Below are 144,179 nucleotides of genomic sequence, written 5' to 3' on the forward strand. Positions count from 1 at the left end.
GCGTTGTAATTGGGATTAGGAGACCTAACTTCTACAAATTCGCCTTGCCGAGAGGGCCCAGCTCTGTTAGAATCCCGCCAGTTCTGATGAAATTCGCGTCTGTCGTTTTGTCGGTAGTTTACATAGTTTCTTGTTTGTCGGTCATGTGGTGGAGAATTTCGCCCTGAGTCGTAACTGCGCGCTGGGCCGTTGCGTCTAAAGTTATTCTGTCTTCCTTGATAATAATTGTTTTGGTTCCCATATTGTCTGTTTCTCTGATTGTCTCTGTGATAGTCACTACCGCGGAGAGGTGATCTTTCCCTGTAATTATTACTACTCTGCCAACGGTTGTCGTACGGGTGGTGTCTATTTTGGCCACGATTTGCGTTGTAAGAATAGACCAGTCGTGTCTGGTTATTGTTTCTGTCGTCACGGAATTGTGACAGATGTCACCTGTAATGATTGTTTTCCTGCTTTCGCATCCGGCGACTGTCTGTGTCAATTTCTAATTCTTGTAGGAGTCCCTGAAAAGCTTCAATGTCGTCTTTGCAACGTCCTGCCAAAATAATATGTCGTAAATGTTCAGGCAATTTGATTAAGCAAATGCGGATGAGTTCTGAGGGGCTGTATGGGTTTGTCAGGTACTGATTCTTGTGCAACATGTCTTCAAAATATTTCACAAGACTGGAGAATTCAGACTGTTCGAAATGTTTCATCATTATGATACCATGTTTTACTCGGTCTTGTGTGGCTTGAGACCAATATGCTGAGAGGAAGGCATGGTAAAATTCTTCTTCACTGTGGCAATCGTGAATGACCGAACGCATTCTCACAGCTGGTTCATTCTCTAAGTAGCCACACATTAATGCAAATCTGTGTTCCAACGACCAGTTGGGAGGAAAACAATGAGAGAATTGATGGAGCCATGCTTGTGGATGAATGTCGTTGGCAGAATTCTTAAACGTTTTGAATTTACGTGTAGTAATGAACAGCTTATAGTCAAAATCATCATGTCGGCGAGTCGCATATCGGTCATTGTTAGGTCGTGTCGGCCGTTCCATCTCAAAATTCGGTGCACATTGCCAATTTCTTTCATAACTTCCGAAATGCCCTTTGTTATTATTTTGCGGCTTTTCCGTGTTTCTAAGTCCCTCTTCCCGTGTTGGAGCGCCAGTGTCCTCTGAAATACGTAATTCTTGTATTACCTGTGTCAGCTGATCTTGTACTTCCCGGATTTCTCTTTGGTGTTGTGTATTAATTTGATTCTGATTTTGTTTGAATTTTCTTATTTGTTCATACTCTTCTGTATCAGTGAAGGCTATGGGTCTTGTGTCATTCAGATCATCATCTACCTTTGTACATAAGTTAGTGACCTGATCCGAAAGTTCGGCTACTTTCTCTGATAGTGTACTTATTTCTTCAGTGTGTTTTTCTGAACCAAGTTTCAGAGTATCTACTGTGTCCTTAAAGTTTTCCTGAGTTTTTACAAGTTGCGTAACTGAATCGGTAGATGCAACTGAGTCAAATTTAGCTTGCAAGGTCTCATGATTTTCATGAACAATAATTTGCAGTTCTTTTAAGGCTGTTTCGTGATTCTGTAATGCATTTTCATGCCGCGAAAAAATAGGTTGAAAATGCTCACAAATTTGTGTTTTTACGTCATTACAGACTTTTTGACATTTCGATTCAATGTTATGTAACTCAGTAGTTAAATCTTCACGTGTTTGTTCAAGTGTTTGTTCCAATGAGTCTAACTTTTTAAGATTTTGTTCCACTGTGTCTAACTTTTGAAGCTTTTGCTGTGTTTGTCTCTGATTTTGTTCCATTGTGTCTAACTGTTGCTGTGTTTGTCTCTGATGTTGTTCCATTGTGTCTAACTTTTCAAGCTTTTGTCCCATTTGTTGCATTAATTGTAATAACAATGCACTGGTGTCTGAAACATGTTCCTCAGTGCTTTTCGGCAGTGAAGTTGCACCGGCAACATTCACATTTTGACAAGTGGAAAATGTGTCTTGACTCATTTGAAAAAACGGTGGGAACCCAAAACCTGAGTCTGCAGTATTTGCAATTTTGTGTTCTGTCATTCCCGATTCCTGAGGCGAGCTGTTGCCGACCAATCGATCGATAACGCTTCCCTGTTCACTACCTGTTTCACTGTCTACACCATTGTTTGCCGCTCGCTCCATTTCCCTATGCGCAATTACCAAATTACTACTTTGAACATTAGTTAATTCATTACTCTGCGGCGCTAACACACTGCTTTCATCTTCACTGTCATTTCTCAGTTTACTTTGGAGCCTAGTATTACGTTTTTCACACGCCATTATTGTCACAGTATTTCACACGATAACACAGAAAAGCGCAATTTGAAGAGCAAAATAAAATAAAATAGCAATGGAAATAATGTCTACTTAATTGCCAGTGCAGCTGCGAAATACTTGGTGCAAATCTACATGCATGCCACAACTGTTTTACTGTACAACAATGAAAAACTACAACTACAAAGGAGATTCTCTCTATAATTACGCGCTAACAATAAACAATAGCTGCACTAATTACACAAACTACAAGAAAAAAATCAGAAGATTCTAGTGAGGTATCCCAGGCTAAGGGTCGACATATGAAACGTCCCCTTTGAAGAATTATACACGACTGTCCTTAAACTGATACACAATATTTTGTTAGCGCAACGCAATCTGTCTTTCAAAATTCCCTACAAAAGAATGGCCCTGACTAACATTTAACTATACCTTTCACAAATCACTTACCTCACAAAAATCTTCACTGCTCAAGCTACTGCAATACTGGAGCGCCACTACTGCCAGCTAAATAAAAGATTCAAACTACTGAAGGCACTAACTACTGATAGGGATAGTTAGCAAATTAATAGAGAACAAACAATGTATTTACCTTGATATCATCATGTATAAATATAGCAGTTCATGACAAATTACAAATCTCCGCCATCTCTCTCCCCACATCCACCACTGCTGGCGGCTCACCGCCAACTGCGCAACGCTATGCGCTGTTCACAGCCAGCTGCCTAACACTACAATGGCGAGTATTACAACAATGCAAACTAGCCACAGACTGCACACAGCACAGCCAGTGATTTTCATATTGAGCGCTACGTAACGTTGCCAATAAGAAAACATAAACAGCCTACTTACATAGAGAAAACATAAACAGCCTACTTACAATGTTTATATATAAAGGAGAAATAGTTTTCTACGTTTTGAATTCAAAACCGTAGTGGCAAAACGAAAAACCGTTAGAGCAGATTTGAAACAAGATGTGAAACACTTTTGACAATGTTAACTGGAATACTCTCTTTCAAATTCTGAAGGTGGTAGGTGTAAAACACAGGGAGCGAAAGGCTATTTACAAATTGTACAGAACCAGATGGCAGTTATAAGAGTCGAGGGACATGAAACGGAAGCAGTTGTTGGGAAGGGAGAAAGACAGGGTTGTAGCCTCTCCCCGATGTTATTCAATCTGTATATTGAGCAAGCAGTAAAGGAAACAAAAGAAAAATTTGGAGTAGGTATTAAAATCCATGGAGAAGAAATAAAAACTTTGAGGTTCGCCGATAACATTGTAATTCTGTCAGAGACAGCAAAGGACTTGGAAGAGCAGTTGAATGGAATGGATAGCGTTTTGAAAGGAGCATATAAGATGAACATCAACAAAAGCAAAACGAGGATAATGGAATGTAGTCGAATTAAGTCGGGTGATGCTGAGGGAATTAGATTAGGAAATGAGACACTTAATGTAGTAAAGGAGTTTTGCTATTTGGGGAGCAAAATAACTTATGATGGTCGAAGTAGAGAGGATATAAAATGTATACTGGCAATGGCAAGGAAAGCGTTTCTGAAGAAGAGAAATTTGTTAACATCGAGTATAGATTTAAGTGTCAGGAAGTCGTTTCTGAAAGTATTTTTATGGAGTGTAGCCATGTATGGAAGTGAAACATGGACGATAAATAGTTTGGACAAGAAGAGAATAGAAGCTTTCGAAATGTGGTGCTACAGAAGAATGCTGAAGATTAGATGGGTAGATCACGTAACTAATGAGGAAGTATTGAATAGGATTGGGGAGAAGAGAAGTTTGTGGCACAACTTGACCAGAAGAAGGGATCGGTTGGTAGGACGTGTTCTGAGGCATCAATTTAGTATTGGAGGGCAGCGTGGAGGGTAAAAATCGTAGAGGGAGACCAAGAGATGAATACACTAAGCAGATTCAGAAGGATGTAGGTTGCAGTAGGTACTGGGAGATGAAGAAGCTTGCACAGGATAGAGTAGCATGGAGAGCTGCATCAAACCAGTTTAAGGACTGAAGACCACAACAACAACAAACCGACAGAGAAGGAGTGGATTTTGCTAGACAAGAAGGAAGAGGCAGTAAACGGTGTCAACAAAGAGAGAAAGGATTTAGGAAATAAGGGGAAGAAGGGGAAAAGAGTTATGGAAGTATGGAACGGGCAGAGGCTGCTGATGTAGCGGAATGGATGTTGGATTTATAGCGGGTAGGACGTGTAAATGTGTCGACGGACTTCATGGTCTAGGTGAGGGAGGGGGCTGGAATTCCTTTGGGAGAAGTCGTGGAGGTGTGGCGGAATGTTTCCGTAGAGGCGCGACAACGTACTAGAATTGGAAATTCTTAAACAGGGGAAAGTTCGGAGGGGAAAGTTCGGATCTATTCCGGCCAGTAAGGCCTGGTCTCATGGTTCACAGGCTGGCGTCCCCTGAATGATGGCATCATCTAAAGTCCCTCCGTCGCATGGAAGCCGTGACGAGAAATTCAAATTAATAACTCGATGAGCCTTAGTGAATGGTTCAAATGGCTCTGAGCACTATGGGACTCAACTGCTGAGGTCATTAGTCCCCTAGAACTTAGAACTAGTTAAACCTAACTAACCTAAGGACATCACAAACATCCATGCCCGAGGCAGGATTCGAACCTGCGACCGTAGCGGTCTTGCGGTTCCAGACTGCAGCGCCTTTAACCGCACGGCCACTTCGGGCGGCTCCTTAGTGAATAGTTGTGTTGTTGTTGTGGGTGAAATCTTACGGGACTTAACTACTAAGGTCATCAGTCCCTAAGCTTACACACTACTTAACCTAAATTATGCTAAGGACAAACACATACACCCATGCTCGAGGGAGGACTCGAACCTCCGCCGGGATCAGCCGCACAGTCCATGACTGCAGCACCTTAGACCGAGTGAATAGTCTTCATGTTGCGAATTACTATGAAGATTAAATCAAGGCTCGGAAACTCCTCCGCCCACACGAGACAAGAGACCACTGATAAGGGAGCCTACCGTGATCTCCAAATGCCGGGACAAATTTGTTTCACGAATTTGAATTACTGATTAATTCCGGAATACTATTCGGAGCGACCAGAGACATCAGTCAAACGACTCGTAAGTATGTGTAAAATATGAATCCCATTGTAAGTACGAATTATATTTTATAGCGTCAGTCTCTCTTTGTCAAGAAGACAGAACAGCGTAGCAGCTGTTTCTACTGCGCGCCTTGTGGTAGACCAGAGAAAAGTCTCTGCTCTACAATATCATCAACACAGCTGTAAGTAATGAAAGATCAAATTTAATGTGCCGAGTTAATTAGGTTCCTTACGGTTTTATTTTGTTGGTATTGTTAATAGAGGCATCTGAAAATAGCCACAGGCCGATTTTGGCGAGTAATTTAGCGTAAAGGTACATCTTGTATAAAAAAGGTACATCTTCTGTAAAAAAATCTGACAGCCTACGGTGGATATTTAAAATGGTCATTCGGAAATCTCCCCAAGGGTCACCGAGGAACTGCCGTGCCACTATGGTTTATGAACTCTGGAACGGAACTGAAGTGGTATGGGCCGAATATGCACAGTTCGACTCGATGAACCAGCCGGGTTATATACTCAAAACATCAACAAATGATTTTCACTCGTCTATTTGCTATTGGATTTTTAATTGCGGGTCGTGTATTTTGGTTCACCAGCTATACTTTACTACCACTTGAGGCAACATAATGTGCCGGAAATTCACGGAAAGTTAGGCCCCTTTCACACTTGTCTTGAAGCCGTCAAAACGCGACATGCCGCGTGGCAGTTCCGCACTTACCAGGCTACTGTTGTACACGGCAAGGCACGACATGATGGAGGGCGGAGGGGGGTTGAAGGTTAAGGGGGAAGAGATCTTCCATCTTCAAGTTGTACAAATACTTGACGGTATATAAGATTAGGCCACATCGTTTTATGAACCTATTTTTTCATTATTTTCCTTGACAAAACAGAAAAGGCACGTGAGTTTATTAGTTAGGTAATGTTTCTCACCGATTTTCAAGAATGCATTCGGTTGAGAAATAAATTTTTTTCACGTGCGGTAGTTTGGAATCCTGGGTTCATAATAAACCATATACGTTTTCATAATTCGTAAGAGTCACTGTGAAATAATGACATTTCTCAAGCATTTGCATTTCATGTACAAATCTGGCGGCTGGTCCCGGTGGATGTTCGAGTCATCCCTCGGGTATGGGTGTGTGTGTTTGTCCTTAGGATAATTTAGGTTCAAAAATGGTTCAAATGGCACTGAGCGCTATGGGACTTAAACATCTGAGATCATCAGTCCCCTAGAACTTAGAATTACTTAAACCTAACTAACCTAACGACATCACACACATCCATGCCCGAGACAGGAATCGAACCTGCGACTGTAGTAGTCGCGCGGTTCTACACTGAAGCGCCTAGAACCGCTCGGCCACATCGGCCGGCTAATTTAGGTTAAGTAGTCTGTAAGCTTAGGGACTGATGACCTAAGCAGCTAAGTCCCATAAGATTTCACGCACATATGAACATTTTTTTTTCAAATCTGGTATTGAAAACGTGTGATGGATTGTAGCTTACTTACCCTTTGCTAAGTTTTACACAATGCATTGCTGCGAGTGAAATAGAGGCAGAAGAAAACATAGATTTCTGAGTGGTGGTGACAGTGATAGCTGTCTTCTTTCAGAAGTAAATGCGAGTTGTTGATGGCATCAATGCCGCGATCGTAATCCGAGGGAGTTCGTGACAGTTTAGCTTACTGTCAAACACTATAGGATAGGAAAACGGCCTACTAGCGATCATTGCAGGCCTAGTATCAATCCGTCGTGTTATTTTAACCATCAACGTACAGAAAGCTTCAATATATACGAATTTTCCCTCAGTTGCGACCGTTTGCTTTGGAAAGTCATCTGCTATGTTCCTGCAGCAGCCCACACATAAAAGGCAAGCAATTAATTCAGTTCATGTCTTATAAGTAAGCAGTATATACATATTGTATATGATACTAGAATAAGACAATAAATGAATGTAAAATTAAACTTTGCTTTCGACGGACTATTGTAAAAGCTTCCAAATTCTGTTGAATTGCTTCCTTGTTCGAGATGAACAATGGTAGACGACAAAATCAGGATTTCATTTAAAGATGTTACTATGCCTACAGTGATAAATACATAAAATGTCCAAGTTTTAAACTTTTACTTTCAGTGGATTCGTCGCATGAAAACCGACTGCCATTTACGAAAGTTCTCTTCCCTTCGATGAAGATACATGTCTTTCTGCGACAGTGTCACAATTAATATCAACAGACTCTTCATTATGGACCGATACGCTGTCTTCAATTTTCCACGCTGCCCCAAGCTACTAATGGTAAACATATTCGAACTGCGAACCCATCAAATTCGATGTATTCGGACTACAAAGGATATTCGTCCATAGTTGATGGCGGAAGTTGTGAGAAGGATTATCTCTCGAACATATTCAAAGCAAGTTCCGTGTGGAAATCTAGATGTGAAAGCCAGCAATTGGCTCTCGATACCACGGCCGTGTCGTGCCCGACTAGTGTGAAGTGGGCCCTACTCGTGTCGCTGTGGACAGCCCGCTCGCTGACACACATCTTTGAGAGGCAGCAGGTGTGTTAGATGTGCAGTCGGTTGGTACCACTTGCGTACACACCAGAGCGCGTAACCAACGGTCGCGCTTTCCCCGCCTGGCGGCAGCGGCACGCTGCGTAAATCTGCAGCAGGATGTCTGCGCTGCGTTCCGGTCACACTGTCGCTTTCACGGTCACATTATCTGCATTAGCCAGTCGGTTACCCGAAGCAAATTTGGAAGAAAACCAAAACGTTGAGGGCATTTACTGACGTATGAAATGTCCTCTACATACTTGTGCGAAAGATCAATAATGTTCATGAAGAATACAGATAAAACTATTCGTATATGTGCAGTAGTATTCAAAAATAGCGAGAGTTATAAAAAAATTGAAAATCAAGAAACAAAGAGTGAGTTGTAAGGTAAAGACACAGTTTGTCGTCACTGTTATTTGGACTGTATTTCAAATACACAATGACGAAAGTGAAAGAGAGATTCGAACATGACCAAAACTGAAAGATAAACCAATATGAAAGATACACTACCCTGTCAAATTTATGTGATAACCTGTCTAAACTGTAAATAACCATATTTTCCGGCGTGGACGTGCAAGAGAATTAATCAGGTACTGGAAGGTAATGACAGGGACGTGCAACCATGTCGACAACAGTGACGTAGCCATTTGCGCTAGGTTTGACGGTTGAGGATCTACGGCGCGAAGAGTCTGATCGTGGTGATCCGCACATTCTCAACTGGGCTTAAATCCATGGAGTTTGGAGACAAGAGAAGTTCTGTAAACTCGTGGCTCTAAGCACTATGGGGTCATCACTCCCCTAGACTTAGAACTACTCAAACCTAACTAACCTAAGGACATCACACATCCATGCCCGAGGCAGGATTCGAACCTGCGACCGCAGCAGCAGCGCGGTTCCGCACTGAAGCGCCTAGAACCGCTCGGCCACAACCGTCGGCTCGGTAAACCCATCCTGGTGATTTTCGAACCACACACGTACACTGAAAGCTGTGTGAAAGATGGAACCAGTTAAGGATCTCATTTCATTTATTCTTATGGACGCTATTTGAATTTTCTTTGGTCTTTTCTCGATGAGTGATTGTCGATTAATATGTGGGTGTTTGAAAATTATCGTAGCATGGAGACCGAGCAGGGAATGGGCCAGAACAAGAACGGGACGAGAGAGTTGGTTGGCAGTTTCGGATTCAACGGCAGTTTGAGATTCATTGAATTTCACTACCCCCGCCCCCTGCCCCTGCCCCTGCCCCGTACTTCCCTAAACAGAGGAATCGTTCTCTATTTAACTTCGTTTGATACAGAAAAGCGAACAGGCCATGAGAAACATGCAAAGGCGAAACCTGGAGCGACACAGTGGTTGGACATTTCTGCCTTTTAAACGCAGGAACCGTTCTCTGGCAGTGTGGTGGAAGACACAACAGAAGAGACTGCTCGGACGCGGATGTAACTGATAGGATGGAGTGAGGGATTTTGGTTGGTCACTTCAAACTCGACGCATCTCCTCCACCCCTCCCTGCTCTTAAGAGCAGAAGAGAATCGCTTCGGTAATGCGGGTGTTTCGAAACTTTTGTGGTTGAACTGGGTAAGGTTTACATTGGTCAGTGTTAGTTCCCCATTCGGTCGCCATTGTTTCACAGTAGTAAAAATAATTAATAGAAAGGCTCGTTTTCCATGTATACCTGCGATGAAAGCGGGAGAGTAATAATTTTCCTTTACCGCAAACTATTGCTTCAGTTCCTCTACAGTGAGTGTGTTTTTGACATTTGAACTAAATCCTAAACTATTTAGTTTTGGGAACCACTCGTTGTTGTAAATGTTCTGACAGCACCTGTAAATGCATGTTGAACTATTTGACTTAACTTTAGGAAACAGAAAATTTCCATTGATAATTACAAAAGCCTACCACCATCTGTGCAAAAAAGATCCCGAGCATAGTAGAGACTTTTCCCACAGTACCACTTGTTTAATGAGAGAGCGTAGGAGAGGCTGTATAGTAAGTTCTTTCAGTATTAATCACGTCAGAAATTAACAGGAAAAGAAGCTAACGTGAGTTAGGAAAGGAAAAACAAAGAGACAGTAACAAGTTAACAAAACTGTTTCAGTTAGCGACTTCCTTCCGAGATGGTAGTGATAACGGTTAATTTTCAGTGAAGATATTAAAATACAGCAACTGAAAGGCACCAAACAATATTCAGTCGTGTAATAGTCTTTGTCTATCGTCGCACAGGCACTCTTTGCTATACAATATACCACCTCTTTCACAAAGAGGATAGTAAATTCAAGTTCACGTGTTGCCATTACATGAAAGTTTCAGCTGTTTGTGGAAAGGTTTGGATTAAACTGGTCAGTACAACCTGAATATATGTCGACAAAAGAATAAAGCTGGAATTTTGCAAGGAGTTCTGATGAAGCTACTCATTAAGTAATTTATTAATTTTTTAGTCATATATTAGGTATTTGAGACGCTCTTGTCTTGAAAAATTTGCTTCCGAATAATAAGGCAGCCAGGTATGTTCACATGGCTGAATACATGCTCTTTCATTTTAAATGATGTAGCCCTGGTATAAACACATACGCAGAGTGTCTGCATAGTCATTTAAATCGCTTTCCAGGGAACCCTGGTGAGCAAGATGAACCAGTCACATGACTTGGAAATACTGCAGAAGAGGATTCAAATAACAGAGGCGTTGTGTGGAGCTATCGACGCATTCATTGATCGGACACATCTTGCTTTTTGTATGAAATAAACGTTTGCACCATTGTTTGATTTTCAAAATGATTCCTATAACAAGAAAAAATTATTTATTTAGGCACCATGTTGGAATTACCAAACTGTTACACATTTTCACAGTGAGAAGTTTTACGCGACGTACGTTCTACTACTAAAAATTAGACGTGCTATAAGAAAACTGGTGTTATTTCTTGAAGTATCAGATCAAATATAATCTATTAATGAATTTAAAATTTGAATCACCGATTTGTGTGTTAGCCAATATAGCTTTCGATTATTATGCAAATGAGAGACGAGTTCAGTAACTCTTCAGTGTGTAGTATACCACCTCTGTCACACTGAGGATAGAGTAACAGACAGTTCCTTGTATCACAAACAAGCATAAAGCAAGAATAATAGAGTTTGCGATTAACCTTTCTAGCGTTGTAGGTCTCATGCGCCTAATGAATGACATATGACAAGTATTCCTTAAGAGAAGGCAGTACATGCAATTACGAACGAGGTAGAACACTTACTCATCAAAGGCGGCTACATGTATGGTAAAAGTATGATAGTGGTTACTCGGGAAAATCTTGAATAGAAGACTTACCACATATCGGAACGGCTTCGTAATAAATTGTCTTCTTAACATATTATATACGTCGGTAGTTCTGTAATGTATTTCGACGACCTTTCAGTAATTTATGAGCGTCATGGGAAGAGGTAGAACAGTGAAACATTTCATAATAGACATTGTCAAGAAAAGTAGTTACATTCAGCAATGCTAAATCGTTGTAGAAAACACTAAATACATTACTCGGGTACAAAAAGACGTAATCTTGTACTAAAACAAGAATGAATTTTTCTTCGTGTATTGTGCTTCCTTTGTATCCAAATCATCACGTTCGGTGACCTGAGTACATTCTTCTGGAATTACGTCATACTATTGAACTATTCAAAAATAATGTTCGTCCGGAATCGCGTTGCTGCTACGGTCGCAGGTTCGAACCCTGCCGCGGGCATGGATGTGCGTGCTATCCTCAAGTTAGTTAGGTTTAAGTAGTTCTAAGTCTAGGGGACTGATGACCTCAGATGTTAAGTCCCATAGTGCTTAGAGCCATTTGAATAATGTTCAGTTATTGCAAATTAGAGATTTCCGTGGACATAAAGCAGCAGATGACGGGACTAAGTTAAAATTTTTTCTGTGCCGCAGCTGTTAAAACTGCTGCAGGAGAACCAGTTTAAGGAGATTAATTTACTTTCTCCATTACAGCAGTACTTTTTGAGCCATTAACGCAGTTGCAGTGCTTTGTATACAGAATGCTCTCTGTGCTATGTGTACAATACTTTAGCACACACGGAAACTTCTCACAACTGAATAACATTAAATAGTCAAACTTTCATAACAAAAAGCAGGCTCATCTGCCACTATTACAAACAGTTTTAGGCTATTTTTGAAAACGTTATGAGTTAACTGATTAGTACAATCAAATAGGGAGTTATCTAAATGTATGTCGAAAGAAGAAGAAAGCTAGAATTTTGCAAGTGGCTCTTATGAAACTACTCATAAAGTGTCTTCATTTATTGTAGTCACTGAACGACATCGAGTTGTATATTACGTATTCAGGGCGTTCTTGCTGTGAAAAAGAGCTTCAGAATAATGCACTTGACCAAGTATATGCTCATTCACTGCAAGTCACTTGATTCATAAATGTTGATGTAGATCGTCGGCATGGTCACTTAAAGAGCTTTACAGGGAACCTTGGTGAACAAGATAGACCAGTTCACCAGGCAATGGAAATGAGGAAGGGTTGGACTCAAGAGTCATTTTTGGAACGTAGTTTCAGACTCCAACGCGTCCATTGATTGGACGCTCCGCTTTTATTCTTTTGTTTTTTTTTGTGATAAATAAATGTCGGCACTTACGTTTCATTTTTATTATATTTTCTCTAAACTGAAAAATTTACTAACTTAGACATTATTTTGAAATTACAAAACTGTTATGCTTTCTCTCAGAGAAGAACTGTAGGTAGTGTACGAAGAAGGAGGAGGAGACTGGTGTTTAACATACCGTCGACAAGGACGTTATTAGAGACGGAGCACGGATTAGGGAATATGCAGAAGAAATCCGCCATTCCCTTTGCCATAGGAACCATCCCGGCATCTGCCTTATAAAAAGATGCAGGGAAAGCAAGGAAAATTTAAACCAGGATGACCGAATGCGGGTTTGAACCGTTGTCCTCCCGAACGCGTGTCTACTGTGTTAGCCACTATGTATGCAACATATGTTCTATTATTCTATTATTAGAGTTATTTTAAAGTATCAGATAAAATACAACTTATAAACTAGTTTCGAATTTGAATCATCCGTAGCCGGCCGGAGTGCCCGTGCGGCTCTAGGCGCTACAGTCTGGAGCCGAGCGACCACTACGGTCGCAGGTTCGAATCCTGCCTCGGGCATGGATGTGTGTGATGTCCTTAGGTTAGTTAGGTTTAATTAGCGCCACGTTCTAGGCGACTGATGACCTCAGTTAAGTCGCATAGTGCTCAGAGTCATTTTTTAATCATCTGTATGTGTGTTAACCAGTGCAGTTTTTGATTATTACGCAGACGAAAGACGAGTTCTACAGGTGAGTGTTTCTTTAATGCCATAATCTTTTCTACTACAGTACACTGAATATATGATATATATAACCAAGCAACTACTTTGCTATATCCATTGCATGTAGAGAAAGCTGCAACACAACAACGGAGCTGCACGCAGATACCCTAGTCCAACATGTAACGATAAACAGACGCTCTAAAGTGATTTGCTTCATCACAAATTCTGCAGCTTTAGTAATTTATCATTGGCAACATAAAAAAATTCGTATGTAATAATTTGTTATACTAATAGAACCATAATGTTTAATAAATTATGCACTTTGCACAACATTTATGATGAGCCAATCCTCATATCCCACTATTTATTTACGTACGTGACGCCACTCAATTAACAATCGTGAGTGTTGCGCGTAACACTTCGACTGCCGGTCATTTCACTCAGACTTTTCATCTCAGGGTACAATACCAGGCCTTTAAAAAAACTGACGCATATTGCTACAGGACGTAATATTGGTCGACGCTAGAAGAAAAGTACCTATAATTGTCCGAAGACCAGTTCCAGTTGAGATACGGGGTGAAGATCGTGTATTTTTCTTACAGAAGTGACAGGATTCAAAAGAGGTTGCACAGAAAATTATCACAGTCGCACGCGTGGACATACGCAAATCCTCAAGCAGACGTGGAGGTGAAGCATCAGGATCGCCTCCGTATCAGTGTATGAAAGGAATTGTCGGTAACATAGAACCATACGCATTACCAAACGTATTAATAGGTGCTGCGTGTCGCCGATTTGTGTGCGACGAATTACCAGCGCTATTGGAGAACGTTACCCTGTGCTTTGTAACGGCGGGAAACAACTCTATCTTTAGGTATCGTGCGACATTAACTCAGCGCAACTTTTCAGGGGCGATGGATTTATACGTTGGTCAGGAACAACGAATCTGTTGGATTTCTGGTCACCGAGAAATTTAAAGGCATTGGTGAATGCTCAACCCATAGACAATGCGCGGACGTTACAGTAGCGTATGACCAATGGCTGTGACGCAGTCCGAAATGAGCGAAGTATATCTGAATGAGGGCCTGATTCATTGCGAAGAAGGTATGAAGGATCTTTAAGGATATGTCCTACCCCACGCAGCACTGCCTACATTTCTTCTGCGCAACACACACACGGGAATGAGAGGTCAGATTCGTGCATACGTCAACAGGTGTTTGTTTCCAGACTTACCATTACAATACTTTGCTTATACCTCAGACCAAAGCTGCCTCTTGTAGGTATATATAACACAATTTTTGTAGGGAGCACATTGTGCTCATGTGGGAGCGATCTAGATGGTTGTAAAATAATACACTGGTAGCCAAGATCGCAGAAATTCTTTTGAGATAAAAGGGTATAAATGTTTCCCACTGCCTGGCTTGGCATACTGTTTTGTAGGTAGCACATTGTGTTCATGTGGGAGCAATCTAGATGGTTGTAAAACAATGAACTGGTAGCCAAGATAACAGGAATTCTTTTGAGATAAAAGGGTATAAATGTTTCCCAATGCCTGGCTTGGCATACTACACTCCTGGAAATGGAAAAAAGAACACATTGACACCGGTGTGTCAGACCCACCATACTTGCTCCGGACACTGCGAGAGGGCTGTACAAGCAATGATCACACGCACGGCACAGCGGACACACCAGGAACCGCGGTGTTGGCCGTCGAATGGCGCTAGCTGCGCAGCATTTGTGCACCGCCGCCGTCAGTGTCAGCCAGTTTGCCGTGGCATACGGAGCTCCATCGCAGTCTTTAACACTGGTAGCATGCCGCGACAGCGTGGACGTGAACCGTATGTGCAGTTGACGGACTTTGAGCGAGGGCGTATAGTGGGCATGCGGGAGGCCGGGTGGACGTACCGCCGAATTGCTCAACACGTGGGGCGTGAGGTCTCCACAGTACATCGATGTTGTCGCCAGTGGTCGGCGGAAGGTGCACGTGCCCGTCGACCTGGGACCGGACCGCAGCGACGCACGGATGCACGCCAAGACCATAGGATCCTACGCAGTGCCGTAGGGGACCGCACCGCCACTTCCCAGCAAATTAGGGACACTGTTGCTCCTGGGGTATCGGCGAGGACCATTCGCAACCGTCTCCATGAAGCTGGGCTACGGTCCCGCACACCGTTAGGCCGTCTTCCGCTCACGCCCCAACATCGTGCAGCCCGCCTCCAGTGGTGTCGCGACAGGCGTGAATGGAGGGACGAATGGAGACGTGTCGTCTTCAGCGATGAGAGTCGCTTCTGCCTTGGTGCCAATGATGGTCGTATGCGTGTTTGGCGCCGTGCAGGTGAGCGCCACAATCAGGACTGCATACGACCGAGGCACACAGGGCCAACACCCGGCATCATGGTGTGGGGAACGATCTCCTACACTGGCCGTACACCACTGGTGATCGTCGAGGGGACACTGAATAGTGCACGGTACATCCAAACCGTCATCGAACCCATCGTTCTACCATTCCTAGACCGGCAAGGGAACTCGCTGTTCCAACAGGACAATGCACGTCCGCATGTATCCCGTGCCACCCAACGTGCTCTAGAAGGTGCAAGTCAACTACCCTGGCCAGCAAGATCTCCGGATCTGTCCCCCATTGAGCATGTTTGGGACCGGATGAAGCGTCGTCTCACGCGGTCTGCGCGTCCAGCACGAACGCTGGTCCAACTGAGGCGCCAGGTGGAAATGGCATGGCATGCCGTTCCACAGGACTACATCCAGCATCTCTACGATCGTCTCCATGGGAGAATAGCAGCCTGCATTGCTGCGAAAGGTGGATATACACAGTACTAGTGCCGACATTGTGCATGCTCTGTTGCCTGTGTCTATGTGCCTGTGGTTCTGTCAGTGTGATCATGTGATGTATCTGACCCCAGGAATGTGTCAATAAAGTTTCCCCTTCCTGGGACAATGAATTCACGGTGTTCTTATTTCAATTTCCAGGAGTGTATTTTGTAGGGAGCACATTGTGCTCATGTGGGAGCGATCTAGAGGGTTGTAAAACAATAGACTGGTAGCCAAGATCGGAAGAATTCCTGCGATCTTGGCTACCATTTATTGTTTTACATATATAACATCTCTTTCAAACGCCTTGTATAATTAAAAGTACAAAGCATGAGCCTTGCGCAGATGAGCTTCCAATAAATCTGAAAATGTTATTCTTGTGTTCAAATCTGAAACCGATGACTGTCTCTGCACCATTGATGACCAAAGAATAACGAAAACAATTGGTTAGTTGCTGTTTTTGAGATAATGTTCCCATACGTCAACCGAAAGACTTTTGCCAGCTAATGGTAAACGTAAAAGAAGTAATATTAAAAGTAATTCTTATCTTAACAGAAAGATATGGAATGAAAATTTTTTTCTTATATTTTTCAAGCCAGGGTCACAGTAGCCACACAGGTTTCGTCCTATAAGCCAGTCATCATCAGATGATGTGCACAAGTTATATAATAATTCATCTGAACAGGCAAGGAGAGGTATTCATAATGAATTACATAATGTGGACCGTGGCTCTGTAAGATGTGGAATGCATTACAACACCAAATCATTTGTAAATATCATTTATTTCATAGAAAAATATTAAAATTTACAAGCCTTTCTGGTCAGTGTAAGAAGACTAGATGATGAGTCGCTACCAGCAGATAGGGTGACCTGCCGACATTGTACTAGTGGTGACCGCCAAAGCTGCCCCCGCCAAACCCTCCGTGTCCACCGAAGCCGCCACCTCCGTACCCTCCGTGACCACCGAAATACGACCCTCCGAATCCTCCGCCGAAGCTGCCGTGGCCTCCACCAAGACCTCCGCCGAAACCTCCGCCGAAGCCGCCTCCGTACCCGCTGTCCTTAACCACGACTGGCACAGGCTGCTTCACCACCACAGGGTGGGGCACGGGCACAGGGACAGGCTTGGGTACACTCACCGGGTAGGGCACCGGCTTCTCAACAGGGACAGGGTACGGCTTCGGCACAGGGACGGGGTACGGCCTGTCCACGGGGACCTTCACGGGGACCTTCACAGGGTAGGGGACCTTCTTCTCCACTGTGACGGGGTACGGCTGTGGAACAGGCACGGGCACTTCCTTGGTGATGGTGATGGCCTTGATCTTGCCTTCGCTGACGCCAACTCCGCCTCCGAAGCCTCCGCCGAGTCCTCCCCCGTAGCCGCCTCCGAAGCCTCCACCCAGGTCTCCTCCGTGTCCGCCTCCGAAGCCGCCGCCGCCGAAGCCGCCTCCAAAGTCGTGGCCGCCTCCGAAGCCGCCGCCGTATCCGCCGCCGAAGCCGCCGTCTCCGAGGCCGAACAGCCCTCGCTTTTCGTTCTTCGCGGCCTTGCCTCCATTCTTAGTGCCATCTTCCTTTGCAAGGGACGCGGTACTCACCGCCAGAAAAACTAAAGTCGACTGCAACAAAAGAAGAAAAGATGTAATTGATGTAGAAATACTCGTAGATTAAGATTTGGAAGAAATAATATTCCTTCGTATTGATTCGTTTTCACCGTCAAAACAATTTTTAATGTGATCAGAAATTAATTCCATTACGAGCGGCGTCTTTAAGGCGCTATGAAGTGAAATGAATTAAATACACTGAAATTAATAAGTCGGTGGGTATGAAATGAATTAAATAACATTATGAAATGATGCCAGTGCTGACCGCTAAGATTGCAGAACCTCCAAAGTAACGAATATGTGTACGACAATAGAAAATACCGCATGGAACTAACAGTGGTAGCAGTGTCCGTAAATCGTATGGGGAAAATTCAGTGGCAGTACAAATCTGAGACAGGCTCTGGAAGTGTGTTAAGGTACCCTAACGATTGTGACAACAGCTCGCAGTAAGAGTGAAAAATGGGCTACAAACCAGTTCTGGGCTAAATTATCAATTGGTACTACATATACGAGCCATACTTCAATAAAAGGAGCTTTAGAGCGGAAGTCTTTGCAATAAAGAGTCGCAGCTATTACAAATTAGGTGAATGATTTTTTTTCTTTTTTTTTACAATGAAGGCTTCCGGCAACCATTTTGTAACGGATAAAATGAAATCATCCTTGAAAGACTTAGGTTGATTTTAACGCATTCAGCAGTCATGCTGGCATATGTTCAGTTACGACAACAGTACCATAACTTATTTGGTTACTAAGGTAAAGAAAATTTATCTTTCTAAAAGGCGCTACTTCGCTACTTGATAATTTATTATACTGAACGTATAGATGAATAGATATATGGAATATTGTCACTCATGGCAGACAACGTAGAGGCTGCTGATGCTCTGTAATCCCGTAAAATAAAACTAAAAATGGTTTCATTTATGAATGGTGCTAAAATGAAATGCGACGTGTATCACGTTTTCATATTTTTGTGGGAAGAGGGGGGGGGGGGGGAGGGGGGAACCTTCCTCGCCGAAGCTATTGTCATTTTGGGTTATTATGTTACGTGTACCTGTAATTCCTTACGACATCTGATTCCTTTAAAGATGATTCATTCCTGATCGTGTCGGCATCATCTATAAAAATACTATTTCATTGGCTGAAAAAAATGAGCGGTGTGTACCGTAAATACGTTATGGCGAGTCACACTAAGGCTTCCCGTTCATTTCCGTAAGTGGTTCGGTCAATAAAAAATAGCCCAACTAATTTGGCTAACTGTCCTTTCTATTTCCAAAACCAAAATTCCTTGTTATTGACTAATGTTTTCTCTCAGATACTAATAAAAATCCTTATAACTTTCCTTACATTGTTTAATTGGATTTGATCATCAACGTAAATGCAACGTCTTCGGGAAAAAAATAACAGGAAAACCCTTTATTGTATGACTGCACGATTGTAGAACAATATCTGTAAGCAGCTACGTCAACAAAATGTGCATATTGTGCGTACAGAGAGATTTAAAGCGGAACGACCACGTAAATACAATCATAGATCGGCCAGATAGCAGACTAAGATTCGTTAGAACAATCCTCGGGAAGTGTAGGGTACCCACAAGGACGCAGCTTATGAAACCCTAGTTTAATGAATACTTGAATATTGCTCGTTAGCTTAGGATCCGCACAATATAGGGTTTATAGAGCAAATAGAAATAAGGGCAGCGAGCGTAACGGAGATGCTCAGCCACTTCCATTGTCAGGCGCTTCAAGAGTAACGATCCGCACCGCCGAGTGGCTTACAGTTAAAGTGCCGTCTGCGTACGTTCCAAGAAGAAATAAACAATATATTGCTATTTCTCAGGTATATCTCGCGAAAAGACCATTAAAATAAAGATAGTGAGATTCGAGCTCATACACGTCTTAGTAACAACATTCTTTCTTTGTGCCGTTCGCGAGTGGAACTGAAATGGGTGGAAGTTAAGAGACGTACACAAAGTGCCCTCTGCAACACGTTAAGCAGTGTAGATGTAGATGTTAGAAGCGACTTGGCGGAAAACATCTCGAAATGTGTATTAAGCGAGTCAGCGTTGTGATTAAGATACTTAAAACGTGTTGGGGAGGAAAAAAGATTCATATTTATATCCGGTTAGTCTAGTTTGCATATTTTTGGATATCCCAAATCACCTCAAACAAATTCCGGATCATTTCCTTCGGCCTATTCCTTGCCCTGTATTTGAATAATTCTGCAAGCGTTTCTTCGCAAATATCTCAGCGTCCTTTACATACGGAACAAGTGACAAGGTCGCTTCCTTGTTTACTGTTATCCGCTGAAGAAAATAAATTCACATGTGCTACAAAAAATATCTACTTCATCTGGAAACCTCCAGTATCGGCAAACACAACATACAGCTTTGTTAAGTCATTCTTGGCACAAGTATAGCAAAACATTAGGGAAATTCAAATTGCGTTTGATGCAAGAAGGAACCGCGTTGTTAAAAACGAAGTCTACGGTCACCAGTGACTGTACTGTGGTCCCTATTTCGATTATTCATGAGTCGGGATTCTTTCTGCACATCGGTCAGGAGGCCTGAAGATGGCGTATGGAAACGCCGAAACCGGTCGCAAAAATGATATAAAACTGGTGATGTAGAAGGCTGAAAGTGTTTTTGATTTGACATTTTATAGCTCCTTGTGCTGTAAGAAATTTTTACCACCGGTGTTCTTCAGCCAGTAAGCGGAAGGAATTATGATATTTTGGTGCGCTCAGCTGTGCGGTCATCAGCGCAAATCTTGACACCGTCGAATGTAGCCACCGTCACGAATGATGATGATATGATGAGGACAACACAAACACCCAGTGCTCTGGCAGAGAAAATTCCCATCCCGGCCGGGAACCGAACCCGGGACCCCGTCATGCAGAGGCAGCAACGCTAGCCACTAGACCACGAGCTGCGGGCAGGCGGAAGGGAGACAGCGGCGTAAAATTCTTCGTCACTAGTCTTTACGCCATCCGAAACAAGCCCGACGTCTCGTGTGCACATGTGACTCTGTTAATGGCGAAGCCTGGCGGTCTCCTTCGCGGCATTCGAGAGGAATAGGCTACGTGGCAGCACAGTGTTCACATACTTTCTAAAGTCATCATGATAAACCGCATACATTAAAACACACTAAACTAAAATCTATCACAATCAATTACGCTCAACAAATACATTTAAGATACAACTCTCACACACCTCGAGCAAAGTGGAAGTCGTGCGCGGACGAAGAAAACCCCATTCTATACGTGACACAACCAACCACCCGTGGTCCCCAATCAAAATTGCCAAACGATTTTTTCTTTCTCTGTTGGGAACAAAAACTTAAAATAGTGCGACCTTTTTACATGAGCGATCCCTATTGCAACGGATTTATATGAATTTTGGATTTTCGCTTAAAGACTAAATATATTTTTTTAGCATTTCTATCGAGCTCTAGTCACTCCAGTTGGACGTTGCATCCATATGGAGAAACTACGATCTCATGATTCGTGTAGGTTTTAACTCTAGAATTTTAAGTTCTGCTACACTTTTGATAGATGTTCAGAGTGATAATTCCTATGAATAGCGGCTACTCCACAACATGCACCATGTCGATTGCAAGTTCTTAGACTCTGACTTGCCGGTGACTTACCACGATCCTCATCGCTGCTCGTGTGTGTGCCGGATGCAACGAATGACTGATGCCTCTTCCGACGACGGCGCCCCTTTTATAGGAGCTGCGGCGGAGAGCGGTCGGTCCCTCCGCGCGCTTTCTCCCGGCACCTGTTGTTACATGCCGCCGCCTGCCTCCAGGCGCCAGAGGACCAGTATTGTTCACCTGGCTGCGTCTGCTCGTTTCTCTCGCTGACGAGCAAAACGTCGTGGACACGCTTATGATAATGAAACCTCGGAGATTCTCAACGGTGGAGCGCCGTCGTCTCACCTTCTCCAAATTACAAGTTTTTACAGTGTGCATGTATGTACGTAGAATGTCTCATTTATCGGCTAGCTGCTAGACACTGTGTTACGTATAAAGAGAGAGTGGCTGAATGTCAGTCAGTAGTACCTTCGTTGTTATAAATAACTGCTGGTAGGACACATTTATAACGGGCAACACAAATGAAAGATATAGTTGCTAGTTACATCCTAGGAAGTACCATGATGGCAAATCTACATGTGAAATAGACTATGAAGCGCCGAAGAAACTGGTACAGGCATGCATATTCAAATACACATATATGTAACCCGGCCGCTGTGGCCGACCGTGTTCTAAGTGCTTCACTCCGGAACCGCGCTGCTGCTACGGTCGCAGGTTCGAATCCCGCCTCGGGCATGGATGTGTGTGATGCCCTTAGGTTAGTTAGGTTTATGTACTTCTAAGTCTAGGGGACTGATGACCTCAGATGTTAAGTCCCATAATGCTTAGAGCCATCAGAACCATTTGAACTAGATACATGTAATCTGAACCATTTGAACCAGATATATGTAAACAGGCGGAATACGGCTCTGCAGTCGGCAACGTTTATGTAAGATAGCAAGTGTCTGGCGCAGTTGTTAGATCGGTTACTGCTACTACAACGGCAGGTTATCAAGATTTAAGTGAGTTTTTAAGTGGTTTTATATCGGCGCACGGGCCATGGGATATAACATCTCCGAGGTTGCGATGAAGTGCGGATTTCCCCGTTCGACCATTTCACGAGTGCACCGTGAATATCAGGAATCCTGTAAAACATCAGATCTCTTACATCGCTGTGGCCGGAAAAAAATCCTGCAATAACGGGATCAACGACGACTGAAGAGATTCGTTCAACGTGACAGAAGTGCAACCTTTCTGAAAGTTGCTGCACATTTCAGTCGTGGACCATCAACCAGTGTCTCTGTGTGAACCATTCAACGAAACATCATCGATGTGGGATTTTGGGGCCGAAGGCTCACTCATGTACCATATAAGAAACTAGCAGCCTCGATTGCGGTAATGAAACCAACCTTTACCTAGGTTTCAGCCAAAGTAATTGAGCCTTCTTCAGAAGATATACCTGATTCTATATGTCTACGATGGCATGGTCTAGAAATAAAACTAAAACAGCATGAATAGGCGCGTCACCTAGGTCTACTAGCTTCACGTGAGCTCCAGAGGCCCACAGCACGGCGTCCATGGAGCTTAAGTCTTGGTGGTGACTTAGTAATTATGTACCGCATTTTTAAAATGTGACTACGCCTATTCAGGCTGTTTTAGTTTTATTTCTAGACCATGCCCTCGTAGACATATTACAGAATAAGGTATATCTTCCGAAGAAGGCTCCATTACTTGGGCTGGAACCTAGGTAAAGAATGGTTTCATTACCGCAATCGAGACTGATAGTTTCTTTTATATTAGACTATCACGATTGCTGACTAGGCTGCAATGTTGAAAGTACTATCACTCATGTACCCTCGATGACTGCACGACACAAAGCTTTACAACTCGGATGGGCCCGTCAACACCGACATTGGACTGGTGATGACTGAAAACATGTTGCCTGGTCGAACGAGTCTGGTTTAAAATTGTAACGAGAGGATGGGCGTGTATGGACATGGCGATCACCTGCATCCATTCATGTCCATTGTGCATTCCGACGGACTTGGGTAATTCCAGCAGGACGCCCCACACTTCCAGAATTGCTACAGAGTGGCTCCAGGAACACTCTTCTGAGTTTAAACACTTCCGCTGACCACGAAACTCCCCAGACATGAACATTATTGAGCACATCTGGGATGCCTAGCAACGTGCTGTTCAGAAGAGATCTCCACCCTCTCGTACTCTTATAAATTTATGGACAGCCCTATAGCCTTCATGGTGTCAGTTCCCTCAGAAGTTAGTCGAATCCATGCCATGTCGTGTTGCGGCACTTCTGCGTCCTCGCGGGGGCCCTACGCGATATTAGGAGGTGTACCAGTTTCTTTGGCTCTTCAGTGTATTTAATCTGTAACCAGTGTGATGATAAACGTTTAAGCTTTAAGCAATCGCAGGATCATGGGAGGTGGAATGCGGCTACAGACTATAACATGTTGCGGCGTTAAATGTTGTGGTGGCAATAATTTAAACAGAAAACTGGAATTGGCTGAAGCCTTCTTTTATGAATGCGCTTCACATAAGATACTATTAATTCACTGACTGTTGATGGAAGAAGACTTTTTAGTAGTGTGCCCTACGTCATGCCAATGCTGCGACGGTATGGATATCTTGTAAGGTGGGCACATCTTTCTGTTTTTTGTAAGTTGCCGATGTGCACGTTAGGGAGAGATCAAGTTATGTTAGTTTTAAATAATCATTGGGCCTGTTGCACAATCTTTGCCTTGTGCAGTCTCATTTTTCCTTAGTTGAAGTGTGGCAGGTGATGGATATGTTCAGTAGTTCTGTGTTGGCTTGCCATTTTATCTGTTAGATGAAGATAGATTTATTGGAAAGGACAGCAAGGATGAATATGATGTATATATCAGAAGATGAGGAGAAAGTAAATTTTGAGTAACGCTAAAATTTTGGAAGAACAGAGGCCTGAGGTAAGACTGCAGCACTGCAGTCAGCTACTTAATTTGCTTAGAGCAGAGAGAAAGACTACGCCATTTCCATGAGTCGTAGGTTAACATATCAACTAATTAGGCTGTTTGGTTTTTATGGAAACTGTCTGTTGACATTGTACCATTTGGAATCGTATTTCACTTTGTTAAGCAAAGTATTGTTCAGACGAATGTTATGGGTGAAGATCAGGGGGAATTTTACTTTGAGTACATACTTCACTCTATAATCGTTGTCTTGGAATATCATGTCGTCGGATATGTTACTCCCTGAGCCCACTGTTTAAAGAAGGTTTATCATTACGCATTACCACATTGCAGCATATGGCGTGCAGCGGTTTGAATATTGCTGGAAATTTTACTTAAAAGTAGAAATCTAGCTTGGCCGCTGCATGCTTGCTTATTGCTGTTGTGCTTTCGAGAGACCTACAGCAATGTTGTCAAGACGCACAGTAAATATAAACTTTGATTAGGGCCAGATAATTAGGTTTTGTTTAGTCGAATGTTAACTTACGAGTTTAAGATGTACATAACAGTTTGTGGGTACATAGTTTTGGTAATACATAGACTTTTTATGGAGTGGGATGCAAATCTGGGCCACATTTCATACAGAAACACATAGTGGGGAACCTACAAATGTCGACCTTTCCTGCCATGATAATTCGTTGGCGCTGTTGGTTAAATGTAGACGCATTAAAGAAAAAAAACTGCTGCGTTAATTTTGCTAATGTTGTACTTCTTTCTTAGGTAATTCATTTAAAATTTTGTTGAATATGTGAAATTTTATGTTGTGAGATGATTATCGTTTACTTTATTACATGAACAGTTGGCATAATATTAAAGGTTTAGAATTTGAGTGCACAGTAATATAGTTTTTACTTTTGTTTGATCGGTCTTGTAGGAATTTTGCTATTCCAAGAATTTCTATTTCATAATATTGGGCACAACAGGAAACGAATGAAATTCGAATGTTGCGCAAGACAGGAGAAGGTGTCCCAAAACAACGAATCAGTGTAGGATGAAGGAAACCACGTTGAGCAATTGGCAGGTACAAATGGTTTACACGAGACTGTAGAAAATGGTGCGGATCCACAATTATTGACTAATTTAGCGAACATGAATGAAACAGATCAAACGATGGGTAATGAACGCGTAAATTCTGAAGCCGAGTCAGTCGCCGATGAGTCGCCAGCCACAAGCTAAAGATTACGAAGCCCGCCACGGTGATGCGAAACTTTACAGCAACTAGTAACAGACATTTCAGAATCAGGTTTCGCGTCAGTGTCTTTTGAACGAACACAAAAGACATCACCTTCAGTGAAAAATTATATAGAACCACCTTGCACGAATCCGATAATTTTTCTGGAATCAATTCGTCAGATTCTTAAAGAAACACAAGAGGAAAATAGAAAATCACATGGAGAGAATAGTATATCACAGGAAGAAAATAGTAAATTACTTAGGGAAGGAATAAAATAGTCACAGGAAAATAATACAAAATCACAGGAAGAGAACAGAAAAAAAGAAAGAAATGGAACTGAAAATGCAAAATTTGTCAGTTGAGATTATGGAAGAAATTAAAAATCAGCTTCATCCAGTAATTAGTAGTTTTACAACTAGAATATGTAACCTTGAAACAGAACACGAAAACATTAAAACAAATCAGCTTAATGACAAGGTCGAATTGTTAGCTAAGATCAACACTGTAGTTCCGAGTGCTATAGTTACACAGATAAAAGAACAGAACGAACAGCTTAACACAACGGAAAAAGATTTTATCCGACAAGAGAAAACTTTGAAATTAAATTCTGAGGGACAAAAACAGCAGTTAACGAAATTTAAAGAAAAAGTTGATGACCTGAAATGAAAATGGCAAATTTGTCAACCATTGCAGACAGAGATTCGAACAACACGCTACCAGCACAGGTTTAGAGTACAGTAGAATACCGGTCATTAATAAATTTTAAAGACAACTCGAAAAAATTAATCGGGAAAATAAGGATTATAAGAGCACTACAAACGAAAAAGCCGAGTGTATTGAAAGAAACCTTAGCTGCGAGGACGAAAAGGACGAATTTCATTTTTTACGTCCATTCTCTGAAAGCCTTGGTGATCACACAATTTATAGAGTTTAGGTCATTTTCCACGAGAACAGTACTACAGAAGCAGATACAACAATGAATCGCCGACTTGGTGCAATAGAGGACAATCTGGTTTACATAAAAATGATAACTTCCGTTATTAAATAGCTTTGACGGTACGTAAATAAAAAGTTTCCAGAAATTACAGTAACGAAACTCACCCCCAAGTTTGTATTGATCACTACCTATGTTATTTACCTCCAAGGTGGCCACTTGGACACAAATTACAATGTCTCTGTTGTTATTTGGAAAATGAACCTACAGCAAGAATGCGCTCACCATCCCTATGATGCACAATTTTCGCAGTTGAATAATTATTATTGTGAAAGAAGTTCTTTCCGGAACTCTGAGTACGAACTGCGAGAGTTATGAGTCATAGGGACGGTGAGCGTACTGTTGAATACAACAACACAAATACTTGGAATTACGTCAATGAGAACAACCGTGCTAATCGTACGCATTACTCCAACTCAGAGGATAAGCATGCACCCTCTCATGGCGCGTTTTGGGTAGGTCAAATCCGCAAAATACGTGGCACTGCAATAATTACGCTAATAGCAATTAACACAGTCACGGTAATGAACGTCATAAATCAAAGTGGCAAATTCTGGAAGGGCAAGCCGAGTGCGACCGATAGAAATGATTGAAGTCAGATCACTAAATCAAAGAGTTAATCAACGACAAGGAAGCAATACATGACAATGACTCGCCAAGTCAGCAGAAAACAATATTGTGGATCACTCAGTCACGCCACTGCCGAACCTTTCAGTTTTGTGCGTTTTGAAGACGTTAGAGACATTTTACTGGGAGAGACTGGTGGCAAACAAAACTTTGTAGTATGTCCAATACTAAATATTTCAGTAGGAGATTTACTGTTCTTTCCGCTGTCCTTGATTCTGGTAGCCCTGTTTCTGTTGTCATTGACACTGAATTCCACAATTCTATGAGAACAACAGATTGTCCGACTTTACCCTTACGTAAGATTAAAATAAAAGGACCAATTTCTGCAAAAAGTGTTGACGTGATGCATCAAATATAATTAGATCTTTTTTGTAAGAGCTATAAGTTTTAGATGAATTTATTGATTGCTCCCCTCTTGACCACTGAAATAATGTTGGAAGTAGGTAATCTAACCAAATATAAAGCCGGTTTGAGTTTCAATGAAGCTGAAATAAAATACAAGTTGAGGGTAAATCAGTTTCACTAACATTTCAAGAAGAAGTAAACTGTTCATGTTTTTTGGCAGATAACGGATCGCCATTTCCATCAGAGTTCCTCCGTAATGACACAAATTGTGTGATTCTTAGAGTTGTACAGGACAAGGTTGTGGAAACTAAAACTATTATTTACGATGTGGACGAAAACACAGCGAGGAATTATTATTTGAAGTGTATTTTGAGACCAAGACAACGAATATGATTGATGTTGCAATAAGATAACGAGGTTAATATAGGTTGATAAACGAGGTAACAATTAGTAGATTTTTAATGCATACTGCAATAGAATGAGGCAATGATTATGATTATTAATGTATAGAAACTGTAAGTAACTAATGGTCAGGGCATATGGACCATGTTTTTTTTATAGTCAGTATTTATGTCATGTGGGTACATTACGTGTTTATAAGCAAAAATGGTAAGTTTTTAAAAAGATGTTGCTAGATGACAATAGTGAAAGAAGGTAATGTGATTTGAGACAACAGAGTTTCTTCTTTAATGTGGAGTTTATCAATACATGACGCAAATTATTCAAACTCTTTAAAAAACATACAGGACCACTTTTTTTCATCGGAGCAATAGAGCTTGTAACGGTTTCGCAAATTGTCCAGTAATTCGAGAATTGCACGTTTTTGTCTCCATCTGTGCACGAAAAATATTTTGCTGAAATTCGACTCAGCGCTTATTGCTACTTTGTACTGTGGCACACTGTTTTAGCATATTCTACTTCACTGAACTTTCTGTGACTTGTCTTTATGGTAGTGTCTACTTTCTTGTTTATGTTGATGAATGACATCTTTCCTGATTTCTATATAGCTACATGCTAGCAAAATTTAAATTCTACTGAATTCTGTAGAACTAATCTATTTCTCTAACAGATATACTTATCATGTGTCTGAAACGTTGTCAAAACTATGTTGCCCATCAGTCTAGGTGTTTGGAAAATTTTCGAAGTGAAGATGAAACTAATGACTCGCGAGGTGTGCCCTGAATAGACAATATACCTAGAACAAAAAGATAAGAGAAACGAGATACAGGAAGTATGTGGGATACTAATGACGATTTTTTTTAGCTTTCAGTTTTAGTCCTTTTGCCATGGAGTAGGATAAGATTCTTTAATACATATTTTTCGGCAAACATTTATGACATTGCTGACTAGCTGTCTTCTTGTGTCAACATATGATGTAACTTATTGTCATAAAGTGCTTTAGCTTAAGGAATTTTCAAACGGAGTTTACCTTTTACACTTATGTTATTTATTGAGCTTCTTCATAATGCATATTCCCTATATAAATTGTTACTGTGAGATGAAACCACGTTAGTATAATAATATGTGAGGTGTAGTACAGCAGTGAGATCTCATAAGTCGTGAAAGATGTGTAAGAAATTATGAAAGATGTTTAAGGAGGAAGCAAAGAGGAAAAGGTAAGACAGGAAGTTGCACAACAAACACATGATCAAAGAAATGTTTACTATGATGAATTTGAGATGATAAATGGCTAGGTAGAGCACATATGAGAAATGGTTAGGTAGGGCAAAGACAACAAACGGTTAAGTCGGGTAAAGAAGCTAAATAATATGAACTTATGACATTGTATGAAATGTACGACAGAAAAAAGCAAAGAGATAAAGCAAACAGTTATATTTCTCGGAGGTTTAATGAAATTATGAGTAAAATGATTATGAGGTGCACAAACTAAAGGACCAAATATAAGTAGGTAGCATATAATTACTTACCATATTGGATACAGTAATAGATTGATGTTACACGGACTGCACAAAGTAGTTTTTGACGTGAACCTAGGTTACCCTTATCCTTATTATTCCTAATCGTACGTTTGTGTTCTCCTTATCTGTGTGTGTGACCACTATCTCTTTCTACCTTACTCCCTATGCTTTTGGGTATTTTACTGATTTTCTCCTTACATACTTATTTGAATAGATTACGAATTTTCTGTAAGTCACTCTGTACACACATAATAATTTTTTCTTGTCATAACTATTACTGTTCACTGTTTCACGTGACTTATTTGGCTCATGTTTCTATAATTCATTATTGTAAAACCTTGATGCCATTTTTTCTTACTATTTTAGAGAAATGGAAATCTGTTGTTACCATTATAATACGCGTGTAGGCCGTATGAACAATTATGTAAAATCTTATTTCTCCTGCCATAATATAGAAAACTGTATATTGAAAATGTAACTAATTGTAACTGATCGACTGATTGAGACTAGCCAGGGGAGAATAAATATGCCTGCTGATTATATACTGAAATATTCTCTGGCAAATGTTGGCATATTTCGCAGATACAAGCTATAGCTAACTCTTCGATACTGAAGGTGGCTTTGATGTTATCAATGAATTTCAGTTCCTTCAGGCAGATACTACTGTGTACATTACTGTGTGTGCATGCGTGAAGTTCTCAGCTGAGAACTGTGGTTAATCTCCCTGGGTCTGCTTCAACATAACTTCCCGCAACGGTGACATAATTCCAATGAAGTAGAAAAAGTTTGGTCGTTTTTGACAAGGACACATCTCTACCTACTTTCATTGCACAAATTAACGCTATGTGTCTGTGCTTCAGATTCGTACCCCTTCCTGTGTGCTACAAAAACACTGCAGATCACCAGTGCTTCTTACTACGACACAAACTGTTACATATAAACTTTCAAAATAGCCCTGTGGAGAAAAGTCTCATAGACAGCATGAAACGTGATAATGTACGTGTGGAATTCTACTGACTACTTCATTTGTCATTGAATTCTGTAATTCCTATCCTTAATGTTAGAAATTTTGTCCTTTTCCGATTCCTATCTGAAATGATCCTCGTACAAAATTGTACTCAGAGAGGGTGCCGGATATGTAAGGTACACATATAATTTAGATTTTTGAAAGTTATCCATGTTCACGTCAGAGAAAGAACAAGTTACGATATTGTTAAACAATCTTTGGTCTTGTTGTGGCATAGTCTTTGCCTCTGTGCAGTCTGATGTTTTCTTGTTTGAATTCTACAAGGTGATAGACTTATTCAGTAGTGCTGGTGCTGTGTTGACTTGTGCGTTTATCTGTTACATGAAGAAATATTTCATGAAGTTTAAAGTTGTATTTGACGACATTGTTCACACAGGACAACCAGCATTAAGTTTTTCTCAGCAGTTGAACACGATACGTGAAGTACACGTCATTTGAGGTGAGTTCTTTCACATACAGTCCATTTTTTCCCAGAAAGTTTACACATGTCGACCCTTTTCGCCTAGAGTAGTGCTCTAGTTTACATTACAACACAAAGTTCTCGAAATTTTGTTTCTCCTGTTGCAAAACATGCTGAGTATGATAAGATCTTTGTTGCATAGGCAGACAATAGGACAAACTGTGTGAATTATTTTAGTATTACCTGGATTTTCTGCAAATGTTCCTGTTGCGTGACAGAATTTATTACTCGGTTATTTAGCTAGATATAGAAGTTTCTTTCTTTTTTTCTTTTCTTTTTTGATAATTCAGTTTTCTACACTTCAACGTTATTGTTAGCAACACACAATTTCGCCGTGCTACTAGTTCGCAAATCACATCACAAAGTAATGACTCAGTTATCAACGGAACACATCAAGCACAACAGTGGATACACACAAGAAATTTACTTGAGATATCTGAGAATGGAAATAACTTTCCAACACACATGACTTCTTTGTTAGGAAACACGACAGAACTGTTATCCAACAGTGAAGAAGAAATTTCAGAAGACGAATCGGTAGGCGAAATGTTGCCTCAGTTATGCGAAATTTCGCAACAACCACTTACTGAGATAGTCGATTCGGGTTTTGCTTCCAATTCTTTCAGTCAGACGGCTCACGAGCCAACATGTTTTACTGACAATACGTTCTCAGTTGTCGCAAATCCAGTAAATATGAGTGCGGAGATCTATAATTCAACTTTGTTAGAGATGCTACTAAAGATGAATAAACACTTGAACAAGACAGAGAACAAAATGCAAAATCCAAGAACAAAGAGGTAAAGACATCAAAAGTCCGAGGGATGAATTCCTATAGCATATTCGGAAACCTAAAAAAACAGCGAAACAATGTTGTAGAAATTCGACAAGGTGTTAGAAATGACTTTCAGCATACAAGGTAATTTAACAACTACACAACAGAAAGACAAAGAAAAGCTACTCACAAAAATAAATACCATTGTACCGAGCCCCGTAGTCTCGGAACTCACAAAATTTCACGACCAACTGTTGAAACATATAATGGACGCGCACATGCATTATGACTGAACTCTAGCAAACAAAAAGAACAACATACGTTAAAAAAGAAATTCGAAGATTTGACGCCAAGGATGGCCAATTTTTCTATAAATACCGACAATGATTCTGATGTCAATCATCCTGTACCATTTTCAGACACAGAAGAATACCGGTCACTTAAGTATTTTAAAGAAATATACATTAAAGTCATTCAACAACAGAGAAATGACATAACAGTAGCCGTCCGGAGTGGTCGTGCTGTTCTAGGCGCTACAGTCTGGAACCGAGCGACCGCTACGGTCGCAGGTTCGAATCCTGCTTCAGGCATGGATGTGAGTGATGTGCTTAGGTTAGTTAGGTTTAACTAGTTCTAAGTTCTAGGCGACTGATGGCCTCAGAAGTTAAGTCGCTTAGTGCTCAGAGCCATTTGAACCATTTGAACATAACAGTATGCGAGAACTGGTTCGTGTTCTCTACATAAAATTCATCTTATATTTTCATGGAGAGCTCTTGTACTATTTCAGATATTTGCTAGGAATAAAGTCATTTCTTAGAGAGACAATACAGCATATACAGTTCACATATACTAGTAGTGTATTGTATAGTCACAAATTCAATGAAGTTGCAGGGATTTAGCTAAGTTTTGCACACACTTAGAGGAAACTGTACTAGTGAGCGCGAAGTTAACTACAAGAAACTTCCTCACAGATTAAAACTGTGTACTGGACGGAGCCTCGAAATCGGGATCTTTGTCTTTCGCGAAAGGCAAATGTCCTGAGTTCGAGTCTCGGTCCGGCCCGAAGTTTTAATCTAAGTTTCATACACTCCTCTTCAGAGTGAAAATCGCATCCTGGAAACATCCCCCAGACTGTGGCTAAGCCATGTCTCCGCAATATCCTTTCTTCCAGGAGTGCTAGTTTTGCAAGATCAGCCGCAAGAGCTTCTGTGAAGTTTGAAGGTAGGAGACGAGGTATTGGCAGAATTGAAGCTGTGGGTATGGGACGTGAGTCGTGCTTGGGTAGCTCAGTTGGTAGAGCACTTTCCCGTGAAAGGCAAAGGTCTCGAGTTCGAGTGACGGTCCGGCACGCTATTTTAATCTGTCAGGAAGTTTCATATCAGTGCACACTCCGCTGCAGAGTGAAAATCTCGTTCTTAGCTACGAGACTTCAACTGGAAACATGAGTTGTCAGTGGGCAACGCTCATACTTGATTCTACATTTACTACCAACATCAACAGCGTTGTCATTGATGGACATTCAGTGGCCTTAATGGCTGCCCTAAGCCTGAATTTACATTGTCCGTACTCGTCGGCGTTGGTCACCTGTGTGTTCAGTACTGAATGGTCAGTGGCCTCTTCGACGACAGTGCTTCAAGAAATGTATCAGTATTGCACTAGTTATATTCCTTTTCCTAGCTATAGGATTACTGACAAGAGACATTAATAATACCTTCGTTGGTGCTGCGTGATGCAAGAGTTTACCTTCAGTTGCATTCCCATATTGGCCTCAATGATAATGATATGAGACGATGAAGGAAACCTTCGATGGTTATAAGTGATAAAATGTTTACGTACAATCTACATAACTCGACAAAAGTATCTGTGCTTCTCCTTGTTCAAAGAAAATCTTCATACTTAAAACAACAATCAGAACATTCTTTTGTACTTTTTGTAACCTAAACCTTAACACTTGTAACATTATTTATAATAAGAACTTTTGTGCTCACTATTTCGTAACTTTAAAAAAAAATTCATTATCGTTGCTTTACCAAAGCTAAGACAATCCATATGAAATAAATTTTTTGGAGGGGCAGGGGGTGGCAGGAGATAATGTAAGGTTCTCATATGTTTTCTGCTACTATAAATAATTCACCTTTACTCTACTGGGACGAAGATGAATGAGTCTCTGCATGAGTGCCGAATGAGATCGTTGAGTCTGTGTTTGGTTTTGTCTGTGGTTGACTTGCTAGTCTGACAGTTTTGCTGCGCTGGGGCTTTCTTATTTGAGGCACAGCAGCGAGCAGTTGAGTTTTTCAGAGAATGAGTGGTGTTATTTGTGAACCTGGGAGAAACTATCGGCAATACTTTATTATGGAGACGAAAACTCATTTATAACACTTTGTCGTTCATTGTATTGACGGAGAAGATTACTGAGATATTTCAAAGGTAATGGACGCATGCACAAGAATGATACCTTTGTTTGTCAGAAGTGTTAATTGAAGGAAACCTTTGTCCCTCAGATAACCAATAACTTTTATGATTCGTGTTAATTTGATGTCTTTATTTCCATTATGTCACGAAATACGCAACTGGCATGTTACAGTTTTCTTACACTGTTCAGTCCTTTTTGGCAATAATCTGATTTTAATTTTTCAAGAACGATTTTCTTTGAAGTAAAGCCCACTTCCATTACTTGTACTAAAGTGTGAATATTTTGTCATGTGGCATTGCACCTTACGCTACGCGGAGACATGGATTGTATTTCACAAGCGAAATCAAATAAATTAGTAGTATGTAGTTTATTTTCCTTTAGCCGCTGCATCTTCTGGTTTCTATTTACTGTCAAGAATGTCAGTATTCCACACACAAGAAACAGCATGCTGAACAAGATGTAAGGCATTTTTATTTCAGGGTAGGCCTCATCTTGTTTTCTTGAGCAAACAATGAACGGTCACTACTGTCAGGAGGCATGCTAACACGCAGATTAAGTTTCATTGAACAGTACTGGTAATTTCAAACAGTTATTTTCTTCCGTGTAGAGCAGTAATTTATTTTTGTGGATATTCCAAATAAAACATAGCACTTCATATCATGCAACATTCATAATGTACGTCGGTATTCAGTTTTCGTTATATAGTTTTCACTGAAGACACAATTAGTTTCATTTAGCATTTAATTAGCTTCAATTTCCTTATTTAAACTTTTGCATTACTTGAATTTTAAAAATTTATTTCATGACGTTGTTCACATGCGCAACACAAGCCCAACAAACAATCACTTTCGCTCATCGATTGAATACGATACCTAAAGTACACATTATCTGAGTAGAAATATTTCTCACGTACAGTCAATTTTTTTCAATGAAAGCTTACAGTGTGTCTCGATTTACCTTAAGTCTTGCATTATCAATTGCAAAAATACAATCGCGTCTCTGAAGAGCTTACCTTTCCTAAGGCGAAACTGATCACCAACTCCTCAGTTTCCTTTTCCATTGTTCTGTATGTTGTTCTTGTTATCACCTGTGATGCACGCGCTGTTATGCCGATTTTGAGATAGTTTTCGCGCTTCTCTGATCTTGTTTTCTAGGTCAATGCGTAGATAATGTTTCCCCGAAAGGCTGATGGTATGACTCAAGACTCTGTGGTGTTATTTTTTTAAAAAACAATTTATATTTTGATTAAATTATTATTGTCTTAAGAAGATTCAGAAATCTGTTGTCAGTTTTGCTCCACTTCTTGGCGAGAAGAGGAAAGACTTTTCAATAAACTTAAGTACTGTATGTGATAGTTTTTATGTCACCATAAATCGTTTGCAGAAGGCGTAGCGTTCTCAAGATCAAGAACAGAGTTCGCACTGCCACTTACTTTATCTGTGTAGGGATCATGTTCGACCACGACCGGATATGAGACATAGCAACTACGAACAGAGAAACCTAAGGGACCAGACAGAGTTGAAAATTTTCTTTGCTATACTACACCACACGTTAAAAGGAATTGTATTTAAATCACGAACAAGGTAAATTGCAATGCGCCTTGTGCCTTAACTACGACGTTTGCCGACATGCAGTCGGTCTCTGGTAGCTGTATGAAAACTATTAAAACACTGTTGTCTCGGTTGCCATTAATAGGAGAGGGATAGCACAGAAATACTTTAAGTAATAAACAGGCACTACAGCATTTGAGAGCGCAATATCCAATTTAATTACCTTAGTCAGTGTTACTAACAATAGGCTCCGTACAGTTTTAATGTTCTATCCTCGATATTTCATCTTCGATGCACACAAAATTCTTACATAGCACTGAACAATAGTAATATTTTATAGTAACTAATTAGTGATAGCGGACCGCCGTCTTTAAAAATATATATCAGGATTGTGGTAACAGAACAGGATTACAATTCTTCAGTTGTCAAAAAATAAGAAACAAAGTATCGCTATCAATACAATTGACGACACAATTCGTATTCTGTGCCGTGGCGCGTGAGATATTCTTTGAAATAATAGGTGGTCGCCGCTCAGGGACGATCTAAGAAATTTGTACACAAATTGTATGACTTTTATGAGCCTGCATGGTTAGATTATCGAATGTAAGTTTATTTATGTCATCGAAACAGATACTAATATTAACTGTCTCCCAAGAGGAGGGGAGGAACACCGGAGGTGTTACTTTCATCCTCATGTCACTCGTTAGATTAGTGGCTTTAAATACAAGTCTATTGCTGAAATTGAGTTGTCACATAGTGGTATACACTTGACGTTTCATAAAGATACCATAATAGAGAAAATATACATCGTTAAGATCACTTGTAAAAATTTTCTTTGTACAGTTCATCTGCATCTGTGTTTTGGTCACAGGGTTTCTTAACATCTACAACAACACGGAAGTATTACTATTCACAATAAAGAGGTATATACAGGGTGTTTCACTGATCGTGACCGGGTCAAACGAAAAAAAAACTACAAAGGCCGAAACTTGTCTAGCTCTAAGGGGCAAACTAGTTGGCGCTATGGTTGGCCCGCTAGATGGCGCTGCCATAGGTCAAACGGATATCAACTGCGTTTTCTTAAATAGGAATCCCCATTTTTATTACATATTCGCGTAGTACGTTAAAAAATATGAATGTTTTAGCTGGACCACTTTTTTCGCTTTGTGATAGATGGCGCTGTAATAATCACAAACATATGGTTCACAATTTTAGACGAACAGTTGGTAACAGGTAGGTTTTTTAAAAATGAAAATACTGAACGTAGGTACGTTTGAATATTTTATTTCGGTTGTTCCAATGTTATACATGTAACTTTGTGAACTTATCACTTCTGTGAACGCATGCTGTTACAGTGTGATTACCTGTAAATACCACATTAATGCCAGAAATGTTCAAAATAATGTCCGTCAACCTCAATGCATTTGGTATTACGTGTAACGACATTCCTCTCAACAGCGAGTAGTTCGCCTTCTGTAATGTTCGCACATGCTCGGCTAATCCCGCGCGGCTGACCGTGACCGAAATGTATTCTAGTCGTGACCATTTTATTCCTCGCTTAATACAAATCGTCTCTTTCAGTCTCTAAAATATGATGTTTGCTATTTACATATAGGACACTGTACTTCAAATTAGTGTGAAGTCTCAATTATTGTCGGAGCGAGCCAAGCGGACCCGGCCATTAAAGTTTCAAATATCCATTATTTCGTCATACGCCGCTGCGTGACAATGTTGACAGACCAACACCGGCCATTATCGGGCACGCAATCGTAGAATAGGTGTGTGTCGTGTTGTCCGCCGATAACGTGCAGCATTTAAAGCACGTTGTTTGAGGATTATTGCTGTTGCTTCACCGACGAAGCCTGCACCATGTCACCTCGTCGTACCACTTGTCAGCCGTCCGTAAAGGACTCACAGGTAAGTGAAAAGAAGTTATTTTGCTGGCTTGCAAGGGCTGCATGGCGAACGATACTCATTCACTGACCGTTGCACACGTTAAAATTGAAAACTGATACACACAACATGTGGTATGAAGAGTCGTGACACAGACTCGCTTCTCGACCCACAAATTTTCGCTTTCACTTTGATAGGTGTTCGTGAACTAAACGTTGTCCTTTGTCTCAATTTCTCTTTGATAAATTACACTTTCGCAGAAGGATAACAAGATACCTTGACTAATAATATTTAGATAGTGTGCTTATGTATACATATATATCCTTAATCTAATGGCCACGTCCAGTACAGAACTGCTGTCGATCATTTTCTTTATGGCTCTCTCTTTCTTACCAGTTAAAATTTACGTCTCCTACTTAACACTATTTTTCAACTCCTCTTATAAACTCAGATAACTTATTCTTTACCGTCAAATTCTTATTACATTTTAAATTGTCTCAAAGACAAACTAATTGATTTCGTCTTTGAGAACACGCGTCTTTTTATCGCTCTTTTCATTTGTGTGTCCATTAACTTGTGTTTACTACGTTATTTAAATTGAGGACATCCTCCAGACAGAGAGACTGCCTCCTTTTCCATGCGGAATACTATTCGCTTAAAAATATACGGGCAATGACTAACTAATCGCACGTTACAACAACAAACTCAGTTGCTTGCAAAACCAGTGGCTTGAATATAATTGGCCTCAACAAGCAAAGTTGCTTCGCCCAGGCAGTACAAATAAAACTCTACGAGCTCATTATTGGAATAGGATGTTTGAAGGATTATCAGGGGTCGGTACTTCGGATACGATTTTATAAAGGAACACAAAAATCAGCATTTAAATAATCTGGCCATAAAAAAATTATCATACTCAACAAGAAACATTTGTATGTGAGCGCTTATGCTGCTGCAATTACTTTTTGCGTGTCATTGACTTAGAAAATATAATTAATTCACTTATTTACATGCCTCTATGCATATGCCTGTTTGACTAATTATTTACTTGGTTGCTTGACTCTATAGCTTTCTACAAGAAGCTGTCATCTTTTTAAAGCATTGCGGACTCCTGTTATTAACTGCTACATTTCAATTAGCGGCTGGCATTTCAGTATACTATTTCCGTGGAACTTATAATATAGCGTTATCTCTACCCCTTGTTTTACTGGCTACACCTTAGAATTTGTGTCAGCATAGCCTATCTGCCATAGACTTTAAAACTCTCTTCCTAATGAAGTTTTCCACATACATTACTTCTTCTAACCATCAGATCTTACACATGTCCTTTAGTGTGTTATAATTCACTCTTTTTTTTAGGTAATGTGTCGCTCTCATTACGATATCCTCTGTTATTCTTTGATTCTGGTCACGAAAAGTTATGACCCTTTATTTTACACAGGATTACAACTTGTCCTCAGAGAGACTTTAGTTTCTCAAAAAAAAAAAAAGAAACAAAAAAAAAGTCCTTCATTATAAGACCTGAGAGAAGGGCACTGATCACTCCTTCCTCTTTGATTTATACATCTCGGGGGATGATTACCACTCGAGCATGCATCATATACTTATATACTAACTTAAAACTAAGTTCCCTCTTCGACATTTTCCTTTACCTGTTTTCAATTAACAGATCGGTACAAACTTTACTCATACAGTCAGCACTGTATGATGACCTCCAGACATATTAACTATTGGCTTCTCATTTTTATTCAGTTATCATTCGACGTCGACGACTTACCTTGTTCTCTGATGATGCTTTGTAATTGCCTCGTACTACTAACACCTGCAAATTTCTTGTGTTACCATTGTGGAATTTTCTTAAGTCACTATGGTGGAACATACCTTTCATCCTTCCAGTCACGGGGTCAGCTAGCAAGTAACTTCCTGTGTGCGGCTTCCTGACTATAACATACGGCCTCCGTAAACGCGCAGCCACTTACGATTTTTCTTTCGTAGCTCCGATGGTTTAAAATGAGTCCTTAGTAAGATATTCTCAGCTTTTCTATATTCAATAACCTTATTGACCTTTTTGTCAAATTCATTCTTACTGAGGTTTGCATAAGTTATCAGTGAAATCAACGCCTGCCTGATTTTGGTGTCAGCTTCTTGTGGAGGCTAAAAAATGCTGTTTCTAGTTTTCCTGATTGTGGTGGTTCCCCCTATCGGATATCTCCCTTAACGTCTCCACTTTCTCGTGTTGGTGTTGTGACTGTGTCACGAAGGGTGGTGGACAAGGATCTTTTGCTACCGCGTCTTCGCGAATCGAATCCAATGAGTCCAATGTGGAAAGAAATGTTTCGGTATCGTCCTCGGATGCATTAACTAATTTCTCCCTTGAAACTTCCTGGCAGATTAAAACTGTGTGCCGGACCGAGACTCGAACTCGGGACCATTGCTTTTCGCGGGCAAGTTCTCTATCCACTGGCAGAAGTAAAGCTGTGCGGAGGGGGCGAGAGTATTGCTTGGGTAGCTTAGTTGGTAGACCACTTGCCCGCGAAAGGCAATGGTCCCGAGTTCGAGTCTCTGCCCCGCACGAAGTTTTAATCCGCCAGGAAGTTTCATATCGGCGCACACTCCGCTGCAGAGTGAAAATCTCATTCTGGAATTTCTCCCTTAAAGAGATAGGCAATTTAGTTTTCAAAATCATGATCGCGTCTTTGTTTGTAATTTGCGAGTCCCAGAATTTAATTTTTGCTAAATATTTTTCGTAATATCTTCTGAGACTACCGTGTTTTGAATTGAACATTTCGGCATTGTTAACTTCTTTTCTTTTAAGCGCTGCTGAACACCATCACTCCAAAATTTGTTCAGAAACATCCACTCGAATTCTTTATAGGTACTGCACTTGTCTGTCATTTGTATTCCCCATAAGGCGACATCTCCTTTTATGTACTCTGTTCAAACTGCATTCTTTGCTTGTCTGTCCTTCTGTTCGCAAATACTCCAGAGAAGTTTCGCAAAAATATGATCTGGTGTATGTCACGTTTTTACGGGTGAAAGGTTGGAAATGTTTTGTGTTTCAATACACTTTCTTCCTGCATTTGGGTTATGAGTGTTGGTGGGCTGTTCACTTCAGTGTGGTTATGCACTGTGTCTGTCGGACTGTGGTATGACGTGTGATGAAGTGGAGTGCTGTAATGAATTTGCCTATTGTCATTTCGGTATGGGGAGTGATTCCATTCGTTACCCATCGGATATGAGGGAGTTTCCACTTTGTTCTTTAGTGTCTGCACCTCTTCAGTGACCTGCAGCTTCCATTGAGCAAGGTCTTGTGCCAATGTTCGCCTTATCTGTCCTAGCTCAGACAACACGGTGGCTGGTTCCGCCAAAAGATCGTAACTTCCCTTACTACTTCCTTCAGTTCTGTCATTACCTTTTTTTCTTTTTGGTTTTTGGTTTTAATCCACTCTGTGTAGCGGTCGGATAACGCTTCGGCGTGAGCCTTTACCGTAATTTTTACCTGCTCCTCTATGTCAAGTGATTCTCCTTGTTTCGTTAAATCATCTATCTCCTTTCCCATATTAGTGACAACCAGTTTCACGGCGCCGACCTCGTTTGACATGGTATCATAATTACTCATTAATTTTACAGTTTCGCTATGGTATGCTTCTACCGTGGCATTAATTTCACCCTTGGCAGCTCCTAGTGGTGCATCAAATTTACTAGATACCTGCTTGATCTGAGCCTCAACCAGTTTACGTATCTCAGTTTTTACTGCTTCGATTTGCCCAGTTATTTCCGTCTTGACCTCGCCCAATTGGGTATTCAGATCAGTTTTCAAGTCGGTAGTTATTTTAGTTTTTACTGTCTCAAATTTTCCATTTAGCACTTCAAATTTTTCATTTACCGCAACAAATTGTCTATCTAAATCGGTAAAAGCTCGCGTTAGTTCCTTTTTGTTTTCATCCTCTCGTTCAGCTCTCTCTCTCGTTTTTCGTTCCTTTTCTAACCGCAATTGTTCCTTTTCCCTATCATTATTTGCCATCTAATTTTGGATTTGAAGGAGCATTGCATTCGTATCTACAGTTGGGTTGCTACCCGCGGGAATCGTTTGAATTGTTTGGTATTTGTCAATCATATCACCGGGTTTAGCCACCGCCTCCACTCGCATGCTAATTGCAACTGAGCGCAACGAAAATAGAGTGCTGTTCATATCGTCACTGTCACCAGCTGTCGGGATTAATTTCTATTTACCCTCCGCCATCTCGCGGGGTCTATTTTCAACAGTATTACGTCAGCTACACGTGTTCTGCAACGTGGTTCCTCTGTCCTTTGCTTGTGACGTCAGGTCACGTACTGTCTGTCAAGTATGGGAGTTGGACTCGCCTAACAAACGACTGTGAACTGAAGTGGAGAAGACAAGATGGAATACGGGCACACTAAACAACTAAATTAGCACACAGCGCTAGCATTTTACATGTAAAACGACGCCATATTTACACATTGAAATCAAGACTCAACAATGGGATTTAGGCCCTACGTTGCAAATCCTACTAAATTTTCATTAAAACATAATAATTTAAAGTTGATTTTTAAATGTGCAAATGGAAATAAAAGGAAGAATGGTAATGTAGCTCGAAAGACAACTGTACTACTGAAGCGTCACAACTGCATATGAAAATATTTTCGTAACTTACGTTTGATGTCTTGAAAATGCGCAACTGGATATAAAATTTCGCCGTTTTCCGCCGTCGGCTCTCTTTTCCTCTTTGACATTTTCGTGCACAATTTTTTACGCGCGTAGCGTGCACGTGGAATATAAATGTATTGTTAGATGCTATACCAGCAGCAAACACAAGAGGATTGTTTTTCGTGATTCAGTCAAGTCCCTGTTCGGGCGCCAAGTGTGGTGTAATTTTTTTAAAAAGAAATTTATATTTTGATTAAATTATTATTCTCTTGTGAAGATTCAGAAATCTGTTGTGAGTATTGCACCACTTCTTGGTGGGAAGAGCAAAGAATTTTCAAAAAACGTAAGTACTGTATGTGATAGCTGATATGTCACCTGAAATCATTTGCAGAAGGCGTAGCGTTCTCAAGATCAAGAACAGAGTTCGCACTGCCACTCACTTTATTTGTGTCGTGATCCCGTTCGACCACGACTGGATATGAGACACAGCAACTGCGAACAGAGTAACCTAAGGGACCAGACAGAGCTGGAAATTTTATTTTGCTATACTACACCACACGTTAAAAGATATTGGATTTATATCACAAACAAGTTAAATGGCAATGCGCCTTCTGCCTTAACTACGACGTTTGCCGACATGCAGTCGGTTCCTGGTAGCTGTATGAAAACTATAAAAACACAGTTATTTCTGTTGCCATTAATACGAGATGGATAGCACAGAATTACTTTAAGTAATAAGCAGGCACTACAGCATTTGAGAGCACAATAACCAATTTAATTACCTTTGTTAGTGTGGTTAACAATAGGCTCGGTACAGTTTTAATGTTCTATCCTCGATATTTCATCTTAGCTGCACAGATAAATTCTTACATAGCACTGAACAATAGTAATATTTTATAATAACTGACTAGGGTGATTGCGGACTGCGCCACATACACGTCTGCCGTCTTTAAAAAATACACCAGGACTGTGATAACAGAAGAGGATTACAATTCTTCAGCTGTCAAAAAATAAGAAACACAAAATATTGCTATCGATACAATTTACAAACAATTCGTATTCTGCGCCGTGGCGCGTGAGATATTCTTTTAAATATCAGGTGGTCGCCTCTCAGCGGCGATCTAAGAAATTTGTACACAAACTGTATGGCTTTTATGAGCCTGCATGGTTAGATTATCGAATGTAAGTTTATTTAAGCTATCGAAACAGATACTAATATTACAACTCATAAGTTATAAACCCGACTTCAGTATTTGCTTGGTTTACACTTTATTGTGTAAAATCTTTAGATCTTAACAAAAGCATAAGTATAATCTAGTATTTCTTGATTTAGGGGGAACGTTACCTGCAATTCACTTTGAACATTCTGAAGGTAGCAGTGATATAAAGGGACATGGTAGCAGCCTCTCCTCACACGTTATTCAAACTTTGGACTGAACAGCTAGTAAATGGAACCCAAAGAGAACATTGGAATGAGGAGTGGTATGAGAACATATATTGCCGATAACAAGCTAATATGGTAGGAGACGCCTAATGACTTGGAAGATTTGTTGAATGGCATCGACAGTGTCTTGAAAGGAATTTATAAGATGAACATCAACAAAAGTTAAACAAGGGTAAGGGACTGTTGAAAATTAAGGCAGAGGATGTTAGTTTAGGAAATGAGACCCAAAAAGTGGTAGATGGGCTTTATCATTCCGTCAACATAAATAACAGCCGATGGTTGAAGTAGAACCGATGAGAGACCGACTGGGAGTAGAAAGAAATATTTTCTCTCTGTACGTAAAAAAAAAAAGACCTGACGGATTCACTGACTCACTATCTTCCAGCCCATACGCTGAGGATACGGACTTGAAATTTGAAAAGGATGATGATCTTAAACTGTGGTCTCCGTTTAAAAAAGATTTTTTCGAAATTCCACTTTAATTGGGTGAAACTGAGATGAGGGGTTTTTCGAAAATATAACGCTATCAAGGCACTTTTGATGTTAGAAGAACGAAAACTAGTGTTCGGGCTTTCGATCAGAAGTACAGAAATAAGTGTTTCAGCATTTTTGGAAATTCACCCATAAGAAGTATGGGATGAAAAGTTTCATGGGACATATTTCATTATGAGAGCCGTTTTAAAGCTAAATCTATGAATATTTGTATTTGGCTATTTGATTATAAATAAAGGAATGATTGTGTTTCAAGCTTTTGGAAATTCAACCACTAAGTGGGAGAAATAGGAGACGAAAGTTTTTATGACAGTACTTCATTATTTAAAAAAATTGTAGCTAAATCTAGTAACAATCGTATGTGGATTCTCGGTTAAAGTTTTAAGATAAGTATTTCAGTGGTTTTGGAAATTCAACCAATCGAGTGTGAAATAGAGAATGAAAACGTTTATTAAAATATTTCGTTACATGAAAACATAGAGAGTGGTGATCTTATAACTATAGGCATCCTTTAAGAAAGGATTTTTCGAAATAGGGGTGAAACGTTATCAGAATATATGTCGCTGTTAAGGAAATTTTGAAGCTAGAATACGAAAAATGGTATTCGATTTCTCCGTCAGAAATAAAAAAAAAATACATGAACGTAACATTTTGCATGTAGGGCATCCACAGATGAAATTATTCCATGTTGAATAAAAAGGACCAAGGCGAATATTTAAAATATTTATTGAAAGACACGATCGGTTTCGAAAACTATATGTGCTCCATCAGGTGTTTATATTTATATTAAAGAATTTAGGCTATCATAGTTCTATTTTTCGGAATGTTATGTAATGGATAATAAATGCGACTAGGTTTGTGTTTATTTACTGTCAATCCATAAAAACAGGCGTGTTTAAAAACCGGTAAAAGCCCATCCCTCGACATTCTCAAGGTGTTTTTATTGGGTTCTTTTTTAGGCTTCAGGATGGTCTTTTTCATTAATGAACTTTTGTAAAGTTGAGAGCTGAAAATTTTAAGTAGCAGACACAATGGCTTTTATTTTAGATTATCTGCAGTTGTTAAAATTTTGATATATTGTTTTACACTTCTCTATAAAGATAAACATCTGATATTGCAAATATAATTTGTGCAATTTGCCATGTCTTTGAAAAAAGATTTTGAACAGTCGCAGACATCTTTCTTGTTCAACGCAAAAATACGTGGTCCCTCGTGTTTGGAAAATGATTCAGGGAATGAAATAGTGGATGAAATATTTTTTTTAAAAATAAAGTGCTATTAAAGACTACCAGACCATTTTTAAAGCTGTATCTACAAAACTTGCTATTTGACTTCTCAGCTGGAAGCAAGAAAATATGCCTTTGGAAGTTCAACTCTTAAAGGATGAAACATGTAATTTAAAGGTTCATGAAAATATTTCTTTATGAAAGCAGAATTGCTTTTTGTTCAGAAGTACATTCGGAAAAGACCGTGCTACTATGGCCTTAATTAGCTTTAAATCTTTGGGAGGTGTTGCAGTCTGTGAACTAAATCAAGGAAAGTTGTTTAACAGACTCGCGCTATTAACTATAAAACCACGTATCCGATTTGTCTTTTTCTTTTTTTAACTCGCTACAAGGAAGAATTTAAATTAAACTTGTTGGAGCACTTCAGTTATGCAGAGACTGCCAGCCATGCAAAGCATCTCAAACTCTTTTGTAGATGGTGTTTTACACACGAGAAATATGAGTAACAACGCAGAATTTACTTTAAAGAAAAAATAATCTGTGCAGACCATACAGACTAGAGAGCGAAGTGGCGGGTGCTAAGCTAGTCTAATACAGATTTAAGTATTGGGAAGTATTATCTGAAAGTATTTATTTGTAGTGCATATTAAAGTAGAATGTGGACAATAAGTAGTTATAGACAGGAAGAAAGTAGGAACTTTTCCAATGGGATTTAGAGGAAGGTACTGCAGATTAAATTGGTGCTTAGAACAACTAGTGGAGGAGTACAAGGACTGTGGAGAAAAGCGTCTGAGTTAATGAATGAATCCGTTGATGGAATAGGCCCTGTGGCATCGTAGTGTAGTCAGTTTGCTTTTTGAGGGAAGTAAGATATTTTGCAACCATTATACCTATAACCAAGCACAGAACTGTTTTCGTTTCTCCAGTATGGGGTGGATTAAATCTACTTGAGCGAATAAAACCATAAGGCGGTACCTAAACATAATAGAAAATTCTACCTTAAACATATGTGTTGTATGTATCACAACACAGACAAAACTGTAACTAACAATATGTTGTTTCTGCTACATCGCGAAAAAACTATCTCTGAGTACACAGTCGCAGGCATATTTTCTTACATGTAAAACGATTCACGTGACGAAGTATTTTTGATTCACGAAGATTTATGGTTAATTGCGTGTTTCCAAAGTAAACACAAATTCCTCGATTGAAGTCCGGCCATCCAGATTTTAGTTATTCGTGATTTCCATAAATTGCTCCACGCAAATACCGCGATGGTTCCATTGAAAAGTTATCCACCGATTTCCTTCCCCACCCTTTTGTAATCCGAGGCTGTGTACTTTGTCTCTAACGACATCGCTGTCGAAAGAAAGTCCTTCCTTTCTTTCTTTGTGATCGACTAAGGGGCTTCTCATTCCCCAGTGTGTGGAATTCGAAAGGCAATTTTTGGATTTTCTGTGATTCCAATAGTTGTTCAAAGCAATTTACATTTTAATTTCAGGAGGATGAGCGTTTCATAAGCAAATGTCTTTTTGATTTTGCAGGTCTCAGGCTATCACTCGCTTAAATTCTGTCTGTAGTAAACAGGTATAGCTTCAGGATTGAACAAAATAATTTTTTTGGGAATGAATATATCAGGTAAGAATCTTTGAAGCAAAGTAAAACTTTATTACAAAAATGTTTTCCATCATACATTAAATTTCTATAGATGTAATTAGGCTTTCTGAAGATGATACCCTATAAGGGTAAGTTAAACAGCTGCACAAATATTCAGTCAGAGCTCTACAAGATTTTGAAGTGGTCCAAAGGCTGACAAGTCGCTTTAAAAAAAAAATAGGAAATCCTATGACTATAGTATCAATAAGATACAACTGGAATCGGTCCACTCATACGAACACCTGGGAGTAAGAATTTGTAGCAGTCGCAAGGACAAGATTAATTACAGTGCACAGAGCCCTTTAAGTAATCATTTTGCCTGCGCTCCATATGCAACTGAAACATGAAGAAACTGTATGTGATTTTGCTAGCTTGCTTTTCGTTTTCAGTGGAAGTCATGTGAGCTGTCTTTTTATTCGATGTGTCGTACTTTATATCTGTACACTGGATATTTTTCAGACATGAGTCTTCAATAGTTCTGAATACAAGCAATATGATCTTTGACTTTTAATATGTGGCATTTCCTCCACTGCTGGTGTGCGAAGTCTCTCTCAAGTTTGGTTAATTTTTGCCTTTAATGTCTCTGGGAGGTACTAATTTTGGAATAACCTTGCGCTAGAGTCGACACAATAATTAACTAATATTCTAGCCGTATCTATGTTTGAGAGTCAGTGTCATGATAAAGTCATTGATATCTAATAAAGGCAGTCACCTCTAGCTATTGAACAGATACAAAAAGAGCTTCAAGTTTCAGTATCGTCGGAAACAAAGCTGGCCAGACATATTACAAGGATACGAGAATCTACAAGCTATTGACACAAGTGAGCTGCACCTATACCGCATAGCGTAGATTCGATAGTTAGTTATTATTGAGCACTGTCAGTTAATAAAGTCACTGCCTATAAAAGTCCACAAAACTGTTTCACATTAATTATTTCTCCTTTTTAACTAAATCATTTCCGTTAAGACTTGAAAATTTTTGTCATCTGTCCACTTACATTGACAGTTTTCGCATGTTGAAGCTTTGTCAAATAAAATCCAATGTTTCCTCCTTTTCAATACATTTCCCCAGATCAGAACTTATCCAGTTCAATAATAGTCATCAGTGCTCTCCAGAGCGACACACAAGAACACAAGGAACAAGAACAGGGAGAGACAGAAAGAAAGGGTCATATTGCTATTTCTAAGAGAAGGAAAACTGAAAATGTCTCATCTTTAGCTTCGTTACCCCTCATACTCTTAGGAATCTAATTATTCCAATATTAATACTGTATGTCGAATATTTGATAAATTATATGAACAAATTTTTGTTGTTAAAAATTTTAAGTTACAAGTAGCATTGTTGTTACCAGTAGAGCAATCACTGAGAAGCACGAGAGAGAGTATGGTGTTGGCATGCTACTATGCGGTCTGGAAATAACTAGCAGAAAACTGAGGTGCAAATGCAGAGGTTGTTGCTTTTTGTAAACATGATTTTGTAAACACTGATCGAAAAGCGTAAAGATATCCAGGTAATTTGGCTGCACTGCTTGTTCGTTCATGGTGTATGATTGAAAGAGGCAACTTTTAGCATGATTTTTCTTTATTGTTTGGACGAGGGTAAAAAAAAATCACCTACTAAAATGGCTTACACTCATACTTTCGAAACTCCTTTGCCATTTTAGTTTTGTATTATGTGGTACAGTAATATTTTTGAATGCGAAAGTAGTTCTGTAAAGATTGTTGCGATTGTTGGAGATTGGGCTTCATTATTCACAATACAGTTTTTGACAGTTAGTTTCCCCTACTTCATCCAGTAAATTCAGTTTCTGCCAACGTCTCCTCCAGAAAATTTTTATTTTCTAATCATGTGATGCCGCATTGCACTTAGCAGAACGCAGCCGTTCTTTAGTAAACGCTCGTCGCCAGTTCTGTAAAGGCCTCGTCGCTACTGCTGTGGGTGCCGAGTTGCTACTTGTGTTACGGTAGGCCGAGTTTGTGAGTTCGTGAAACGGCTTCTGATGCAGTACACCGGTAAGCTAATTTCTCCATGCAACTGTTACACAGTTATGCCTTGGGGTCAGGTAACAGGGTAGGAGAACGAAGGTTCTACAACAACCCAACAAAGTCACAGAAATGAGTAAAAAAAGGTTTACTTATTCTTGTTACTTGTTGAATAATGAAGTCTGCAACACTGCATGTAATATAACACAAAAAATGCCTTCAGTGGATAGGTGCAAATAATCTTAGGTAAACTACACAACACATAGCAAATGTAATTTACAACTGTCTGTTCACTTCTAAGAGGTCACTAAACAACGTTCCCTGTCTAAGTCAGCCTTGAACGATGATCTATAACCAAGAGAGCGAGAAGTGGTAGCCTATCTGTAGAGTAGGTTTCTATCTGTTGTCGTCTGGTCATGGACGGATTGTACTCGGCAGGCAATTGGCCGAGGCGAAGTCGATATCTTCAACCTCAGCGCCGCCCTTGACGCTGGTGCAACTCGCGCCAGTGGCGAGTCTCCATGGCACTGGCATTTCCTCGCGTCTTTGCTTTCGCCCTGGCTATCTTGTTCGGACGACATAGTACGTTCGGGCTTAATGTATGAGGTGGTTAGCGTAGTGGCTTTTCCTTGCATTGCACTTGTGCAAGGTTTCTTTTCTGTGGCTGGTTTGTTGATGCACTGCCGTTCAACACTTTCGAGCAATACCGAGTTTCCTATACCACAAGGTAAGTCACAAAATTTGTTAGTGACAATGAAACATTACAATCAGAATACAGCAAATAATTCACAGTTAAGTACTGCATTACAAAATAATCATAGGCTTCGGTTTAGGCAAACTTTAGTTCACATCTCATTTCTTATGCAGACATTCTTATTCTTTCAGTGCTGTGCTACATTCGCGTGTGTGTTTAAAGTTTCGAATTTTATTTGGTCACTTTACGTGCGTAGATTTACAGGTCATTTTAATAGAAGCATTTTGGACAGTTATTATTTCAAAGTTCAGCTAGCAATTTTATGTCTAATTCTTGCTGTGTTAGTTTCGTGTGTTGGAATTGCAAGGCACGTACTGTGGCGTCATGCATTGTACCACTGTTTACTGCACTGCAAAATACAGAATTTCACAAGGTAGCTCATTTAGTATAGAGTTTTCAATTAGTTTGGGTAAAAGCTGACTGCAGTACAGTTTCGCAGTATCAGATGGATCAGGCGACCGTTTGTATCAGACAGCGTATACGAAACCACAACACTTGAGCTGTTCAGGTCAACACTGAAAACAGACACACACGAAACTTAGAATAAGAACCCATCCGTTATACACAAAAAATAAAACAGTTACACCATGAACTTCACTGTCATTTATGGGGTATAGCTGTGGATTTAGTAGATGGATCTACCACTGAAACTGAAGAACTTGCTAGATAACCTGACAAAAGAGATCACGAACCACTGATAACCGTCCACGCACATCTGCCATGAGCTTCAGCACAGCTGGTGCGCGAATAGCGATGTTGGTGCCTCACGTGAGTGTCGCATATCCAAGCAGTTAAACTTTGGACAAAGTAGAGGCAAAATATTGGCTAAACGCCATAAGAAACGATTTGGAAAGTTACCATTACTTTGTGGCTGCAATAAAATATGGTACGGAAAGATTTTAACCATTTGGTGGACTGGTCTTTTTCTTCAACTTACACTGCACAACAAAGACGTTTACGGCTGTTACAAGTAAAGAGAACATTAAAAAATAAGAATTTGCAGATCATCAGGTGAACCGAATTAATGGTCACCCAACCCTGAGGAAGGATACGACCGTATTGTGAGAGACACTGCCGCAGAAAACCATCTTACTGAAACTTCCTGGCAGATTAAAACTGTGTGCCAGACTGAGACTCGAACTCGGGACCTTTGCCTTTCGCGGGCAAGTGCTCTACCAACTGAAACATCCGCCAGGCTGTGGCTAAGCCATGTCTCCGCGATATCCTTTCTTTCAGGAGTGCTAATTCTGCAAGGTTCGCAGGAGAGCTTCTGTAAAGTTTGGAAGGTACGAGACGAGGTACTGGCGGAAGTAAAGTTCTGAGGACGGGGCGTGAGTCGTGCTTGGGTAGCTCAGTTGGTAGAGCACTTGCCCGCGAAAGGCAAAGGTCCCGAGTTCGAGTCTCGGTCCGGCACAGAGTTTTAATCTGACAGGAAGTTTCATGCCAGCGCACACTCCACTGCAGAATGAAAATCTCATTCCGTCTTACCGAAGATAATATGGGGATGGAGAGTGGAAAGAAACACTACTTCCTTATCGTGGAGGAAACAATTATCAGTCTCCACGATTCATTGCACACCAGCAAGACAAAAAAAATTGTCCTGAGCATATTAACGGCAAGAAGTGGATGTCAAGAATGGACATTTGGCAGCATTGTTATCCCATGAACGACAAGTGTGTTCTTTCAATTTTTTTTATTCAATATAGTGTGACGGTGGCGTCTACCTAGTGCATTCAATAAGTAGAGATTTGGGATAGAATGTCGGAGATGGTGGGTTTGATTCTAGAGGTAGCCTAAGTGTATTCTAATTTTTGTTTGCGTGGTGTGGTGCCCTACACTGAGGTGACGAAAGTGCCGGACCCCCTTATGTCCGGCGCAGTGCAACAGTTCGACGTGGAATAAGCTCAACAAGTCGTTGGAAGTCACCTAAAGAAATACTGAGCCATACAGCCACTGTATCCGTCCACAGCTGCGAAAGTGTTGTCAGTGGAAGATTTTGTGCACGAGCTTACCTCTCGATTATGTCCAATAAATGTTCCGTGGGATTCACATCGGGTGATCTGGATGGCCAAATTATCCGTTCAAACTGTCCAGCATGTTCTTCAAACCAGTCGCTAACAAGTGTGGCCCGGTGAGAGGCCGCACTGTCATCGATAAAAACTTCAGCTTTGTTTCGGAACATGAAGTCCATGTATGACTGTAAATGGTCTCCATGTACCTGAAAATAAACATTTGCAGTCATTGTCCGGTACAGTTGGACCGGAGGACACAGTCCATTTGACATCAACACAGCCCCCACTATTATGGAGCCACCACCAGGTTTCACCATACCTGGTTGACAACTTGGGGCTTTGGCTTGAGCGATCTGCCCCAAACTCGAACCCTGCCATCAGCTCTTACCAACTGAAATCGGGAATCATCTTACCAGGCCACGATATTCCAGTCGTCTAAGGTCTAACCGTCATGGTCCTGAGCCCAGGAGATGCGCTGTAGGCGATGTCGTTCTGTTAGCAAAGGCACTCACGTCGGTCGTCTACTGCCATAGCCCAATAACGCCAAATTTCGGCGCAGTGTCTTAATGCGAACGATCGCCATACGTCCCACACTGATTTATGCGGTTATTTCACACAGAGCTGTCTGTCTTTTAGCACTAACAGTTCTACGCAAATGCTGCTGCTCTCGGTCGTTAAGTGAACGCCATCGGCCACTGCGTTGTCCGTGGTGAGAGGTGCTGCCAAAAATTGAAATGTGCCGTGATTCTAGCTCCAAATATCATTACACGTTGGAAGTCTGTTAATTCCTGTCATACGGCTATAACTACATCGGATACTGTTTCTCATAAGTCAGTGTAGTACAATGACAGATCCGCCAATGCACTGCTCTTTTACATCTTGTATACACGATGCCACCGCTATCTGTATATGTGCATATCGCTACCCCGTGAATTGTTTTCACCTCATTGTAAATATACACGGACTCTTCATCTAACACATGTTACTATGGATTCAAATACCTCCTCCCACCATTGCTCCTTAATTAAGGGATTACGTTCCCATTAGGTCTAGCTCCAGTTCAGGAAGTAACGTGGACTCTATGTTACTATTTTTGTAGTCCTCACTACACTACAAGTTTCAATCCCAGCGCTTCTGGGATTCCGTTTTCAGTTCTTCATTAATTAGTAGTATTATTATTAATTACGGCCGGCCGCGGTAGCCGAGCGTTTCTAGGCACGTCAGTCTGGAACCACGCGGCTGCTACGGTCGCAGGTTCGAATCCCGCCTCGGGCATGGATGTGTGTGATGTCCTTAGGTTAGTTAGGTTTAAATAGTTCTAAGTTTAGGGGACTGATGACCTCAGCTGTTAAGTCCCATAGTGCTTAGAGCCATTTGAACCATATTAATTACGTCGATGTAAATGTGGATAAATAGACTTATAAAATACAGAACCAAAACTGTGAATTTCCAGAATACTTTTGCTGCATTTGATTGTAAAGAATTCACATTGAATACTCGTACGCTGTTTACCATGTTGTATCAGTGTCATGGTTAATTGTTAAATTCTTTTTATTCCAGTCTTTGATCACGATATAAATCCTTTTGACGATGACCGGCTTCAGTCAGTAATGGCCATTTTCGGATCGTATCTGCAAGCCAGCTTAACTCTTCATGTAAAAGCCATCGTCCTCAGCTTCAGTGTCACGCGTTCTACACGGCCTTCGGAACGTGTTCAGAAGTACTGCGTACGTTCTGCTGTCATGTCATCAGTCCTGTCCTCACATGTATGTTGGTGAGAACTGCACGATTAAACTTACGTCTAATGCCATGGTTTGAAAACGGACGCGATTATCCGAAACTAGTCACACAAACAAGTGAATATTATAGCAATGGTGGCGGTTGTTGAAGGAAAATGAAGAGATTATGAACCAGATCTGCATTTCTAGAAGTCATGTATCATACATACAGCTAATGTGTAGATGAAATTGTCGTTGAGGACATGACTCACTAACGGGACACCTTCTACAAAATCTTCACCATTAATCTGTGTGTCCAACAGTAATCCAAAAGTATTGTCAAAATACCACGCCGATTCCGTCAAGGAATGAGCTATTACTTACATGAGTGTTGTTATCCATAACTCGTTCATAAAAATGTCGCCAATGATAACTTATAAATGGGATGCTGCATATTAGGAACGGCAGCTTTTTTCGTTGAATGCACAGTTTAAATACGCAGTTTCACACATAACGCTTATGTTACGACCTAAGTAATGCACAGTTAACGTACTCCATACTATAGTAGTACATGCACTGATCAGCCAGAACATTATAACCACCTACCAATAGCCGGTATGTTCACCTTTGACACGGATAACAGGGGTAAAGCATCGTAGCATGGAAGCAATGAGGCCTTGGTAGGTTTCTGCACACACGTCACAAACTTCCCGTAAATTCCTGGTCGGGAGGGCATGATCTCTGACGCCACGTTCAGTCACATCCCAGATGTGCTCGATCGGGTTCATATCTGATTTGTGGGGCCAGCACATCAACTGGAACTCGCCATTGTGTTCCTCGAACCACTCCATCAAACTCCTGGTCGTGTGACATGGTGCATTATCGTGCTGAAAAGAGCCACTGCCTTCGGGAAATATAATCTTAATGAAGGGATGTATGTGGTCTGCAACCTCAGTACGATCCTTCTTGTCCTTCATGGTGCCTCACGGTGTCTTTCTCAAGCTACGCTGAACCCATGGATGCCCACGTGAATGTTCCCCACAGTACAGATGTAAGTAGGCTGTTTAGGTTTTTCTACTGGTAACGCCACGTAGCGCTCTGTATGAAAATTACTGGATGTGCTGTGTGCTGTCTGTGGCTGGTTAGCATTGTTGTAATATTCGCTATTGTAGTGATGGGCAGTTAGCTGTTAACAGCTCGTAGCGTTGCGCAGTTGGAGGTGAGCCGCCAGCAGTGGTGGATGTGGGGAGAGAAATGGCGGAGTTTTGAGAGCGGATGATCTGGACGTGTGTCCATGAGCGACAGTAAATTTGTAAGACTGGATGTCATGAACCGCAATATATATTATGACTTTTGAGCACTATTAAGGTAAATACATTGTTTGTCCTCTATAAAAATCTTTCATTTGCTAACTATGCCTATCAGTAGTTAGTGCCTTCAGTACTGAGAATCTTTTATTTAGCTGGCAGTAGTGGCGCCTTATGTATGGCAGTAGTTCGAGTAACGAAGATTTTTGTGAGGTAAGTGACTTGTGAAAGGTATAGGTTAATGTTAGTCACAGCCATTCTTTTGTAGAGATTATTGAAAGTCAGATTGCGTTGCGCTAAAAGTATTGTGTGTCAGCTTATTGTTGATCAGAATAGGTAAAGAGTGAAATGTCTGAGTACGTTCAGTTCTACTCAGCTGTTTGAAAATCAAATAATGTAAGAGGTTTATCAGCACAGTAATTCATTAATTTTTCTAAGGGGACGTTTCATACAGTGTCAAGGAGCTGTTACCCGGAAGACGACGGATTCGCGCCCTCCCTTCGGCATGTTAAAGAAGGTATCGGGATTCATCAAACCATGGAACGCTCTACCACTGCACCAACGTTCAGTGCCTATGGTCAAGTGCCCATTTCAGTCGTGGTTGCGATATTGTGGTGTTAACTTTGGCACATGCATCTATCGTCGGCTGCGGAGGTCAGTCAGTCTTTGGGAGTGTTTGGCGCAGTGTGTTCCGATACGCTTGTACTCTCTCCCTCTTTAAAGTCTGATGTTAGTTGGGCCACGGTTCGCTGCGTGTCCTGTTTTACCAGTCTACCGAGTCTGCGACGCTCGACATTTATAATGAAGGATGGCCATTAACCCCCGGCCCCTGGACGTGATTTCAGCTCTTTGTATGCCCTTTCTTTTCCGTGGTGGTCTTTGGGATTACGGCAGTTCTCTATTGCAAGGAACTGAAACGCCTACAGCCGTCCTTTTGACCTTATTTTTGTGTAGCTACCAGTTTCGGCTCTTCAGTGCACCATCTTCTGGCCTTAGTTGATGCTGAATGGTTTATCACGACCCATATACACGCTGCATCAGTGGCCAACATAACTGGCTTACGCAGACTATCTGTAACTGTGATGTCAGAACTCCAACCATCAACTGCCAATTGGGTGGAGTGCTGGCATCACAGTTACGGTGATGTTGGCCACTGATGCAGCGTGAATATGGATCATGATAACCCCCTTCAGCATCAGCTAAGGCCTGAAGATGCTGCACTGAAGAGCCGAAAATTGTAGCTACACAGTAAATAATTTCGTAAGAACGGCTGTAGATGTTTCATTTTCTCCAATGCTTCCACCTTTGTTTCGCCAAGTATTGAAGACACTCACAGCAGCACACCTCGAACACCCAACTTCCCGTGCAGATTCCGAAATGCACGAGCCGAGCTTCGAGGCCAAAACAATCTGTCCTAGGTCATACTCAGGTAGATGGCACGTCTTCCTCATTCTGCACACGGACAGCACACTCATTAATACTACGTACACCGTGCGTGCGTCTGACTAGCAGACAATCCACGCCAGGTGACGCTCTTATCACCTGGACTGGCTTATATCGATAGTGGGCATGTAGTTATAATGTTATGGTTGACCAGCGTATGCCGAACATCCGCTTTGGGCTTCGCATAAGGCAGTGTAGTAGACTCACAGCTCACACAAATACGAATATGTCGAAATGGATAATTTGGTTCTATACCAGGCTGATAATAAGGCTGATGTTGCTATCCCTGCTCATTAATGCTTGTAACCTGGACATCATTCTGTTGAGCCAATCCCAATAACTGCGCTCTGTAGATCGTATCTCTGGTTCGTTTTCCCTCTGGTCGCGGAGCGGCGCTCTTGCTTCGCGTCTTCCGGTTTGAAATGTTTGTGACGCGGGTGAATGTGGAACGGAGTGTCCGGGGAACGTGGAGGAAGTCTGTTGGAGCAAACGGCTGTTGTCACGCGCCGGTGATCGGTGTCTTGACCGTTTCGCTCTGAGGGAACCGTTCCAACGGAAACGACTTCGGTTATGATTAGCTGATTCCGGTGCTCTGAAAGCGCACCTCTTTCCAGTTAGCGGGCCCTGACGTGTGATTTAGTTCCGAGGCGTTAGCGGGTTCCGTTGTCACTACCGTGCCCTCCGTGTGTCTTCCCCAAGTTGTGGATTTGTGCTTTCTGGGAAGTTTGGATCCGCCATAGTGTGGTCTTGTATCATTTGCAGATACTATTTGAGTCAGCCCACCTCATTTAGCGGATTCCGTTGTCACTACCGTGCCCTCCGTGTGTCTTCCCCAAGTTGTGAATTTGTGCTTTCTGGGAAGTTTGGATCCGCCGTAGTGTGGTCTTGTATCATTTAGAGAAACTATTTGAGTCAGCCCACCTCTGTTTTCGCTGAGCACCCTGTGTTGCTTTCCTGAAAAGTAACTCAACTGTAGTCCCCAGGTGTGACGACTGTGGTTATAGTCCTTTATTGTTCTGTTTCAATTATTTTTCTCTTTGCCAAATGATACCTAATATTATTACTGTCACCGTCAGTGCAAGCGATGGGAATATGATAGAGGTCGCAGTGCTACTTGTGCTGCTAAGAACATTTATGGTTACTTTTCTCTTTTAATTATATTTTGAATCCTGATCTGGCCGGATATATTAGTATACTCGGTGCACTGCAAGAGAGCTGTGAAATTTTCTTTATTGGAACCCTTCGGTGTCGTAAGGCGAGATTCCTATATGATTGTTAGAGTGTGATTGGGTCTGCAGGCTGTCTTGTGCTGGTGTGTGAGCATTATATTGTTAATGAAACCAGGATTTCAACCTGGAAAAGTTCAAATTGTTATTTAAAAACTACTTAAACTATGTTTGCAGCTTGGTTATGTTAATAAACTTACTCTCGGTTCTCGCCAGTGTTTGAATTATACTATTATCGAACCTTAGTTTTACTTGCTGATAGGTGCCACTACTGAGAGCTGCCAGATTTGAATGATAGGAAAGTGTGTTGTACAATGTTAAGACGTTCATTAAATTTAAAATCACATGTGAGCACTTTTTCACAGTATCCAAAAAACTTAGTGTTACCATTTATACTTATATTTTATTTTCCACCTACCTTCCCCTTACAATTTTCAACTGATCATGGGTTTTTCAAAAGAAGGAAAGGAACGAAATGTGTTCGGAGAATATTTCGATTTGCAACTAACTGAGAACTCGTTGCACGTAACAAGTGTGCGTGTAGATAAAGTAATTTGCAGCTTTAGCATAGCAGCGGGACAAGATAAGCACTGCAACGCGTTATCCCGATTTGCGCAGAATAGAAGTAAGGACTAAATGTTTTTATGTTGTTTTTTTTTTTTTCAATTCAGTCAGGGCCAACTTATATTATTTCCGTTTTGTGTATCACTTTTACCTCTGGGATCTGGGATCAGTTTTGCAAAACTGATTATCGTTGAAATAGCGCATCACTTCACTGCAATTTGCATTTATTGTAACACTTGTAAACAGACAAAGAAAATGTCGTGTGTTACACTTGACAGATAATAGCACTAGAAAAATAATAAACACCTGAGTCAGTTTTCTGCGCTTTAGTTAAACAGACGAATACAATTTAAGTTCTCCCATAAATATAAATATGCACGTAGGCGCGTTAAAGAACTGGTTATGAAACAGTGACTTACAGTATCAAGGTAGGCACACTCCATTGAACGGCAAAATAATTAGCAAGTTTACACATTGACTGGAGCTGACAAATCTATACTCCCAGGAGCCGCAATCCATCCAAACACCCCAAAAATGGCAACTTAATTGCTACCTAGAGTAACAAAATTAAGAATAGCATACTTATAGATTGACTAGAATAAAGAATAAATGACACGTACACGGCTTCTGACGGCCGACAAACTGTGTTGGGCTATTGAGCAGTGATTAATTTAAGCCAGCCACAACATACGCTAACCAGGTTAGTGGCGTATTTAAAGACAAGCGTCGAGCAAGAACCCTGGTCAGAAGGTAATGGAACCAGTACTAATTTATAACTAACTACACCATTAAAAACAACTGATGACAGGTTGACCATTATCGATGTGGTGCACGATGGACAGTCAATAGACTGAACACTCAGCTAAAACCCAAGTATAGTGCTGAGGAGCGAAATGCCCAGTCCAAAGCATGTTTAGGGCAAACAATTAGTTTGAGAACAAAACAACAATGAAACAACAGGATGATGTTGCAGCTTGCAGTACAAATGCCGGAGCCCCAATATAGCCTTAACCAAAAGCAGGACTAAAGCACACTAGTTTAACGCCCAATTAAAGTTTCCAAGACAATCAAAACTAGCAGGATTCCCTTACGCGCCAGACGTGCCAACACTTCCGTTCATACCCCAGAATCAACTAGCGCAACATATGAAACTTCCTGGCAGACTAAAACTGTGTGACCGACTGAGACTCGAACTCGGGACCTTTGCCTTTCGCGGGCAAGTGCTGTACCATCTGAGCCACCGAAGCACGACTCACGCCCGGTCTCACAGCTTTACTTCTGCCAGTATCTCGTCTCCTACCTTCGGTAGCTCAGATGGTAGAGCACTTGCCCGCGAAAGGCAAAGGTCCCGAGTTCGAGTCTCGGTCGGGCACACAGTTTTAATCTGCCAGGAAGTTTCATATTAGCGCACACTCCTTGCAGAGTGAAAATCTCATTCTAGCGCAACATAAATCATTGACACATTTCAGATAATATTTTAAAACAATATACTTAAATACCTTTGTTTACCACAAGCCTTAATAGGTTAACAGGTTAGGCTCTGTTATTGGTGGCACGCAAATGAGGTAGCAAGTTAAGGTCTACAATTCTACTTTGCCATTTAACTCGCATCGTTAAGACAAAAGAAAGAATCCAGCTACTTAATTGTAAGTCACTACTTGGATTCAGTATTTGACGATGCGCTTAAAATCAACAGACTAAGGTGAGAGTCAAGTTTACATTCACAAGCAGCATATACAGAACACGGGCATAAGGTGAATATTAAATCAACTGAGCCTTGTTCAGTCATTCACACCCCGACATCCGCAATCAGAGTCCCTCCTCCCGATCGACGCTCTCCCGCAAACTCGGCAGGCAGCTGGCTCAGCAACGCCACAGCGCCCTCTGGCTAGAGTAAGAAAACAGCAGAGCGCGAAGCGGGAATTTCAAAAGGAAGCGCTACAGACAAGGAGGAAACGCAGAGAACCAACCGTGACATTTCTTCACGGTTCACTTTACATTAGGACAATTAATTACTATTGCAATGTACCTTTGCCTTCACATTACGACAGTACAAGTTTCATTACAACAGCTCATTTATTATTACAGCTCTGATCTTACACTCAGAAACAGTACGTCAGTCATATTCTTATTATTTAAAGAGAACTTTCATTTGGCGATATCCTTGAACAATGTGGGCGACATAGGAATATACTGAGAAACAGTCAGAAAAACTATACTTCTCAGACTTACTTTAATTATTATTGTACTTTAACGCAGCCATATTTTGCTAACAATTTGTTTTGCATTTCAGCTTTGATATTATGGTTCTAGACGTGTCTTTTCCGTCTTTGATTTGTTTTTATATTTTTCTATTATGATTCCGCTTAGTTCGATCGTCAGCAAATCATGCGCTACGATGAATTCGCAAATATCGTGTTGTTGTTGTTGTGGTCTTCAGTCCTGAGACTGGTTTGATGCAGCTCTCCATGCTACTGTATCCTGTGCAAGCTTCTTCATCTCCCAGTACTTACTGCAACCTACATCCTTCTGAATCTGCTTAGTGTATTCATCTCTTCGTCTCCCTCTACGATTTTTACACTCCATGCTGCCCTCCAATGCCAAATTAGTGATCCCCTGATGCCTCAGAACACGTCCTACCAACCGGTCCCTTCTTCTTGTCAAGTTGTGCCACAAACCCCTCTTCTCCTCAATTCGATTCAATACCTCCTCATTAGTTATGTGATCTACCCATCTAAACTTCAGCATTCTTCTGTAGCACCACATTTCGAAAGCTTCCATTCTCTTCCTGTCCAAACTATTTACCGTCCATGTTTCACTTCCATACATGGCTACACTCCATACAAATACTTCAGAAACAACTTCCTGACACTTAAATCAATACTCGATGTTAACAAATTCCTCTTCCTCAGAAACGCTTTCCTTGCCATTGCCAGTCTACATTTTATATCCTCTCTCCTTCGACCATCATCAGTTATTTTGCTCCCCAAATAGCAAAACTCCTTTACTACTTTAAGTGTCTCATTTCCTAATCTAATTCCCTCAGGATCAGCCGATTTAATTCGACCACATTCCATTATCCTCGTTTTGCTTTTGTTGATGTTTATCTTAGATCCTCCTTTCAAGACACTGTCTATTCCGTTCAACTGCTCTTCCAAGTCCTTTGCTGTCTCTGACGGAATTACAATGTCATCGGCGAACCACAAAGTTTTTATTGCTTCTCCATGGATTTTAATACCTATTCAGAATTTTTCTTTTGTTTCCTTTACTGCTTGCTCAATATACTGATTGAATAACATCGGGGAGAGGCTGCAACCGTGTGTCACACCCTTCCCAACCACTGCTTCCCTTTCGTGCCCCTTGACTCTTATAACTGCCATCAGGTTTCTGTACAAATTTTAAATAGCCTTTCGCTCCCTGTATTTTACCCCTGACACATTTAGAATTTGAAAGAGAGTACTCCAGTCAACACCGTCAAAAGCTTTCTCTAAGTCTGCAAATGCTAGAAACGTACGCTTGCCTTTCCTTAATCCTTCTTCTAAGATAAGTCGTAAGACCAGTATTGCCTCAAGTATTCCAACATTTCTATGGAATCCAAACTGATCTTCCCTGAGGTCGGCTTCTAAAAGATTTCCCATTCGTCTGTAAAGAATTCGCGTTAGTGTTTTGCAGCTGTGACTTATTAAACTGATTATATTCTTCTTGAAGTCTGAGGGTATTTCGCCTGTCTCATACATCTTGCTCACCAGATGGTAGAGTTTTGTCAGGACTGGCTATGCTAAGGCCGTCAGTAGTTCCAATGGAATGTTGTCTACTCCCGGGGCCTTGTTTCGACTCAGGTCTTTCAGTGCTCTATCAAACTCTTCACGCAGTATCGTATCTCCCATTTCATCTTCGTCTACGTCCTCTTCCATATCCATAATACTGTCCTCAAGTACATCGCCCTTGTACAGACCCTGTATACACTCCTTCCACCTTCCTGCTTTCCCTTCTTTGCTTAGAACTGGGTTTCCAATTGAGCCCTTCATATCCATACAAGTGGCCTACTTTTCTCCAAAGGTCTCTTTAATTTTATTGTAGGCAGTGTCTATCTTGCCCCAAGTGAGATAAGCCTCTACATCCTTACATTTGTCCTCTAGCCATCTCTGCTTAGCCATTTTTAACTTCCTGTCGATCTCATTTTTGAGACGTCTGTATTCCTTTTTGCCTGCTTCATTTACTGCATTTTTATATTTTCTCCTTTCATCATTTAAATTCAATATTTCTTCTGTTACCCAAGGATTTCTACTAGCCCTCGTCTTTTTACCTACTTATCCTCTCCTGCCTTCACTACTTCATCCCTCAGAGCTACCCGTTCTTCTTCTACTGTATTTCTTTCCTCCATTCCTGTCAATTGTTCTCGTATGCTCTCCCTGAAACTCTGTACAACCTCTGGTTTAGTCAGTTTATCCAGGTCCCATCTCCTTAAATTACCACCTTTTTGCAGGTACTTCAGTTTTAATCTACAGTTCATAACCAATAGATTGTGGTCAGAGTCCACATCTGCCCCTGGAAATGTCCTACAATTTAAATCATGGTTCCTAAATCTCTGTCTTACCATTATATAATTTATCTGATACCTTCTAGTATCTCCAAGATTCTTTCATGTATTCAACCTTCTTTTATGATTCTTGAACCAAGTTTTAGCTACGATTAAGTTATGCTCTGTGCAAAATTCCACCAGAAGGCTTCCTTTTTTATTTCTTACCCCCAATCCATATGTTTCCTTCTCTCCCTTTTCCTACTCACCCATGACTATTACATTTTGATCTCCCTTGACTACCTGAATAATTTCTTATATCTCATGACCCATTTCATCAATATCTTCATCATCTGCAGAGCTAGTTGGCATATAAACTTGTACTACTGTAGTATTCATGAGCTTCCTGTCTATCTTGGTCACAATAATGCGTTCACTATGCTGTTTGTAGTAGCTTACCCACACTTCTATTTTTTTTATTCATTATTAAACCTACTCCTGCATTACCGCTATTTGATTATGTATTTATAACCCTATATTCACCTGACCAAAAGTCTTGTTCCTCCTGCCACCGAACTTCGCTAATTCCCACTATATCTAACTTTAACCTATCCATTTCCCTTTTTAAATTTTCTAACCTACCTGCCCGATTAAGGGATCTGACATTCCACGCTCCGATCTGTAGAACGCCAGTTTTCTTTCTCCTGATAACGATGTCCTCTTGAGAAGTCCCCGCCCGGAGATCCGAATCGGGAACTATTTTACCTCCGGAATATTTTACCCAAGAGGACGCCATCATCATTTAGCCATACAGTAAAGCTGCATGCCCTCGGAAAAAATTACGGCTGTAGTTTCCCCTTGCTTTCAGCCATTCGCAGTACCAGCACAGCAAGGCCGTTTCGGTTATTGTTACAAGGCCAGATCAGTCAATCATCCAGACTGTTGCCCCTGTAACTGCTGAAAAGGCTGCTGCCCCTCTTCAGGAACCACACGTTTGTCTGGCCTCTCAACAGACACCCCTCCGTTGTGGTTGCGCCTACGGACGGCCATCCGTATCGCTAAGGCACGCAAGCCTCCCCATCAACGTCAAGGTCCATGGTTCGTGGGCCGGGGGGGGGGGGGGGGGGGAGGACAAAAATTGCAGCAACAATACCTTTTCTGATCATTCTGTTGCTATTAATAATGCAAGATGCTGTGTCTTTGCAACCGGATAGTCAATGGGCTAACATTGTAGACACTCTTGATTCTGACGTAACTCAACATTCCGATAATAATATCTGTTGCAATACTGATCTTTTATTTTCTGAGTATAGTGATAGCACACAAATAAATAATGAAGATTCTCTACCTTTGCCGAAATCCGACACCGAGCCTTTACGATAGTTTTCCGACAGAGCTGCTACGCAACAGCTGTATTTGACTACACACAATATGAATTTCTCGCAGCAAGTTCAGTTCGATATTTTTGTTTCAGTTTTAAGTGAAGTGTAAACACAGAATAATGAACGTTCGTTTTGCTGAGGAACAAAATGGAAACAAGGCACTTACGAAACTTTTGGTGAACAATCCTCTCGTTTTGCTTGCGAAATTAAAAATCCTACCGAGACTCTTACAAACCAATTTCAAGAACTCGATGATAAATGTTCTAAAAATCATGATTTCTTACTGAACACTTTGATGAACTGGCCACTCATTTTGAAGAGCGTAATTACAAATTCGAAGAGCCTAAAAATCTTTAGATGCGCTCCGTGACAATCAGAAAGCACTCCCTGACGAATTAAAGAGACAGACACATAACATTAACAGACCGTATAAACAATCTTTCAACTGGGGTTACGAGTGTCACGTCTCGTCTAAGCGAACTAACTACAGCGCATGACAACCTTAAACAACGTTTGTGTGTGTGTCAGACAGAGACGTAGCAGTTGATGAACAACTTAATACATTTCTGAAACTCAGCGGCCACACAAAGCCCTTTTTTTTTGGGGGGGGGGGGGGGGGGGGGTCATCAGTCTTCTGACTGGTTTGATGCAGCCCGCCACGAATTCCTCTCCTGTGCCAACCTCTTCATCTCAGAGTAGCACTTGCAACTTACGTGCTCAATTATTTGCTGGATGTGTTGCAATCTCTGTCTTCCTCTACAGTTTTTGCCCTCTTTAGTTCCCTTTAATACCATGGAAATCATTCCCTCATTCCCAGATGTCCTATCATCCTGTCCCCTTTCCTTATCAATGTTTTCCACATATTCCTTTCCTCTCCGATTCTGTTCAGAACCTCCTCATCTCTTACCTTACCAGTCCACCTAATTTCAACATTTGTCTGTAGCGCCACATCTCAAATGCTTCGATTCTCTTCTGTTCGGGTTTTCCCACAGTCAGTGTTTCACTACCATACAATGCCGTACTCCAGACGCACGTTCTCAGAAATTTCTTCCTCAAATTAAGGCCTATCATTGCTATCCTGAGTGAAAATGAAGAAGACAAAGCACTAGTTATTGCTGAAATTACCCTTGTAAGGAGTATGCTTCGCCGGCGATGGGCGAAGCATGACAGAATCTCTGACCAGAGAGTAGTTTATTGTTAGTTGTTGCTTGACGCGAGTCTGCGCTAGTCTGCGCGAGTCGACAGTAGTAGTCAGTCGGATACAGTAGCCAGTGGACAGTAGTAGCCTGCGGGAGTCGGCATGCGTCGGCTGTGTTCTCTGCTCGTGACTCTGGTCAGGACTCTGGAGGATGAGTATTGTTGTAGAAGGTAAAGAAGCAGCCTTGCGCATATTCAATAATGTATGTTAATTGTAATTTAATTTGTTCCAAAAAAGATGCCCCAATAATAATTTTCATAATATAAAGTAATTTTTTAAAGAAAAGCATTCATTTCAATTTAAAGAATTTTCCCAATGCATTATCATTGCTTCCAAGAATCCTAAAAAAAAAAAAAATATATATATAGGCCAGCATTGCACGAAGCTGTGTCGAAGAATGTATAATTAAGAGCAGATATAATTGCAGTTTTTATTGAGGTAAGAATTTTTGCTTTTTTATTCAGAATACAGGGCCGAAGGTCAGCGCTGCTGCCCTTATAAAATTTACCAGATATTATTATTTCTGTTAGGAGGTTACGCTTGGCTCCATTTTTCATTATTATTTAACATTTTTTGTGTGAGGAGGTTACACTTGGGTCCAATTTCCATTTATCAATTTCTGCTGGGAGGTTACACTTGGCGACATCCGGCCAGGATCGTATTTCTTTGTAGTCATATATCTGCTCCAAATTACTTAAATTTAATTAGCATTTGGCGCAACACATTTACTAATTTGTCACTCTTTCTTCCACAGATCATCGGCAATTTGTTGCTCTTTATTGTAATAGTGTTTGTTGCATTTTGCATTGTCCTTGTTTTATTTGTGCTTAATTCTGATTTGTGTAAAAATGCTGCGAAAAACTGTTAACAGTACATCGCGATGTGTAATGAGTGAAGTAGCCGATTCTAATAACTTGACCGATAGTACTTGCGACACGCAGTGTAATGACGACAATCCTTCAATTACAGACAATCAGTTTGTACCGACCACTAATGTTGATTTTGATCCTAGTGATGAACAGACGAATTCAATTGTGTCCACTGTTAATTTAACGACAATTGATGACGTGGGACGTTCTCTTACAATGAACGCTGCCCAGCTTGACACACCCGGTTTCCAAAATTTACGTAATGAACAGACAATTTTTTTAATGAAAATGAACAGTGTAATCAGAGTACGACAGATTCATTTAATTCCGGTGTAGTAACTAACAGTGCACATCCGATTGGCAAACCTTTTCAAGAATTACAGAATGACAAAATGGTTACAGAAAACGCGACAAAAGCAGATACACCATCACACAGAACAGAGAATACAGTAGCAAATTTTGGCATGGATCGAGTCATAGCGTTAATGGTACAACTTAACGAAAATGTCAAACAACAACTTAATGAAAATAATGAAAATGTTAAACAAATTAATGAAAGTCTGAAACAATCGAAAAAAGAACAAGAATACAATTTCAAACAACTCAATGAAAAACATGACACCCTTAATGAAAAATTCCGGAAAACTTAGTGAACAGGTTGCAGCTGTTGCCGCGCAGTGTCATGATACTAAAGAACAGTTATGTGAGGAAATTGAGGCTTGTGCTAGGAAAAGTAGTGAAGAAATTAGATCTGTTGCGCAAGAATTAAGGGATATGCAAACAACTATAACAGAAACACTTAGAGACGAAATTAGTGCAGTCGGTAAACAATGCTTTGAAAACACAACACAGTTACGCGAGGAGTTTAAATTAATGTCAGCAGAACTTTCGCGCACACTAGATGCAAAAGTAGACGCGAAATTCGACCAACAGAACAGTCAAATTGACGAACGTTTTAATCACCACCTACAAAACAGTGAAACGCGTTTCCGTAAATTAATACAGGAACAAAATAAAATAAAACGACAAGTCATGGAAACAATTACTGCACAGAGACAGGAAGATAAACGTAAATTGTTTGCGAAAGCAAAAACATACGTAGACAACAATATTGCTACAGTATGAAATTTCCGATCTTAAATCAAAAACAGATACACACACAGTAGATTTTCAAACAGTGACCGACAGACTCGAACAATTAGAACTAACACCGGATTCCGATGACATCAAAGCTGACGTTAAAAAATTGAACGAAACCACACATAAAATACAAAAACAAATTAATGCTTCTGACACTAAAAACGATGATCAGGTAAAAACACTGACTGAAAAAAATGATGAATTGTCCAGTCGTATTGACGTTATTGAAAGTAATAATGACAGTAAATCAGACGATACTTCACCGATTTCGTTTAATCAAACACCTGAATTCCAAAATTTACAACAGACGATCAGTGAGATAGATTCGTCTAATAATACATTACGTAGAAAATTGTCAACTTTACAGCAAGAAGTGATCGAGATAAAAAATATTTCAGTTAATAACACGTCACAGCATATGGCACATTCCGAACATTTCTCACACTCACACAGTCAGTATAATTTGGGTAATTTACGAGAGTACGTGACTTAGATTCCGAACAGTCACAGGCAAATAGATTCTCATACAATCCTGAACCTGTTCAGACGAACAGAGACGTTAATTTTGATTACAAACATTTTCTATCAGTGAGAAAATTTAAAGTGTTTAAAAATGACAGAACACAGATTCACCCCTTGGATTGGATACAACAATTTAGCTTAGCTTTTCCACCGACTTGGCCGGTAACACACAAACATGAATTTATTTGCAGTTATTTTCAAGGCGAACCGGCAACTCGTATGAGACTGATCGTGAGACAATGCTATTCGGTTGAAGAATTTCAGAATGCTTTTCTGTCAGCGTATTGGTCGAAGACGACACAGCGTGGAATTAAGGATCAACTAATTAGTTAACCGAATTATGAGAACTCAAATTTTCCCAGTGTCACGCAATTTTTTGAGCACATGGTCCAACAAATCCAGTACTTAAGTGAACCATACAGTGATCTGCACTTATTCAATTATGTAGTTCTAAATTACCACGATCATTAAGAGTGTCACTTTTAACGGGTCAGCAGAAAGAAAATATTTCGGCATTCGGAGATCTGTTACAGCTTTTGGAAGTGCAGCAATCGGATTATTCCTTTATAAACAAAAATTTTTCATATAATAACCAAGCCCAACAAACATACACCAATTATGATCAGCCACGCAATTTCAATAGCAAAGGTAATAGACGCTTCAGGAACGAAAACTACCAAAACTTTAATAACAGACAAAATTTTAATTATCAGTATTGTCAAAATTATCAGCAACAGGAACCACGTTTTGGTAACAATAGACTTTTTTCACCGCAACAGCATGAAAGCCAGCCGGTTAGCATACCTAACCAACAATGTAGTGGATAAGGTCAACCAAGCTTTAATGTTTCGCCACGTACGCGTATAGCGTCGGCCCCAACAAATAGTAACGCACAGCAACAAGGAAATCAATACGTACAGAAAACACACTATTTCAATTCCTATCGCACTGGACCGTATAGAAATGACTATCATGACAGACGTAAAAATAATGGTCACAATTTTCAGCGTACGTTTAATAACAGTCGGTCTTATCAGCAGCAAAATCATCAGCAACAACCTATTATCATGAATGAACCAGACAGTAAATATCATCCGGAACGTAATACGTCAGGAAGAAATAACAGAACAGTACAAATAGTGGAAATGCCATAGCATCCTCCTGAGAATAATAACACGTCAGATAGAATTTGACTAGATACAGTGCAGGTTGCATCTTCCAGCAACGTAAGCAATACTTCAGATACACAGAATCTTATTCACGAAAATGTTATTACTTTTGACGATATCCGAGACACTCTTTTGCCGGAAAGACCAGTTGTTCAAAAAACCATTTCACACCCTGTCATCGAAGTTAAAATTGGATCATCGAAATTTTCAGCAGTAATCGATTCTGGATCACCTATGTCAGTCATAAATGAGGAAACTTTCAACGAGTGTAACAAAGAGAATACTTATCCTACGTTACCATTAGGCAAAACTAAAGTAAAAGGAGCAGTATCTAGTAAAGGAGTAGATGTTAAATTACAGACACATTTATCATTTTGTATTGCAGGTCATACATTTCACTCAAATTTTTGGATTGTTCCCTTATTGACGACAGGCGTTATTTTAGGTACGAATTTTCTGATACAACACGATGCCATTATTGACTTTCAAAACTGATATTTAATGTTGAAGGATGAAAATGTACAACTGGCTTTAGAATTTCAGCACTCTTTATCTGCAGAAGAACAAACAATTAATCGGACAGAGGTCATTTCTGCATCACGTAACATTGACTGTAATTCAACATTGTTCACAGATACGTACGTACACAACTATAATACTCCAGATGAAACCGACTATGACGTTATACAGACGATTTCTGATAAAGTTAAACAGAGCAGTGCAAATACAGACGACGAACGCACGCAACTACACAAAATTCTTTTACAGCAAGCTCCAGTTTTTGACAACGTTCCTGGTACTATGTCCGGTTTTATGTATGAATTTCAAGTTAAACAGCACGACACATTTATAGCCAAGCATTATCCCATTCCGTATATTCATAGAGAACAAGTTAAGAAAGAATTAAAAGCTATGCTTGACCAAGGAATTATTGAACCGGCAGTTAGTCCGTACATAAACCCACTCCATATTGTTGAGAAAAAAGATGGTTCACTTCGCCTCGTACTTGATTCGCGTCACATCAATGACATTATTATTAATGAAACAGATCGCTCACAGACACTAGAAGAACTTCTACAGAAATTTCATGGTACTGCTATTTATTCCACATTAGATTTGAAATAGGGATTTTGGCAAATTCAGCTCCATCCGAACTGCAGAAAGTACACAGCATTTCTCTGTTTTGGTGACTGTTATCAGTTTTGTAAATTACCGTTCGGTTTAACTATTTCTTCAGCAGCATTTATTCGCGGTTTGAATACAATACTTCCGACAGAAATTAAAGACAGAATTACAACGTACGTAGACGACATTCTTATTGCAGAAGCTAACTGGTCTGAACACAATCTGATTGTTGAACGACTGTTGCAAACTTTTCGTGCACAAGGACTCACAGTTAATGTCAGTAAATCGCACTTTGGCAAAACTTCTATAAAATTTCTTGGACATATAATTTCAGCAGAGGGCATTACGCATGACCTAGAAAAACTTCAAGCTTTACGTGACATTACTGTTCCTACGACGAAGAAACAACTACGCAGTTTTTTGGGTTTAATTAACTTTTTTCGTAAATTTATTCATTACTCTGCTTTAGACACCCCTAGATTACGTCAATTGACAGGTAAAAACACTATTTGGTCCTGGGATAGGCAAGCACATTCTGAGTTTGTGAACTAGAAAGAAGCCTTGTTGAATGCAGCACTTTTATCGCACGCAGATCTTACTAGAAATTTTACCGTTGCCACCGACTGTTCTAACACCGCTTTAGGCGTACATATTTTTCAGGAAATTGAAGAAGATGGTTGTACAGTAATTAAAAACATCGCTTTTGCAAGTCGCCTTCTGTCAGCTGCTGAACGAAATTATACTGTTACAGAACTTGAAACATTATGTGTTGTATGGGCTTTTACCAGATTTAGGCATTTTCTTTATGGAAGACGTACGACTGTTTACACAGACCACAGAGCGATACAATTTTTACTTTCGGCTAAATTTACACACGACAGATTAAGTAGACGGAAACTTTATTTGCAGGAATTTAATTTTACAATTGTTCACGTTCCTGGTACACAAAAGATTGTAGCAGATGCACTATCCCGTTCTCTCAGCAACAATCAGCAAGACATCGCAACCAACTTCTGCAAAGCAAATTTCAGCGTCATGTACATTCAACAAGTTGCACTTGAAAATTTCATTTCGTCGTCATTACAAGACATAGCACAAGAGCAGAGTAAAGACAACGTGTGGAAAGAGATTAAACACCTTTGGCAAGATAAGAATAATGTTACCATTAGAATCCATTACACTGTACGTAATGACATTCTGTTTCGCCGCTCTCATCCTGACAGCAACAATTGGTTATTATGCATTCCTGATGAACTTGTTATCAAATTAATCTGGTATACTCATTTAAGTTACGCACATTACGGAGCGAGAAAATGTTTTCTTATACTGAGACAGAACTATTAATTTACCAACATGGAAAAACGTATTCGACGAGTTTTAGCGTCATGTAAAATCTGCCAGAAAGCTAAATCAGACACGACTTCATATATTCCTCCATTACATCCCATTCCCCCCCCCCCCCCCCAATGAACCATGGACCTTGCCGTTGGTGGGGAGGCTTGCGTGCCTCAGCGATACAGATAGCCGTACCGTAGGTGCAACCACAACGGAGGGGTATCTGTTGAGAGGCCAGACAAACGTGTGGTTCCTGAAGAGGGGCAGCAGCCTTTTCAGTAGTTGCAAGGGCAACAGTCTGGATGATTGACTGATCTGGCCTTGTAACAATAACCAAAACGGCTTTGCTGCGCTGGTACTGCGAACGGCTGAAAGCAAGGGGAAACTACAGCCGTAATTTTTCCCGAGGGCATGCAGCTTTACTGTATGATTAAATGATGATGGCGTCCTCTTGGGTAAAATATTCCGGAGGTAAAATAGTCCCCCATTCGGATCTCCGGGTGGGGACTACTCAAGAGGATGTCGTTATCAGGAGAAAGAAAACTGGCGTTCTACGGATCGGAGCGTGGAATGTCAGATCCCTTAATCGGGCAGGTAGGTTAGAAAATTTAAAAAGGGAAATGGATAGGTTGAAGTTAGATATAGTGGGAATTAGTGAAGTTCGGTGGCAGGAGGAACAAGACTTCTGGTCAGGTGAATACAGGGTTATAAACACAAAATCAAATAGGGGTAATGCAGGAGTAGGTTTAATAATGAATAGGAAAATTGGAATGCGGGTAAGCTACTACAAACAGCATAGTGAACGCATTATTGTGGCCAAGATAGATACGAAGCCCACACCTACTACAGTAGTACAAGTTTATATGCCAACCAGCTCTGCAGATGACGAAGAAATTGAAGAAATGTATGATGAAATAAAAGAAATTATTCAGATTGTGAAGGGAGACGAAAATTTAATAGTCGTGGGTGACTGGAATTCGAGTGTAGGAAAAGGGAGAGAAGGAAACATAGTACGTGAATATGGATTGGGGGACAGAAATGAAAGAGGAAGCCGCCTTGTAGAATTTTGCACAGAGCACAACATAATCATAGCTAACACTTGGTTTAAGAATCATGATAGAAGGTTGTATACATGGAAGAACCCTGGAGATACTAAAAGGTATCAGATAGATTATATAATGGTAAGACAGAGATTTAGGAACCAGGTTTTAAATTGTAAGACATTTCCAGGGGCAGATGTGGACTCTGACCACAATCTATTGGTTATGACCTGTAGATTAAAACTGAAGAAACTGCAAAAAGGTGGGAATTTAAGGAGATGGGACCTGGATAAACTAAAAGAACCAGAGGTTGTACAGAGATTCAGGGAGAGCATAAGGGAGCAATTGACAGGAATGGGGGAATTAAATACAGTAGAAGAAGAATGGGTAGCTTTGAGGGATGAAGTAGTGACAGCAGCAGAGGATCAAGTAGGTAAAAAGATGAGGGCTAGTAGAAATCCTTGGGTAACAGAAGAAATATTGAATTTAATTGATGAAAGGAGAAAATATAAAAATGCAGTAAGTGAAACAGGCAAAAAGGAATACAAACGTCTCAAAAATGAGATCGACAGGAAGTGCAAAATGGCTAAGCAGGGATGGCTAGAGGACAAATGTAAGGATGTAGAGGCCTATCTCACTAGGGGTAAGATAGATACCGCCTACAGGAAAATTAAAGAGACCTTTGGAGATAAGAGAACGACTTGTATGAATATCAAGAGCTCAGATGGAAACCCAGTTCTAAGCAAAGAAGGGAAAGCAGAAAGGTGGAAGGAGTATATAGAGGGTCTATACAAGGGCGATGCACTTGAGGACAATATTATGGAAATGGAAGAGGATGTAGATGAAGATGAAATGGGAGATATGATACTGCGTGAAGAGTTTGACAGGGCACTGAAAGACCTGAGTCGAAACAAGGCCCCCGGAGTAGACAATATTCCATTGGAACTACTGACGGCCGTGGGAGAGCCAGTCCTGACAAAACTCTACCATCTGGTGAGCAAGATGTATGAAACAGGCGAAATACCCTCAGACTTCAAGAAGAATATAATAATTCCAATCCCAAAGAAAGCAGGTGTTGACAGATGTGAAAATTACCGAACTATCAGCTTAATAAGTCACAGCTGCAAAATACTAACACGAATTCTTTACAGACGAATGGAAAAACTAGTAGAAGCCAACCTCGGGGAAGATCAGTTTGGATTCCGTAGAAACACTGGAACACGTGAGGCAATAGTGACCTTACGACTTATCTTAGAAGAAAGATTAAGGAAAGGCAAACCTACGTTTCTAGCATTTGTAGACTTAGAGAAAGCTTTTGACAATGTTGACTGGAATACTCTCTTTCAAATTCTAAAGGTGGCGGGGGTAAAATACAGGGAGCGAAAGGCTATTTACAATTTGTACAGAAACCAGATGGCAGTTATAAGAGTCGAGGGGCATGAAAGGGAAGCAGTGGTTGGGAAGGGAGTAAGACAGGGTTGTAGCCTCTCCCCGATGTTGTTCAATCTGTATATTGAGCAAGCAGTAAAGGAAACAAAAGAAAAATTCGGAGTAGGTATTAAAATTCATGGAGAAGAAATAAAAACTTTGAGGTTCGCTGATGACATTGTAATTCTGTCAGAGACAGCAAAGGACTTGGAAGAGCAGTTGAATGGAATGGACAGTGTCTTGAAAGGAGGATATAAGATGAACATCAACAAAAGCAAAACAAGGATAATGGAATGTAGTCTAATTAAGTCGGGTGATGCTGAGGGAATTAGATTAGGAAATGAGGCACTTAAAGTAGTAAAGGAGTTTTGCTATTTGGGGAGCAAAATAACTGATGATGGTCGAAGTAGAGAGGATATAAAATGTAGACTGGCAATGGCAAGGAAGGCGTTTCTGAAGAAGAGAAATTTGTTAACATCCAGTATTGATTTAAGTGTCAGGAGTGTAGCCATGTATGGAAGTGAAACATGGACGATAAATAGTTTGGACAAGAAGAGAATAGAAGCTTTCGAAATGTGGTGCTACAGAAGAATGCTAAAGATTAGATGGGTAGATCACATAACTAATGAGGAAGTATTGAATAGGATTGGGGAGAAGAGAAGTTTGTGGCACAACTTGACCAGAAGAAGGGATCGGTTGGTAGGACATGTTCTGAGGCATCAAGGGATCACCAATTTAGTATTGGAGGGCAGCGTGGAGGGTAAAAATCGTAGAGGGAGACCAAGAGATGAATACACTAAGCAGATTCAGAAGGATGTAGGTTGCAGTAGGTACTGGGAGATGAAAAAGCTTGCACAGGATAGAGTAGCATGGAGAGCTGCATCAAACCAGTCTCAGGACTGAAGACCACAACAACAACAACATCCCATTGTTCATGTTAAATTAAGACACATGGCCGCTGTAGACATTTTTGGTCCAATTCCCAGAACTAATAGAGGTTTTTGCTACATCTTTGTCGCTGTTGAACTCACTTCAAAATTTGTTACCTTCACTCTGTTACGCAAAGCTACTGCTGAAACTGTTTCGAAAGCATTTGTAAAACATTTTCTATTTAATGTAGGGCATGTATTGAAAGTAATTTCCGACAATGGACCACAGTTTCGATCTGCTATATGGACACGTATGTTACGAGCTAGAAACATTTCTCCGGTCTATATATCCAGGTACCATGCTTCTTCGAACCCTTGTGAACGATTAATGAAAGAAATTGGTAAACTGTGTAGAATATACTACCATAAAAAACACATTGATTGGGACACACACATACTCTCATTCCAAGATGTAATTAATTGCATACCGAATGTATCTACTATGCTATCTCCGTCTGTTATACTGAAAAATGTTGAACCACCTAACAAAATTAAAGAATTTGCAACATTTCCTACATCTCGTCGACTACGACACCATGAAATAATTGACATTGCGCTGAACAACATCAAACGTGCCGTAGAAGACAGCAAAAACAGGTTTGTACACGCCGTGACTTTCACATTGGACAGAAGATATTAATACGTACAGACTATTTATCCAACAAAGGAAAGAGTAGATGCAGTAAATTTGAGCTTCTATACGCAGGTCCATATCGGATTCGCAGCATTCCTCACCCCAATGTAGCACACGTCGAAACTTTGAGAACCAGAAAAAACAAAGGGAACCACCACGTGTCGAACGTCAAACCTTTTATTGAATGAAGATACTTTATGATTAATCACACTGTAATGCCATTTCCTAATTTTTTATGACCGCTTACTGATCTATGATTGTTTTCCTATTTTGTTTGTATGCACTATGAATTATTTAAGATGTAACAAACACTAGTTGACTTACACATTTTGCATTATGATATCTTAACATCGAGACTATTTAACATTTTTTTTTTGCTGCTACATTGTGATAGTCTGTGTACATATTTGCTTCTGAACACTGTCGATGTTTTTGACATATTACGTTTTCTGTCATGCTATGCTGTATGCTCAGTTATGTTACTATAAACCAGTTTTTATCTAATGGGTATATGAATTAAATGCAAGACATTAATCCCTGTTCATCATTTTCAGAAAGAAATAACGTCTAAACGAAATAAATTAAACAGAAATGGGAATTTCACCTTTGGAATGAACGGAAGAGGATGCAATACCTCGTGATGAAGAGTAAATGGATCAGAATTAACAAGCATTAACAAGAATATACTATACACATCGTATGATAGCTGTCTTAACTAATTTTTTCTTTCAGAATACGAGGCGATTGATGCTGGCTGTCAGACAGAACTACACATCTTAGTTTTAGTGATGAAATATGCTAGAAGTAAGGAATAGTTGTATAATGGATAATGAAGTGACTTTTTTGTAGATGATAATGAATGGTGATGAATAATGATGAAGAATATAGTGATGTGGATAATGAAGTTTTTCTTTACAGGTGATGATAATAATGGAATTATGATGATATGGATAATGAAGTTTTTCTTTGCAGGTGGTGATAGTAATGATGATGAAGTTTTTCTTTGCAGATGAGGATAATGTTGAAGTTTATGTATTTATGCTAAGTATTTGTTGCAGTTCTTTTTGACAGTATGTCTTATGTCGCATGGTATGATGACTGAAGGTTTTGGAAAGGTCAGCTAGAGAACATATATATTTAATACACATTTCATTACCTGTTAATTCGAAGTTCACTACATTTCAGCATAATATGCGTTTCTTCTTTCAGTTTAATAATCCATTTTGTATTTTTTGCAGGAGAAATTATTCATGAAATTAATGTGCTATAAGCAGTTGGTCATTAAACCTGTGTCATTCATAAATGTGATCACATATACTTTATTTGTTTCATAACCTTGCTACAGCTGACTCATGACGAATGATGTTACACATCTTCATTTGCAGCGGTAACTCAAAAGCAAACAAAGTAATTTCCAGTCCCAAATAATGCTACTAGTTTAAGAGAGTTCTGAGTAATACTGATCAGCTCTGAATAGTATGTCACTTCAATAATGACTTCTGAATAATACATACAAAAAAAATGTTTTGTAACTGGCCAATGAATGCCACTGATTGTTGTAATAAGATGACCTATGATGCCAATGATTACTATAATTAGATTAATTATGTATAAATGCTATGTCAATAATTAACTCATTTTGAATAATGACTTCTAAAGAATCCAAAAAATGCTTTGTAACTGGCCAATGAATGCCACTGATTATTGTAATAAGATGACCTATGATGCCAATGATAAATATAATTATGTTAATTATGTATAAATGCTATGTCATTAATCAACTCATTTTGAATAATGACTTCTGAAAAATACAAAAAAAAATGCTTTGTAGCTGGCCAATGAATGCCACTGATTACTGTAATAAGATGACCTATGATGCCAATGATAAATATAATTATGTTAATTATGTATAAATGCTATGTCATTAATCAACTCATTTTGAATAATGACTTCTGAAAAATACAAAAAAAATGCTTTGTAGCTGGCTAATGAATGCCACTGATTACTGTAATAATAGGACCTATGATGCCAATGATTACTATAATTAAGTGAATCATGTTAATACTATGCCATTCATTAGCTTCTGTTTGTAATGATGACTTCTGATGGTTTGTAACTGGGCAATGAGTGCCAATAATTACTATATTCAGATAATTTATGAACATTATTCTGTAATACTACATACATGGTACAGAAATGTTCAGTAACTGGGCGATGAGTGCCACCAATTATTCAAATCAGTTGTTAGACTAGTGTAATTCTCAATGAAGACTACTATGTGACTTAATGTCCTTCACCTTTTGACCTAATTACCAGAAATTACTGCAATATCCATTTGTCTTCCCCCCCATGAACCATAGACCTTGCCGTTGGTGGGGAGGCTTGCGTGCCTCAGCGATACAGATATCCGTACCGTAGGTGCAACCACAACAGAGGGGTATATGTTAAGAGGCCAGACAAACGTGTGGTTCCTGAAGAGGGGCAGCAGCCTTTTCAGTAGTTGCAAGGGCAACAGTCTGGATGATTGACTGATCTGGCCTTGTAACAATAACCAAAACGGCCTTGCTGTGCTGGTACTGCGAACAGCTGAAAGCAAGGGGAAACTACAGCCGTAATTTTTCCCGAGGGCATGCAGCTTTACTGTAAGATTAAATTATGATGGTGTCCTCTTGGGTAAAATATTCCGGAGGTAAAATAGTCCCCCATTCGGATCTCCAGGCGGGGACTACTCATGAGGATGTCGTTACCAGGAGAAAGAAAACTGGCGTTCTACGGATCGGAGCGTGGAATGTCAGATCCCTTAATCGGGCAGGTAGGTTAGAAAATTTAAAAAAGGAAATGGATAGGTTGAAGTTAGATATAGTGGGAATTAGTGAAGTTCGGTGGCAGGAGGAACAAGACTGCTGGTCAGGTGACTACAGGGTTATAAACACAAAACCAAGTAGGGGTAATGCAGGAGTAGGTTTAATAATGAATAGGGAAATAGGAATGCGGGTGAGCTACTAAAAACAGCATAGTGAACGCATTATTGTGGCCAAGATAGATACGAAGCCCACACCTACTACAGTAGTACAAGTTTATATGCCAACTAGCTCTGCAGATGAAGAAATTGAAGAAATGTATGATGAAATAAAAGAAATTATTCAGATTGTGAAGGGAGACGAAAATTTAATAGTCATGGGTGACTGGAATTCGAGTGTAGGAAAAGGGAGAGAAGGAAACATAGTAGCTGAATATGGATTGGGGCTAAGAAATGAAAGAGGAAGCCGCCTGGTAGAATTATGCCCAGAGTACAACATAATCATAACTAACACTTGGTTTAAGAATCATGAGAGAAGGTTGTATACATGGAAGAACCCTGGAGATACTAAAAGGTATCAGATTATATAATGGTAAGACAGAGATTTAGGAACCAGGTTTTAAATTGTAAGACATTTCCAGGGGCAGATGTGGACTCTGACCACAATCTATTGGTTATGACCTGTAGATTAAAACTGAAGAAACTGCAAAAAGGTGGGAATTTAAAGACATGGGACCTGGATAAACTGAAAGAACCAGAGGTTGTACAGAGTTTCAGGGAGAGCATAAGGGAACAATTGACAGGAATTGGGGAAAGAAATACGGTAGAAGAAGAATGGGTAGCTTTGAGGGATCAAGTAGCGAAGGCAGCAGAGGATCAAGTAGGTAAAAAGACGAGGGCTAGTAGAAATCCTTGGGTAACAGAAAAAAATTGAATTTAATTGATGAAAGGAGAAAATATAAAAATGCAGTAAATGAAGCAGGCAAAAAAGAATACAAACGTCTCAAACATGAGATCGACAGGAAGTGCAAAATGGCTAAGCAGGGATGGCTAGAGGACAAATGTAAGGATGTTGAGGCCTATCTCACTAGCGATAAGATAGATACTGGCTACAGGAAAATTAAGGAGACCTTTCGAGATAAGAGAACGACTTGTATGAATATCAAGGGCTCAGATGGAAACCCAGTTCTAAGCAAAGAAAGGAAAGCAGAAAGGTGGAAGGAGTATATAGAGGGTCTATACAAGGGCGATGTACTTGAGGACAATATTATGGAAATGGAAGACGATGCAGATGAAGATGAAATGGGAGATATGATACTGCGTGAAGAGTTTGACAGAGCACTGAAAGACCTGAGTCGAAACAAGGCCCCCGGAGTAGACAACATTCCATTGGAACTACTGACGGCCATAGGAGAGCCAGTCCTGACAAAACTCTAGCATCCGGTGAGCAAGATGTATGAGACTGGCGAAATACCCTCAGACTTCAGGAAGAATATAATAATTCCAATCCCAAAGAAAGCAGGTGTTGACAGATGTGAAAATTACCGAAGTATCAGTTTAATAAGTCACAGCTGCAAAATACTAACACGAATTCTTTACAGACGAATGGAAAAACTGGTAGAAGCCGACATCGGGGAAGATCGGTTTGGATTCCGTAGAAATATTGGAACACGTGAGGCAATACTGACCTTACGACTTATCTTAGAAGAAAGATTAGGGAAAGGCAAACCTACGTTTCTAGCATTTGTAGACTTAGAGAACGCTTTTGACAATGTTGACTGGAACACTCTCTTTCAAATTCTAAAGGTGGCAGGGGTAAAATAGAGGGAGCGAAAGGCTATTTACAATTTGTACACAAACCAGATGGCAGTTATAAGAGTCGAGGGACATGAAAGGGAAGCAGTGGTTGGGAAGGGAGTAAGACAGGGTTGCAGCCTCTCCCCGATGTTGTTCAATCTGTATATTGAGCAAGCAGTAAAGGAAACAAAAGATAAATTGGGAGTAGGTATTAAAATTCATGGAGAAGAAATAAAAACTTTGATGTTCGCCGATGACATTGTAAATCTGTCAGAGGCAGCAAAGGACTTGGAGGAGCAGTTGAATGGAATGGACAGTGTCTAGAAAGGAGGATATAAGATGAACATCAACAAAAGCAAAACAAGGATAATGGAATGTAGTCAAATTAAATCGGGTGATGCTGAGGGAATTAGATTAGGAAATGAGGCACTTAAAGTAGTAAAGGAGTTTTGCTATTTTGGGAGCAAAATAACTGACGATGGTCGAAGTAGAGGATATAAAATGTAGGCTGGCAATGCCAAGGATAGCGTTTCTGAAGAAGAGAAATTTGTTAACATCGAGTATTGATTTAAGTGTCAGGAAGTCATTTCTGAAAGTATTCGTATGGAGTGTAGCCATGTATGGAAGTGAAACATGTACGATCAATAGTTTGGACAAGAAGAGAATAGAAGCTTTCGAAATGTGGTGCTACAGAAGAATGCTGAAGATTAGATGGGTAGATCACATAACTAATGAGGAAGTATTGAATAGGATTGGGGAGAAGAGAAGTTTGTGGCACATCTTGACCAGAAGAAGGGATCGGTTGGTAGGACATGTTCTGAGGCATCAAGGGATCACCAATTTCGTATTGGAGGGCAGCGTGGAGGGTAAATATCGTAGAGGGAGACCAAGAGATGAATACACTAAGCAGATTCAGAAGGATGTAGGTTGCAGTAGGTACTGGGAGATGAAAAAGCTTGCACAGGATAGAGTAGCGTGGAGAGCTGCATCAAACCAGTCTCAGGACTGAAGACCACAACAACAACAACCATTTGTCCTGTCTATCCTCATGATCATGGAGCACTATATTTGGTTTTTGCACTAATTCTACGTTGGTCTACTTTACAAGAACGTGGTGTTGACACGACATGCTGTCCACCACCTTGAGCGATGGAGATGTTATTATGGTCCCACTGTTTGGTGTACCTAGTGTACTACCAAAATGATAGCATGGAATATTATTACGACATGTCAGTGTCTTGGCTACACTGATTAATACTTCAAGGAAAAGAGCTTCAGATTGTCTCACGTGGTGTTGTGCTTCTGTAGAAAGATATGGACTTTCAGTGCAGCTGCGTGCAACCTAAAGTGCTACAACCATGACGCAGTCCTTCCCATCCCTTTCCTAATTCTTGTAAAATGATAACGACATATACAGTATGTGTGCACTCTATGCCATTTGTTAATATGATTTGTACTCATTATGTTTATTTGTTGTAAAAAATGCTAAAGAGTTTTACAGTGCATGTAGACTTTTGCCATTTGTTAATATGTTTTGTACTCTTTGTGTATACATTTTGTCTTTACTTGATATGTTCTGAACTTCAGTGCGTGTGCACTTATGTCATTTGTCAATATGTTTTATACTCATTATGTTTATTTGTTGTAAAAATTTTAGAGAGTTTTACAGTGCATGTGCACTTTATGCCATTTGTACTCATCACGTATACATTTTTTTTGTGATTCCCAGATATGTTCTGTTTTACAGTGCGTGTGCACTTTCGTCATTTTGTTAGCATGATTTGTATTCATTGCATATACATTTTGTGATTTGCTGATATATTCTGAACTACAGTGCGTGTTCACTTATGTCATTTGTTAATATGATTTGTATCCATTGCGTATACATATTGTGATTTCCGGATATGTTCTGTACTACAGTGCGTGTGCACTTTCGTCATTTTGTTAACATCATTTGTATTCATTGCGTTTTGTGATTTGCTGAGACAGTATATTCCGAACTACAGTGCATGTGCACTTTATGTCATTTCATTTGTACTCATTGTGTATACATTTGTCTTTGCTTGATATGGTCTGTACTCAGTGTATGTGCACTATATTTTATTTCATGTTCTGCACCTATATATATATATATATATATATATATATATATATATATATTGGATTGTAAAGTTGATTAATTATGAAAAATTTGTTGCTCATGGCAAGTCCAATTGACTCACCATCGCTGCCAGATTTTTGACCCTCCCCCCCCCCCCCCCCCCCCCAAGTGGAGGGTTATGTAAGCCAGCGATGGGCGAAGCATGACAGAATCTCTGACCAGAGAGTAGTTTATTGTTGGTTGTTGCTTGTCGCGAGTCTGCGCTAGTCTGCGCGAGTCGACAGTAGTAGTCAGTCGGTGCAGTAGCCAGTGGACAGTAGTAGCCTGCGGGAGTCGGCATGCGTCGGCTGTGTTCTCTGCTCGCGACTCTGGTCAGGACTCTGGAGGATGAGTATTGTTGTAGACGTTAAAGAAGCAGCCTTGCGCATATTTAATAATGTACGTTAATTGTAATTTAATTTGTTCCAAAAAAGGTGCCCCAATAATAATTTTCATAATATAAAGTAATTTTTTAAAGAAAAGCATTCATTTCAATTTAAAGAATTTTCCCAATGCATTATCATTGCTTCCAAGAATCCAAAAAATATATATATATATAGTCCAGCATTGCACGAAGCTGTGTCGAAGAGTGTATAATTAAGAGCAGATATAATTGCAGTTTTTATTGAGGTAAGAATTTTTGCTTTTTTATTCAGAATACAGGGCCGAAGGTCACCGCTGCTGCCCTTATAAAATTTACCAGATATTATTATTTCTGTTAGGAGGTTACGCTTGGCTCCATTTTTCATTATTATTTAACATTTTTTGTGTGAGGAGGTTACAGTTGGGTCCAATTTCAGTTTATCAATTTCTGCTGGGAGGTTACACCCTGTGTAATTGTTGCTATTATGCAAAAGAAAACGCATAGTCATGCTGCACAGTTACAGTCACTTAAAGATGATACTACCAAAATTCACGATCAGTACAACAATCTGAAAGCTGAATATGATGAACTCCCTGAAAAAGTACCACAATTAAAGTTAAATCATGACCATCGCTCAGAAGGTACATAACCGGTATACTTCATCGACACAGAAGAATATCAGTCACTTGAAAACTTTCGACAGCAACAAATACAAATTAATCCGAAGATCAAACAGGACCTTGATGCAATTACTGCTCGCCTCTCTGTCAGTTGGAGCGATACCATTTCTCAGGACTGCTCACATAATGACGCCACATATTGTTCCGATAAGAATACAGAACATTCTCCGCAACCTCCGCTTACTAAACCGGTCAGAGAAATAGACTTCTTACAACCATATGACAACTCTCGCATCTTTGTCAACCGACAGCATTCTTCTGATGTTTTTTATCTGTCAGCAAATTAAAAGTATTTCGTAATGGTCCTAATTGTATACATCCCTTGGATTGGATTCAGAAATTCACCGTTCCTTTGCCGCTAAAGTGGCCTGTCTCTCATAAATTACAATTTATTTGCAGCTCATTGGAGGGGAACCGTCCACTAGAAAAATGGTTCAAATGGCTCTGAGCACTATGGGACTTAACATCTGAGGTCATCAGTCCCCCATAACATATAACTACTTAAACCTAACTAACCTAAGGTCAATCACACACATCCATGCCCGAGGCAGGATTCGAACCTGCGACCGTAGCGGTCGTGAAGTTCCAGACTGAAGCGCCTAGATCCGCTCGGCCACCAGCGGCCGGCCGTCGATTAGAATGCGACCTGTTGCACGCCAATGTTTTTCAGTTGAACAATTGCAAAGCGCTTTCTCGCAGCTCACTGGTCTGAGACGACACAGCGTGCTGTAAAAGACGAATGGATAAATTTGCCGAATATCAGCAGCTCGAATTTTGAAACGTTAACAAAACCTTCGAATACATGGTACAACAAAACAAGAATTTACTTGAGCCGTTCAGCCCGTCAGGTTTGATCCACCTCTGTATTTCATAACTTCCAGGAAATTTGAAAAGTGCGTTAAGAGCCGGTGTACAAACATCTAACATAAATGCTTTTCGTGATGTTATAGAGTTACTTGAAATTGATCACTCGTTTTCCCAGCGGAAGAACAGTAATAACTTTTCTAACAGCAACCGTAATTTTCGCAACAAACACAACGGTGGTCAATCTGGTACGGTTTTCAATCGCAAGAAGGGTAACTATGTTGGGAATGAAAGACGTAACAGAAATTTAGACAACGACATCCAAAATTTTAATGCTAATCAGCAATGACATTCTCAGCAGAATCATAGTTTTCCTAATGATTACCAACAGCAGAATCACAATTTTCCGCAGTCTAGTCAGCAATATGATAATTTCAGGACAACACACAAGTCATCTTTGCCATAAAAGCTAGCACAGCAACAATCATTTTCGCAAAACAGGGAAATATAAATTTAAATCATAATGACAGGAATAAAGGGCACTTTAATAAGAATCAGTCCTTATCGTTAAATGAACCAGATTCCCGTTTTCATCCGCGACAAGGTAATCAAAATCATTGAGAACCTCATTGCACTGTTCAAATCATTGAAGTCGCATCTGCCAACGTCCCGGAAAGTACAGACGCTACGCAGCAATGAAAAGCGGACCAGACGTAAGATGATGTTGACGTCGCAACAACTCAGGACACACCGCATTCTGAACACATTTTAGAGCATAAGATTCGCTTAGAAGACATCAGGGATTTACTGTTACGTGAAACTGAACAGCCTCTAAAACATTTTTATCATCCTGTTATTACCATTCAAGTTGGCAAACACGAATTGAAAGCAATTCTGGATTCTGGTTCTCCTGTCATTGTCCTGAATCACGCAGCATTCTATCGCTGCAATTCTGATGATTCTTATCCAATGTTACATCTCAATAAAATCAAAATAAATGGTTTTGTACCTAGCAAAAGCGTTTAAGTCAAATCTCAAACTCATTTACAATTTCCTATTCAAGGCCACACATTATTCGCCAACTTCCTTATTGTTCCATTATTAACAACTGAAGTCACACTGGGCATCGATCTCTTAAACAGACATAATTCAGTGGTGGGTTTCAAACAACTCTTGTATTACGTTACAAAACGATGACAGTATGGTATCCTTAGATTTTGATAAGAGCCTCTCTAGCGAGGAACAAGATGTCAACCGCCCGCATCTTCTTTCTTCAAACAGAAATATCAACTGGTACACCACACAATTTAATTCAGCTGACCCTTACTGTGGGAACAACGATGACGACACTGTGATTGACATATTCGATACGATTCAGAACAAAGTTGACAATTGTAAAGCTACCTTTCATTTTCGTAAACAACAATTGTAGGAAATCTTACAAAATCATGCTCACATCTTTGATAATGAATCTGGCGCTATTCGTGGTTTTCTTCGTGAATTTCAAGTTAAGCCACACAATACTTTTCTTGGACGACGCTACGCCAGTCCTTTTGTTTATCGTCAGAGAGTTAAAGTCGAAATTAATTCCATGCTTCAACAAGGTATTACTGAGCCGGCAGTCATCTGTCATAACAGGCCTCTTCATACTGGGCGGAAGTAAAGATGGTTCACTGAGGCTTGTTCTCGATTCGAGACAAATTAACATTATTATTCCGGAAACCAATACACCGCAAACTTTGGAAGTAATACTCCCGAAATTTCGTGGCATCACAGTTGTCTTCTCTCTTGATTTAAAATCCATTTTGGCCAAACTGAATTGCACCCTAATTGATGCAAATATGCGGGTTTTCTCTGTCTTGGCATATGCTATCAGTTCTATAAACTTCCCTTTCAATTAAACATTTCGTCTGCAGCATTCATCAGACGCTTGAATCCTATTTTACCAGATATCTGAAAAATAAGATTACCACTTACGTCAATGATATTCTCATATCTGAAAAGACTTGGGATGGGTGCAATGTTACCTTGAATTCGTTCTTACAAGTCTTTTCTGATCATGGTGTTACAGTCAACCTGAGCAAATTTGAACTCGGAAAATGTAAGACAAAATTTTTGTGTCACGTCATGTCTGTTATTGGCATTGATCCTGACCCAGATAAGTTTCAAGTTATCTGTGACATCACCATACCCACTTCCAAACGTCAAGTCAGAAGTTTTCTCGGTTCGGTAAATTTTTTCCGTCGTTTTATGCACTACAAGGCTCTCGATACCTCACGTCTGTGCCAACTTAGGGGTAAAAATTCCAATTGATTCTGGGACGACCGAGCTCAACAAGAAGTTGTGAATTTAAAACGAACTTTGTTGAACGCTCGTCTATTTTCTTATCCTGATCTTTCACATGACTTCTCCTTGGCCACTGACAGTTCTAAAACGGCCATTGGTGTCTATCTGTTTCAAGAGATCGAAGAAGACGGCGTTGTTGTTAAGAAAAACAATGCTTTCGCTAGCCGCATTTTGTCTCCAGCTGAGCGTTGCTACTCTACAGCAGAACAGGGATGTTTAGCAATCCTGTGGGCCATTTCCAAATACCGTAACTTCTTGTTTGGCAGACATACAAAGATTTATACTGCTAGAGGAGCATTACTATTTCTTATGTCAGCAAAACTTTCTCATGAGCGTTTACTTCGTTGGCTGCGTATTTACAACAATTTCGCTTTACGGTCATCTACATTCCCCGTGTTCAAAATATTGCCGCTGATGCATTATCTCGCTTATTTGGTTGTAATCCTTCTGGTTCATCAGCAGAGTTTTGTCACGCCAATTTCAGTGTGTTATACATTCACCAACTAGCTTTCGAATACTTTATCTCTTCGCCAATGAGCGGCGTTGCTAAAGAGGAAGACAAGAATCCGATCTGGAAAGACGTCAAACGGCAGTGGCGCGACAAACCTTCTATCAGATTCTACTATCTCCTTCGGAATAACATCTTATTTAAACCGTTAACACCTGACAGTTCTACCTGGCTTCTCTGTATTCCCGGGCACCTATTTGATAAACTCAGTTACGATCATTATGGAGCCCGCAAATGCTTTTTGATGATTCGTCAAACGTCTTACTTCTTTAATATGGGGATACGCATTCGTTATCTTCTTATGAAGTACAAATTATGCCAGAAAGCCAATAAGACAACGTTTTTCTTTTATGCTCAGTTGTATCCGATCATTCCTGTGAAATTACGTCATCTAGCAGCCGTTGACTTATACGGTCCTTTTGTTACCAGCATACATGGCTTACATTTTAGTTGCTGTAGATCTCAAATAGAAAGTTGTTTCATTCACACCCTTGCGTAAAACTACTGGCAAAACTGTGGCCGCCGCCTTTGTTAAGAGATTTTTGACAGACTTTGGCCACGGTGACTAGGTCATTTACGGCAACGGTTCGCAATTTAGGTCCAGTTACTGGACTCGCATATTTCCCACTATCGTGCTTCTTCAGCTAAGCGCATTCTGAAAGAGAGTGATAAACTATGCACACTGTACTGCCAAAAGAAACACAGAGACAAATACATTCACACTTTTCAGGATATTATCAGCTCTATTCCCAACGCTGCTATCTTACTTTCTTCGTACCTTGTACTGAAAAATAAGATGCTGAACGACAGAATCAGAGAACTTGTACCGATAAATTGCTTACGACACATTCAAATTGTGGAAACAGCTTTACGAAACATGAAACGAGCAGCAGAAAAAAAGGATTCAACACCAGCAGCCTTCTGGAATCAAAGGAATATTTTGGGTAGGTCAAAAAGTACCCGTCAGATCACACTGATAGCTTCATAAAGGAAAACGCTTGTTCAACAAATTCTTTCTTTGCTATAACCGACCATATTGGTCGTAACAACATTCGAATGTTTTGGAAGCGAAAAGGTTGAGAACCAAACGTAGTATGGATGTACACCATATTACGAATGTCAAGGAATTTCACGATTAGGACACACTCACACTGCTTCACAGATAACTCACTTACACTGTGATCTGGATTACTATCGGACTGATATCACTACAGCCTACTTGTCTTTTCTTATCTTATAATCTTGGATTTGCACTTATATTTTGATTTACAATGCTTTTACTGAGTAGAATTTTTACCTTTCACCTTATGTTAATCTTAGCCTGTTGCTTTCATACATTTTTGTCTACTGTCAGAAGAAATATTTGCTCAGAGTGGGAGACAATCGATGTAGATAGAACAGGGAATTTTATTTTGGTGTATTTCGGATGAGTTATGTTGTTAAGTTTACTTCATTTTTTTGTATTTGATGATGGTGTTTACTGATGATGTTTAATTGCTGTGGCTTACTTGCATGATGTGTTATGTGAAGGTACTGTTGAGATGATGATGTTGATGATGATGAATTATATTGATTTAATAGTTAGGGCTTAGGGACTCTGTTTTTTTTTTAAGTCAACTTTTATTTCACGCGATGATATTTCTGGTTTATAAGTATAAAAAATGAGTTTAGATCAATCATGGCAGGTTGACAATAGTAGCTGTTCTACAGCTATTAGCTCCAAAGTTTCTTTTGTATCATATGCAGTTGTCCTTTTTTTTGAGATTTTTATGCAACCCTGCATATACATAGTAAATCTTTTTTTCTTTTCTCTATTAGAGCAACACAACAGGCTACAGCCATGCTGCAGCTTACAGCAATGTACATTTTTGGTCTGATTACGTCTATATACTACGACCATTTTTTCTTGCCTAGTAATAATCTACTGCATTATCTTCCCTATTTGTTCTCATGGAAGCTATGATTTTCTCGTGTAGACTGAATGAATTAGGAAACACATACACAGCGTTACAGACAACATATTCGCACCAATGACACTACTACACCTAATTTGTGTCTTATCATTTTCTATACTCGTGCTTTGTCTTTTTAAGAAAGTTGTATGCTTTATTTGTCATATTTTGGGATGGACTGTAGAGTACTTAGCAATTTGCTCCTTACCTATAAGCAGTTACATTATAGACTAAGGCATATATTTTCTTTTATGTTCATGGTGAACCTTATTCTTTCAATTTTTTTTTCACCACAAGCACATTTTAGTCCTATGTACTTAATTGTTACAGACCCCCTTGCGCTTGTAAATGTTGCCATCGTCTTACCACAATTTAGTTAAGGAGAGACAGATCTATATACATCAGCAGCTTACTACAGTGACCTTGGTACATACAGAATTAAATGGAAAGCGTTCAGGCAATCGTCATGTGGCAGACACCTTGGCAGATCATGTATCGTTATTTTGCACCTGATGAATTTTCAAAGTTTATGCTAATCCATTTTTAAAAGCCTGTACATGTTTCTAGTATTTCGATGAGTTTTTACGATGTATTTCTTTTGGAAATATTATATTAAGAGGAGACTTTGTGTAGCTGATGGTGCTTTTTCTTGTGATATCATGATGACATTTTTTTTTTGCTGGTATAGAAGGTGTAAGATTAGGGTTACATTTTAAGCGACTTGCTGCTTTGCTAGACTTGATTTCTTTTTCTCTATGGTGATCCGTGGTCTAAATACCTTAATTCTTGATGCCTGATGATTACCCTTTTTCCGCTATATGATGATATTTATCTTGTCAAGTCTGATATATATACGGTATTTTGGCCAAATTCTCCTTGTTTGTATGTTGACTGACACACGACGAATGACTTTAAATTATTTCTTTCCATAGGTACAATACGCCTAGTGCCCTACACAAACTTTCCTTTTACTCCTCACATCCTGTTTGTTCCCGTAGTTACTGGAGCTCCCATTTTATCCTTGTCTGTTTATTCTGCAGAGATAGATAGTTAGACTAGATATAAGAATAAATATTTAATGTTAACATAGAGATGTTCTTGCAATCATATGGAAAGTGTCACAAAGCAACTATGTTTGCACACTTCTCTGAATGTATACATCAATTATTTTATAGAACTGTGTTACTCATGTTACCGGATGTGACATACTTTGCTCTTAATAACCATTTTTCACATGCACCACTATAACTTTGTATGCAACTATTCCGGTCATACTGCAATTAAGTTTTCACATTACACGGAATGAAACGGGGTCTTCCCATGTGATTTGTATGTACTATGACATATTGGACTTTATGTATACTGTTTTCTTGCTGATATTGCTACCCTGATTCCTTGCTTAGTTTTAAGCCACTTCTTTAGTTTCAAATGTTCTGTATTCTGGTGTTATCGCTCTTTAAGGTCAAAGATTCTTGTCACATAACAACTAAGTTTGCATATTACTCTGACATATGGGCTTCGTTAAGGCTTTTGAAAGACTGTTTATTTGCTTAGTTTCATGCCATCTCATTACTGTTAAGATGTACTGTATTCTGGTATTTATTTTGCTCTTTAAAGTAATATATTTCTCATTTTGTTTCTCAGTATAATATTTATGCTTTTTTCACCATTGTATTTCATTGCCCGGACATACCCTTTTGTTTTATTTGAAGTGTTGTACCTTACTTGCACTCTGCACAGATATTGAAATATTTTCGTCGCGATCAACTGTTAGCTCTCATATTTTATTTGATCAGGGACTGCAGACTTTTATACCCTGGCTTTTGATTAGCTTATGCTGCACTTGAAGTTATATGTACTGTGGATATTCTCGTGGAGACGTTTTCGTAATGAGTGGTTAAGTTCTTGCTACAGAGTGGATGGACTAGTTTTTAGTACATTCTGAGCTTGGTACCACCTCATTACTGCCACTTCCTAATTTTTCTGATGTTAGTGCCACTGGGACTGCACGATTGTCCTGCACTGGTCAGTTATACCAAATACTTCTGATGACAGAGCCAGTGGGTCTGCAAGATTGTCTCACTGTGCTTTTCGAATAATATTTATACTTTCGTTGTCTGTGGGACTGCAAGATCTTCCATCCCTGTGTCATATACTTCGCCTACGCACTTATGATTGGCCGTTAATTACACGTTTTACTGTTCTGAGGACACATTTTGTGCCATTTAGTTTACGTGCGTGTTGCAACCTAGGAAATTGATACAGATTTTCTCTGTACTTAGGACAATACTATGTGCAGTGCATATATGTGTTGTATCGGCTCTCTGTACTGACAGTCTACAGATGCAACGCAGCGTGCGCTACCGTGTGTGTACCCCAATATTTAGCAAACACGATACTTGTAACAATATGTTTACGTCCAGCAATGATTTTTACTTATTTTCAGCTATGCAACTGTTTATGTTCAGCAATAATTTGGTCTTATTTTCTGTGTGGTATATTTTTATTACTACCTGTGTACTTGTATCTTTAAACTTTTGTACTCACCTTTCTACATATTTCTATCAGAATACAGTTTTTGTAAAGTAAAATGTCGCATTCTCAATAATATCTCTGACTTCACGTCGCCTGTGAAATTTTGGTTTGCTGGACCACGGGGTACTGATACGTGTCAGGTGTAATTTTGGTATGTGAGTCGTTTGTGAGCGAGCAGCGATGTTGTAGATCTGTAACGCAGAAGTTAGGTTATTATCGTTGGTGTGCGCGGAGGCGCAGTGAGCAGATAAAGTTGAGCTGTGTTGGAGTGAGGAAGCAGTTAAAATATTATGTTTCAAATGTAAATTCTCAGTTTATCGAAGTGTTTAATGAATATGATTACATGAAGTCTGTAACGGAAACCGATCTGTGAAGGAGGAAATTTAATGCTAGTAAGTGTATATCAGATGTGGAATGTCACAGGTAAATATTAGATTGATGTTATTTTTTTCCATTATTGCTGCGCTGTCTGACTAACTTGGTTATTGTACTGACGGTTGCTAGATTTGAAAGATATGAAAGTGTATTGTTTTGATGTTAAGACGTTCATTAAATTTAAAATTAGCTAAGAGTACTTTTTCACAGTTTCCAAAAAAAACTTACTGTTGCCATTTATGCCTGTATTTCATTTTTCACCTACCTTTCTCTTACAATTTCTAATTGATCATGGTTTTTCGAAAGTAGAAAAGGAAACAAAGGGTGTTGAGAGAACACTTCGATTTGCAACTAACAGAGAACTCATTCCACCTCACGAGTGTCTCTGTGTAGATACAGAAATTTGCAGCGGCGCGCAAGACAGAACAGTACCGAAACGCCTTATCCAGATTTGCACAGAATATAGGTAAGGACTAAGTGTTAAGATGTTTTTTTATTCAATCAGGGACAGCTTATATTATTCAGATACAGTTAGATTTTCTGTGTTGTGTAGCACTTTTAGTTACGGAATCTGTGATCAGTTTTGCAAAACTAATTGTCGTAGGTTTTATGTCAAAGTTCATTAATCAGGCAGTTTATACTGTTCAAAATTCTTGCAATCAGACTGCTAACTTTTACAGTACGAAAGACTACTCTTTACATTACGACAATTAATTATAATTAGAATGCAGCTTTGCCTTCACATTACGACAGTACAAGTTTCATTACGACAGTTCATTTATTATTACAACTTGTCTTACAATCAGGACGTCAGTCATATTTTTACTATTTAAAGAGAACTTTCTTTGTTAATCGCCGCTTGCCGGGTGTTGATGTGACTTATTCTGGATTATATCCATTATAATTATCCGGGCTGTTATGCCGTGGTCGGCTGATGAATTCTGTGCCGAAATAAAACGTGCGTTGAGGCAGCCACGCAGAAATCCTACTGACGTACAGGCTACTGCAAAATCTTAGGTTTTCCTGCCGTTTGTTAAAAATGTAACGGAAAGAATATGGAGGATCATGACGAAGCGGAATATTACCGTAATTTACAAGCCCCACCAGGAAGATACTGGAATACCTTAAGCCTGCCAAGGACGCTCGCAAACCACTGGAAAGAGCTGGAGTGTATAGGATTCCATGCAGCTGTGGTGATGTTTATGTGGGTACCACTTAAAGAACTGTTTCTAAACGTTTGGAAGAGCATAAGGGAAATTGTAGAAGAGGAGAAACGGAACGATCAGCTGTTGCGGAGAATTCTTTCCAGCCAGGGAACCACAATTCGTTTCGAGGAGACGCAAGTACTTGGCTCTGACCACTATGGGACTTAACTTCTGAGGTCATCAGTCCCCTAGAACTTAGAACTACTTAAACCTAACTAACCTAAGGACATCACACACATCCATGCCGGAGGCAGGATTCGAACCTGCGACGGTAGCGGTCGCGCGGTTCCAGGCTGTAGCGCCTAGAACCGCTCGGCCACTTCGGCCGGCACGCAATAACTAGCGGCCACAAGCGGATATTACGAAAGGCTCTACAGGGAGGCAATCGACATCGCTAAGCCGGCCGGCGTGGCCGTGCGGTTCTAGGGGCTTCAGTCTGGAGCCTCGTGACCGCTACGGTCGCAGGTTCGAATCCTGCCTCGGGCATGGATGTGTGTGGTGTCCTTAGGTTAGTTACGTTTAAGTAGTTCCAAGCTCTAGGGGACTGATGACCTTAAATGTTAAGTCCCATAGTGCTCAGACCCATTTGAATCATTTGAAATCGCTAAACACCCAAATAATTTCAACCGAAAGGAGGAGGGTGTGAAATTAAACGGTATATGGATGCCGGTGTTAAAGAAGATGTGTACCACCCGTCCACTACTGGGTGATGGCAATGGTGATCGACGGCGACGGACAGCGGCCAATTGCACTGACGTTTTCAAAACACGTGACGTCACGCCGCGGCGTGGGAGCGCGCGGACACGGAATTTAGCGGCAGTCAGTAGCGAGCCAGTGGGTGTGTTGGACCTTCCATTGAGCTACGGACCCCCTTGAAGATGTCTCCCGCAGTCGGAGACGAAACGTTGGGAATCGACACAGAATTCATCAACCGACCACGGCATAAAAGCCCGGATAATTTTAATGGACATGATATTTCCGGCCGTGAAAGTCTACATTTTATTCTGGATTGCTTGTTCAGGCAGTTACTTGCTGAAACTGTGTTATCATACTCATTTACCTGTTGGTGTCTCTAGGCATCTTCTTGTGACCTGACGCTCATTTTACGAGCGTCCTGGTGTTGCCTGATAAGTCAGCTGCTGGTTCTGATGTCTATGAGTCCTATTGGCCCGGCCTGACAAGGGTGAGCGCACCAGCCGAGATTTGCAAATGTCCGTTGTCATTATCTGGTGTGAAGCGGCTGTACACACGGTGACTGTTGTTTAGGGTTTTTTTTTCTTCTCTGGTTCGCGTCGGCCTAAGTCTTTTCAGAGTTCACGTGTGTTTTACCTTTTGGCTTGGATCGCTTTTGTGTCGTGCCCTTTCTGTGTCAAGTTTTCCCTAGTCAGCCGTATTGTTTGCTGGTCCTCGTGTAGCTTAAATTTCTCAGCTCTCCCAGAAGACAGTGTCTGATTTATAGTTCAAAACCATTTAGTCAACTTGGACGTTTAAATACGTTTAAACATTTTTACCTGTTACTAAATTTGTGCTAGTCGTTGTCAAGTTTGACCTTCAAATGTTTTGGTCTGTAATTAAAGCCGTTCTGTTAGGTTCTGATGTTTAAATTTGGTTAACCATTTCACCTGTTTCTAAATTTGTGCTAGTCGTTGTTACATTAAGACCGTCAAAAAATCTTCTTTAAATTTGTCAGGACCGCTTTGGATCTTGGGTCTGCAACTCAAAACCGTTGTGTTAGACTGTTTTACTATTATCGTCTTTTTTAAAAAGAAAATAGTTTAATTAATGTGTATCACTTGGCAAGTAATGAATGATATTATAACCTGGGGCCTAGCCTTTTCGTGACTTCCTGGCACCTGGTTCGCTGGAGCACAACACCAATAACATTCAAAGATTTTATAACATTTTTCTGGTCTTAAATGTGGATTTGATCAAGTCATACATTTGCCCACGTAAATGTAATTATCTTTTTGTTTACACGTTTCAAATAACGAGAAAGAGAAGTAGGTGAAGGGGTCGGGAGTCTGGGGCAGAAGGCGATGCACAATGGGGACGGTTAGATATTATAGGTCGGGTGCTGCTATCCGCTGGAAACTACATCGACTTCACTAGTAGGTAGTATCCATTGCTGAAAACGGTGTGCATGAATTCAGTTTTTCCTGAACAGTTTTCATCGCGCCCTTCCCCCAAGCGTGCATGACGGGGAGAGGAAAGAATCGTAGCTCCCCGTCTCGTCGCACTAATGCTACAGCTCACTGCGTAGTACCTAATTTATTCTGGTTTTACTCTACTCTGGCTTTTATTAACTGATTAGAATCATATGTTATAATAAATAGAAATTGCTTTACAGCTTTCAGACTTTGCTGTATATTATACATGAAAAAAGTAACATTTTCAAAATTATTACATCTGCCCAAAGACCACTGCAATAAATGCTTATTGAAAATATATGTTATATGCTTGTCCTATGATACAGATTACTCGGTGTTATCTGTGGGCATATTAGAGTCGATGTGTTTCGTTTCAGCTAGTTCGCAAGAATGGTCTTTGGAGTCCGTGGAAGGAGCTGCAAATACTTTTTTGGAAGGATAAACGGTATTTTCAAGGCTGCTCGACAGTTAAGGGTGCTGGAACCTGATTGAACGACATGTGGATAATAAACGTGCTGAACATGGGTATGCTGTTGTGAAAAAGTTAGGACCAATCACCAGAAGAAAAGTTTTTTTGCGTAACTATTGATGTTGCCAACTGGCGTTTCAGCTTGCCGAAAGGAACGACATCAAACATCTGTTTAATGCAGAAGACAATTCCGCTGGAAGATATTACGTTTACTGGAGACAGCATTTCGTGCTGTTATAAGACTGGTTAACAATCCTAATGGAGATACGGAAGTTGTCGGTTTGAAAGGGCCTGGACAGTAGAAGCACTTATCTTAGCAGAAAGGGGCTACATACTGACTGCAGAGATATGTGTCGCAGCTGCAGGATGCTACGTCCCACAGATGTTGATCTGTCCCGGTAAAAGACTGGAACAGGAGTGTTACTTCCTTCTGATGAATGGGCGGAAGACCAAGAAAGTGGATGGATAACAAAAGATCTGTCTTTGAGTTGAGGATATTTTTGTTCTGTCGTTGCAATTACAAAAATTGGTGACTTTTTTTCACCAGAAGCGTTTCGCCGTTTCGTTTTATTGAGGTAAAATGTCATCAGCGGTTTATAATTAAATTTATTTACATTTTCATTTGCTTTTAGATCGGAAAACAGTCCATTAAGAATATGTTGGTTTGTACTTACGGTGATTTGCGATTGATTTCTCACTTACATCGGGAAATGCCGTCTGATAGCAGGTCGTTGTTTTTCTATGTTACACACTGATAATTTTCGTCTACTTTTTAATTATTCTGCAGCACTATACATTTCTAATGTTTTTCACAACATATTTTTGTGCAGACCCCTGTATTCTGGTTGTTTTTGTACTTTAAAGTAATTGTTGTGGTTTCTGTTTTATAATGTTACCAACATAACCTTTCTCCTACTTTGTCTTTGACCTACAACCTTTTTTTATTATTAGATTATTGTATGCGTGCAATTCTATTCGGTTACTTTTCTATGTATTTATATACTGTGTAAGAGTAGGGAAGGAAAAGTGGTGGAGGTATTTCTTTTTCGTTTCGGTGTAGTGCAGGGACAAACCATGATGAGTGGACATAAGTGTATAGCAGTGTGATTAACCACAAAAATGAAGAATTCAATCTTTTTAGCTTGGTTGAAAAGGTTTATTGTATATATTGGAGCTGCAAAGAAAACGCCAGTACTTCTCATTTTCGATGGTTTCAAAACACACCAAGAACTTAAAATTGACCATTTAGCACGTGGAAAGGGTGTTGTCATGCTACTAGGTTTTACGAAGATTAGATAAGAACATGACTTTTTAACAATCCTAGCAAATTTGTTCTGCTGCATCAGGTTGCAAGCTCATTCGGAAAGCTTTCATCAGTTCAGCCACCATAAATACAGCAGTGAACGAATTTAGAAAAGTACGAATTGGGCCTGCAGACAAATTACGTGTATCAGGAAAGTGATTTCCTACTGATATTCAGCAAGTTGGCACGGCAGAAGGTACGGAGGGCTTTACCGAAGAACATATGCCAGAACATCCAAGAACAGTTGGGTTTAATTTGTAGAACCACACCATGATTCTGAAGCAGTTGTGTCAAACTGGAAAACACCTACAAATCTGAAGAACAAGCGGGTGATGCTTCCAAATTTCAATTTCTCACCCTGAAACAATTTTAGCTATTCCAAAAGTAGATGAAAAAGCAAACGGAAGCACTTCAGATGACGTGTTTTAGATTAATCTCCTTACAAGGATGAGTTTGTTGAAGAAATTTAAAGAAAAGACTCATCCGAACCTTCCATATCAAAACGAAAAGCGTTCTCAAATAGTACGCCTCTTAATCAAGGAAAGAAACGGAAAAAGTACTCTCCTGCTGAGTAAAAAATTACGTGCTCTGTTGCTTTGTTAAATAAGCCTTTGTGCTCAAAAGACTGTAGACCTACAATGAGTTCGAGGGACAGCGAATAAGACGATGAACAATGTTTGTACTGCTACAACTTCTCCCAAGAAAGTTGGATACGGTATTGCATGTGAGCATCGGACCCACAACTATTACACAAGGATTGGAGATCATAAAGATGAGGCAGTTCACATTTCGTGTGTGGTAAATAGCATAAGATCGTAAAGAACTTAAAACTTAAAAAAAGCTATAAAATTTACAAAATCATGCCTTGAGACACTTTCGTTGTTTGATTACTGAGCATTCCGGATCTATTTATTTTTGTAAGCTTTAAAATCGTATTAATGTTGTTTCCCCATCTTGACCCGTGACACGTCTCTTGAGAGCCCTATGAAAATTAAACTAAACCTATACCAGACGTGAAAATGTAAAGTGTAAGGAAAGTACAAAACTGAGCGCATTTCTGTCGATAAAGAGCATAGGTAAAAAAAAAAACAGATAACTAGAAAACTTACAACTCGTTAATATGATACTTTTTATGTTAAAAATGTTAATAAATATGTATTTTAGTACTAAAGAGGAACTATACAATGTAAAGTCATTCTATGTAATTGTGGGCATCTTATTTCCTTAAGGTTAAAAAGTACTTGGCTCAAAGATGGAATTCTACTTTTGTCTCTGCTGCTGAAGAATTAAGTCGCTTAGCTGCTCAGACACACTATTTAATGTACGTATTTTCTGTTAAAATATACGGTAAAAAGGAAATTTCTCCTGTTCTTATTCAAAACCTCTCCCGCTCTGTGGATCTATTTTAGTGAAAGAGAATTATTTAATGTTAGTTGTGCAGAAGATGGCCCATGACGCTTTCTTTTGTCGGGGGGCCATTGCGTAAATATTGGGCTTCACCTTCAAGCGAAAGTAATAAGCACTTTGAATATTGATCATAATTTTCAAGCATTAATATTTGCAAAGTTCGTTTTATCAGAATTTTTACGGACTTCCGTGGATAGGTTTAATTGCAATAAGCCACAAGGTTTAGGTTTCTTCAGGATATCTTTGAGTTTGCAATTAAATTTATTTCTGTCGTGGAAATTCTAAACTAAAATGAAGTCGGTGTGATACCAGTGAAGTTATTTATAGTGAGTACAAATATTTCGCTTAACAGTAATAGTTTCATTCTACTTCTGATTACCTTTGAGCTAGCCACAAGTTTAGATCGGGTAATTAAACCATTACAAACAAAACTGTACTCAATTTTATTGTTTTTTTTTTATTTTTCCGAAGAAACCCGTCCAAAACTTAGGTTAAAATTAAAACACTTTAACACTGGAGAAGAGAGAGGGACGATATACCCGCATGTGGAGCAAGAAAGGGATATTGTACTTTTTTCTAATAAGGATACATGTATATATAAGAAATTTACAGGTTCCTTTGCATGTATTTCTATAGTTTAATAGTAGAGTAAACAACTTGTAGCTAAAATGTGTTTTTATTTGCTTACTTTTGTCCATTTTGTAAGGGTCTAAAATTACCTTCCCCGTCTTGCCCCGCCTTTCCCTGTTGGGTATGAAAATAATGCTTTCATAACCCGTTTAAATCGCCTTTTACTTTACGTGATTCGATAGCTGATGAAGGTAGAGTCCGAAAACAATGCTTGTTTGTTTACTATGCTGATTCGTACTCGTTACATTTTCAACTTTCAAATCATGCACACTTGCTAGGCCATAAATGTGTCCAATGAGGAAAAAAGCAAGCAAGGCACGTTATCGTGATTTGAGCATTTCAGAAAAGCCCAAAATACCTCAAATACAGAAGAAACCGAACTCCATGAAGGTATACATCCATGCAGAAATGAGCTCTTGTTTTGTTCTTGGACTGACAGTGCGTCAGTGTCATTGTAGTTTACACATTTTCTAGCTCTGAAATCTTACCTATGAAGTATCATTAGGCGTTGACCAGTAACAGCAAAAACCGATTAATTCATTTCTGAAAGTACATTCCAGCAATTTGCAACTTAATAAATTCTACCAGTGGGGAGTTCTGATGATGTTAATGAGCATTAAACTAACGTCTCCTATATTAGTGAAAAAACTTCATTGTGAATAAAGAAATTCTGTCAGTGGCCTAGGCTCTGTTAATTGATATTTTGCTTCAACAAGTGTGTAACTCATGTTTTTACTAATGACGGCCTAACCCCTGTAACATGTACATGCTTTTTAAACAGATCTTTCGAATATATTTTAATAAATTTTTAATTAACAGCTTGTAGTTTCACACCAAATTATTATATCTTTTAACGCTATCGGTTGCCTATTTGCTTCATTTCCCCAAATACTTCTTACCAGAACCTCTCTCTGTTAGTTTTTCAGGGGTAATCCGCTTGATTTTACTTTTGAATTTCATCTTGCGGTTTTCGTAGTATATAAGCCTACACTAAACTAATAAAAATCGTATGATGCCATGCAAATACTGTGATTATTGATTTTTTATCCGCTATACAGCAGGTCAAGTCTGTTAAAATGTACTTGTCGGATAGAATATTGAGCGTAAATTTGAATAACATATATTATGTGTATGTGAAGGGTATACGGGAATAACTATCAAGGTCCATCAAAATTTAAAATTTATTTCATAACGTTATCTCATAGAGTAACGGAAGTACGATGATGTGGCAAGGTTTGTGTTTTGTAAACACGATGAAGGTGCTAAAATTTTGACCTACTTATCAGAGTCCACTCGGTTCTACAGTAGAATTTTCCAGATCCATACCTACTTAGTCTTTCAGCTTCTCCTTTTATATTTCATCTTATACTGCTGCAGCTTCATGTGACAGGCTTTACAATAATACTTGCCCGTCAGTCGCACACTGTAAACGAAGTTAGAATTGTCACGTTGTTTCGTAAAAAAGCAAAGAAAGCCACGAAATTACGCCACATTGTGCATCCGAAGTAGGCTTCAAAAGGAGTTGTTCTCAGTAAGTTGAGCAGAAGCATTCACGTGTTACTGTTACTGGGATTGTGCATAACATTATTTCTTCAGTGAAAAGGAGGCATCAGGAATATCGGGGAATGAACATGAACATTCTAATCATTTACAGAATACAATAACAAGGAAAATAAATGTTTTGGTTCGTATTTCTGTTCCTTAAAAAAAAACTACGAACCATGAGCTACGTTTCAGGCGACGACTGTAACTGCTTACGACAGAAATGTTTACAGAATGTTCTGTTCATAGGAAGTAATAGGTTAATGAAGAAATTCAATGAAAAGGCTTCCGATGATACACAAAACTCACGTGACTGGGCTAATCAGAGTAAATCCTCTGATGCGAAGCTGATAGATAAAAGAAGTCCAGATGAAGCTGCATGTCATACAGGATATTCAGGTATGCATGGCACCATCAACAGACGCTATATTACTCTTTGAAAGTCATTGGGTACTACAGCGAAAGTACATGTGGAGATTACAGACCAAACAAACTTAAAGGAGAAACTGTATCTAAAGGCATCAATACATACAGTTACTGAGGAGCCGCAAATCATATTATAGCACTCAATACAGCGAACAACTGTATTTACCAGAAGAACTAAATATTCGAAAGTTTGTTACATGCAGAGAATAACCCTCCAAAACCTGTACCATACGAGCAATAGCCAGTGATTTTTGTGACTAACTACAACATATATTTTGGGTACCCCAGATCTGACGCACGTTCTGTGTGATAAATTTATTAGAGCCGACTGCTCTCAACTTTATTTACAAATAAACAACAAGGAAGACTGAATCTTAGATACAGACTTTTGAATAAGGTGAAACAACTACTTCAAATGGACTGCATTAGAAGAAAGTAGACAAAATTTCTAGATTAAACGTTCGAACGTTAGAATAGCAGATAACCTGTGACTAAGAAAGCGATCCGTACGGATTGCGGGATGAATCTTCCACTTCCCGATATTTCAGCCAAAGGTAGTATATTATCCCAGGCAGTTATCGGTTTATTTATTCAGTATTAATTTGCTTTCTTCTGGAAAATCTGCACAGCAAAGGACATTAGACTGCAATCATAACAGGGAAGTACATCCACAAACGACGCAAGCTGGCAGTTTTGATCAAACAATTTTCAAGACATGAAATAGTCAGAACATCTGAATGTGATGTTTTATGTCGAATATAGTGGCGGACTTCAGCCTCTTGTTCTTTCTTCGTGCCAACTCCCCTTATTACTACCTCCATTGATATCTGATTGGCTCATAAAAGATCTTTGGAAGGGGCGAAAAGAGGTTTGTAGCTGCTGACGTTTATTATCCATTAGATGTCAAAACGAACTCAACAAGTAACAATTTTTAGTGAATTCAACTAGGTTATATTGCAGATTACGGGTCTAAACCAGATTCGTACTATAATTCTGGATTATAATCATGGAATGAGGTTACAACAAAGGCATCGCATTTAGCTTGTTGGGCGACTCTTAACGTTATGTATCTGTGTCAGGATAAATACTTCTATGAACTTGTGACATTAACACAGTGTATCAAGACATTATAACAAGACGGCCTCGTAAAAACTCGCTATGTAGTTATAGAAAATGTATGGATTGTGAAACAACACATGCTATTGTATTATTTGTTTGTGGAAAGGTAGAAAATCCAGCAACACGATCTCCTTCCATAATTCTAATCCAAACCTTTGCCCACTGTGCTTATTGGCTCGCTCTGTTATACCGTACTGAGCAAAGCTGCTCTCTTAAAGATGATTGAAGTGTTTTTTGACTCTCACTTTGTAACGACAATCCACACAAGATGAATTCCTCCCAAGAAGCCCGTGTCATTTATAACACTTTCTTTTATGGTGTTCAAGCTTCTGTTGGGTCCGATGGGGCCCATCTCCTCATCTCCGAGTAGCACTTGTGTACTTCATCCACAGTCATTCTTTTTACACTCCTGGAAATTGAAATAAGAACACCGTGAATTCATTGTCCCAGGAAGGGGAAACTTTATTGACACATTCCTTGGGTCAGATACATCACATGATCACACTGACAGAACCACAGGCACATAGACACAGGCAACAGAGCATGCACAATGTCGGCACTAGCACAGTGTATATCCACCTTTCGCAGCAATGCAGGCTGCTATTCTCCCATGGAGACGATCGTAGAGATGCTGGATGTAGTCCTGTGGAACGGCTTGCCATGCCATTTCCACCTGGCGCCTCAGTTGGACCAGCGTTCGTGCTGGACGTGCAGACCGCGTGAGACGACGCTTCATCCAGTCCCAAACATGCTCAATGGGGGACAGATCCGGAGATCTTGCTGGCCAGGGTAGTTGACTTACACCTTCTAGAGCACGTTGGGTGGCACGGGATACATGCGGACGTGCATTGTCCTGTTGGAACAGCAAGTTCCCTTGCCGGTCTAGGAATGGTAGAACGATGGGTTCGATGACGGTTTGGATGTACCGTGCACTATTCGGTGTCCCCTCGACGATCACCAGTGGTGTACGGCCAGTGTAGGAGATCGCTCCCCACACCATGATGCCGGGTGTTGGCCCTGTGTGCCTCGGTCGTATGCAGTCCTGATTGTGGCGCTCACCTGCACGGCGCCAAACACGCATACGACCATCATTGGCACCAAGGCAGAAGCGACTCTCATCGCTGAAGACGACACGTCTCCATTCGTCCCTCCATTCACGCCTGTCGCGACACCACTGGAGGCGGGCTGCACGATGTTGGGGCGTGAGCGGAAGACGGCCTAACGGTGTGCGGGACCGTAGCCCAGCTTCATGGAGACGGTTGCGAATGGTCCTCGCCGATACCCCAGGAGCAACAGTGTCCCTAATTTGCTGGGAAGTGGCGGTGCGGTCCCCTACGGCACTGCGTAGGATCCTACGGTCTTGGCGTGCATCCGTGCGTCGCTGCGGTCCGGTCCCAGGTCGACGGGCACGTGCACCTTCCGCCGACCACTGGCGACAACATCGATGTACTGTGGAGACCTCACGCCCCACGTGTTGAGCAATTCGGCGGTACGTCCACCCGGCCTCCCGCATGCCCACTATACGCCCTCGCTCAAAGTCCGTCAACTGCACATACGGTTCACGTCCACGCTGTCGCGGCATGCTACCAGTGTTAAAGACTGCGATGGAGCTCCGTATGCCACGGCAAACTGGCTGACACTGACGGCGGCGGTGCACAAATGCTGCGCAGGTAGCGCCATTCGACGGCCAACACCGCGGTTCCTGGTGTGTCCGCTGTGCCGTGCGTGTGATCATTGCTTGTACAGCCCTCTCGCAGTGTCCGGAGCAAGTATGGTGTGTCTGACACACCGGTGTCAATGTGTTCTTTTTTCCATTTCCAGGAGTGTATAGATCTCAGCCGGCCGCGTTGGCCTGGCGGTTCTAGGCGCTTCATTCCGGAACCGCGCGACTGCTACGGTCACGGGTTCGAATCCTACCTCGGGCATGGATGTGTGTGATGTCCTTAGGTTAGTTAGGTTTTAGTAGTTCTAAGTTCTAGGGGACTGATGGCCCCAGATGTTAAGTCCCATAGTGCTCAGAGCCCTATCAACCATTTTTATACATCCCAATTTGTTTTCTCGCCTACAGGTTTTGTTCTCTGGTGTCCTTACACATGTCTTGCCGTAAGTCCCTTCTTCATGCCTGTGTTTCCCACATGTTATTTCTTTTGGCGATTCGATGCGAACTTCATTGGTTCTTACCATACGTAACCACTCAGTTTTCACTATCTCGCTGAAACATCATATCTCTTACGGATCTTCCTTGATTCTCGGTTATGCCAATATACTGTAATGAAACTTGCAAGTTGAAATCCCAATGGAAGCTACATGTAACACTAGTCTACACGCACGTAATTATATGTAAATCCTGACACGGTTCACAAGGAAGAAATAGTTTACTTGAAACCATGTCTGATACAGTCTAGTGACAGTACCATGTAGAATAAATCTGGGAGATATTATTTCAAAGCAGCGCGAGAATGTAAACACAGGACAGGATTTTTTCTTATGGCATTCCTGTCTAAAATCTGAGTTAATATGAAGGAGTGGAAGAATTAAAAGCTGACATCTGAATGAATTTCATTTATTCATTTTTTTTACAAAAATGGCTGATGATATGAAGGTCAAGAGAAACATGAATGTGTGTTTCAACAGGTTTCTTGTTGTGAGACTCGGTGCAACAGGCAGAGCCTGAAATCTCAGTGATGGTGTCCGATGTACGAAAAGCTGACGTGCGCTCCATGGCCGCCACCTCCGTATCCTCCGTGGCTGCCGAAGGAGGAAGATCCAAATCCACCGTCGAAACCACCGTGGCCGGCGAGAGAAGATCCCCCGAGGCCTCCGAGTCCACCGAAGCCACCAGAGCCGCCGCTGCCGATGATGACGGGAACCGGTTGCTTGACGACCACCGGCTGGGGCACGGGCACGGCGACAGGTCTGGGTACGCTCACGGGGTAAGGCACCGGCTTCTCCACGGGAACTGGGTACGGCTGTGGCACGTGGACCGGGTACGGCCTGTCCACCGGCACGTGGACGGGCACGTTTACTGGGACCGGCACGTTGCGCTCGACGGCCACCGGGTACGGCTGTGGCACCGCCACCGGCACCTCCCTGGTGATGGTCACGGAGGTCACTTGTCCGCCGCCAGCGGCCGCGCCGCCGCCTCCAAAGCCGCCGTCTCCGATTCCGTCCCCGAATCCACCCCCGAAGCCACCACCAACGCCGCCGCCAAAGCCGCCGCCGTGGCCACCGCCGTAACCGAAACCGCCATCTCCTAGACCCAGCAGGCCTCGCTTCTCGTTCTTCTTGGCTCCTTCTTTGTTAGTGGCTGCTTCTTTAGCAATGGACACGGTGCACATCGCCAAAAATACTACGCTAATCTGAAAGGAGAAAGGTGCTTGTATTATTGTTGTGTACATAGTTCCGCGTAGTCAGCGCGTACACAACTTTCCCACTACAGCGCGCCCCGCTAAGCACAACAGCGCAGGCGCATTGCTCGTCCGTCTCCGCACTACGAGATGGCGCTGCCATAGAGACAGATCAAATTCTGCTTCCGCCGATCCGCGTATTAATAAGTAACGCAGTCAATGAGATTACTGCTAACGTAGAACCTTTTCTCCTCGCGGAACACACTCGCGCAGTGATACATGAACGCGCGAGGTGTTATAACGAGTGTAAAGATCTCCGATTAGCAGTCTGCATTTGACTGCACCAGTCTGTACCAGTCTGCCTTAGTCTGTACCAGTCTGTACGAGTTCTACATTTGCCTGTACCAGTCTATAGTCAAGTTTCAGTCTGCGTCTAATAAGACTACCACATTCCTGTACATAGCCATGAAGATAAATGTATAGACACTTTTGTCAAGAATCAGAGATATATGTGAGACTAAGATTAACGTACCAATACCGAAGGAACTTCAGATCGTCAATTGTAAATAGCATCCTGAACCAAGTTAAGTAATTTTTATGCTTGTTATTATTTCAATAAATGCGTGTGAAAATTAATCAAGTTGTGTTTAAAGCTGGTCACCGTCAATCTGCTACTTTAAACGTGCAAGTGGCATTTCTATCGTCTGACCTAACGGCAGAAGATAAACACGCCACGTTAAGACCACGAGCCATATTGCTGACACTCGCCTACTTCGTTAGAGCGACAAGTCAAATAATCTGATGGTGTGTGTACTGAAGGTCTTACAATACGCACACCACAATTATGTACACAAACAGGTGACTGATCAGTGTCATTGCTCATTAAATGTCGGCATTGTAGGTAGATCACGTCATTAATCTACAGTTGCGATACTTTATGGAATTTTTACTACACTATGAGACCTGTATCATACACTACGGAAAATCAATGCTGTACAATGTTCTATGTGAAGCGTGGTACAGTATCAGAAACAGCATTATCTCGGAAAATATGAATCTTTTCAAGGCATCGGCCAGTAATAGTGCTAACCCACAAGAAATGAGTTTGAGTTGTTGCATGTTATATGTTCGTATAAATACAAAAAAAAAGAGAATTATTTGTACAGAGGGGCCAGAAGTATTCTGAAAAACTTACGAGGGTGCTGCAAGGTAGGTTGTACTCGGAAATAATTGTTAAGAAAAAGAAATTCGATATGTTGCGCCGTTTCGGAGTTAATTAGCGTTGAAGTTAGGCAGTCAGGCCGTCGAGCGCGCAGATTCTATCGGCCCGCCAGAGACGGTATAGCCAAACGTGGTGTTCCTTTGGTTTCCTAAGACAGAACAAGGGAGTCATACAAGAAATTGACATGGTGTTGTTATAAGGATCGCATCCGATTCACAGACTGACCAGTCTCACGTGGTTCAAGTGGCTCTGAGCACTATGGGACTTAACTTCTCAGGTCATCAGTCCCATAGAACTTAGAACTACTTAAACCTAACTAACCTAAGGACATCACACACATCCATGCCCGAGGCAGGATTCGAACCTGCGACCGTAGCGGTCGCGCGGTTCCAGACTGTAGCGCCTACAACCGCTCGGCCACTCCGACCGGCTGAGCAGTCTCCCTGCGTTGTGATCTACGCTGTGAAAACAACTGACACTAACTGGCGAGCAGCTTGATACTGCGCGCGCAACGCCATGATTGGCTGACTGCAATGCTAATTAACTCGGAAACGGCGCAATGTATCGAATTTGTTTCCCTTATAGTTATTTCCCGCCACACCCTACGCTACAATACCTTTACAAGCATTTAAACTTGCTTCTGATCATCGTGTATAGACGGCATTTCCTTCTTGTTACCAGCAGGTGGTTCATTCGAAAATACAGCACGTAAGATGATTAGACTAATCCTCACTAAACTGAGGTTACCACTTTCTTCCTCCGACTGGCATGAGTATTTTATCACAGTAAAGTTGCTCTCAGTCCGAAATCAGATTGAAGGTAAGATAATGAAATATATTGGCGAATTCCATAAGCATCGACAGTCCATTTGGCATTTTTTCTGCTGTTTCATCTGCATTTACACACTTTAATATACAGGGTTACTCTAAATGATGGACCCATTTTCTAAAATTCGTACGTATTCAAGTACAAATCAAAATGAACAAGCTTTATGCCAATGAAAAGAGAAAGTTTCAAAGTTTCGGGCGGGCAGGCGGTAATGGTTCCAGAAGCGGCCGGTAGAGTTCGCGCGGCATTTTCCAACAGGATGGAGCTCCACCCTATTGTCACGGTGATGTGCAAGACTTTTTGAATGATCGAACAGGGGACTTGAGGACGTGGCTCTGCACTTCTGGCCAACGAAATCCCCTGATCTCACATCCTGCGACTATTTCTCATGGGGTTATGTGAAGCTTTTTACGTCTCGCATGTACCAGCCACTCTGAACGATCTACGGTACCGGATCACTGCTGCCGTGCGATCAGTAACAACAGACTCCGCGTCGATGTTTTTCGTAAAGCCAACGGTGGCCACATTGAACATTTATCACATTTCCAATTATTAAATAATTATTAAAAACTAATTAATTACAAAACATTAAATTTATTAAACTGATATTAAACAATATGAAAAGAACTTTGAAACTTCCTCTTTTCATTGGTATAAAGCTTGATCATTTTGGATTTGTGCTTGAATAAATACAAAGTTTTGAGAATGGGTCCATCATTTAGAATAACCCCGTATATTCTAATTTGGAGCAAAAATTCCTTTCCAGGAACTGTGTCCATTTTGTGTTGATTCTAGGCACGAGATAAGCACGTTTTCCACGTTTCTTGGCATCTCACGAACAACTTTTCGAGTTAATGTAATTCTTGCGGTTTTCATTTATCTGTAGCGTGCCGTGTTGCTTAAATCACTGGGGTTAATGTCTTCAACCTGTAAGATTCAGTCCTGGCCAACGAGGTTAAAATATGCTAAAACATCAGTATCATAGTGAATGAAAGACATACTAAACTTTCTTATTGTCTTACAACATTTGTTATCGGTTTTCAGTCGTTAGACCAACATCAGATACACAAAAATTATTTGTGCCAATGAAATTGACAAGCTCAAATAATTTTTTTAACTAAACACATCTAGAAATTCTCTCAACTCAATGTCAAAGCTGATAAATATTAACTCGTGTGTCTCTTTTTATATTACACCTTTGAAGGCAATATTAGTTAAAGCTTTACAAAGTCATTAAGACATGGCTGAAGTGACTATCGAAGTAGAGGTACAAATAATCTCAAAGGAAAATAATAGCATGAAATTTAATTGACCAATTTCCATGAGATAATGTAGCCAAAAAGTGGCAGTCCTGTTTCTTTTATAGCTGTTTCCCCTGAAACAGAGTGCATCGGCCAGCAGGAATGCTCCAGTAGTGGTTAGCAAGGGAGCACGTGACCGTGATGTATAAAACCACGCTTCTCCACCTACAGAGCTCGGACCGTCGAATGCTTGTACGTTGTGTCGGTAACACAGTGACATTGCGGTGTAGCTGGAGATTACCCAGGATATTAATGGATAAAATACGATGCCGAAGAGTGTATTAGAAAAGTCTATTTATGAATAAAATATTGGCTCATGATCATCTACAATCCACAAGAGAAATCGGCTAGCAAATTACTAACAAAACAAATTTTTTCCCCGAAAAAAAAAAGTGTTTAGTCACTTTCATTTTCTTTTTCCGTTTTCTCCTATTGATAAAAAGGAATCGAGTCCAAGAACAGAATATCAAGGGGTGTACAACATAGCATACTGATTTCAGTATCTACATCAATAAAATAACCCAAAATTTCAAGCAACTTAAACACGAAGCCAAGATATCTTTATTTTAGTTTCTGTAGACGATTGCTTAACGCTGGGAGAAAATATGACATATATGGAGTCCTACACACGTTGAATCAACAATGTCAGACGTTCCATGTTGAAATTTTAAAAGATTATAGACAAATTTTAGGCAAAAACTTCAGTCCGAACTTTGGGAAAAATAGTTTTGCAACCAAGTTTTTATACAATTATTTCCATAATTTCTTCATGGAGGAGAAACGCAAAACCCAAAGAGGCAGGGAGAAATTATTTAGGAAAGCCTAAGACGTGATGAGAAACAAATTTGTCAGGGAAGAAGTGGCTAACTGTGTAAGTAAAGCAGTGAGGAGGGTCTCATTACCATTGTGTCCTCGAGCTTTTTGATGCATCTACGCCACATAATAAACAAATAAGTAAATGAAAAACTTTGTAGAACTTCTGCTTTCAAGCATGGAGATGTTTAACTTCGCGATCGCAGTCACGATTGTGTTCGCAAAATAACATGCATGCCTACATTCATTTACACTTACCCAGAAGACAGATTCCTATCTTTATTTCTCCTCTTTCGGTATAGTTAGCTCCTGCATCCATAAACGATTCAAGTTATACATAAAAGAGAGTAGGTTCGCTGTGGCTGCATCAGTCTGAGTTTTTTGTAGTTTTGCTAAATGAATTGTTGCTAGAGTTCGCTTGATTTCTTCTCATTGCTTGATAGAATATGGTTCCAAATGAATCATTCTTATTGCAAGGTTGTTGTAAACGGTGGTTAAAGAAGATAAACTGACGAGCGCCGGAACTTGAAGAATAGTTCCATTGTTTGTACTGACAATTTTACATACGGTACAGGCACTATTAACAGCACGATGTTTAGCACAGTACTAAAAGTAGTAGTAGATACATGTGAGAAAAAGTTCCTACACACCTGTGTCTTGAGAATATCTTTATTGTCTCACACGACCACTTGCAGGGGCACGTTACCGCCAACGTCAGGCCCCACACGGCCACAAGAGTATTACAATTCCTTGGCGCATTTATTGTGGCGTCCTTGTTACCAGAACGAGTGGGTCGAGGAGAGACTTGAGGAAAGCTAGCCCACATGTACTAGTAACAAGAACTCTACAATAAACGCGCCAAGGAATTGTAGTACTCTTGTGGCCGTGTTGGGGCCTGAGGATGGCGGTAACGTGCTGCCGAAACTAGTCGTGTGAGATAATGCAGACCTTCTCAAGATACAGCTGTCGTGGTACTTTGTCTCACGTATATCATCAGCTGAAGTCCCTCGTCCATACAATAGGATGGAACTCCATAAAGTAGTAGATAACTTAAGCAAATAAACAAGAATCTAAAAATACTTGCAGTCAAACATGTGACACAGAATGTTCTATGGCATGCCAGTAATTCGCATTACCTTCGTACATTTAATTAGCTAACAGTAGCACCGGAGCCCACTCGTCGTTAGTTGTTCTGGTTATAAGCCTAGTTAGAAAAACAAGGAACCGTAGAGAATGAATTTTCAGTCTGCCGTGGAATGCTGCTTCCTGGCAGGTGAATACTGTGTGCCGGACTGGGATTCTCACGTTTGCAAGGCAGGACATAGAGATTGCCGGGAGTGGAGCTGTAGTGGTCGGTCGTGAGTTGTGCCTGGCCAACCCAGAAGGTAGGTAAGGGTTCTGGGTTCGAGAGGCGGTACGGGGCTACAGTCTTAATCTGCCAGCAAATTTCAAGGATTTGGTGTTGTAAGGTAGGAGGGTGGAGTGATACCTGTTGAATGACCAGAATGCTTACCATATACTACAGCGCTTCGTTTTTCTCGTAAGAGTTTAATGAAATACCATTAAGGATTACTTCAGTTACCATCAGAGCCCGAATCAATTACTCGTTTTTCGTCACGACACGGAATCCTGTTTCGCTCGACTGACTGAACGATCTTTGGTGCGAAGTAATCACGCATTCGAGCAAACTCTTTGAACACGTGCCGTAATTATATTCGAATATGAAAGTACCAAAACGTTATGAGAGCACAAATTTTGTTCGGAAAATCTGGAACGCAAACGTAAATCTCATACCCACAGGATTTTTTAATGGATACGTCATTTAGCAAAACACGATATCCTGAATTCTAAAAGTTATTTGGTGAAATTCTTAAATATGCAGTGTTTATGTTACGTATTGTAACAAAGCAAAAGTCTTAAAACCAGTACAGAAAACTGGAATAGAGATCAATATAAACATCATTACCGCCCTTTTTGTTCCTCATGAAAACCACACACTGCATGTTTTACCGCAATACAGCGAGACCTTCAGAGGTCGTGGTTCAGATTACCGTACACACCGGTACACCTGATACCCAGAAGCACGTCCTCTTGCACTGATGCATGCCTGTATTCGTCGTGGCATACTATCCACAAGTTCATCAAGGCACTGTTGCTCCAGATTGTCCCACCCCTCAACGGCGATTCGGCGTAGATCCCTCAGAGTGATTGGTGGGTCACGCCATTCATAAACGGCAATTTTCAATCTATCCCAGGCATGTTCGATAAGGTTCATATTTGGAGAACGTGCTGGCTGCTCTAGTCGAGCGATGTCGTTATCCTGAGGGAAGTCATTCACAAGACGTGCACGATGATGGCGCGAATTGTCGTACATGAAGATGAATGCCTCGCCAATATGCTGCCGATATGGTTGCACTACCGGTCGGAGGATGGCATTCACGTATTGTACTGCCGTTACGACGCCTTTCATGACCACCAGCGGCGTACGTCCACCCCACATAATGCCACCCCAAAACAGCAGGGAACCTCTACCTTGCTGCACACGCTAGACAAAGTATTCAGCCCGATCTGGTTGCCTCCAAACACATGTCCGACGATTGTCTGGTTGAAGGTATATGCGACTCTCATCGATGAAGGAAACGTGATGCCAATCCTGAGCGGTCTATTCGGCATGTTGTTGGGCCCATCTGTACCGCGCTAAGCGGTGTCATGATTGCAAAGATGGACCTCGCCATGGACGAGTGAAGTTGCGCATCGTGCACCCTATTGCGCACCGTTTGAGTCGTAAAACGACATCCTGTGGCTGCACGAAAAGGATTACTCAACATGGTGGCGTTGCCGCCGGGGTTCCTCCGAATCATAATCCGTAGGTAGCGGTCTTCCACTGCAGAAATAGCCCTTGGGTGGTCTGAGCGAGGCATTTCATCAACAGTTCCTGTCTCTCTGTTATCTCCTCCGTGTCCGAACAACATCGTTTTGGTTCATTCCAAGACGTCTGGTCACTGCCTTTGTTGAATACCCTTCCTGGCACAAAGTAACAATGTGGACGCGACCGAAACGCGGTATTGCCCGTCTAGGCACTGTTTGACTACCTGGTGGAATAACCGGAACTGATCGGGTGTCGAACCCCTTGCGTCTAATAGGTGCTGCTCATGCATGGCTGTTTACATTTTTGGGCGGGTTTAGTGACAGCACTGAACAGTCAAAGGGACTGTGTCTGTGATGCAATATCCACAGTCAACGTCTATCTTCAGAAGTTCTGGGAACCGGGTGATGCAAAACTTTTTTGATGTGTGGATAACATGTTACATACACTTGACTTCCTCAATAAAAATTATGTGATTGATCATACATTACTGCAGTAGTTGTGACTGGATTCAGAAAAATTCCCCTTCATCTTGTGTCCTTTAAATCACATCTTTTGTTTTGAAGCCAATTTCAAATGTATGCATATACAACATCCATCGCACAGCCCACACTTTGATTAGAGTCGAAAGACACATCAAATCTCAAGTGCAATAACGGTATGGTAGGACTAAATTTTAGACATACAGCCTTGGAAATTTTGGCGACTTATCTTGAGTCAGTAATCTCGACAAAGACCAAGTCGCTTTTTTATTATCTAGTTTTCTAGTAACTAGTTTCAGGGATGCCGTCTTCATACCAGAGTCGTATTTCGTTTACACAGTTGACTGGTACTTCAGCGTAGGACACTACTGCATCAACTGATGATGCCTGCAGTGCCACAGCATTATCAGTCTGGTCGACAGACGGCACAGCTGAACATAGTCTTCAGAAGATAAGATAATAAAAACGAAATCACATGGACAGCGTCAAGACGAATTCTGTAATTCTATCTTGTATAGAAGGAAGCAAGGGACTGTGGCTGGTCGATGACTTAAAGAAAACAAATATCCAACTCCGGCAAATGTATGGAATAATTTTGTTACGATACCAGTTTCGGTGGGTTATTTGCGCCATCTTCAGACTGCTATACAAATCGACAAAATCAACAAGAATACAGTAGAATAGAAATCTGTTCTGCAACATCAACATTTGTTTGCATCTCACACATTTTATTTTAACGTCTTTGTGTTTTACATGTCACTTTTTGTCCTGTTTACTAATGCATATGTACTGTAAATTTATTTTAATAGCAACTGATGTTGACTAACAGACTTGTACTCTACTGTAAGCTTCATAATTTTGTCGATTTGTACAGGAACCTAAAGATTGTGCAAATGAGGCATCGAAAGTGGTACCTAAATAAAATTATTCCACGAATTTTCCGCAAGTTTTAAAAATACGGCATGAGAGGTGTATCTAGTAAAGTAGTCTAATACGTCCTTAAATGCATAAAAACCAAAATCTACGATTTTTTATGTCGTCTGTGGAAACAAGACAGCATTTCTTATTACATGCAGTCCATAGAAAAGAAAAGGAAACTGTAATTCTCTTCTCGCAAAACTGGAAAGTACACTTAGATGTTGCAAAGCTAACGATTTTGAAAGGGGTTATCGGTAATAGGAGACCACCATCTAACACGCTAGATACTAAACGATCGGAGAGAGCTTATGCAAACAAGTCAGTTCGCGTCCACTGTGGACACAATGAAGATTGGAGTTCAAAACGTCGGTGTTACAGTACGTACCTGGATCCTCATTGTTGCGTGCTGGATTGGCTGGAGGCAACGAATGACTGACACCTCTCTGGCCACTGGGGCCAGCTTTTATACGGGCTCAGTGTATGTGGAATGTGGGAAAGGACCTCACGAATGTCGACTACCCCGCTTTCTCCGTCTCGCCTGTTGCTCTAAGTGCCTCACTTCACACGGGAACGGCGCTATAACTGAATCTTTTACACGGAAATATTACTTTCTTATTAGTCTCAAAGTGCCAGTTTAGGTTATCGTCGTATCCGGTGGCCAGCAAGGACATTGTTACAAAATACCTTTCCAGTGTTAATGCCTCTTTCACTCCATTTGTGCCAGCAGACTGACTTTGTCTGCACTGCCGCAACACGTTTCATTCTTAGCACTTGCGTTACGAAGTTAAATTAAAGGTACAGAAACGAATGCTTAAAAAAATAACGTTTACAGTTTGAGTAGGTTAGTGCAATGTTCTGCTGGTGACATTACGTTACAGTATGAAATGAGACCGACGTATTTTCTCTTTACGAGCAATATTGTTTAGTTCATAAGAAGAAACAAGAAGAAGTTGTTGAATCACATCATTTTGATCACGCACATAATGTAAAATTAAAATGTGCAGCTGGATGTATCTCTTATCACCTTATCACGAGTGTTTATGGCAAAATTGTCGTGAAACATTGTGCTCACCAATACAAGTACCAGGCGGCTACAATTAAAGTGCAGCTTCTTACTGAAGTCCAGAATGGAGTTAACTATCGTATGGTAGCGAAAGTTGGTGGACATGCTAATGCTTTAATACGGAACCGATTTACGTGGCAAAAAATTAGTTCCAAGTTTGGCCACCAGTTGTAGATCTGGCACTGTGGATGCAAGAAAGACGTTTACAAACGTTTCCCTGCGTAAAGGATTAAGAACAGGAGGTGGGCAGAAAACGTCAAACAAGCGAGAAACGTATAATGCTGATTTTATTATTAACCTCCGCTTACACAGTTTGTTCAATACGTCCACCGGATACGTCGACGAAGTGCTGTACAGCGCCAGATTTGCACCTGGTGGCCAAAATTGGAACTATTTTTTTCCAGCGTAAATCGGTATTAATTCATCAGCATACCTAACAAGTTTCACTGTCATGTGATAATTGCAGCCCACACTGCACCTCCGTGAGTGGCTTCACTTACATTTTAACCACCAAGTATAACATAAACTTCATTGTAAACATGATACTTCGGGGCTTATAACATCCTGAGCTCTTTTTATAATATGGTAGGTCAATTTTACTTGTTTTTGCCTTCCTTCTTAGCAAGAAAAATAATGTTCCCCACATGCCAATGTACTCATTCGCAGTTACGTTGTCAAAAAATTTATGATTTCAATATTTGAACAGTAGAGACAGTAGGTTCAAACGTGATTCGTTTCGTTAGAGCGTTTCCTTTGAATTGTTTACTGATTTTTCAGGGATAATTATGTCCGTACAACAGTGTTGGCACAGTCAACAACGTCGTAATGAGACGTCTCATTGCATGAGAACGAGACATAGGCATAATTTATTACTACACTGTACCTTCCGCAATACTACTACAAACTGAAAATCGCTAAGATAGGTCTACAATGAAACAGTTAACATCGATGTCAACTTGATCGGCCGTAGCTCAACGAAATCACAATCTTGTTCTCAGAGAGAATAATTACTAAAAAAACTCTTTGTGCCAGTTTAGGTCACAAGTGAAGTTTTACAGGGAGCAATGAAAATCATGTCTATAGCAATATCGTAGATGTTCTCACCGGGACCTCAAGGTAGACAGGTAGTTCAAGCAACTATACGATTGTTTAGTAGTATGGTTAGTATACGAACATATTCAATAACAACTGCTTGGCTGTCATTTTAAATAATCAATTTAATGACCGGTTACGTGACGTATAAGCCACATCATCACGTTAAATACGTTAAGTTACAAAAAGAGTTCGCTACAATTGCGGTCGAATATTGGTAACATTCAGTTGTAAGAAATTTACCAAATTGCATACTTGGCGTATCACGATATTGAAGTTCCAGCGCTGATAGAACCGAGCATTCCTTGTCTATGAAAAAATGACGCAGTTAGCGGAATGTCAGATAAGAGGAAATATGGATAGACTCACACTTCACACTTATCTGACAACTCGCTAACTGCGTCATTTAGTCATAGAAAAAGAATGTTCGGTCCTGCCAGCGCCGGAATTTCAGTCATGATTCACCACGTAAGTAATTTGGTCTATTTCTCACTACTGAGCGTAACCAGGGTCGTTACTGCCATTAGACAAGACTAGGCGACCCCCTTGGACGGAAAAATTTATGGAAGAGAAAGGGCGGAAAAAAATTATATCAATCCAAACAGCGAAAGACATGCACGAATGAGGCTAAAAAATGAAAAAAGAAGAAAAACTGAAATGCCGAAAATAAAAAATAAGAAACCAAGTACATTTGTTGTCCTCAATCAGGGGTTAAAGGAATTGAGAAGTAAGAATGAAAATTTGCGTCTGTCCCCAGGAAAGGGGGAATCTTATCAGCTTAGTTTAATCATTAAAAGTACTATAGGTGATTAGCATTGTTGTGTCAATGCATGATGGTGGTCGTGGAGGGAGGGGATGGTATATCTGGGAGACCGAACGTAGTAAATAAAAGAGAGCATTACATTTCTGTTCTCACCTATGGCGGTAAAACTCCTAACAGTGCTACTGAGTATAACTGTAATTCGACCACAACCGTAGCGAATGCTTTTTGCAATTCAACAGATTTAATCTGATTACGTGGCTTCTACGCTACAAAAACGGTCGTTAAATAAATAATTTACAAGAGTATTCAAGTGATTATTATTCGTGATGTTTACTTATGGCTGCTGTTGTCCCTCGTACAAGATAGTGCATGTATTACGCATGCCACATCGACGCCAAAATCGTGAATTTTTTCAAAACTATCGGCAGTGCACTGCACGTTTTTAGTGACGGTACCTTATACATATGAATATATTTTCTGTTTCATGCAACGGTTGAAGTGAAAGGTGTTAGCGTAGAGAGGTAGTACAGTTACTTGCAGAAGTTGGGGAAGGTCTTAAAGATCGACTCGGACCTGATTATCGGCGCGTGAATCCTCCGCCATGCAGCTTTCTCCGGCTGTGAGAGGCAGTGGAATAGGCGTGACTCTATGAAAGTTGAACGTACTCGCGCCAGGCTCCGAAATTTTATATGTTACCCATACTCAATGTAACCATTCAAGACCATTACAGAATAGTTCATCTGTATTGCCGTTCTTATAAAAAGTCATCATAACGAGAATTTGGCCGTAATATCTCCCAAGAATCGTACATAAAAAATGAACCAGGTTTCTACAGGAGGAAATTATAAACTGTGGGCTGAATGAGTGCAGAAATAAGACGCACGTTTACATCACTATGATTTTTGATTTCGTATTGTACCGGGTACCCTTATCCTAGGAAAAGCGATGAGTAACTGGTACAGTGTAGCGAGCAGAAAGATTTTAATAACAGATGTAAAGGACAATACAGCTGATGTACTAGCTCAGTTGCAGAGCTAAGGATCAGAAGGTCGATCGAAACATATTTTAAAGGAAGCACTACAACAATCTGTTAGTAGAGTAAAACAGCATAATCATGAGAATGAGAGGAAATCGAAGTATATGTCGTCGTTTAATGGTAACGTTGAGATAATCCTATTTCTGGACCACATCTGTTCGACTTCGGCATTAGTAAGTCGTGCTAATGGCGTATCCTAAGGGCTGTGCTCGTGTAACGAAAAAGGAAAGGGCAGAAGTTAATGTCCCATTGCTGGTACGGTCGTTAGAGACGAAGGACTTGCACGGCTCTGGGTTGCCTATTGAAAGGTACCTCTGAAGTAACAGGCGTTAATATGCACATGAAGATTTTGGTTCATTATAGTTCCTCACATTGTCATTATGGGGGCAATCAGCAGTGTATGGTAACTGAAGAAAATTTCAAAAGGCAAGGTCCCTAAAAAAGCGTTTTATTGTGTGACCGGTTTCGACAGAGCTGTGCTGTCATAACATACGATCTTATGCTTTAAAAATTTTGCAACGTTGATGGAAAATATGTTATAATATCTCAAAGCATTAGAATTTAGCAAGAAAAATTGTTTTGCCTACCTGTCCCATGTAATCATTTGCAGAGATATCAATGAAAAAATGTGTAATTTGAATGTCTGCATAGAAGGTATCTGAAGTTCAAACATGATTCCTTTCGAATCTCATAGCCCTTCCTTTACACTGTTTGATTATTTTTTTTAACGGATCATAATGTATTTACAACAGTGCACAAAGAACTTCCAATAAAAAGGTGTCACATCAAATCACTCAAAAAGAGATATAGGTATAGTCACTGTTCCAAGGATATTACTAACAATACATTTTACATTAGAACATCGTCCTTGTGATAAAACTTGAAGACATGATGATTGCCGTTCCATAATTGAGCGACTTTATGCACACTCACGTAGTACAATATATTAAAGCATAAGAACCAATGATGACAAGACTGCTTCAGTTTTCTTAAATGATGAAAACTTCTTTTAAATTATTATTTCAACAGTCAACTTGAAATTATAGCAACGTCATTTATTTATTTATTAACCAAACGGAATACGCAAATGTTATGAGCTACAGTTTGGGGATTTGAACACTGGTTCCTGGCCAGCCAGGGTGGCCGAGCGGTTGTAGGCGCTACAGTATGGAACCGCGCGACCGCTACGGTCGTAGGTACGAATCCTGCCCCGGGCATGGATGTGTGTGATGTCCTTAGGCTAGTTAGGTTTAATTAGTTCTAAGTTCTAGGGGACTGATGACCTCAGAATTTAAGTCCCATAGTGCTCAGAGCCATTTTTTTTTCTTTTCCTGCGGAGACCTCACCTAAACTTCTAATGTATGCAGCCTCATTGTGATATGGTTATACAGTCTTTGATGCTAATAATCTGATCTACGACGTACAACACACGTTATTGATTATATAACGTTTATTAACAAATGTGTTAGAGTTGTGACGGTTGGACTCAGTGTTCCAAGGATATTACGAATTAGACATTTTATAGTAGAACATAGATCTTGTAGTAATAGTTGAAGACATGACAGATCGCTGTTCGGAAAGTGAGCCATCTTTATGGATAGATACACAGTACAAAATGACCGACACCAGCCACCTTCCAATGCAAATATCGTTGAAAGTGGTGAATCTGGGAAGAGGTTCAAAATGGCTCTGAGCACTATGGAACTTAACTTCTGAGGTCATAAGTGCCATAGAACTTAGAACTACTTAAACCTAACTAACCTGAGGACATCACACACATCCATGCCCGAGGCAGAATTCGGTTCAAATGGTTCAAATGGCTCTGAGCACTATGGGACTCAACTGCTGACGTCATTAGTCCCCTAGAACTTAGAACTAGTTAAACCTAACTAACCTAAGGACATCACAAACATCCATGCCCGAGGCAAGATTCGAATCTGCGACCGTAGCGGTCTTGCGGTTCCAGACTGCAGCGCCTTTAACCGCACGGCCACTTCGGCCGGCGGCAGAATTCGGACCTGCGAGCATAGCGGTCGCGCGGTTCCAGACTGTAGCGCCTACAACCGTTCGGCCACCCCTGCCGGCTGGGAAGAGGGATGTGGGAATGCAGTTCTCCAGCACCTTGGAAAATTGTTTCGCTACTGTAGTTTTTAAAGTTGTTAATACGACGTAGTAAGAAAACGCTATTGCTTACTACTGAGAATTTGGAAACGGCACAATGATACAAAATTTCTGTGTGGTCAGCCCAAGACCAAAATCCTGGGTTCCACTCAGAATTTGCTAAACTACCTATATTGTCGTAATCTTATGCAAACCAACAGTAACAATAGGTACTGTTTCCCCGATAAATGAGTAGTCGTTGTTTTTACAACTCAAAAATATTGCCGTTTGACAGCATGGTTTGAGGCACCATGTCACGGATTGCGCGGTCACTCCCGGCGGAGGTTCAAGGTCTCCCTCTGGCGTGTGTGTGTGTGTGTGTTGCCCTTAGCATTAGTTAGTTTAAGCAGAGTGTAAGTCTAGGGACCGATGACGTCAGAAATTTGGTCCCATAGAACTTACCACAAATTTCCAATTTCCCGATGACTCAGCAGTTTGGTCCCTTAGGAATTCACACACACATTTGAACATTTCCTTGCCGTTTGATGATAGTCGTAGAATATCTGAAAAAGTTTCAGTAATCATAATGTTACAACATCGTAAATAGATTATGGAGGAAGGCTGGGTGAGGGGGGGGGGGGGGGGGGGGGGGGGGCAGGCAGAGAGCGCCATCGGTTCGGACGAGTTCAAACAACTATAAAATGTGCTGTCATCACATACCCACTCCATTCTCCACAAACATCTTCTCATGTTCCTTATCTGATCAGGTTTCATAACTGAGTACCATCCAGGTGACTAGATCGGGCTATATTTTGCCATTTGTGGTACTAATGGCAGGTTTTGAGTAATTTTTTTGAAGAAATGCAACTGTTTCCATCTGGGCGATATTTTTGTTGATCCACGCGATTTTGGAGCGACACAGACAACTCCAAGAGCATTTTTATGAACTGATTTTTAATATTATTTGTAGTGATGTTTAGAGCTCCGCTGCCTTCTGAAATAATGAAATTCTTGCTTAGCGCCCGCTGCTTCACTCTCATGGACTGTATGGTCTGCAGAGATTTTCTTTGTGTTTATTTGATCGAATTTTTATGTTGCTCACAAACTGCTACATTTTCTAAGCTTTCCATGCCGATCAAGGCCATATAAGCTTGGTCTTTTCCGAACGTACTTCCGAACAAAAAGCGATTCTGGTAACTGCAGTCCAAAGTTTGTTAATCATACCTTTTGTGTTCTTGTTGAGATATTTCCACAGCAACTTCCATCCCGTAACAAATATTTCTTTATACCCAACCAAGAAGCAAAGTACAAATTTTCATGAATTTAGCTTTAATTTTTTTTATGCTACGAAATATTTTATTAAAAATTTTCATCCCCTGTTGCAGTCCCTTAGGCTCGAATTTTTAGAAACACCGAATCACGTTTTTTTTTTAATTTCTAACCAAGAATCAAATACCAATTGTCATAGACGTAGGCTTAAAAATACCTTAGTAGTTCTTTAGTAATTCTTTATTTTCGAAAAAGCTTTCATCCACTATTTTACCACCTTAGTGGTTGAATTCCCAAAAACAATGAAACGTATTTTTTTCTTCCCTAATCGAGAAGCCTAACAACAACTTTCAAAGATTTAGCTCTAAAAATGGTTCACCAATGACATATTTTCACCCCTATTTCACCTCCTTAGGGGTTGAATTTCCAAAAGCAGTGATATGCGTATGTTTTATGTCTAACAGAGAAACCAAATACAAATTTTGGTAGGTTTAGCTTCAGAAACGCTTGCACAACGAAATATTTCCTTAAACACTTTCATTCCCTGTTACACCCATATAGGACTTCGATTTCCAAAAACAGTGAAACACATATTCTTTTGTGCTTGTTTGTAAATAAAATCGCCTTTTCCTACTGCCACTTAATTTATTTTTCCCTGACATGTTTCGCCTTTTGCTTGTTCTAAGGCACCATCAGTGGGATCTATAACGATACAGTTTTGTTACTTTTAGATTGTCAAACAGTTCACAACGCGATTTTTTATGTAGCGAAGTAATTATTTGCGATTTGCTGCGATCTGCGTTTCCCGTCATCTAGACTGGAGGTCGCCCTACCACCTTACTTCTGACATATAAACACGGTTTTTAGTTTCGAACTTTTACAAAACTATCGTTATAGATCCGACTGACGATGACTTAGAAAAGAAAAAGGAGAACCGCGTCTGGGAAAAATAAATTAAGTGCAGCAGAAAGAGTCGGTTTTTTTTTACAGAACCAGTATTCCTATGTTTGTTGCGGAGGATGGCCTCGCAAACAAACTTGCTCTCACATATTTCTTATCTCTGAGAAGCCAAAATTTAAATTTTCGTAGATTTAGTTTTAAAAGTGCTTTCATAATAATATATTTTCATAAAAAATCTCTTCCTTATTTCACCCCCTTAGGGGTTCAATTTCGAAAAACATTAAAAAATTTTTTTAAATTTGCAACAGAGAATTCAAATGCCAATGTTCATAGATGTAGCATTGAAAATACTTTAGTAATTCTTTAATAATGATATATGTTCAAAAACAGCCTTCACCCACTATTTCACCCCCACAGATTTAAAAATGCAAAAATGATGGAATATGTAATTTCTTATTTCTGAGTGAGAAAAAATGCCAATTTGGTCTAGCTTTAAATATGGCCTTAACAGCGACATTTTTCAAAAACACACTTCTTTCACTATTTCAACTCATTAGGGATGGAATTTCGAATAATCGCTTCATGAACGACGTCTACAGTATAAGATGCACGTCTTTTCTAAATTTAAAGCTTCTATCCCTAGCTGTTTGGGCTGGACGATGATGAGTCAGTCAATCGGGACATTTTCTTTTACATATAGAGATTGCAATCCCAAAACTCTACCAGTCTCCAGATATCGACTCCAGTGCTAACATTAAACTGCTATTGATCGATAATTACGCTATTTTAGAAGCGTGAACTTATTTTTTATTTAACATAACGCTAGTGCACGTATCAAAATCGGTTTTCCTCTTCTGTCTTGCTACAAAATTATCGATAATTAGCAACAATCAAATAGCACATAGCACAAAAGCAACAAAAGACAACACTTACATTAAATTCAGCTGTAAGTGAGAACTGAACCGGTTAACAAAACATCTGAGCTCAACTAAGACTCTCAATGTCCGATAGCTGGTTTTGGCTAAATTATGTATAGCGCTAACGTTAGCTTAAATATGTCTCTGGCCTCGTTGCGTATCGATAGTGCGTATCCCTTTTTCGTTATATGATTGAAAATCAAAATATCTTTACTTTTCACATCACAGCAACTAAGTCGAGTTTCTCCCTTCTTGTGAAGTACAATTACTACAGCATTTTTTTTTTTTCCTTTTTGGGAAATTATCTTCCTGCACAACATTCTGTAAACAGTTTTACGTATCTTTTTCCTGCCGCTAGAAACACTATGGTTCCCACGTTCTTTTACTTCCCTCACAGGCTTCATAAACATTGTCTGGCATTACGAGCAGAATGCCATTATTTTCATTTTTATCTGTAGTAGCTACACAAATATTTAAAGAAATCTTGAGATTCTTGTACAATTTTTCACTTTGTGTTTTGTTAATGTGGCATCTGTCAAGTTTAATTACGCCATTTGACGTTTGTCTGAATACGACTCCGATTTATTTTCCCCAAAGTCCATATCTTTTCAATTTTCTGTATTACCATTTTTCGTTAGTATATTCTTTCATCTTCTGTAAGACATTTCTGAACTACTTTGCTGAATTTGTAATACTCTATCATGATCTTACTATTGTTTACTTGCATATCACGTTTCTTTCATTTTGCCTTGCAAGAAAAGATATTTAATTTTAGATTGATTTCTTTCTAGAATCACCATATTTCCCGGTTGCAGACATGTCGTTGGTAAATTATTGCTTGTTTTATTGGTAAGTACGATGCCCATCTAAATACATAATTTGATATGCTGCATAACCCAACAGTAACAATAATGTGACCACCCGTCAAAAGACTTAATAACCCTTCTCGAATCGTGGACCGATACGAGACGTGCAGGAACTGAGTCAGTGAGATTCTGGAAGGCACCGACAAGGATTTGGAGCCATGCCGACTCAAGTGCCGTCGCCAGCTGCGTTAGGTTTCTCGGTTGAGGATCCACGGCGCGAACAACCCGATCGATGTGCACTCACAGACTCTCGATTGAGTTTAAATCAAGGGAGTTAAGTGGCCAGGGAAGTACAGTAAACTCATCCTGGTGCAGTTCGATCCTCGCATGCACACTGCGCGCAATGTGGCACATTGCATTGCGCTGCCGGCAGGTGCCATCGTTATGAGGAAGTACAAACTGTACTTGGAGATGGACATGACCCCAAGGATAGATTCAAGCGTGTACTGATCCATTGTGCCTTCCGAAATGGCGAGATCACCCAGGAAATGCCACGAAAACATCCCAGAACATAACGCTCCGTCGTCGAGCCTAGACTCTGCCGACAATTATTGAGGGGTGTTTGCTTTCAGACGTTTCACGCCATGGATCCCGACGCCTATCTATCCCATGGTGCATAAAACTTGATTTACTGAACCGCACAATAACCCTGGGTTCGGTGTGCGGCGGCGGTGGGGTTTTGTACCACTGAGGGTTACCGCGGGGACGAAGCCTCTCCGTCGTTTCTAAGGTACCCAGTTCAATACAATACAATACAACTGTAAAACATGTATTTTGTCTCTTTGAAAATTAATAATTGTCACAATTAACACACAATAAACTGATTATACAGTTACAATGACCTTTATAAAGTCGTTGGATGTGAGGGCTATACATTGTCTCAATCGTCACTTATGAATACGCGTATTGCATTGATAACAAAACAACTTTCTTTACCTTAATTATTTCCAGTGTGGTATCTTGCACATAAAAAAATCATTAATTCCCGTAGCAAATAATTATGTATCCAACACACATCAGATACAACACGTCTTTAACTTGAAAGTCCTCCATACATCTCTCCAACTAAAGTTACTCTCTACATGTCTCCGTTTAAATTTACTCAAAAACATTACCCATCACACATTGTACCAGCGATCACTGCTGACTATCGACACTACAACACAACCGAAACTACATTTGAGCATCTCTGTTCAATGTACTCTGTGATATACCTTTCAGCCATCATCTGCTGGAATTTATCAGTTTCTGTGACGCATTCTACAGGCCTTCCACCTCATCAGCTTCGTGACAGTGGCAGTGGCTAGGCTGGACTGTGTCAAACGTCGGGCTATGTACGGGCGCTGATGACCGCGCAGTTGAGCGCTCTACAAACCAAACATCATCATCATCACCCCATCAGCTCATTGATGGATGGACTTGCGTGGTATCCATTCTTGCCTGGTATCTTCTCTATATTTCTGAAGCTAGTTTTACGATTTTGTTCGGGTTCCCTTCTATATGGGCAATATAGTTATTAAGTTTTTTGTACAGAATAGTGCTAGCGCTTGAACTACTTCCCTGCTCCGTTCCTCAGTGGTGAAACATATATTCCGAGTTTTATTTAATGTTGTCTTCACCATACGTATGATAATTCTATCATAACCCCCTTGATCTTGTGATTCTTACGGATTTCCCATCTTAAAGAGTATCCCATGAAGTTTCGCGAATGCAGCCGTATTCCGTCGACGTTTGGCCACGATATTTGAGCTGACAACCATTCAGTTATCCTCAGGAGTGCGTTTTGCACTGGAGATTTCTAGTTCACATCGCTAACTTTATATAAAAAAGATAGCGCGAAGACGCATACGCAAAAGCAGCCGCTATATGAGCGACTTACGTCGGGTTTCGCGCCCTCTTCGAGTATGACAGAGTTTGGGGACAGCGCATTTAATTTGGGGGAATTTAAACCAAAGGTCTTCTGGCGATATGTGGACGATACTTCTATAGCGTGGGCGCACGCTGAAGAAGAACTGTCTCTCTTTTTGTAGCATCTGACTTCTATCTACGAGAATATCACATTTACGTTGGAAATGGGGAAGAGCGGCTGTCTGCCATTTCTGAACGTCGTGGTCAATCGGAGAGTAGATGGATCATTAGGCCATTCCGTTTACCGTAAGCCCACACATACAACCTTGTATTTGTAGGCGTCTAGGTAGCACCACCCATCACTACCTATACGTGGCCTTCGCACGTTGATGCATCGGGAACATGTGTCTCATGGAGACAGCCTTGCAGGCCAGCTGGAACAGCTACTGTCTGTGTCCAAAGATAAAATTTACTCTCCACGTCATATCAGCATTCGCTCACTTAAAAGATAAAGAAGAGAGGCCTCGGTTCAAGTCCAGGTCGTTCCTGCCGTACGTCGACAATATTTCGTCGAAATTGGACGGAATCATAAGGAAAGTAGTCTTCCCCCAACCTACAAAGATATGTGCTGTTTTCGGTTCATCAAAAGAAGATGTGGAATGCAGCGGATGGAGCATTTCTTAGTCAGCTTTCGAATGGACCTTTTCTTTGTCAACTCAGTTTTCATTCCAAGACTCTTTGACGTGCCACTCTAAAACCATTGTCTCACAGGGACGTGAAAACGTAAGAGGATGTGTGGACGAGGTACTGCCGACGTCACAGCGTGGAATTCCACATTCTACTCCATTTCGGAGCGTGAAATGGAGAATCTGGAATGCCGTATTTTTGCCCCACGGAGAGGAACATGACCAGTGGGATGCGACATCGTTTTGCGGTACAAGCAGAACATCAGTATCCGCCATGCTGTATGGGGTTAAACATCGTATTTGTAGTTTTTGCTTCTCACAGAGCACGCCGTATGGATATGAACTCTTCCAGTGTATCAACAAATTGAGAATATCTCGAAAACGTGTCGTTTCGGCTAGGATTGTTTGTAACAAAATTACAGAAGACTACTTATTGGTAGATAAAAGATTGCTCTAGTTGTTTTTAGTGTTATTACTTGTGTGCTACGAAAGTATACCTCTTCATTACTACGCAGAGTGATGAACTATCAGAAGCGCGCCTTTTTGGTACAATTTGCATAACAAATGTTAAATAGCAAATTTTATAGGTACTGTCTTTGGAGAGCGAATGCCATATACATGGGAACAATGTTGCAGTGTCGAATCTCAGGGCAGTGTATAGCGTCGTGAACTCTGATAAGTGAAAACCACAGTAGTGCTTTCGCCTCCACCTTCTTCGAAAACATTTTTATCTTTTGTTTTCTAAAGGATTATAGGTGTTTCCTTATTTATTTAATAGATATATACTGTCAAAAGTCGATGTTATTTATTATTAATAACGTATTTGCTTCAAATCTTGTAGCAAAGGCCAACGACTGGAACATTTCCCGAATGGCTAGAAATCCTATACGCAACTACCAGCCTATCTCTGAAAGTAAACACAAGTTACACACTAGAAAATTTTGATGTTATGAAACTTTCTGTAAAATAAATACGCATTTTGATCTGTGGGTTTAAGGACTGCTTCGCGTTAGTATTTTGAAGTAAATATCTTCTTCGGTGATGGTGAGTAGCTTTGAAAAAAATCTCCTTTTCCATTCGAATGTACTGACGAAGCTAATCGCGATATGAAACCTGTGTTGTGAAGTGCTTTATGCCAGAGTGTTGTTAATCAATGATACTTCGAGAATACGAATATGATAATGCGAAAACCGACACTGGACACTAACATAAATTACATTTAATTTAAAACCGAAACTGGAATGAAAATTCAGTTGAGTTAACCAATGATTTCTACTAGTATACCTATTTATCTCAGGCCGTTGTGTAGCTTCTTGTAGCGTTCCTCTACCAGCAATATGCTGTTCAAGCTATCGATGAGTTCAGAACCTTCTTCGACCATCGCAACAGAGTTACCGCAACTATTTTCCGCGAAACCAATTTCGTAAACAAACTGTGTGGTTTGCCAGCCAAATGAAGTCGTCATCGGCCGCTAGAGAACGCTAAGAGCGAAAATTACGATAACCATATCGTCCCCCTGTGCTTATGGCGCTGTGTCTCGTGAGGTACAATGTCCCGACCGCGTCCACATTAATGTTAGCTGTCTTATCCCTTGTGAGGACGGCTTAAGGGATTTTGCTCGTACTGAAACCTGCACATAAGAGCGTACAATGTGATTCATGTTTCATTCTTCGTGTCTTTGTAAGTACTGTACCGCTAATTAAGAACTGAAATTTTTTGTCTCGTTTCCCTTTTAACTATCATCGTCATCAGCATCTCTTCAGCAGTTTTCAGAAGTCAGCAAAAGATACTTCGCGGATCGTACTTGAAGCAACTGAATAATTTCAATAGTTTTCCTCTAAATCCGTCACTTCTCACATAGCTTCTCATTGAATTTTCTATAGTGATCAGTTTTTAATCCAACTTCTAATGCTCCGAGAATAACGTACAACACTCAAGAGCTACTCCAACTAGGATTTCGTAGGTCATTTAGATGATGTGATTTATATACTAATTCAGTATCAAATCACTTAAAACGAATACTCAGATATTTGACTGTTAGGACCGTCTCCTATGGCTTATCACTGACCGTGCAGGAAGATGACATCCTTTCGTCTATTTCGGCATGTTAAAATAAATAAATTGAGTGTCACCTACAAATATTTTCAGCAGTCGATAATTGTCTTTAAATTTTCCAGCTTTTGTCAACAATTTTCTAATGTCGTGATCACCTTGAATAGAATTACGTTGTCTCGAAGCAGTGCTGTTTATACGCATCATGAACAGTATCTTCCGTGTCATAACTCTTTAACGTGTTACGGACGGAAGACGGTGATAGAGTCGCATAATTTGTTTATTCTTCATCAAGCAAGAATTTTGTGTAAGAGACGACGTAATAAAAGTCAAGAACTACAGCAACAAATTTGGTCCCTCGAACAAGAGTTCCATGCTTGTCTTGAAGGAAAAGAGAAACATGAGATTCCCGTGGTTGGTGTTTGTGAAACCCGCACTGACACCTTCTGAGAAGTTTTTCGATCCACTCGTGCTCATTCAGTGAACGCTAGATTGAAAAACGAACTGCACTTGAATAACATTTCCCTAACCATTATAACAAAGGTGTTCACTATTCAGTGAGTTCCATTTTCAATCGGCTTCCATTAGAACTGAAAACAATACCTTAACAATGAACCCCAAGTATTGAAATATGGGTTGAAAGGTTTCGTTGTGGCACACTTCTTCTACTCAAGGGAAGAATTCCTCGCAATGGTTGAGAGCTTTTCTCTGCATTGTGTCATTTATTCATTTACTATCTGTCACAATGTTTTATGATTTATTGATTCTTTTTTGTCAATTATCTAATTATAGTTGTGTAAACTGTGCATTGACTCGTTTCATGACGTCGGGAGGTTGAACTCTAATCTTCCTTCCCCTCTGCTTCGTTTCCTGACCAAGTAACCTTGGGTTGCATGGTCTGGTACCGCGCGCTGCGGAGGCAGAATGCGCGCCAGAGAAGATGGAATTAGGTGGCCGTTAAGCGACACCGCGACTTTGCAGCGCTGTGCTCGCATGGTGAGAGCGCCAAGGTTCCGCCACGCGAGCACGGAAAGGCAATAGCGTTCTCCCAAGCGGGTGTATAGGCGGCTGCGCAGTGCGCAAATGGCCAGTTCAGCGCTCGCGCTTGATGCTGTCGGATCTGACTTCGCTGTACTGGGACTGCTTCATACTTACCTTGTCACCGAGTTACTGTTTTTGGTGGTGTTTTGGGATTTGTCTTTCCACTACTCGTCGCCTTGCTGTCGTCGTTGTGGCGGTGGCTTAGCGTGGCGCCTAATTGTTATCTAGTTTATCCTTTCTTCCAGGAGTGCTAGTTCTTAAAGGCTCGCAGAAGAGCTTCTGTGAAGTTTGGAAGGTAGGAGACGAGATACTGGCAGAATTTAAGCTGCGAGGACGGGTCGTGAGTCGTGCTTGGCTAGCTCAGATGGTACAGCACTTGCCCGCAAAAGGCAAAGGTCCGGAGTTCGAGTCTCGGCCCGGCACACAGTTTTAGTCTGCCAGGAAGTTTCATATCAGCGCACACTTCGCTGCAGAGTGAAAATCTCATTCTGCTATCTAGGTTGTTTGTCCTTGCCCTGGTCTGTTGCCTTGTCTGCAGTATCTCTGTCGCATCTCGTTCGCCTACCTTTGCTTTGAGTTACTGTTCCGCAGGAGGCTCTCCCACCAGACAGCTTCCACCATTTCTTAAATTCTTCCGGACGTGCGACCCGAACACCGGATGTAGCATTGATAAAGAGAAAAAATGAAGTTTTGTAATAGCATGGACGCTAAACTGGTTTGCCTGCTAGCGCAACAGCAGCAGTTAACGAAGCGACAGCAGGAGCAGCACAAGTTAAACTTGCTGCAAGGGTGTGATTTGTGCAGCCAGAATATGCACTACACCTGTGGCACATTTCTGATGTAAGGCTTTACCTTAAGCCTGATCCCGTTTGGTTTGCATTGGACTGTGCAAATGTCGTAATAAGCACACTGCACAGTGTTCTTAAAATTTTGAGTAGGGCACGCACTTCCGGGTATATTTTACTCACTGTATTCTGTGTACCCAGTGCTGTCAAATATCAGCCAATCCGAAAGTGCCTAAAAAAAGGTGAAACTGCAGCCAAGACTACTTGTTTCTTCAGATCGTACATGCTGGTAGCTACGCGAAACCCGCTATGAACGGGGTAAAATATTTCAAAAATAACGCCAGCTTCAGGTGGACAAATTCAGGTCACACGAGGGTCTGTTGCGAAAGTCCTCCAAACGTCATCTGTCGTTTCACCTCTCAGTGATGCTAAGGAGGACTGGAACACACATTTGCATCCTCGGAAACAGCTTTACACGGCGTGTCAAGTTTCGCTTTATTCATTGCAGATGTCGTTATTTTTGTCCAGGGCTTCACTCGACAAGTTCTTTCTGCTCCGAAAGCGGGCCCTGCTGTCATCCCAGTCGCACTCTCCTTTCAAGAGATGTGCGTACTGTTGACTAATTACTATTCCCAGAGATACCATGTGGTGGCCTCCGGGCTCGTGTTCCATCAACACCACAAACAGCCAAGAAAATCATACCACACTTGGGTAACTGACTTGCAATGCCCCAGCAGTAAATACAATTTCACTTGCATCAACCAGGTTTGCTAGGCTTCATACGTGGGCTCCTTGACTTGTGACGTGTGGTCCAGCCTGTACCAGATCAGAAAGTCTCCACTGCCGCACTGCGGTGCTGAAACTAGATAACCCCTAGTTAAAGGACATTTTAGGCATCGCAAATTGCACAGTGTCTACCGAACGACTCATGAGGAGACCAGAAGTTGTGGCGGTTAGCGCGCCTCCACCAGATCCACTCTCATACCGTAGGCATAAGGCAGTCCCAGTTTGCAACACTGCCGTGGTTCGTGCTTGACTGACTCCTCTATGGCTTGTGAGTCTATGCTTGTTCCTCATCACACATAATGGGGGAAGCTCCTTTTGTGCCCACTCCTGAGTGGACTGTCAAGAGGCTGGGGGCCCTCCACACTTCATGGAAAGAAGGGCATCTTTGTGATCAGTGTGTCACAACATTACAACCCTCTACTGTACCGCCCCTTGAGGGCCCCAAGACGCTGTATGTGTGCTGCAGTCATAGTCCCACTGGACATATGGAAGTTACTTCTCTTTATAGTGAGTACCTCCGTTTTGAGGCAGACATGTGGGTCACCGTCATTGTGATCAGTGTGGAAAAGTATGCACGACTAGGCTTGCCCGAATTGTCTCCACACTTAACGGCGTTTGGTGGCCTATGGTGGTCATTTTATTCTCCTTCGTGGGCAGTTCTTGATCATGGCAGCCTACATAAACGTTACGCAACTCATTACATTATTTGGTGTTGACCGCTCTCTCGCTACTAACGTTTTTGGTGTCTGTGGTCTTTTACCATCTGGGTGTTCTATCTCTGGCAATGCCAAGGTCTTATCCTCTGTAGGAACTGAACAATGTTTGCTCGGAGTTTGCATCTTTGTTTAAGCCAGATTTAGCGTGTGCCTCGGATTTTCAGACGCGCATCATCCTTTGGCTGGACATTACACCCCGTTTTCACCATGCCAGATCCATTCAGATGGCCTTAGATACTGCAGTGAAGCAGCAGATAGGTCATTTACAGGCTGCTGGAATTATCGATCCAGTAAAATTCAGTGCATGGACCACCCCACTAGTCACAATTAGAAACCGCAATGGTTCTCTTCTATTATGTGAGGATTCAGGGCTACAATTAATGCTCAATCAAAGGTCAATATTTTTCCTACTTCCTAGATGGAACTTGCTACAGGGAAATACTTACCGATGCTTATCCTCAATTGCCATTGGACGACGAATCTCAGAACGTCGTTCTCATCATCACAGTTTTTGGATATATAAGTACATGCCTCAACCCCTGTAATTTTCCAAAGATGTTTAGAACAACTGACACAGTACATTCCAGCTTATGTGAGTTATATGGATGGCCACATTTTTACAGGACCGTCCCTCCAGAAGCATCTGCAAAACCCACATACCCCATTCACAAACCTGCAGGATGCACGTTTGCATTGTCGTTTGGAGAAGTGGAGTATTTGGGGTATTGGCTCACCAAAGAAGGAATCATGCATGTTGATCGTAATGTTGCCACCATCGATTCCCTTCTCCATCCAAGAAACTTACCTGAACTGCAGGTGCTTTTGGGCAAATTCTTACCACAAGCATCCCACGTTGCACAACCACTCAATCACTTGCGTAACAAGGGGCGCCCTATAACTGGAACCATGCTTGTGACCAGGTATCTCCCCAGTCACAAACCACGCTGAAATCTGCCACTTGTCTCACGCGCTTCTCTCCCTTAAGTCCAGTGATTGTAGCGGCCAACGCAACTGCCTACGGTATCGGGCAGTCCTAGCACATAGAAAAGAGGATAGCCAGTTGCGTATACTTCCCCTGCACAGCACAACTACTCACACATGGATAACGTGGCACTGGCGATGGTGTTTACCTTTAAGAGATTTCATGTCTACCTTTTACCACACAGTTCTCTCCAATTACAAATCACAAACTCTTTTGTTACATTATTCAGGCCCCAAAAAGCTCTATGCATCCAGTGCTGGGCATTATTCCTGAGTGCGTACAACTAACTGTACCATCTGGTTTAAGCCCATGGAACAACATCCCAAAGCCGACGCCTTTTTATATCATCCCACTGGAACAGACTCTGGTTTTGACCAAAAGGAGTCTGCGTCTGCATCAAAATTGAACAACATGCATCGTTGGACATTTTCCTCGTTATGTCCACATGTTTAGTCCCTGCCACATGCCATGACCCCACCCAGCTGCAGGCCCTCCAATACGTGATCCATGGGTCGGCCACCAACTTCACCCACCAGTTAATGACCGAGCTGAACCCCTTCAAAAACATTCCTCACAGTCTCTTAGTGCGAATGACGTTCTTCTTTAGGATACAAAGACTTACACACATTGGGCAGATATTCCAGCTGAATTGCAGCAATGAGCCTTAAGGTTGCTGCACCGGAATTATTGGGGCATGTCCCAGTTGAAGATGTTGGCTTGCCAACATATGTACTGACTGGGTGTCAACAGCAACATCTAGTGAATAGTCCATGAGTGCATGGTGTGCACCGAGCACATCCTCATTAGTTTTCATCTTGGCCTACATCCCACTGTCCCTGGGAAGGCATCCACCATGACGCAGCAGACCTGTATTGGGGATTGATGTGACTGCTCATCAAGTACCCCTAAGACACAAATGCTGTCCACCACAACCGACATCATCTTCACTGCCTTAACCCAGGTTTTCGTCATCGAAGGGTTACTTCGATCTTTGGTCTCTGATAATGGGCTCCAGTTCATGGTGTCTACCTTCAAAGTGTTTTGTGTGACCAATGGCATAAAACATATTATCAGCCCTCCATTCCAGTAGAAAGTCTCATTCGGACCTCTAAGCAAAAAATGAAGAAAGCTGCCGAATACTCTTCCTCTACATTGGCCCTCAACCTGCTTTCGAGCACCTCTCACACCTTGCTGATTGACTGTCATAAGACAGTCAAGGTGTTCCAAGAGTGGCAACTGGGGTTCCTGCCCCATCTTCTGACAGCACTCCCTTGAGCACTCTGCTCCCTGCCTTCCCAGGGGTATGCACCTGGTGTGGGTGTGTGGGCCTGCTCTTATCTGCAGCCTTGGATGCTGGTGACGGTACTAGAGACACAAGGGTGATGATTAACATCTTTCCAAATCCAAAAGAGTCTCGAGTGCCACCACCAAAACCAGTCCAAGCCTTGGTCATATGTGTCACACCCATCACCGCGCACTCGTGGTAGGCGCCACTGGCTATTGCCGACGACTCCTGATGTGTATACTGGCACTATCTTCTGCACCCATCAGAGTCAGGTGAACCCTCCTCCAGTCCCACCTACAGTGGCATTACGATCGACATCACTGAACATTTTCCGTCCTAAAAATCATAATTGCCTCTTTTCTGCACATGTCACTGCATCACTGCCAGTGTGTGTGAAATAAACAATGTCGTACGAGGAGGATAGAAAATGGGTGTCATGTGATGCATCAAAATATTGCCACTTCTCAAATAACGCTATTCGTCTGTTGCACCAATGAACCAATGTAATGTTTAATCCCAAATGTCTGGAATGTGGATTTTGGGATGGAGGTTGACTTGTGATATTTTGGGGGGGTTTCTTTTTATCTTTCATGCAACCAGGAACGTGTAATAGGATCTTACCATTTATTATGGTAATGGCAAGAGTTTCCTGAAGACTGTTGATATATGTATTAATCTATGCTCGCCATTTCAGCCCGCTATGGCATTCCCAAATGACACCTCACTATGAATCGAAAATGCTCTTGGTGACTAATTCCTGCTCTTACTTATACATCATGATGAGTACGCTGTGGATGCTCTCGTTTTTGCAGGGTTGCATGCATACGTTTCTGGTTTGAAGAATACTCAGACAGTTAGACGCAATCAACTGCACATCGACATCTCACTAAATCACCCAATTGTAATCATACAGAAAAGGTCTGGCTCCATTTGCAACAGTGATTAAACCATAGCACTTAACATCCTCATAACTGACAACTTTTTGAATTCTAATCTACCCAGTTAGCTGGTATGCCCTATATGAATAAACTTCGGGAGACTCTTCCTTAACAAACTGAGACATCAAGAGTAGAGGTTGTGCTGATTTCTCCGGAGGAAGAGTAATCCTATGTTCAGCAAACTTACAGTTTTTCACAGTAGCTAATCAATTTCGTAAATAGGCTTTTAGATTGTATTAAATTTCATAAATTGGATGTACTGCAACGTGAAAAATGCGGCTAATATTAATATAAGCTTCTCATGTTCCTAGAGTGAAATCACAATTTAATATTTACTGTGTCCTTGTATCAAATTTGAAAAGACAATCTCATTTAGAAAATAATGTTCGGTCATGTATGGTGAATTTTCGAGTTAGGCGGAAGTCAAGACTTGGGTGGTCCAGTAGAACAGATAATTGAGCCAAGAATGATTAGATTGTCAAGCTTACTCTTAAAACAACTATAATAACTTTCACTGATACTTCTTTGTATGTGAATCAGCCTTAGGTGGTACTTCAAAACGCTATTCCTTTCGCACAAAATTACACCAACTATATCTTGAATGAGTGTGAGATGTCAGTGCTGCCCTTCAACGGCTATCGGATACCTTCAGTGCAGATGAACATGACACTCATAACAGCCTGGTATCCAACTTGTTGCAACATTTATTATTTCACATAAAGCACTCGTAGCATCGTTCAGCTGCATGGCGTCAAATACAATCGGGCTTACTCTGTAGTAAATCACACATAACAATTATCTGTAAAATTAGATACTCTGTCCATTTACTTTATTACTTGAAACACATACAATAAAGATTAATTCGATAATAGACGGTATTCTTGTATGAGGCTTTGAACATTTGTGGTACAGAAGAGCATATAAAATTTATCAACGGCAAATATATGACTGGGAACGCGGAATTAATTTTCGACAGCAGTATCAGATTAATTTTTCTTCTCGATCCCTTTTTAAACGTTTTACACCTTCAGCATGCTAAGTAAAACACCTGAGTTATTTTGGGGACTTCACCGACACTCACAATTTCAAAAAATCTTCGAATATGTGTCTACACTGCTTGGAGAAGAAAAATCAAATGTCGCAATAAAGATAAAAAATGACAATCATAACCTTTCGTACAAATTGTGCACTGTATAAACATATTTTGTTTTATTTTCTGTAAGATAACTTTACTAAAATAAGGACTCTACTGGTAGGACGCCTAGTGATAAGTAGTAAATCTATGCAGCTTCTGGAATACTTCGCAAGTAAATGATCCCGAGAAGTGCAAGAGTTGTCATGGGTCGCCTACATGTGAGGTTCAATGACCTTGAATGCATTATGTCATCAAGATAGTTGTGGCAAGAAAATTTAAAACAATGCAAGATGGCGGTGGCAAGGGAATTTAAGAAAAGCAAGGTGGAACACGAGAGAAATTTAAACATTAATTTATAACGTCCATTAAAGTGAAACAATGGATTACAATGCACTATTTTACCAGAAATTAAAATGAAACACCTACCGACTATGTAACTGTCACATCGAAAGTATTCAATTCAACATTACAATTTTACAGTGTGTCTGCATGAAAAATTGTGTAAGCTAAAACTGAATTGTGTAGACTGATGCCTCGTTGAAGTATATGATTCTTTCTCAAAAATTATGGAAGCACACAAACACAGACACACACATATATTCATTATGTTCCACATTATTTAGTTTATCTATCTATCTATCTATCTGTTTCTCTGGTTTCCTCTATCTTTCACTCTCTCTCTTTTGGCAATTCACTAAGAAAAAGCATCAGTGTAAAATACTGTGCTGTCTCATCGCTAAATTTCATCTCGTTCGGTCTTATACTTTAGCAAAAGCTGTTCATGTCAAAATCCGTACTGCCTAACAGTAAAGTTCATCAATCTATTCTATACACCAGTAAAAATGTTTATCCAAATACGGTACCGCTTTGTCAGTAAATTTCATTTCACTCTGTTTTATACTTCAATGATGAATAGTTACTTTACATTAACTTTTTGAAATGATCGTTACGTATGTCTATTTGTAACTGATTCAGAATCTTATTGCTACTACTCTATATCACTTTAAATTCATCTGCAATCTCAGTACTAGTTTTAGCCTAGAGCAGTAGCTCGTGCTTGTATGGAGTGCACATCAGTTACATAATTACATGCCAATAACAACATTAAGATGGAAAAGTCAAATGAAGCAAACCACGTTACTCTAGAATTTATTGCACAAAGCCTTACATTACTTTCATTGTTCATCACACACATATAATTATCTTTAACATTTTTTAGAGCATCATATACTGTAAACACTACATTAAGTCAATGTGTAAAACATCCCCAGCGTCTATTCGAGTTTTAACAGCTCTGTCTCCCTTAATAAAAACATACTGTCACTCAGCTGCGTTTTTTAGGTCAACAGTAAACAGTGTAAACCATATTTCCTTATTGTACGAGACAGCCAGTTTATTTTACTGTGTCAGAAACAGAATTATTGAATTATATGAGAAAAACGTAAATTAGTTACAAACTGCGACGTGTACACAATTTATTCAACATGTAAACCTCACTATAGGTATTTGGATTTAGGTTATGATATGTTTGATATGCCTGCCATCATTGGCGATAATGTGGCGCAGGTGTGTAGCGAAACTAGCATGACTGGCTGAAGTGTCGTAGAATCAATGCTCTCGATGACCTCCTGAATGGCTGTTTTCAGCTCAGAAATGGTTTTGGGATTACTGATGTACATCGTGTCTTTCTTACAGCCCGACAAAAAGATGTACCATGTGTTCGTGTATTAACACAGTTCACAGTCTTTGCTTATATTTTATTTGCGAAAAGTGTTAGCATATAGCAGAACTGCAAATGTTTGCAAACACTACAATTCACCAAAGTAATTAACACAAGCGAATTAAATGCAGGGGAATGCAAAGTGAAATACTTCGTGCAAATAACTGGACACGTCAGATGTGGAAGTAAACAACAGAATCTGTAGCGGGAAAACAAGAATTAAAAACCAGCATGAATACAAATGTTTGAGGGTCGGACGAGTAAATTATCGATACCAATGCGCTGTAAGTAATCTCACAGTAGGAGTTCAGGAAAAACTATAATGAATGGTATTTCGTATTTCGCCAGCTGAATTGATTCTGCGCACATTAAGAACTGTGAACGTCACAGTAAGGATTGTATCATGTGTATCATGCGGCAAAAAAGTTACTATTATTCATACACGAACATCAGTTGAATCCGACCAACCGACATATAGCAGGAGCCGACGGAGGATTACTATCCACGCCAAATGGATTGGGCACACGTCGAGAGGATGTAAAGGACGCAGTGTAACGGACATGCTAAAATGCAGTTGCCACGATAATCTGACCGCTGACGATATAGAACGATATCAGGAGTTCAAAAATACTTTGATAGTCGATTTTCTCAGAGGTTAATTATTCTGATAACAAAGCTACACTGACACTTTCTATAATTAAATTCTGTCTGACGTAAAGATAAGATTATAAACGTAACATACTGTTCGTGAATGTGTAATCCGATATCAACACAAAGTAATAGGATTCTACCGCTTTCCTATTTCCAAATTGCAGTCGTGTAGTTGCAATGGAAGTTCTTATACATAAACTATTTCGATCTGTAGGACGCGCTAAACTACGCCTCATATTCCTCAATATTTGTGTCTTACGTCAAATGACAGAAACTGGAATCGGCATTGAAGTTGCAATAAATAGCTAAATTCATTTATTTCTAGACATTTTTCCTTCTTCTGAAAAAAGCAATCTCACTTTAGTTGGAGAAATTACTTTTTTTACCTTGTACTCTCTCACTGAATTAGTTGTTGGTAACATGTATCTGCAGAATTCTTTCATTGAAATGTAGGCACAGAAACTTAGGGTAGAGCACTTTCCCGCGAAAGGCAAAGGTCCCGAGTCCGAGTCTCGGTCGGGCACACAGTTTTAATCTGCCAGGAAGTTTCATATCAGCGCACACTCCGCTGCAGAGTGAAAACCTCATTCTAGAAACTATTCGTATTTGAATAACATTTACTATCCATTATGCGGATTAGTGTAGACTACTCTGCAGCTTCCTTTCACAACAGACTTACAGTAGGAATAAATGATGATAGTGATAAACTTCATACCTACAAAAATACAATATGCGTGTCTCTGTGTGTGTCTGTGCATTTACAGCCCTCAATCGTGAGGCTATCAGCGCTAAAAATTCCGAAACGAATGTTGTTAAAACAGTAAAAATAAAAACACATGAAATATAATTTACCTTCAAATGACAGTCACTGTCTCCCATTTTTATCAGATTCACCTATGTAGATATAATTACGAAGAATTTAAAATTTTTAATGCTGTGAATGTTAAAATGTGTGAAAATCTTGGATGAAACTTACCTCTCAGACTCTCATTTTGTTCTGTTCCTTCACTTATTTAGAGTCTTTCACTGTAACGTGTTACTTATTTACTATCGCAAATGCCTTGAACGTTACGTGCTAAAATTTGTTATTTAAAAGACCTGTGATTCAACACTGTACGACCTTTCAATCCCTTTTAAGTGTGTCTGATCTAGAAAAGCCTTAGCTGCCCTAATTTTGAATACGAACAATAGCTGTGAAAATTATTTTTAATGTGTTTGATGCCAATAAACCTAAACTGAATCTAGCTATTTGTAAATGAAATTAAATACAAAGAATGGTTATCAATACAGCGCAGAATAGCTTCCTCGTGAAAAGGTCTCACTCAATGACTAAATACTGTTGAAACTATCCCCTGCTAGAAAATGCATCTACAGAAATATGCGAAAATTTTGCAAATGGAAACAGTTACTAATTTCACAGCAGAAGATTTCTTTAGGCCCTAAAGTTTTTTCGCGCTATGCAACAGTTAACTCAGCGCTGCTGTGTGTGCATGCATACTGCAAGAATCTGAAGGGCTGAACTACCCTGAAGTAGATCACTAAGCGGTTGTTTACATAATCTTATTTTACGCTGCCTTAGCAGATGAGAATTTTGTTATGTTCCTAAAAATGCGGCTAGATTTAAACGCAGTAGTGCAAGGCATGACAGTTCAATTAAACTATACTTCCCGTAAGTTTCACTGAAATATTTTCAGAGTGATAAAAGGGTGTTTCGAAACTGTATTCAAGTCCTTTTAATAACACAAAAGTGTCTTCTTCTAACGTGAACTATGACTGTTCTCCTAGCATTGCCATATACCAAAAAAATTATCTCATGGAAATAATATTTTAAATACGTAAAATTTACTCTTTGCCTTCCTAATGAAATAATTTTACCCGAAGGTAGATAGTGAAAAACAAGTAATACGATTCTGAACACATGACTGATAATCGTTGACTGATAATTGTTGACTGACCAGTGTTAAACACAATAACATCTGTACTCTACAATAGCTGCTTAGCTAGCGCTTGCTACAAACAAAACTCAATGCATATTACCGGTGTCCGAAAATGTCTTCTCAAAATTCTCCTCTATTTTCAGTGACTGAGCATCTTAAATAAAATTCATTCTCTGTGCGGCACGTCCACCATCAAAGCTTCTCACTCAGCGCCGACTCAACACTCTCTCTCTCTCTCTCTGTCTCTCTCTCTCTCTCTCTCTCTCTCTCTCTCTGCAGCTGGCACGCTCACTCAATCACTCGTACTCTACTAATAATTCAACTTCTGGTAGTAAAAGAATAGCTATCACCCAATTTTCAGGCATCCAGACACGCTCATAGTCGCATATATTTAAAAAAAAAACTGCGATTTCACATGATATATACATCTTTCAGCCTTTTCGTTTACTTCTCTTACCTTTTAATTTCTTTTTTATGTCTGGAGCAATTTTTGCATTATACAGCGACTTGTTCCATGGACAAATAGCTTTGCCGCTTATGGTCCCAGGGAACCCAAAGAAGAAATATGAATTCAGAATCTTTCCTAATCGTGTTTTAACACAACGATTTCGTCTTTCGATTGACCTCGTGATATAACGTCTGCGAAAGTGACCTGTTTCGACAGTACACCTTAGATTATCGCGGTGTCTGTCATTCTGGTGAGTTGGTCTTAGACAAAGGAGCCAATTAAAGACGATTGTTAGTAATAAGAGGGCAACTGCCACAAAAGTGACCTCTGCACTCTTTATGTTATAGAATGTAGTGTCATCGATAAATGTCTTGATAAAGTTTTCAGGTATATCAAAAACACATCTATATATTTTGTGACTTACAAATAAAGTACACGATGACAGACAATAGTTCTAACACACAGAACTGTACCCATATAAGCAAACAACAGAACACGTTAGGTAATAACGCATGTGAATGGTTCTTCTGTAACCATGTAGCAACATTTTCGTCACAGTCATGAGCAAGCAAGGGTGAGTATTGCTCAGTTGGTTTTTCAGTTTGTTTCTTCCCTTATTCATCTAATCATTACCTTACATTACCCTAACTACAGAACTCATCAACTGATTCTACTACTTCGTTCTTTTCGATACAAGACGCATTATTTTAATGTAAATGAAATTGGATTTCCAGCCTCAACCTAGCTTTATGAAAGTCTTGCATCCTGTGTTGAAGTCTATATGTTCTGTTTGTCTTTAGTACAGCCACACTAGCAAAACTTGTGTGGTTCATACTTCAGTGTACGCTTTCCATCTACGATATTCCAGTTTAAGAATCAGTAATCTTTCACCATGACTGTTGTTATTAGTTTTCATGAAGTGACTCCTATTTAAATTATAAATATCTCACTATTCTGATGTACTACAGTGTAAGGTGGAGAACTGACAAACATACTCGTATTATTCAGTATTCTTACATGGGAGTATCAATTATTGGTTTCTCTATACCAGTTACTACAGTTTTCTTGACTATTAAGTTTTGTTTTTGATGCGATAGAATCACATGAGAATGTTACAATGCCAAATTCGTTATCAATGAGCCACTGGTCACACTCAGACCAAAGCCACCATCTGCAAGCAGTGATGTGGAGTTTCCGCTGCATTGTCAACAATATTTAATCATTGTAAACTCTGAACAGACTCCTGAGTGGTGTTATCGTTTTTTCTTTCCTTTTCTCTTCATCGCAGCAGTATGTAAACACTAAACATATTTTTGTAAAATTACGTGTTAGTTCTGTCATAAAAAGTATAACTGAGCTCACTGCCACTGTGTTACGTTACATACGAATATATCATGAACATGTGTATTTTGGAGTGTGCAACAATTCAGTTTCGTGTACGTCTTTGTGATTACTAAATTGATTGGCTGTACGAGCAGGTTCCAAAATGTCTCTGAGCACTATGGGACTTAACATCTAAGCCAGCCGGAGTGGCCGTGTGGTTCTAGGCGCTACAGTCTGGAGCCGAGCGACCGCTACGGTCGCAGGTTCGAATCTTGCCTCGGGCATGGATGTGTGTGATGTCCTTAGGTTAGTTAGGTTTAATTAGTTCTATGTTCTAGGCGACTGATGACCTCAGAAGTTAAGTCGCTTAGTGCTCAGAGCCACTTAACATCTAAGGTCATCAGTCCCCTAGAACTTAGAACTACTAAAACCTAATCAACCGAAGGACATCACACACACATCCATGCCAGAGGCAGGATTCGAACCTACGACCGTAGCGGTCGTGTGGTTCCAGACTGAAGTGCCTAGAACTGCTCGGCCACACCGGCTGGCTGTACGAGCAAGTGATACATCGATAGTCGCAGAGTCGAACTGTGAGTGTGCGTAGAAGACTTCATGCGAACACACAGACAGTAGCGGACGAATGTCATCGGAGCTAAATGTAATCCACATACCGCAGAATATTTACATCCTCAATATGCAAAAATAATTCTATTCCACTGCGGCAGAGTGCTACAGAAATCAATTACGAATTATTTCATAACAAAACCAGTCTAGGCAGCGAAATTATTTAATATCACTGACGCACTTCACTCTTTTGGAGCATCATAGAGGCTCTGTGAATGTAGTTGGATATGTGACCCATAAAATGGAAAATGAGTGCAAGGATTTTCAGTTACTGTTGCGTCCATTTTGTATTTTATATGCCTATATGACGGATGGGTTATGCATAAACCGAGTTTTACGCAATCTGACGATGCTCCAAAAGGATCAAATGTGCCACTGATATCAAATAATTTCGCAACCAAGACTGTTTATATTCTGAAATTCTCCATAGTGCATGGACTTAGTGTCTTCAGGCAAGTACGCCCATGCCCTCCCTCGCCACCCCCAATTTCTCAAAGAAAGGAAAAATATTTTTATGTCTGGCAATTTTCTATCAAGAAAATGGTTTGAGGGTTATGTAGGGTATCTGACAGGGGCAGTGCTGGAAGCTACAAGTCGTCATTTGTCTTCCAAAATATTAAAATATTCCATACCCGCCGCGTGGTTATGGGCGCCTTGCCACGGTTCGCGCGGCTCCGCCCGCCGGAGGTTCGAGTCCTTCCTCGGGCATGGGCACGCGTGTTTTCCCTAGCGTAAGTTAGTTTAAGTTAGATTAAGTTGTGTGTAAGCCGAGGGACGGGTGACCTCAACAGTTTGATCCCGTGGGAACTTACCACCAAATTCCAAACCTCCAGGTGTCTCCTTCCCCCCTCGACCCTTCTTCGCCTCATCCCCCAGCAAGCTATCGCACGCGTCCCCTTCTCTCCAGCAACTTTGTTTGAAGGAAGTACCTATCGGACAGACTCAAATAATTCTTTTGAATACACTGACTATGTAGACGCTGTTAAGCCACGATTGTTTCTTGGAAGTGACGTGAGTTACAAAATCCGGTATTTTATGCCCGAGTTCGCGGGTGTAACACAGGGATGGTAAACGGGCGAACTGAATTTTCATATTTCGCGAGCTGAATTGATTCTGCACACATTAAGAACTGTGAACGCCAAAGTAAGAATTGCATCCTGTGTGTCATGTGGCAAAAAATGTTATCGTTATTCATACACGAACGTCAGTTGCATCCGACCGACCAATACATAGCAGGAGTCGACGGAGGAGTATTATCCTCGCCAAATGGATTGGGGACAAGTAAAGAGGATGTAACGGATGTAGTTTAACGAACGTGCTAAAATTTGGTCTTAACACTGTCTGACCACTGACGATATACTAGGGCTATTCGGTAAGTAAGTTCCGATTGATCGCGAAATGGAAACCACTGTGATAATCAGAAATATTTTACCTACAGCTTTCAGCCACTGCTCTACATAGTCACCACTCCGACTTAGACATTTGTCGTAGCGTTTGTACCAACTTTCTAATACCCTAGTCATAAAAGGCAGTCGCCTGTGCTTCCCGCCAATTCCCTACGCTCGTTTATAGCCCGTTGTCTGGGCGAAAATGTTGTCTTCATAGCCAGTAGTTAATGTGAACAGAGATGAGCCAATTAGGGGCTACAGGAGCATTTTCATTGCCCCTTCAGATTGCGACCGAGAATCATCACGAAGT

At 40.5% G+C, this 144,179-nt stretch overlaps 1 protein-coding gene across 1 annotated transcript; it reads right to left on the bottom strand.

Annotated features, from left to right (window-relative positions):
- Positions 1-16,822: 16,822 nt before the first annotated feature.
- LOC124594596 (glycine-rich cell wall structural protein 1-like) lies at positions 16,823-113,931 on the bottom strand. The gene is made up of 4 exons (XM_047132969.1): positions 113,901-113,931; positions 104,422-105,097; positions 21,305-21,516; positions 16,823-17,675 (listed from the first exon to the last, which is right to left on the bottom strand). Exons 1-4 carry the CDS (start codon positions 113,910-113,912, stop codon positions 16,944-16,946), a joined length of 1,632 nt encoding a protein of 543 aa, XP_046988925.1. The 5' UTR covers positions 113,913-113,931; the 3' UTR covers positions 16,823-16,943.
- Between the last annotated feature and the right edge of the window lie 30,248 nt (positions 113,932-144,179).

Source organism: Schistocerca americana, chromosome 2 (assembly GCF_021461395.2).
Source record: "Schistocerca americana isolate TAMUIC-IGC-003095 chromosome 2, iqSchAmer2.1, whole genome shotgun sequence".
NCBI lineage: Eukaryota > Metazoa > Arthropoda > Insecta > Orthoptera > Acrididae > Schistocerca > Schistocerca americana.

What these genes read in the sequence shown, in the direction of transcription:
- LOC124594596 (XM_047132969.1), bottom strand. An exon ending in TTCGTACATCGGACACCATC is followed by an intron (nt 21,517 to 104,421) that starts ACTGAGATTTCA and finishes TTTGCTCGTCAG; the next exon opens with CGAGAGAAACGAGCAGACGC. An exon ending in GAGCAGCGATGAGGATCGTG is followed by an intron (nt 17,676 to 21,304) that starts GTAAGTCACCGG and finishes CTTTTGTTGCAG; the next exon opens with TCGACTTTAGTTTTTCTGGC.